The 136,107-nt window shown below is 35.5% G+C and overlaps 1 protein-coding gene across 1 annotated transcript; it reads left to right on the top strand.

Annotated features, from left to right (window-relative positions):
- Positions 1-30,736: 30,736 nt before the first annotated feature.
- Positions 30,737-108,939, top strand: VWDE (von Willebrand factor D and EGF domains). Its single transcript, XM_017867396.1, has 31 exons — positions 30,737-30,983; positions 41,323-41,507; positions 45,778-46,009; positions 57,828-57,893; positions 60,716-60,963; positions 61,821-61,910; positions 63,468-63,612; positions 66,152-66,369; positions 66,609-66,682; positions 68,122-68,392; positions 70,538-70,746; positions 70,891-71,855; positions 73,949-74,085; positions 79,877-80,032; positions 80,154-80,258; positions 81,744-81,858; positions 83,929-84,179; positions 85,120-85,339; positions 86,956-87,093; positions 89,709-89,849; positions 94,213-94,782; positions 95,692-95,787; positions 95,871-95,966; positions 96,980-97,075; positions 97,663-97,758; positions 99,410-99,505; positions 102,548-102,643; positions 102,737-102,832; positions 103,589-103,684; positions 106,281-106,384; positions 108,628-108,939. The coding sequence occupies exons 1-31, from the start codon at positions 30,917-30,919 to the stop codon at positions 108,640-108,642; spliced, it is 5,490 nt and encodes a 1,829-aa protein (XP_017722885.1). The 5' UTR covers positions 30,737-30,916; the 3' UTR covers positions 108,643-108,939.
- Positions 108,940-136,107: the final 27,168 nt, after the last annotated feature.

Below are 136,107 nucleotides of genomic sequence, written 5' to 3'. Positions count from 1 at the left end.
AAAAGCAGGGGTTGCAATTCTAGTCTCTGATAAAACAGACTTTAAACCAACAAAGATCAAAAGAGACAAAGCAGGCCATTACATAATGGTAAAGGGATCAATTCAACAAGAAGAGCTAACTATCCTAAATATGTATGCACCCAATACTGGAGCACTCAGATTCATAAAGCAAGTCCTTAGAGACCTACAAAGACACTTAGATTCCCACACAATAGTAATGGGAGACTTTAACACCCCACTGTCATTATTAGACAGATCAATGAGACAGAAGGTTAACGAGGATATCCAGGACTTGAACTCAGCTCTGCACCAAGCTGCCCCAAAAGACATCTACAGAACTCTCTACCCCAAATCAACAAAACGTACGTTCCTCTCAGCACCTCATTGCTCTTATTCTGAGATTGACCACATAATTGGAAGTAAAGTACTCCTCAGCAAATGTAAAAGAACAGAAATCACAACAAACTGTCTCTCAGACTACAGTGCAATCAAATTAGAACTCAGGATTAAAAAACTCCCTCAAAACTGCATAACTACATGGAAACTGAACAACCTGCTCCTAAATGACTACTGGGTGCATAATGAAATGAAGGCAGAAATAAAGATGTTCTTTGAAACCAATGAGAATAAAGATACAACATACCAGAATCTCTGGGACACTTTTACAACAGTGTGTAGAGGGAAATTTATAGCACTAAATGCCCACAAAAGAAAGCAGGAAAAAATCTAAAATCGACACCCTAACATCACAATTAAAAGAACCAGAAAAGCAAGAGCAAACAAATTCAAAAGCTAGCAGAAGGCAAGAAATAACTAAGATCAGAGCAGAACTGAAGGAGATAGAGACACAAAAAAACCTTCAAAAATTAATGAATCCAGGAGCTGGTTTTTTGAAAAGATTAACAAAATAGATAAACCACTAGCCAGACTAGTAAAGAAGCAGAAGACATAAGAATCAAGTAGACATAATAAAAAATGATAAAGGGGATATCACCACTGATCCCATAGAAGTACAAACTACCATCAGAGAATACTATAAACACCTCTACACAAATAAACTAGAAAATCTAGAAGAAATGGATCAATTCCTGGACACATACACCCTCCTAAGACTAAACCAGGAAGAAGTTGAATCTCTGAATAGACCAATAACAGGCTCTAAAATTGAGGCAATAATTAATAGCCTACCAACCAAAAAAAGTCCAAGACCAGATAGATTCACAGCTGAATTCTATCAGAGATACAAAGCGGAGCTGGTACCATTCCTTCTGAAACTATTCCAATCAATAGAAAAAGAGGGAATCCTCCCTAACTCATTTTATGAGGCCAGCATCATCCTGATACCAAGCCTGGCAGAGATACAACAACAAAAAAGAGAATTTTAGACCAATATCTCTGATGAACATCGATGCAAAAATCCTCAATAAAATACTGGCAAAGCGAATCCAGCAGCACATCAAAAAGTTTATCTATCATGATCAAGTCGGCTTCATCCCTGGGATGCAAGGCTGGTTCAACATATGCAAATCAGTAAACGTAATCCATCACACAAACAGAACCAATGACAAAAACCACATGATTATCTCAATAGATGCAGAAAAGGCCTTTGACAAAATTCAACAGCCCTTCATGCTAAAAACTCTCAATGAATTTGGTATTGATGGAACGTATCTCAAAATAATAAGAGCTATTTACGACAAACCCACAGCCAATATCATACTGAATGGGGCAAAAATTGCATGCATTCCCTTTGAAAACCAGCACAAGACAAGGATGCCCTCTCTCACCACTGCTATTCAACATAGTGTTTGAAGTTCTGGCCAGGGCAATCAGGCAGGAGAAAGACTTTCTTCACAGAATTGGAAAAAACTAAAGTTCATATGGAACCAAAAAGGAACCCACATTGCCAAGACAATCCTAAGCCAAAAGAACAAAGCTGGAGGCATCACACTACCTGACTTCAAACTATACTACCAGGTGGTTGGGCTTGGTGGCTCATGCCTGTAATCCCAGCACTTTGGGAGGCCGAGGCGGGCAGATCACAAGGTCAGGAGATTGAGACCATCCTGGCTAACATGGTGAAACTCCATCTCTACTAAAAATACAAAAAATTAGCTGGGCATGGTGGCAAGCGCCTGTGGTCCCAGCTACTCGGGAGGCTGAGGCAGGAGAATGGCGTCAACCTGGGAGGCGGAGCTTGCAGTGAGCCACGATCACACCACTGCACTCCAGCCTGGGTGACAGAGCAAGACTCCATCTCAAAAAACAAAAAACAAAAACCAAATAAAAAAACTATGCTACAAGGCTACAGTAACCAAAATAGCATGGTACTGGTACCAAAACAGATAAATAGACCAATGGAACAAAACAGAAGCCTCAGAAATAACACCACACATGTACAACCATCTGATCTTTGACAAACCTGACAAAAACAAGAAGTGGGGAAAGGATTCCCTGTTTAATAAATGGTACTGGGTAAACTGGCTAGCCATATGTAGAAAGCTGAAACTGGATTCCTTCCTAACACCTTATACAAAAATTAATTCAAGATAGATGAAAGACTTAAATGTTAGACCGAAACCCACAAAAACCCTAGAAGAAAACCTAGGCAATACTATTCAGGATATAGGCATGGGCAAGGACTTCATGACTAAAATACCAAAAGCAATGGTAACAAAAGCCAGAATAGGCACACAGGATCTAATTAAACCAAAGAGCTTCTGCACGGCAAAAGAAACTACCATCAGAGTGAACAGGTGACCTACAGAATGGGAGAAAATCTTTGCAATCTATCCATCTCACAAAGGGCTACTATCCAGAATCTACAAAGAACTCAAATTTACAAGAAACAAACGACTCCATTAAAAAGTGGGTAAACGATATGAACAGACACTTCTCAAAAGAAGACATTTATGCAGGCAACAGACATATGAAAAAATGCTCATCATCACTGGTCATCAGAGAAATGCAAATCAAAACCACAATGAGATACTATCTCACACCAATTAGAATGGCAATCATTAAAAAGTTAGGAAACAACAGATGCTGGTGAAGTTGTGGAAAAATAGGAACACTTTTACATTGTTGGTGGGAGTGTAAATTAGTTCAACCATTGTGGAAGACAGTGTGGTGATTCCTCAAGGATCTAGAACCAGAAATACCATTTGACTCAGCAATCCCATTACTGGGTGTGTACCCAAAGGATTATAAATCATGCTACTATAAAGACACATGCACACATATGTTTATTGCGGCACTATTCACAATAGCAAAGACTTGGAACCAACCCACGTGTCCATCAATGATAGACCAGATTAAGAAAATGTGGCACATATACACCATGGAATACTATGCAGATGCAGTCATAAAAAAGAATGAGTTCATGTCCTTTGCAGGGACGTGGATGAAGCTGGAAACCATCATGCTGAGCAAACTATCGCAAGGACAGAAGACCAAACACTGCATGTTCTCACTCATAGGTGGGAATTGAACAATGAGGACGCTTGGACACAGGGCGGGGAATATCACACACCAGGACCTGTTGGGGGCTGGGGGGCTGGGGAAGGTATAGCATTAGGAGAAATACCTAATGTAAATGACTAGTTGATGGGTGCAGCAATCCAACACAACATAGGTAACAAATCTGCATGTTGTGCACATGTACCCTAGAACTTAAATTATAATAAAACAATTGGAAAAATAATTTATAAAGAAAATGAGACTATTAATAAGGAGACCAAAATTTCTGAAGAAGGACCAAAGAGACATTCTGGGATTAAAATAAAATAACTGAAATAAAAAAGTTCACTACAGAGTTTGAATTACAGATGTCAGTAGGCAGAACAAATAATCAGTAGACTTGAAGATAGGCAAATTAAAATTATATAGCATTAGAAATAGATGTAAAATGAAGAAAAACTGTTGAGCCTAAGATACTTTTGGGATACCATTGAATGCACCAACATAAAAATGATGGGAGTATCAGAAAGAGAGGGGAGAGAAAGAGGCAAAAATAATATTTGAAAAAATATTGGCCAAACTTTCCAAATTTGATGACAGATACGAATCTATACATCCAAGAGGCTCAATCAACTCCAAGAAGGATGAACACAGAGATCTAAACTACAACATATTGTAATTAAATTGCCCAAAGACACAGGTAAACAATCTTGAAAGCAGCAAGACAGAAGCAATTCATCATGTACAAGGGATCCTCAATAAGGTTAATAGCGAATTTGTCAGCAGAAATTATGGAGGCCATAGACAGTAGCAAAGGAATACTTATTCAAAGTGCTGAAAGAAAAAAAAAAACCAATGATCCTACATCTGGCAAAATACCTTTCAAAAATGATTGAAAATTCAGTCATTGCCAAATAAACAAAAGTTGGAGTATGTCAGTAGTAGACTTACCCTATAAAAAACACTAAAGGGAGTCCTTTCAGTGGAAATGGAAGAATACCAGACAGTAAAAAAGCAAAACAAAGAAATAAAAAACACTAGTAAAGGTAACTATATAGATAAATACCAAAGATAATGTTTTGTAATTTTGGTTTGTAACTCCCTTCTTTTTGTACGTTTTAAAACGCCTAAAATAATAATTATACATTTGCAAATTGGTAGACAATCTATAAAAGTGTAATTGTAACAACTACACAAAAGAGGAGAAATGGACTGTATAGAGGCAGAATTTTGTGTACTATTGAAACTTAGTTGGTATTAATTAAGAATAGATTTTTATAAGTTTAGGAATTTAATTGTAATTTCCAGGGTAGTCACTAAGAACATAATTTCAAATATATAAAAAAATTAGCAAGAAAGTCACAACAGGATGCTAAAAAAAAAAAAAGCAGTTAAATACAACAAGTAGGTGGTAATGGGGGGAATTTAGCATATTAAATAAATGGAAAACAAATAGCAAAATATCATAATTAAGTTTCTCCTTATCAGTAATTACTTTAAATGTAAAAAGATTAAACTCTGTTATTAAAAGCAGAGATTGATGGAGTGAATTTTAAAATGGTAGTAATTTTATGCTATCTACACGTGACTCATTTTTACATTCAAAGAAACAAATAGGTTGAAAGTGAAAGTATGTTAAAAAGATGTTTCATGCAATTAGTAACCAAAAGAGATCTGGAGTGGGTATCCTATTATTACAGGAATACTAAGAAATTATTTTAGGCAGCTAGAAAGGGTAAAAAGAGTCCTCTGTAAGGTTTTTTCTTTTAATAAAAATATCAGTCCCCAAAACAATTCTTTTCTAACAGAAAGCAGCCTGGAAAAACAGGTAAATGCAAGTGGCTAAGAGCCAGGTCCATCCAATGTGGTGGTTCCGCTACTTTTTCTTTGTTGTCAAGGGTGCGGACATCATGGTGGCCAGCCAAGTAGAGGCCACGTGTATGGGCATCATGGCGACCAGCCAGGTAGCCACATTTACATATTAAAAGGTTAGAGTGGGAGGGCCAGTTTTTTTGCTGGCTATGTGAATGACACACCTGGTCAAATCAATCCCCTGGGCCCTATGCAAATCAGACACCACCTTCTCGAGCCTCCCAATAAAACCACCAGCTTTCTGCTGGCAGGCAGGGTTATTCCATTCAGAGCCCTCCTCCCTCTGTACAGGGGAGCTGTTCTCTTCTTTCTTACCTATTAAACTTTCTACTCCTTAATCCACTCCACGTGTGTTCATATTGCTAATTTTCTTGGTGTGAAACCAAGGACCCTGAGTGTTTCCCCAGACAATGGAGCCGTATCACTATCAGACAAAATGGTTATAAAACAAAAATATGTTACAAGCTACAAAGAAAGATATTATGTATTGATTAAAATGTCAACTCATCAAGAAGAAATTTGATATTGGAATGTGTTGAAATAGAGTGGTGGTGAGTCACTAAAGTTGGAGAATGAAAAGATGATGAATTCAGCAATATAAGAAATGTCATTCACAATCTATGTAAATAACTCAGAGATATTTCAGATTCCAGGATAGAAACCTATGGTCCAGATGCTGAAGTCCTCAACAAATGTTAAGTAGGCAGAAGGTCAGTAGTGAGAGGGGGTAAAAAGTGTGTTTAGATCTCATTATCATCAGAGTTGGGAATCAGGATATTTTAAAGGAAAAATGGAATGAGAGAGACATTGAAAATTCAAGAGAATGCTGACACTGTAACTTTTCAAACTTGGACTAATGAATGCTTTCCTTAGAACTGCAACACGGAGCGCTTTCCTCATAAGCAGTGTGGCCATACAGAGACAAGACAAGAAGGTAGAGTAAGGATTCAATGAAGAATTTGAGGGTAAATGACCTCTGTTATAATATGGGGTTACTGAGGACACAGAAAACATTGCTGAGGAAAAAAAAGGATTAATTATCAGAAGGACCAAAGAGACAAATGAAATAAGGTGGGGGCAACTGAAGGATTATTGGGTATGGCTAATATTTTGTTCTTGGGATTAGCTGGCTCCTTAACTTTGTCTTGGATATTGTCAGATGGTATTCAACTTTCATTCCCACTTCCTGTTATTCTCCTTTCTTGTACCACAGCAGCTGAAACAATAAAATGCTTTGCGTCTACTACCTGGTCTAGGTAGTATTCCAGGTGCAAACTGGATTCCTACCATTTGACTTACTCGTGTGGAATTTGAGAGGCACATGTGAAGCCACGTTCATCTTGTTGCTTCATTTATGTCTCCACACAGAAAAGACTACAGAAAAGTAGGTTTTCTGTAGCAGTGCTCCATTCCAGTGCCCCTTCTTCAGTCTCATGTATGTCTAGGGGCATTTTAGTAAGGGTGGTGGCCAGATTCTGTTCCATTTTCCATTCACCAATGTTGCAGCCACTGAGAACTGTGTGAGCCACATTCCTGACAAGGGCAGAGGTAGTAGCTCTCGTATCAGGTCAGATCTTTGTGCTCTGAAATGCCTGGGACCCAGACTACATTATGTTTCTTAGCCTTTGCAATAACTTCATGATCATCCAATCATTCTATTAAATCCCTTTCTACTTATAATATCACAGTGTTTGTTTCCTGCAAGAACTTTGACTAACACAGCTTTCTCACTATTTTTGAGTGACTCATACATTATCATCTCTGTCTCAGTTACAGTACTGAACAAATCATGGCCTGCATAAGTATTTAAATAAAATATAAAAAAATTTCAATTTATTGGAAATTTTAATGCAATTAAGAGGGGTAAAAATTTGTGTGTCCAATTTGGCACCTACTCTATTGCTTTTAGAGATTATCATTAGAAATAGGTCATACTGATTTATAAGAAATGATCACTGTTTGAAATTGAGGTTTAAAGAGAACTAGTAAAAAGATTTTTTTTTTCTGCTAGTACTGCCAGGAATCTTCTTGTTCATATCCTGTCTCTATATAGTGTGCTATACATTTGATTTTAAGAAATGAAACCTGAACATAATAATTTATATTCTTTTGAAACCTTTCTTCATTTAATTCAGATAATATCCTCTATCATCTACAAAATCTTTTTATTATAGTGTGTTAGTGACATATGCTTTTTCATGGCAGCCTGGAGTTGAAACTATTATTCAATAGAAACAATTTCTGGTTCTGAAAATATAATGAACAGGAAACTCAGTTCCCTAGTGCAAGACTAGGAATTTTCTTTGGTAGTCAAAAGAGAAGAAAGAGGTCTTTTCAAAGGCTTCATTTTATTTGAAGTCTATCATTAAAGCTGTTGTTCAACATGACAATTTACAAGAACCTGCATGTTTCCTCAACATGACAATTTTGTTTAGTTTCATTTTATAGTAAATTATGTTTGTCTCTTTGCTTATTTTGAGTTATAGTTTCTTCCTCATCCAGGTTGTGTCAGAATATTAAAGGTGAAACTGAGATACACAATGTTTCATGCTTACCTGGCAGAGAGGCACTCCTATATGATTTGATTTCACATGGAGAGCTACAATCTTGTCCTTGGACACTTCTACAGAAACTCATATTGTTATTTTTTCTTGATTGCAAGCTAAAAAATTTTAGAAACAGTTCTGATTTATGTAAAAAATTTTGGAGATATTTATTTTATAGACTTAGAAAGACAAAATACATATATGTGCATAGTCACACTTACCCATTGAAGCTAATTAGACCTGCATTTTTCTCCCTACCTCATATCAACATTTAATTCCAAACTAAAATTTAACAGTAGCTCTATTTATCAGGTGATTACCTTATGCCAGGAACTGGGCTAAATGCTTTTCCTTCACTATTCCATTTAATCCTTACCACTGCCCTATGAGGTTTGCATTCATTTCTCTTATGTTACAAGTGAGGAAGCTGAGACATAACAGGGTCCGGAGTTGACATTTCCAGATGAGGTCTGCCCAACGCAAAGTCAGCACCCATAATTGCTACATAATTAGCCCAGTTTTCTTCCAAAATCAAAGACAATGTGCTAGTGACAGTGCATTTCGACAGTGGGGTCAGAGATCAAATCGCAGCCTTACTCAAGAAATGACAATTTATTTGGAGACCATTATTTTAAGTGAAGTAACTCAGGAATGGAAAACCAAACATTGCATGTTCTCACTCATAAGTGGGAGCTAAGCCATGAGGATACAATGGTATAAGAATGATACAATGGATTTTTGGGGACTTGGGGGAAAGGGTGGGAGGGAATGAGAGAAAAAACACTACACATTGGTTACAGTGTACACTCCTCAGGTGATGGGTGCACCAACATCTCAGAAATCACCACTAGATAATTTATTCATGTAACCAAACACCATCTGTTACTCAAAAACCTATTGAAATAGAAAACAACAATAACAACAGCAGAAATAAATGACAATTTGTGTTCTTTCATCTCTTACCAATAACATGAGGACTTTGATCTTGAGCAGAGGTTGCTAATTGGCAGCTGCTCCCTAGAGTTGCTTCTTAGGTCTGAACATTTCTTTTTTCTTTGTTTTGAACTAATTCACAATTGGAGTTTTTCACAAATGTGAAACATTAAAATTCAAAAAGAAAAAATGTTTTGGCTTTTATAAAAAAAGATTATCTGGCAAAATAAACCCAAATTTTGTCAGTACAACAATCAGCAGGTGGTAGCAGCTGTTCCCTTTACATGGCCAATGCATTCTTCATGCCATAGTCCCCACCTCTCCCAGCTGCTTTGCACCAAACCATTGCCACACAATTGTCTCCCAACTTGCCTCTGAGGACATCTAAATATCCATCCTACCCTCCAGCCATTTTTCAAACTTGTTTCTGCAGAGCTGGCAACGCCTTTGATACATACACTTTTCTTTACGTAGATTATTCCTAATCTTAAAATTAATCTAGATGACTTTTCCAGCTCTAAAATAGGTAACTTGGATTCAGATACAGATTTTTTTCTATTTTTATTAGGCAGATTAGAAAACGCAATATTAGCTAGGTTTGAAATGAGTTTCAATTAAAAAAATATATTTGGAAATTAAGGAAGAAAATTTGCTATGGAAGGCAAGTAGATAACAATACATGTAATCTTTTAGGGATCCATGCAGGATCTGCAAACTATGGTCAAATTGACTGCTGTCTGTTTTTGAGAATAGTTTTGTTGTAACAGCCATACCCAGTCATTTATGTATTGGCTATGATTGTGTTTCTTGTACAATGACAGAGTAAAATAGTCCCAACAGAGACTACAGAGCTTACAATATTTACTATCTGGTCCTTTGGAGAAAAAGTTTGCCAAACATAGAGAAAAAGTTGGGCAATACTCATAGATCAATGGCTCTGGCTCTGTTGAGCACTAAGTGTTTAGACTTGCTAGGGCTAAATGACGACTAGCATGGTGATTATGACCATTTAGATCTCATATTCTAGTTGGTATATTTGCTCTGTCACAAACAACTGAACAGGATGTTTCAGTCACTGCGCTTGTAAATAATACAGAGACACACAGAAAGTATCTCTGTCAACCATTCAGTATTTGACAGGCATTATGCTAAATATTATACATAAATATATGTTGTATGTATTTATAATTGTATTTAATTTTTACACCACACCAATCATAGGTACCAGTATATTTTCATTTTTCAGATATTAATAACTTTCATATCATGTTTAATGTCACATTTACACCTGGGCATCAATGTAACAAGGTAGAGAGCATAAGGTGATGTATTGGCTAAATTATAAGAGGTGAGTAGGAGAAAACAGGAGAGACAGAAACAGAGACAGAGAGAGAAAAAAACAGAGAATGACAGCGAGAGTGAGAGAAGAAAGAGTGAGAGAATTTGTAAAGGCCATATGCCATCTCTAAGTTTCGTGAAAGTTTCTTATAATTTCATTTTCTTCAGGCTACAATGAAAATATATACTGAGTTAATGGGTTTTCATTGATAGGTACATGATAGACAATAACAAAAGCTTCAGCCATGTATTCTACAAGTTCCTCATACTGTACACGCTACAACTTCATGTGTATTGTTTGGTTTAATCCACAACATACATTTATTAGACAAATACTGTTATTAACTACTTTACACATAAATAAAGAAGTCAAATGTAAATCAAGTATCTTGTCTAGAGTTACCTGGGTGAAAAGTGACAGAGCCAGCTATCAAAACAAAACAATCTGATTTCAGGACTCATGACTGTAACCACTGCACTGAACTTCCTCACATTGTGTCCTGGGGTCAATGGGGTCCTGGAAGGTGACTTTTCATGTTGAGATTTCAAATCCTCCAAATGTGAGGACATATTGGGTTCAGAGAATCAGTATCTGTCTTAAAGCCTTTCATTGGGTAGAATTTTAATGCCAAATCCCTTCCTGTGCATCACGCAGGGTCAACAGATTCACAATATTAGATTCAAAATATTGTTACAGAGGTGAGTATTGCCATCAATTAGATAATCTTGAACACTTCTCTATTTTGGTATTAACTGGTTATGAGCCTTACTTTACTAATCAAGAAGTAAATTTTATGAGTTGTTAAATAACTTACCTAAAGTTATCTAGATTTTAAAGTACTAGATCCCAATCTTGAATTCAGGTTTGCCAGTCCAATAATTTTTTTTCATCTCATGAGAATTCACATATATGCATAAAATATTAGGAAATCCAGGAATTTAATTAAATATACTAAAGTCTTTGGTTTTCCATTTAGTGTTATAAGCAGTATGAGAAGTCTGAAAAGAGTTGCTAATAGGCAAGTCATTCATGTAGAAAAACAGAAATTTCAGCAATTTTGGCAAGATATTCAGGTGGAATATTTATGATAAGAGTTTTAGAATATTTCAGAGATTAACTTCAAAATACATCATTCAAATTTTACACAAACAGAAATCTTTAAGATATTTTACTTAACTTTATTTCATGTAATATCAAATGGAACCACAGAAGACCCCAGATAGCCAAAGCAATCCTGAACATAAAGAACAAAGTGGGAGACATCACACTATCTGACTTCAAAAGATACTACAAAGCTATAGTAACAAAAACAGTATGATACTGGCATTAAAACAGATACATAAACCAATGAAACAGAATGGAGAACCCAGAAAAAAATCCATACATTTACATTATATTCCACTCATTTTTGACAAAGGCACCAAGAGCATGCATTGGGGAGAGGATAATCTCTTCGATAAATGGTATTGGGAAAACTGAATAGCCATATGCAGAAGAATGAAACTAGACCCTTATCTCCTACCATATACAAAAATGAAATAAAAATGGATTAAATACTTAAATCTAAGACTTGAAACTATAAAACTACTAGCAGAAAACATTGATAAAATACTTAAGGACAATGCTCTGGGTAAATATTTTTTAAGTAAGACCTCAAAAGTCCAGGCAAGCTAAGGAAAGAGAAAAATAGAAGTAAGACCTCAAAAGCCCAGGCAAGCTAAGGAAAATAGAAAATAGAAAAAATGCTTGATTGCATCAAGCTAAAAATCTTCTGCATAGCAAAGGAAACAACAAAGTGAAGAAGAAACCTACAGAATGAGAGAAAATATTTGCAAACTATCCATCTGACAAAAGGTTAATAACCAGAAAATGTAAGGAACTCAACATCAAAAAAATGCCAAAGTCTGATTAAAAAATAGAAAAAAAACTCTGAGTAGACATTCTCAAGACATACAGATGGCCCACAGGAATATGAAAAAATGCTCAACAATGCTAATCATCAAAGAAATGTAAATTTAAAAAATTGAGATATCATCTCACCTCGGTAAGAACGGCTAATATCAAAGAGACAAAAAATAAGAAATACCGGCAAGAATGGAGATAAAAGGAGAACTCATATACTGTTGGTGGAAATGTAAATTAGTACAATCACTATGGGAAACAGGATACAAATTCCTCAGAAAGCTAAAAGCAGAACTTCCATATGATTCAGCAAGCCCACTACTGGATATACATGCCACAGAAAGGAAATTTACATATTGAAGAGATATTTTTACTCTCATGTTTATTGTAGCCAAAAATTCACAACAGCTAATATTTGGAATCGACCTAAATTACCCATCACTGGATGAATAAATAAAGAAAATGTGGTATATATACATGATGGAGTACTATTCAGCCAGAAAAAGAATAAAATCTTGTCAGTTGTAGCAACATGGATAGAACTGGAGGTCATTATGTCAAATGAAATAACGTAAAGACAACTATCGTATTTTCTCACTAATACCTGAGAGCTAAGAAAGTGGATCTCATGAAGATAGAGGATATTTTGGTGGTTACCGGAGGCTGAGAAAGGTTAGAGGAGGGGAGTGAATAAAGAGGGGTTGATTAATGGATACAAAAATGCAGGCAGACAGTGTAATCCCAGCTACTCAGGAGACTGAGACAGGATAATTGCTTGAACCTGGGAGGCAGAGGCTGCAGTGAGCTGAATTTGTGCCACTTCACTTCAACCTGGGTGACAGAGGGAGATTCTGTCTGGAAAAAACAAAACAAAACAAAACAAAACAAAACGAACCACGCAGGCAGAGAGAAGAGTGTATCTAGTGTTTGACAAATTAAATAGAGTGATTATAGTTAACAATAACCTACTCAAAATAGCTAGTAGAGAATAATACCAGTATATTCCCAGCAAAAAGACAGATATATATTTAAAGTAATGGATACCCTAATTACCCTGATTTATTATACATTACATGACATGTCAAAATATCATATGTACTCCAAATATATACATCTATTATGTATCAAACAATTAAAAAAAAAAGAAAACAAAAAACATCAAATGGAGTGCATTGATATTTTTGAGGTAATCAGTTTTTTAAAAAAATACTTAATATAGCCTAGGCGCAGTGGCTCACGCCTGTAATTCCAGCAGTTTGGGAGGCCGAGGGAGGCAGATCACGAGGTCAGGAGATCGAGACCATCCTGGCTAACGTGGTGAAACCCCGTCTCTACTAAAAATACAAAAAAATTAGCTGGGCGTGGTGGCGGGCGCCTGTAGTCCCAGCGACTTGGGAGGCTGAGGCAGGAGAATGGCATGAACCTGGGAGGCGGAGCTTGCAGTGAGTGGCGATATCATGCCACTGGACTCCAGCCTGGGTGACAGAAAGAGACTCCGTCTTAAAAAAAACAAAAAACACAAAAACTTAATATAACATTGTGGCTAACACAGTTTCAAAATTAAATCATGGGGGAAAAAACTACCTAATGTTTTAATAAAACCATTTCTGAAGAATTTTATTTTGGAAAAGAATACTTACAAGCTGAGAACAAATGTATGATATGCAAAAAATTTTTCTGTATTAAAACAAGTTTGTTTGCAGTACAGTATGGAAGTTTTCTGTTTTGTTTTGTTTTGTTTTTTTGAGATGGAGTCTTGCTCTGTCACCCAGGCTGGAGTGCAGTGGTGTGATCTGGGCTCACTGCAACCTCCATCACTCAGGTTCAAGTGATTCTCCTGCCTCAACCTCCCAAGTACCTGGAACTACAGGCATGTGCCATCATGCCTGGCTAATTTTTATACTTTTAGTAGAGACAGGGTTTCACCATGTTGGCCAGACTGGTCTCAAGCTGCTGACCTCAAGTGATCTGCCTGCCTAGGCCTCCCAAAGTGATGAGATAACAGGCATGAGCCACCACACCTGGCTGGAAGTTTCTTAAACAATCAAGCAAAGATTTTTCATATGACACCACCACTTCACTTCTAGAAATCTACCCAAAATAATAAACATATAGGTTCACACAAAGACTTACATTCATGCCAGCATTGTCTTAATTTAATTTAATATAACTTAATTTAGGAGAGCTAAGTAATTAAACATGAGGCCAAAGTACATAAGAAAGCAGCAGCCCTTTATTGCAAATATGCACACACTCTCGGGCGAGGTTCCCCGGTCCTCAGGTATGGGGCTAGGGAAGTCGCACCGGCGCTCTCCGGTGAGGTTCTTCGGTCCACAAATGCGGGGGGCCAAAGAAGTCATGCCGGCTCCTGCCAGCAGTGGATTTTTATGCATTGGTACTGGAAGGGGGAGGGCAGTGGGCTGGATAAGGGCGTGATAGGGGTGTCTCCATAGGCATGGCCGGGTAAGTTTCAGTTTCCTCAGATTGAGGTCATGCAGCACATGCTCAGTTGATCTGCATTTTCCCCTGCATGGGCTGCATTTTCCCACGCATGGGTGAGTTGGTGATGAAGAACCCGGAAGCAACAGGTACTGCTCCATCTTGTTCACCTTCCTCCATTTTGTCCCTTCTCCCTCACCCAAGCAGTCCAACCTCTTATTGATTATAAGAATTTGGAGTGCCATTGTCTGTCTGGCTGCTTCCTGCTGTTAAGGGGCGTAGTTAGGGTCTGAGGTTGGCAGTTGGGTGTAGGGATGCAGGAGCATTTGATTGAAGGTGACTTGGGTGATTTCTTGGACCCTGGCTCGGAGAAATTTTATTAGAATGGGAGCAAGACATAAGACAGAGGATTAGTATGGGAATTAGGAATGGAAGCATCTGCTGTACTACAGGCAGCAGCCATACTGGTGGTCTGGGGGTTAAGGGGGCATTAAATTGTTGAAGCTCCTTTTTGATTTTGTTTAATGTTTGGACGTTTGTGTCAACCAGGCCTGATTCGTTTATATAATAGCAACACTCTTCTCCTAGGAAGAGGCATGTTCTTCCTTTTTTGGCAGTAAGAAGATCTAATGCTCGCCTATTTTGTGCTGCTACCTGGGCCACTGAGGTAATCTGATGCTGTAAAGAGGCCAGGCTTTCAGCTGAAGCCTCTATGGCTACCTGGACCTGAGTGGAGAGAGCCCGTGTGGACTGAATTGAGTGGGCGAGTGCCCCTGTCCTAAGTCCTGAGGCTATTAGGGACGATGCTAGGGAAACCCCGATGACTAAGGGAAGAAAAACGGCCTACTTTTGGATTTTATTGCTGGGAGTGGTAAGCTGGGAAGCTAGTTCGGACAATTCCCCTTCGCTATATAGGGTTAAGCTAGGCACTAAAGACACCGGAACGCAAAGGGATTGGGTGATGGAGGTGGGGTTAAGAGTTTTAGATAAAGTTTGGTTACACCAGAAGTAGCTGCCAACGGGGGCCGTCTGGATTCCCTTGGGAGCTTGGGTGTGATTACACCATGAAGAGTTGGGAGTAGAGTAGCAAAAAGGAAGGGTTTGACTCTGTGGATTACGGTATAGTAGGACTTGAGGCAAGGATGTTGCTTGAGAGGAGCTGGTAGAGTCGGTGGTGATATTGAAAGCGGTTGGTAGCGGGACTGCCACTAAGGGAGCTTTTCTGAGTGCAGCGCAAAGGAAGCAGTGGGAGAGGTTCCTTACTCCAGCAGCCTGGGTTAAGTTAAGTCCCTGGCGAATAAGTGTTAGCCATGAGAATGGGTTCTCATTATTAGGGGGGCTTGGGGGGCTTAACAGCTTCTGTATTTTCTGTTCATGAAATTTTACAACTGAGGTTAAATTTTGTAGGGCCTGTACACCGTTAGGGAGTTGTACTTGCTGAACATATATTCTCTTTACCTGGATGGTTGCAGTGGGATATGAGGAAGAAGATGATGCATATAGTCCACCTTTTACTCCCTGGGCCTACCGAGGGTCCCAGGGATCATTAATAATAAGACCATATGTTCCTGGCGAAGGGCTTTGAAACATATTTTTATGTTGGGATTGTGCAGAGAAGTCATACAAAGGATGGATTTTGCAGTAATTGTATGGACACCCAAGGTTGGTTTCTTGCCGGTAGTTCTTACAATTATATTCTGTTTGGTCATAAGAAATATATGGCCGGGAGGCCTCCAGTGATGGAACTTAGGGAAAAGTTTAGGGAGAGGGCAGATTGACAGCCCTGGGGGGGACATTCTGCAGTGCCCTTCATGACTGAGTGTACCTGGTTGCCTGTAGACCAGGTTTCAGTTATAGAAAATTTAGATACAAAGTTAGGATCAGTAGGAGTAACTAGGGGGATTAGGGTGAACCATAATAATGGTGGCAAAAGTGTAGAGAGTAAGTTCAACATTGCTGAAATCACAAAGGGCACCCTGCCAAGCTAGGTCTTCTATGAGGGTAAAAAGTCAGGAGACCCACTAGTTGGGGGATGGGTCGGGGAGGAAGGTATCTATGGGGTTTGTGAGGGAAAAGTCTGTTAAGATGAAAAATAGTGAGGAAACAGGAAAATTTGAGGAGGATGTGGCTCATCTAGCTTGTTTCTATCTTGGTTATTTTTAGACGGGTGGGCAACAGTTGGGTGGACTGCCACTTAGCCTGAGGGGGCTAGGCTCTCTTCAACTGGGTAAAATGGACCCAGGAACTGTGACCTAAAAGCTTGGCTGCTGTAGAAGTGGTAAAAATTACTGTATATGGACTCTTCCACTTAGGAATAAAGCCCTTTGCATGTAGATCCTTGAGTAGAACCTGGTCACCTGGAGAAAGGGCCGAGGGGGTGTCTGGATTTCCTGATGTAGGTGGGGGAAGTGATCTTTCGGTGTGTTCTCTAAGTAATTGTCTTAAAAGAGAAAGGTATGGAAGGTAGGGTGCTAACAGCGTGGGGAGGGTAGGAAGTTCTCGTAATGCAAGAGGGCGCCCATAAACTAGTTCAAATGGGCTAAGGCCTGTAGGGCTTCTAGGTGTCGCCTATAGTCTGGTAAGGGCAAGGGAAAGTAGGGTAACCCACGATTGATGTGTCTCTATGGAGAGTTTGGTTAAGATATCTCGTCCTAAGAGGGAGGTGGGACATGAGGGCATGATGAGGAAAGAGTGGGCAAAACATGCATAGTCCAGGCAACAGTTTAACATTGAGTCTAGGCAACAGTGTAACATTGAGGTCATAGATGGCTTACTGTCTACTTCTACTACTGAAATAGTGGAGAGTTGGCTAGGTCCACTATAGGATGGCAAAACTGAGTAGGTAGCCTCTGTAATGAGGAGAAAAGAAATTGGCTTACCTGCTACCTGTAGCGTCACCCTGGGCTCAGCAAGGGTGACCGGGGTCTCCGAGTGTGGACACTGTCAGTCGTTGTCCAGGTGTAGGAGCTGGAAGGAGCCTTCCGACCCTCGAGGAGAGGCACCACATTGAGGCGCAATGCCTGCCCTGCTGGCGGGGCAATCAGACTTCCAGTGTCCTTCCTGTTGGCAAGTTGGGCACGGCGTGGTAGGCAGGCGAGGATTTGGACACTGTTTTGCCTAACGCCCGGTTGTGCCACACTTAAAGCATGGATGAGATGGAGTGGCCGGCTTGGCCTGGGGACACTGGTTTGCCTAGTGTCCTGGGTCTCCGCATTTATAGCAGGAGCTCTTAGGAGACTTGCCCTGTGTCTTCCCTGCTGGCAGAGTGGGCAACGCTGGTTGGAGGGCAGCCATTAAAGCTTGTGCGTGAAGCACAGCCCTTCTTTTCTCCTTGTCTAGCTCTGCGGCCTCAGCTGCTGCTTCTCTGGAGTTAAAAACTTTGAAGGCTAATTTTTACTAGGTCCTGTATGGGAGTCTGAGGCCCATCTTCAACCTTTTTTAGCTTTTTTTCGAATATCTGAGGCTGTCTGGGAAATAAAATAGGAGGCTAGGACAGCTGCCCCGGCTGGGGAAGTGGGGTCTAGCTGGGTAAATTGGGCCAGTGCCTCTGTAAGGCGATTTAGGAAGGAAGCCGGGTTCTTATCTGGGTGCTGGATAATTTCCCTTAATTTATCAAAATTTACCACTTTGTTAGAGGCTGCCTGCATACCAGCCAAGAGACACTGAATCATAATGTCCCTCCTATGGCAGCCAGGCTGCTGTGGTTGGTAGTCCCAATCTGGTTCTATGGACAGGACAGCCGTCTCTCCTAACGGGACGGTGGCATTGGTTAAATGCCATTGATCTGCATGTTGCCTGGCGGCTGCGAGAATGCACTCTCTTTCCTCTTGGTTAAGGGAGGAGGACAAAATGACCTGTAAGTCATGCCAGGTTGGATCATATGCCTGACAAAGGTACCTACATTTTTTGGAACGTTGCATGGGGTTGGCTGAGAAATCGCCAAGTCGTTGTTCAATTTTGGAGAGATCAGCCAAGGAAAAAGGGACATGGACTCTAATTAGCCCTTCGGCTCTGGCGACCTCTCGGAGGGGAGCCAGTAGATTGGTAGGGGAGGCAGGGTTAGGTTGGTTAGTGGAAGGCTGATTTGTAAGGTTTGGTATAGTAGTCTTTGAACGGGTATGGGCTGCAATGGGAGAGGTGAGAGGAGTGGATGCTGAGGGAGGAGTGTCGAGAGGGGCGGTGGGAAGTGCATAGGGAGGGGTAAAGGGAGTGGCTGAGGGAGGGGCGTCAGGACGGGTGGTGGGAGGTCCATGGGGGTGGGGTTGGAAGGTTGGGAGGGAGGTCTCCCGCCATCGTCCCCATCTGAAATGGAGGTGGAGTCCTCCTCAGTTGCTGAGGTGGGGGCTGAGGGCCGGGTTTTTGCTAACAAGACCTGGGCCATTGAACATTGGGCGCACAGGTCCGGGCAACAGCACAAGTCCTAAAAGGCTTGGACATAATTGATTTCTGACCACTTTCCTAGCCTTTGGCAGGAATTAGACAAATCAAGTAAAATATTATAGTCAAGGGTTCCTTCTGGTGGCCATTGAGACTGATTATCTAACTTGTATTGCGGCCATGCCACCTTGGAGAGGAAAATTAGTCGCTTTCGTTTAAGATCTTGTTCTAATTGTAAAGTTTTGAGATTGGCCAGAAGACACCCTAAAGGGGTCTCTCTTGGTATTTTGGATTGGGGATTTCCCATTGCCTTTCTCTCGTGGTAGGCGGAAACCGAACTCTATCTGGCTACAAAGCGTCCTTTGGAGCCACTAGAGACCGGATGGCTCCTGGAGCCGGAATGGAGATTACCTCCAGGCGGATGTCTCTGTCCTGGACGGGTCTCACGTGGACTGGAATGGAGTTCCTTTGGGCAGACGTCTCTACCTTTGGGAACTCTCCTGTGGGTCACCTGGTGACCAAAAAGCCTTGGGCCTGCGCAGGACTTCTGGCCAAGGAGTATGAGAGGGAGGCAAGAGGTACTCACCCCTAGGAGACTTGGAGGTGTGGAAAGCAATGTCTAGGTCCTGGTCCGTCCATGGCGTGGAAGGAGGCGGCTCCTTGGACCTTGGGGGGGCCCTAAGGAGGGGTCTCCTCCCGGGTTCGGCACCACCTGTCTTAATTTAATTTAATGTAACTTAATTTAGGAGAGCTAAGTAATTAAACATGAGGCCAAAGTACATAAGAAAGTGGCAGCCCTTTATTGCAAATATGCACACACTCTCGGGCGAGGTTTCCCGGTCCTCAGGTATGGGGCTAGGGAAGTCAAGCCGGCACTCTCGGGTGAGGTCCTTCGGTCCACGAATGCGGGGTCGGAAGAAAACACGCCAGCTCCTTCCGGCAGCGGACTTTTATGCATTGGTACTGGAAGGGGGAGGGCAGTGGGCTGGATAAGGGCGTGATAGGGGTGTCCCCATAGGCATGGCCGGGTAAGTTTCAGTTTCCTCAGATTGAGGTCATGCGGCGCATGCTCAGTTGATCTGCATTTTCCCCTGCACAGGCTGCATTTTCCCGTGCGCGGGTAAGTTGGTGATGAAGAACCTGGAAACAACAGGTACTGCTCCATCTTGTTCACCTTCCTCCATTTTTTCCGTTCTCCCTCACCCAAACAAGCATTATTCATAATGACCAAAAAGTAGAAAGAACCCAACATTTTCATTGACTAATGAATGAATAAACAAAATGTGATCTAACCATACAGCAAAATATTACTTACCAATAAAAAGGAATAAAGCACTAAGAAATCATAGACAAACTCAAAAAGTGAACGAAGTCAGACACAAAAGAACATGTATGATTCCATCTATAAGGAATGTCCAAAAAAAAAGGCCAATATATAGAGAAAGATTATTTGTTGCCTAGGATTGGAGGTTAGAATGGAGAGTAATTACAAGTTGGCATGAGGTTTATTTTTAGTGCTGAAAATGTTCCTTTTTTTTTTTTTTTCTTTTGAGACAGGCTCTTGCTTTGTTGCCTGGGCTTGAGTGCAGTGGCACAATTTGGGCTTGCTGTAACCTCAGCCTCCCAAGCAGCTGGGACTACAGACACATGGCACCATGCCCGCTAATTTTTGTATTTTTTGTAGAAGCAGAGTTTTGTCATGTTGCCCAGGCTGATCTCGAACTCTTGGGCTCAAGCGATATGCCCACCTCTGTCTCCCAAAGTGCTAGGATTACAGGCGTGAGCCACCAGGCCCAGCCAAAAATGTTCTAAAATTAAACTCTGGTCATGTGTGGTCAGCTCTGTAAGTATACTAAAATTCATTGAGTAATACACCAAAAACAGGTAAATTTTATTTTATGTAAACTACATCTCAACAGAACTTTTAAAAAATGAGATTGTATATTCTGAAATGTCTGGCTCATTTCAAACTGAATTAGGGTGGGTTTTTGGGTCAGCAGGACAAAATTAAATATGCTCATATTTATGAGATTGTTTTGGAACTATAACTATCCATTTCTAGTTGCAAACTATCCATTATATTACAAGTTATAATTATGAGATTCAAAATGCTTTGTGATTTAGAAAGTGATGATTACATAAATAATATAAACAAAACAGAAATGTCACATAGCTTTGCCACCTGCTGCAATGTTTTATTTAAGGCTTGTAGAAGAGTAAATAACATTCAAATAAAGCCATGACACTTACTAGCCAGAAACTTTGATTTCAAAGGCATTTTCTAATATATACTTCAGATGCAAACTGTGTTACTTTCTAGTATATATAGACATGGCTGTTGAAAGCGAAATATACATCTTTTCCATCAACATTCAAAGGAACTTTAGTATTCCAATCTCATTTTAAAATCACAATGTGGAAAATACTAAGTTGAAATAAGTTAATTTCTTTAAGATAGCCATTTAAAAATTGCTTTTATTAAATAAAATGTCAAAAACAAAACATCTGAAAAGTAATTTTTTAGTGTTCTGCAAAACATTTGGTATCATCGGGTTTATTTTTCCACATTCAAATACTCCAATTTTATAATAATAAGAGCCGATTGCAATAATATAGTACAATTCTCTTCTTTTGCTGATGTGAAAACAATGCATTAAAGATTTCTATTAATTTTTTTTCCTGATAAATAAAACTTACGTTTCTACTTTTTGGGCTAGCTAAATACTAGTACCTTAATGTGTTTGTGGTAGATAGCTGAGGTGTTGAAATCCCAGCTGTGGTAGACCAAATAACAACCTCCTAGCCCCCAATATGTCAAGGTGTAAATTCCAGGAGTTTGTGAATACATTATTTTACATGGTAAAGGAACTTTGCCGACGTGAGATGGGAAGATTATCCTGGGTTATCCAAATGAGCACAGTATAAACCCAAGTTTCCTTATAAGAGAGAGAAAGGAGGATCAGAATCCAAGAGTGATTTAAGGAATAAAACAGAGGCCAGGGAGGAGAGAAAACACTATGTAGCTGATTTTAAAGATGAAGAAAGGGGCTATGAACCAAGGAAAGCAGGAGGCCTCTAGAAGCTGGAAAAGACAAAGAAAGGAATTTGTTCCCTGGAAACTTCAGAAGAAATGCAGGCATGTTAACACCTTGATTTTAGCCCAGTGAAACTGACTTCAATCATTTATATTCAATATTGTATTGATAGCCAAAACAATTAAGAAAAAGAAATAAAATGCATCCAAATAAAAAAGGAAGAAGTAAAATTATCTGTTTGCAGATGACACATTTTATATAAAAAAACCCAAAGCCTCTACTAAACTGTTAGAACTAATAAATGAATTCCATAAAATTGCAAGATATAAAATTAACATACAAAAATCAGTTGTGTTTCTATTCATCAACAAAGTATGAAAAAAATTTAAAAATTCCATTTACAATAGCATCAAAAAATAAAATACTTAGAAATAAATTTAATCAAGGATGTGAAATATTTGTATGCTTAGAACTATAAAATATTGATGAAAGGAATTAAAGAAGACAGAAATAAATGTGAAGATATACCATGTTCATGAATTAGAAAAATTAATATTTAAAAAATATTCATAATACCCAAAGCAATCTACAGATTCAATGCAATCCCTATCAAAATTCCAATTGTATTTTTCACAGAAATAGAAAAAAAGCAATTCTAAAATTTATATGGAACCACAAAAAACTCCCAATAGCCAAAGGAATCTTGAGCAAGAAGAACAAAACTGGAAGCATCACACTGCTTACTTTCAAAATACATTATAAAGCTATAGTATTCAAAACAGTATGCTATTAGCATAGAAACAGACATATAGACCATTGGAACAGAATAGACCACCCAGAAATAAATCCATTTACAGTCACTTCATCTTTGACAAAGGTCTCAAGAATACACAATGGGAAGGTATAGTGCCTTAATAAATGATGTTGGGAAAACTGAATATCCACATGAAGAAGAATGAAATTGGACCCTTGTCTCACACTATACACAAAATCAACTCAAAATGAATTAAAGATTTAAGACCTTAAACTAATAGAAGAAAACATAGAGGAAAAGTTTCTTTCTTATTGTATATATTTAAGGTGTACAACACAATGTTTATATATGCATATACATAGTGAAATGGTTACTATAATTAAGCAATTTAACACATTCATCATCTCAGAAGGTTACTTTTTTTTGGGACAGAGTCTCACTCTGTCTCCCAGGCTGGAGTGCAGTGGTACAGTCTCTGCTTACTGCAACGTCTGCCTCCCAGGTTCAAGTGATTCTCCTGCCTCAGCCTCCCTAGTAGCTGGGATTACAGGTGCCTGCCACCATGTGCAGCTAATTTTTGTATTTTTAGTAAAGACGGGGTTTCACCATGTTAGCTAGGATGGTTTTGATCTCCTGACCTCATGATCCACCCACCTCAGCCTCCCAAAGTGCTGGGATTACAGACATGAGCCACCGTGCCCGGCCCAAGGTTAGCTTTTTATTTTTATTTTATTTTATTTTATTTTGGCAAGGGCACTTAAAATCTACTCTTTTAACAAAAATCCTGAAGCCATCAGTATTATTAACAACAGTATTAACAGTATAATACTATAATACTATAGTATTATAATGTGTTATAATACTATATACTATATACTATATAATACTATAGTGTTATAATACCATAACAACAGTATTATTAACAACAGTACTTATGTTGTACATTAGATCCATACACTTGTTCATCCTACATATCTGCAACTTTGTATTCTTTGATCTGCACATCTCCTTATGCTTCCCTCTCCTCTGCCTCTAATAACAACTGTTTTTATTCTCTATCTCTTTATTTTTTTAAGATATGACATATAAGTGAGAGCATGCAGTATTTTTCTTTTTGTGTCTGGCTTATTTCACTTGGTCTGAGCAACAATATTTTGCCTATGACTTCAAGAAGTAATTTGCTCATTTTGCAAAGGCATAAAAGCAAAACAGACAAATGAGATTTCATTGAACTAAAAAGCTTCTGTACAGCAAAGGAAACAATTGTCAAAGAATCAACCTAAAAAAAAGAGAAAATATTTTCAAGCACTCATCTGATAAGGGGTTAATATCTAAAATATATTAAACATAAGGAATTCAATAGCAATACAAGAAATAACCCAATTAAATAAATGGGCAAAGGATCTGGATAGACATTTCTCAAATGATGACATCCAAATGGCCAATATATATATGAAAAAATGCCCAACATCAGTAATCATGAGGGAAAGGCAAATCCAATTCACAATAAGATTTGCCCTCACATCAGTTAGAAAGACTGTCATCAAAAAGACAAAATATAAAACGTGTTGGCAAGAATGCCTCAGTCTCCCGAGTAGCTGGGACTACAGGCGCCCGCCACCTCGCCAGGCTAGTTTTTTGTATTTTTTAGTAGAGACGGGGTTTCACCGTGTTAGCCAGGATGGTCTCGATCTCCTGACCTCGTGATCCGCCCGTCTCGGCCTCCCAAAGTGCTGGGATTACAGGCTTGAGCCACCGCGCCCGGCCAGAAAGTAGATCTTAAGTGTTGCCATCCCACACAAAGGTTCACTATGTGAGGTAATGGATATGTTAATTAATTTGATTCTGTAGTCATTTCACAATGCACATGTTTATAGAAATGTCACGTTGTACAAATGAGGAGATATTAGTCAAACAAACTACATAAATATAAACAATTTTTATTCATCAATTACACCTCAATGCTGAGAAATAATAAAAGTAGGAAATAATAAAACAGAAAATAAATAACAAATAATCAATAAAATAAAGAAAGAAGAAACCCATTTCATACTTCTGACTTCCAGACATATAAGGTAATATGATAAAATAAACAAGTGAAAAATAGTGTTGTTCGAAGCTACAAAATTTGTGGTAATTAGTTAAAATGGCAATCAGAATCTAACAGTGTTTGAAGGACTGAGAACCACCATCTAAGATAGTAAATGTAGCCTGAATACTTATTTTTTCACCAAGTCAATTGGGGTGTTTCTGTTGAATTGATATTTAATTTAAAGTACAGTAAAATTAGAGTCAGAGTTTCATTTCTTCTTTTAATGTGGACGTTGTTAGAACTCTGTCCTTAAAAATACTAATCTTAGATTCGTTCATGTCAGGGATGCTGCAAGGTGAGTAAAAGAACCATGACCACTATCTGTATGGACCTTATATTCTAGTAAAAACAAAAACAACAACAACAACGACGACGACGAACAGATAATAAGCAAAGATACAGATTAAATATTTAGTTTAAGTTCTAAAATGGAAACAAATAGTGTAACACTAGAGAATGACCTGGGGTAAGAAGCCAATTTAAACAGGGTGTTTGGGAGGTGAAATTCAGCTGAGACCTGTAGGATAAACAATCAATCCTGCCAGGGGCAATGGTTGCCTTCTTTTAGGAACTTTTAGGAATGTTCACAAGGCTAGTGAGTTGAAGTATAGCACATGTGAGAGCTGAGGAGGGAGAGTGGGAGTGGGAGAAAAGCAATGCGTTTGAGTTTGAACAGGTAGGCAGGGGCTAGCTGTTGCACAGTCTTCTGGTATTTTTACCCATTATCTTTGGGAGCCCAGTGAAAGGTTTTAGGGCAGGGACATGGTGTGATTTACAGCTTGAAAGCTTATCCCGGTATTATATGGCAGAGATGTAGGTTGGATGGGGCCTGAGTGAAGTTCAGAGAAAAAATATGGTATTTTCTGCAGTAATCCACGTAAGTTATGGGGGAGGCTTGACCAGCAGAGTAGCAGAGAAGACACAGAGCAACAGGTGAGTGTGAGATTTCTTTGGACTCCTTATTCATGGATTGAATACAAAGGAGGAGTCATGAATGAGAGAGAAGGGAGGAGCCTCATGCCTTTTTCCTAGCTGGTGATGAGGGATACTCAATAGTGTCATTTTCCCAAACAGGGAAGACTAAAAGAGGAACCAAGTTTAAAGGGGCTTTCTAGGGACAACTAAATAAGTGATTTGCTTTAATTCCTTTCCTTTAAAATTACATTTTTTCCCCTAATTCTTGATCTGTATGAAGCAGATCATTTTCAGGTAAAACATTTTATAATGCAGATTTTAGGGCATCCGCTTTTCAACTATCAACTGTTTTTCTTTATTACTATGTTTAATGAAACAAAATTGGTTCTCTCTTCATTCCTATTCAGCTTTTTCTTATTCATTTTCAACTTTTAAAAAGAAGGAAATTTTAAATGCAGAGAAAGGAAAAGAAGCTATAAGAGAGGAAGTTCAGCCTATGAATGAGAATTAGAGATGGGGTGCATTTGGCAAATATTACTGGGCTTCAGTACCACTGAATCTTTGTCTTTTTTGTAGCTATTTTCAGTTACAATCTCTGTAACTGTCTACAATGAAATTATTAATCATTTATAGGTGGTCATGGCTACTTGGAAAGAAAAGCCAATGGTATTCCAGACTTTCTAGCACTGAATCATCTTCTTGTGAAATGTATTGAGCTTATCATAACAAAATCAGCTTAACTGCTGATTTTCTTTCATTCTGCAATGAACACACCATACTCTTCCCTGAAACTTTTTGATTGGATAGCTTCTATCATGGTCAAATGACGAGTCCATTTCCTCCTAAATAAACCACTGTAATGTCTCAATACAAATCTCAAGTGCATTTTTCTATTTCTTCTGGCAAATGCATAAGCACAACCAAATATTTAATAATTTATACAGTTTATATTTTCAAACAGTTTTAGACAGTATTTTTTGGTTGTAAACAACAACAGCGAAACAAATTCAAAGTAACTTAACCTTAACTTATAGGCAGTGTATTGGGGGTATTTCAGGGAACTCCAACACAGGAAACATAGGCAGTCCTCAAAAGATTCTGGAGCTGTTGAATGGAAAGTCATCAGGAATTAGCGTATCTTTCTTTCTGTCTCTCTGTCTGTCTCTGTCTCTGTCTCTTTGTGTGTGTGTGTGTGCACGCATATGGGTGCTTTTCTCTGTTTCTCTATTATTTTCACATGTTTCTCACCTCACCTTCATTTTGGTCATCCACTTTTATCTTTTTCCTCCCTCAGCTGATCAGTTTTCATTACTTGTCCACACTTACAGTCACGTACAGTTGAGTCCTCAACGTTGTCCACAGGTTATTGAAAACTGTGATGTAAAGTGAAACAACATACAATGAAACCAGTTTTACTACAGACGAATTGATATCAACATGAGTTAAATTACCATACCATATTTCTGGTTACAAAAACATCGCCAACTTCTAAAAAAAGACCAAAATACTTCTAATATTAAACGTTTAAATAAACTATACATATATTGAATCAAGATTAATGAAAACAAGATAATTATTTACCTCCTTACTCCAGTTCAGTGTCACAGGTGGCCATCCCAGCCGCTCAGGGCATGAGATGTAAATCAGCTTTCTACGGGAAGCCATCCCACTACAGGGCACACTCACACACCCAACCACAATCACTCAGACAGGGCCTATGTAGACACGACACGCCAATTCACCCAACACAGAGAGCATTGAGAAGTGGAGGCAAATGGGAGTACCCAGAAAAGACCCACACAGACATGGAAAGAACGTGCCAATTCCACCTCGACATTGGCCCCTGCTAGAAATCGATTTTTTCCATCAATGTTATAACAAAGTGACGTTAAACGTAATGACCAAGGAGCTGCTGTATGTTTTAGTCTCTGCTTCTGAGTGTACTTGTGTTCAGCTCAAACAAACCCCAAAGCAATCCTACCAATTTTACATTTCTGGAAACGGGCTCACTCATTTAGTAAAACATGGGATGAGGAATTCATATGTTACATAAATATGTATTTTCCAGGAAGTTTACTCCAAACTATGTAGACACTGTAATAGAGTAGTGCCGAGAAATGATGCACCTTTACATAATAAGATATGAAAAAGTATAATTATGTAGAATTTTACCCCTGTTCTAATAACAGTAAACTGTTACATTCAATCATAATAGCTACTCTGGACCAAACGCTATTCTGAGTGCTCTTTCTCCAGACCCTCTTCCACCCTAACACCCAGACAAAGGCATGCACACACACTTTTGATTCTTCAACTCTATGGGGTACTATTATTGTCATTTATATAGGACAGAAAAAATGAGGTTAAGAGGAGTTGAGTGTGCTGTTCAAGCCTACAATTCTGTTAAATAGGTAGCGGATCTAGAATTACAGCCCAGGTATTTTTAACTTAGGATTTGTGAACTTAATCACTGGGCTTTTCTGCCCCCTGAATTTGTTTTTTTTTTTTTTTTTTTTTTTCCATTGAAGCTCATCATTTTTTAAATTAATCTGACAAGAACTGAGTTATTTCCTTTTCCTAGAAAATTATCATTTGAAATTTTTCTCCTGTTAATCTTTTCTTTTAATTTAAGCTATATTGTACTTATTAGCACTTGGCTTCATTTCATCTTCCCTATGACATGCTTATTATTCTTCTCAGTGATATTTACTGCATTTTACAAGTGCTGTCACTCTCTATAATTGGGGTACCATGTATCCATTGTTTTAATTTTAAAAAATATAAAATATAAAAAAGAATCTTATACCAATTTTGATTAACTTCATGAGACATAGTTTAAAACATCATTTTATTACTTTTGTTTTCACACAGTTCTATAACAAAGTTTTGTTTTTTTGTTTTTTTTTTTGAGATGAAGTTTTGCTCTGTTGCCCAGGCTGGAGTGCAGAGGAGCTATCTTGGCTCACTGCAACCTCCGCCTCCTGGGCTCAAATGATTTTCCCGCCTCAGTCTCCCAAGTAGATGGGACTACAGGCAAATGCCACCATGCCTGTCTAATTTTTTATATTTTTAGTACAGATAGGGTTTCACCATGTTGGCCAGGCTGGTCTTGAACTCCTGACCTCACGTGATATACCCACCTCGGCCTCCCAAAGTGCTGGGATTACGGGCATGATATAACTAACATTTAATCAATACATTCCTGCAGATCCAGGCCAGGTTAGATACATTTTCCACTGAGACTTGAAAAAAAAAATTCTTAAGTTGCTTTTATTTTTTTCCATCTTACATGGAGGGAAGTTGTGTTTTGGTCCAAGTCTATTGTAAACTCATAAACTCATAAACAATCAAAAACTGAAGAAAAAAATAAGGAATACAATACCTAAAATTGTATTTTGATGGAAGTCAGATTAGTAATGTTGTCCTCCAAGAAAGTATAAAAGTTTACTACATTTATATAGATACTGCTAGAAAATAAATTCACAGAAGACCTGCTATAATTTGATTCTCATCAAATTACTTTGTTCCTGGTGATTTCACATATAGATTGAGAAAACTGACATTTAATTTCTTATCTCTGTTTTATTAGAGTTTTATAAGCAGAAACAAAAGACATACTGTACACTAACAAATCTCTGGGTTTGCATTGTGCCTACATTATATTGCCCTTCCATATTTAGGCCTTAAGATAAAAATCACCTGCCTACCCTCCACCAAAAGTAATATTTTATTTTAATCCAGAAAATTGGGCGCCCTTTCAGCATTTGAAAGAAGGCTATACACAAGTATTGTGTACCAAAAGAAATTATTTTCCAATATGGGTTAATATTTTACTTTGGAGATGATGTTTAAAATTTTAAATGTTAATTTACCTTTCAAATTAAAATAAAATTTATATATAATTAAAAAAAAAAACTTCTTTATGCATTCGGACACCTCCTGTTTCCACCACCATGCCTAAGCCAACCTTGAGCCTCCAAATTTGTGGATGGAAACTTGGTGCCCACTTGGACCCCCAAACTACCCTCTTCTGACCAGTGTCCCCTTTCCTCTCAGGTAAAGGCTCTGTGAGAACCAAGTGCAAGGTGATGAATGGGAGACTCAAGGAATGAGACAGTCAGGGAAAAACTAGGAGAGTGAGGTTTCATTTCCAGGCATAAAAAGATGTAGAATCTGTTGAAAAAAGGACCCTGTTCCTCTGCAGAGGCAACAATACTTCTGAAAAGCTTAGACCTGGCACGGTGGCTCACGCCTGTAATCCCAACATTTTGGGAGGCTGAGGGGGAGGATTGCTTGACGCCAGGAGTTCAAAGCTCCAGAGAGCTGTGATTGTGAGACTGCACTCCAGCCTGGGTGACAGAGTGAGACCCTGTCTCGAACAAAACAAAACAAAACAAAACGTAAAGACGAGGGTTGGGGGAAGACATTAGAGCTCTCTGATCTAATAACTCCCAGATCAACCTTGGGAGCCGTGTGGCCACGTGCTAAAGGGTCCTGGGTCATCACTGGACAACTGTAAGAGCTCTGGGAATCACCGGCAAATACGGATGACAAACCTCATGGTTTGGCTAGTGTCTAAACGCAGTCCTTTCTACTTCTGAAAAACTGTCACAGGGCAGAAGAAAGGGCATCTACTGTTGCAACGTTAGTGTCTACTCCCTCCTAGTGTCGTTCATCACTGAGATCTAAGGTGACAGGAGCATCTTCAGCGCCTTCGCCTTCCGGTGCAAACCAGCAACGCCAATTGCGCAGTTAGGAATCCGTCTGAAGATACAATCATGGGAAACTGCCTCTTTCAACGGAACCTTGTGGGGCTTCTTTTACGGGAGGTCCATCTGAGCAGTTTCTAGGATTACCAAGTTTTCATACAGCCTCTGTTAGAACAGCAAGACGCAGCACACCGAGAGCTACATCCCGGTAGTTTGACTCCTGGCTGTGCGACTGCACGATGACATCCAAGGCGACGGAGCCACTGCCAGGACTCGCTGGGCTATGGGGACAGGTTGGGCGTGGCTTTCAGGTCCGCCGGCCGCCAAAATGGGAAGGGAGGAGTCCTAGAGGGACTGCGCGAAGGCTCTACCAACGAAAGGACTGGCTGCGCCACAGAACCAGGACGCGGAGCTTCCCTGTTCCAAGCAGGAACAGACTGAGAAAATCCAAGAAAGGAAGACCGAGGGGCTGCGGTGGCCCCATCCTCCTGTCACTCGCGGCCCAGGCTCTGCGACGCCCTTCGCCCCACCCGCGGAAGCAGCGATGCCTGGCGGAGCCTGGGTGCTGGCGACCGCGCTGATGCTCCTGGCCCCGGGGGAAGGACGGCGAGGTAGGGCTCGCGGCGGTGGGCGCGCAGGGGCGCCGCCTGGGCGGTGGAAGGACTGGGCCAGACTTCTCCCCTGACATGGGGAGCGTCCCTGTGCGTTTTAAGGCCGCATGCGATGTTTGTTCCTCACCCGCCTCCCCTCTGTCCCTCCGCTGTCCTTGAAGTGGTCAATTTCTAGCCTATTACGCTTCAGTTTTCTTTTGCGCACATGCTGTTGTTGCCTCCTCTTACTCTACGACCCTCGGTTCTGTTTTTGGTTGTTTCCTGTTGATATTCTGCTCTTTGATTTTTAATTTACTGTGAGAAACTTTGGCCGGATCTGCCAGGTATCCTAGCCGCTAGTAGACCCGAATTCTCGAAACAGAGTTGAATTCCAAACTGCACGAATTCCACCTCTAACCCGACCCTCGGAAATAATTCATTGGTGAACATTTTATCCCTACAATAAATCACCAACTTAAGTTTGGCATATCCGTATTACACTGTATTATGGTTTTTGTGTATATATGTTAGAATCAGTTTTGCCACTGCAGAAGACATCTCTGTGGAGCGAATACTCCCCTCCTACTTCTTTAATCCATGATCAAGAACACTTAGTTTAAAATACAGTGAAGTTAAACTAAAACTTTCACTAGCCCTTCCTGCTTGTTTTTTGTGTTGGTACAGATAGGAATATTAACGAAGGGGGACTTGTTCTTATATTGCAAGTTTCCTTACGTTTTTCAGAAATAAGTCTGATATGTGTTCAGCTATCTGCAGTTTGAAAAAAAATTACCTACATTTGTAACAGTCAAGGGTATAGTTTTGTCTTATCATTTTTTAAGTCTTAACCCATTTTGCCGATGTAAGTTTGCTTTGGAAAAGGGTAATACAAACACTATCCCATGCAAAACTTAAAAATAAAATGCTAAAATCAAATGTATTATTTTCTGAATGATATTTTTTCTGGTCCTTCTTCAGTTTGCTTACAGATTTACTAAATCTTTATGAACAACTTTAAAAAATACTTGTAAAACCATACTTCTATTCATTACAGTTAGATAAATATTTCCAGGAAAAAAATGACCGATGTTTATAAAGGAAAATGATTTCATGTTTACTATACACCACATAACACCTTTCTGCCTCTGTATAATAGCTTTGTAATCTCTCTACTGAAGACAAATATTACCCATTACCAGGTTTTAAGTTCATAACATTGGTAACATTTATAAGTTCTTTATATTTAATAGAGTAAAACTAGAAGACGAGGTGAATGGAAAATACATTTATTGAGACTTCTTTTTTCAAATAGCTTTATTAAGATGTTCATATACCATACAAATCACTCACTTAAAGTGTGTGACTCTATGGTTTTTCATTTTCACAGATATGTGTATATTCAGAGTATATTTACAGGTATATGCAACCATGACCACAGTCAATTTTAGAACATTTTTATCAATTCAAGAAGAAATACTGTACCTTTGGTTATCATGCCCCATACCCTCTATCACCCTCCCTTCCTCCCCAGCTATAAGGAATTACTAATCTACTTTCTGTCTCATTGCATTTACCTATTCTGGATATTTTATACAAATTGAATCATATAATAGGTTGTCTTTTGTGACTTGCCTACTTCACCTAGCACAACGTTTTCAATGTTCATTCATCTTGTAGCATGTGCCAGTACTTCATTTCTTTTTAAGATAGAATATAGTTCCATTGTGTGGATATACTACATTTGGTATGTACATTCATTAGTTGATGAATTAGAAGATGAACATTTGGGTTGTTTCCACCTTTTGGCTATTATAAATAATGCTGCTATAAACACCGAGGTACAAGTTTTGTTTGGATATGTGTTTTCATTTCTCTGAGATATATGCCTAGGAGTGGAAATACCGGGTCATAGGGTAATTCTATGATTAACTACTTAAGGAACAGCCAGGATGTTTTCCAAAGTAGCTGTGCTGTTTTGTGTTTCTGCAACAGTGTATGAAGTTTCTAACTTCTTCATGTTTCCATCAATACTTTTTATTAACTGACATTTGGATTCTACCCATCCTCATGGTTGTAAAGTGGTATTTCATTGTAGCTTGATTGTCATTTTCCTAATGGCTAACGGTATCAAGCATTTTAATGTTCTTATTAGACATTTAGCTTATCCTCTTCAGAGAAATAATTACTTAGATCCTTTGCCATTTAAAAAAATGGGTAGTTGACCTTTTTCTTATTGAGTTGTGTAAGTTATTTGCATATTCCAGATATAATTCTCTTATTGGATATGTGATTTGCAATTATTTTCTCACATTCTATGGGTCCTGGAAATAATCTCCTGTGGATATTGAGGGAATACTATACTGTAGTTTTTTAAGTTGATTCCTTAGAGTTTTCTATATGGAGATAGTATTACTTATTCCTTTTCAATCTGGATATCTTCTATTTATTTATCTTGGCTAGCCCCTCTGGGTAGAATTAGCTATTCTAAAGTACAATGTGGAATTGATATGGTGAGAGTAGATATCCTTGTCTTGTTCCTGATTTTACAGGAAATCACCAAGTCTTTCTTTATCACATAAAACGTAAGTTGTGGGTGTTTTGTATATATCCTTTATCAAGTTGAGGAAACTTCCTTCTATTCCTAGTTTGTTGAGAGTTTTTATCGTGAAGAGGTGTTGAATTTTTTTAAAATGCTTTTTCTGTGTCTATTGAGATGAACATGTGGATTTTAACTTCTATGCTATCTATATGGTATATTATAGCAATTCAATTTTAGATATTAAACCAACCTTGTGTTCCTGGAATACATTTCACTTGGTTATAATTTTTATGCATGTATATTTTATGTTTCTGGATTCAGTTTGCTGAAGATTTTTTCATCCATATTCCAGAGATATGTTGGTTTGTAGTCATCTTTTCTTGTTATATATTTTTCTGGCTTTGGTGTCAGGGTAACCATAATAATGGGCTATGATACTGGGCTCATACAATGAGGTGGAAAGTGTTCCATCTTCTTCTATTTTTTTTGAAAGTGTTTCAGAGGAATCGGGGTAATTTTTCAAATGTTTGGTAGAATTTAGCATTATGCCATGTGAGCCAGGTCTTTTATTTGTGGATAGTTTTTTGACTGATTTGATCTTTTTACTTGTTATAAATCTATTTGGATTTTATTTTTCTTCTTGAGTTCTTTCTGTAGTTTGTGTCTTTTTAGGAATTTGCCAATCTCATCTAAGTTATCTAATTATTGGTGTATAACAGTCATAGTATCCCTTAATAAGGTTTGCAGTGGTGTCCCCTATTTCATTCCTGCTTATAGTAATTTGAATCTTTCTCTCTTTTTTTCTCAATAAATCTAGTTAGAGATCTGTCAGTTTTGTTGATTCTTTCAAAGAACCAGCTTTTGGTTTCACTGATTTTTCTCTATTGTTTTTCTATACTCAGTTTCATCAATTTTCCTTCCAGTCTTTAAAATTTCCTTCCTTCTTCTTCTTTTAGGTTTAGTATGCTCTTATTTTTCCAGTGTCTTAAGGTGCAAGGTTAACTTGTTATGTTCATATCTTTTTCTCCTATACTATAGGCGTATCCCTGTCTATACATGTCCTTCCACGCATTACTGTAGCAGCATTCCATACATTTTGGTATGTTGTATTTTCATTTTAACATTTCTCCAAGTATTTTTTAGTTTTCTTTTTCTTTTATTATTTAACTCAGTGATTATTTTGGTTGTTTAATTTCCACATATTTGTAAAGTTTTCTTAAATTTCATTGTTATTGAGTTCTAATTTCATTCCATTGTGATCAGAGAACATACTTTGTATGAATTTCATCTTTTTGAATTTTGTTTTAATTTTATGTTATTTTATTTTTAGAAGTAGGCTCTTACTATGTTGCCTAGGCTGGATTTGAACTCCTGGACTGAAGCAATTCTCCCACCTGAACCTCCCAAGTAGCTGGGTTTATAGGAACGTACCACCATGCCCAGCTTTCTGTTTAAATTTATCAAGGTTTGTTTTATGGTCTAGTAGATTGCCTATTTTGGTGAATATTCCATGTGTACTTGGGGAAAAATTATATTCTAATATTTTTAGGAATAGTGTTTATAGATGTCTGCTAGGTCAAGTTGGTTTATATTGTTGTTCTGATTTTATTTATTTATTATGCTGCCTGTTTTAAAATTGATATTGAAAGTGGGATATTAAAGACTCCAATTGTTATTGTTAAAATATGTATTTTTTCCCCTCAGTTTCTGCTGGATTTTGCTTCATATATTTCAGTGCTCTGTTATTAGGTTCAATTATGTTACAATTGCTTTATCTTCCTCATGGATTGACCCTTTTGTCATTATAAAGTGTCCCTCATCTCTGGTAAGACTTTTATGTTTTAAGTTCTTCTTTGTTTGATAGTAGTACAACCATACCACCTTTCTTTTGGTTGCTACTTGTAGGATATATTATTTTCTATCCTTTTACTTTCAATCTAATTGTATTCAGAAGAGGCCCTCACTTTGTCTTTTGATATGTAAAGAAGGCCAATGTAAAGTGATTTAGCAAACTAGCCACTCTCTATTTTCTCTTGCTTTTTAACCATCTGCATTGTTGAAGAACCTAAAATTCTATTTAAAAAAAAAATCTCAACTTTTATTTTAGATTCAAGGAATACATGTGCAGGTTTGTTACAAAGGTACATCGCACGATGCTCAGGTTTGAGGTACAAATGATATTGTCACCCAGATAGTGAGCATGGTACCCAATAGGTAGTTTTTCAATCCTTACCCTCTTCTTTCCTTCCCCCTTCAGTAGTCCCTGTCCCTAGTGTCTATTTTTCCCATCTTTATGTCTGTGGGTACCCAGTGTTCAGCTTGCCCTTATAAGTGAGAACATGCAGTATTTGGTTTTCTGTTTCTGCATTAGTTTGTTTAGGATAATGGCCTCTATTTGCATCCATGTTGCTGCCAAGGACATGATTTTAGTCTTTTTTATGGCTGCATGGTGTTGCATGTTGTATATGTATTACTGAAATACCAGGAGTTCAGAAAAAAGCCAATCATATCTTTTTCTCCTATACTATAGGCATAATCCTGCACAAAAAGCCAATCACTGAGAAAATGAGTATTGCTAGGGAAGAGGGCTTTAATAGGGTGCTCCAGCTGAGGAGATGGAAGATCAGTCTCAAATCTATCTCTCTGACTGATTAAAATTGGATTTATATAGCAGAGAAGAGCTATAGCTACATGTAAGAATACAGGAATTAGGGAGGAATAAGGGAGATGAGTTGGTCAACAGGAAGCTGATGGTCAGTTAAGCAATCATGATGGGTAGGGCTCTGGAATCTCATTTTCCAGATGTGGTAATCTGGTAAGTTTCAGTTGCTAGGCCTGATGGTTGGTTTCCTGAGAAAGGAACTCAGATAAGACAGTTGTAACTGTCTGAAGTTTTAAGACTGGGAGGGTCAATTTCTATGTTTATTCAAAAGAAACCATAAACATCAGTTCTGTGGGACTATTGGACCAGTTTCAGGTATACTACATTTTCTTTATCCAATTCACTGTTGATGGGCACCATGGCTGATTCCATGTCTTTCCTACTGTGAATGTGCTGGGATGAACATACCAGTACATGTGTCTTCTTTTTGGTAGAATAATTTATTTTCCGTGGGTGTATACCCATAATGGGATTGCTGGGTTGAATGATAGTTCTTTTTTCCATTCTTTGAGATTAGTTCTTTTTTCATTTCTTTGACGGCTTATCATAGTGACTGATTTGATTTACATTCCCACCAACAGTGTATAAATGTTCCCTTTCCCCACAGCCTCACTGACATCTGTTGTTTATTGACTTTTTAATAATAGTAATTCTGACTGATATAAGATAATATCTCATTGTGGTTTTGATTTGCGTTTCTTTGATGATTAGTGATATTGAGCATTTTTTCATATGTTTGTTGGCCATTTGTATGGCATCTTTGGAGAAGCATCTTTTCATGTCTTTTGCCCACTTTTCCATGGGGTTGTTTTTTGCTTGTTGAATTATTTAAAATCCTTATAGATTCTGGATATTAGACCTTTTTCAGATGCATAGTTTGTGAATATTTTTTCCCATTCTGTAGGTTGTCTGTTTACCCTATTGATAGTGGAGAAACTCTTTAATGAGGTCCAACTTGTTAATTTTAGGGTTTTTTTTTTGCAGTTGCTTTTGAGGACTTAGTCATAAGTTCTTTGCCAAGGCCCATGTGCAGAAAGGTATTTCCTAGGGTTTTTTCTAGGACTTTTTACAGTTTGAGGTCTTATATTTAAATCTTTAATCCATCTTAAGTTAATTTTTGCATATGGTGAAAAGTAGGGGTCCAGTTTCATTATTCTTCCTATGGCTAGCCAGTTATCCAAGGACCATTTATTGAATAGGGAGTCCTTTTTCCATTGCTTATTTTTGTTGACTTTGTCAAAGATCAGATGGCTGTAGGTGTGTGGCTTTATTTGTGGGTTCTCTATTCTGTTCCATTGGTCTGTGTGTCTGTTTTTGAATGACTGCTATGATGTTTGGTTACTGTAGCCTTATAATATTGTATGAAGTCGGGTAATGCAATGCCTCAGACTTTATTCTTTTTGCTGAAGATTGCTTTTGCTATTGGGACACTTTTTTTTTTGGCTCCATATGAATTTTAGAGTAGCTTTTTTCTAATTTTGTAAAAAACAACATTGGTAGTTTCATAGAAATAGTCTTGACTCTTTAGATTGTTTAGGGTAGTATGGCCATTTTTATGACATTGATTCTTTTTTTTTTTTGAGACGGAGTTTCACTCTTGTTGCCCAGGCTGGAGTGCAGTGGCGTGATCTTGGCTAACTGCAACCTCCACCTCCCGGATTCAAGTGATTCTCCTGCCTCAGCCTCCCGAGTAGCTGGAATTACAGGCATGCACCACTATGCCTGGCTAATTTTGTATTTTTGTATTTATATATACAGTGTATATATATATATATATATACACTATATATATATATACACTATATAGTTTGTGTGTATATATATACATACTATATATATATTTTTGTGTATATATATACACATACTATATATATACACAAAATATATAGGTATATATTTTTAGTAGAGATGGCTTTCTCCATGTTGGTCAGGCTGGTTTCCAATTCCTGGCCTCAGGTGATCCACCTGCCTTGGCCTCTTGACCTCCCAAAGTGCTGGAATTACAGATGTGAGCTACTGCATCCGGCAGACATTGGATTCTTCTAAACCATGGGAATGATTTTCCAACAAAATTCTATTTTGAATGTCAGAAACTAAATTATTTTTTATTTCTCATTATGTTTGGGCATCAAACGTGGCTTTTCCCTTTCTCAAATCTTTGAAGATGTTATAAGATTTTGAAGACTTGAAATTTTCAAAATACTTGAAATTCCTGTAGGAATTCCTGTAGGATAATATACAGAAGATTTTATAACTACAAATTCAGTTATTATGAAGTACCTGTCACCAAGGGTTATGCATGTTTATCTCTTAAAAATAAAATGATTTATTTGGCTTCTTAATATATTGTGTATCAACCAGTTCTGAATTTTGTAGAATTCTAGTCTTGGTCATTACATTAAACTGGAAAATAATCTAATACAGGTTACCTCGTATGTAGAAACAAAAAAAGGAAATTATTTGCATATGTTATCACTATGGCTCTATTATTTATAATTTGACACATTCTTCCAAAATACTTGAAATTCAAGTACTGTAAATTCTATTATATATTACCCAAATTTCTTAAATCATATCAGGAAGTAGTCAGGATGAATAGAAGTATAAATTTAATGTATATTTTATATCTACTTTTTTTTTTTAGGGGAAAAGTTATATTGTCAGTTTGCCAGAAAGCTCTGTATATCATGCCATGAACTTGACTGATGAATGAGATGGGCTTGTAGAGCTATTCTTTTAGTATTTGTTGAGCAGAGTCCTCAGATGCACAAATGAGAGCCCAAGCCATCAATATAATCCTCACTCAACTATGTCATGCAATCTAGAGCTAAGTTTGGAATCAAGCTTTGAAAATGTGGCTTGATTATTGCTAATAAGATTTCTAAACTTTCTATATAGTCCTTGAACAGTGTAAATAAGATAAGTAGATTTTTAGAAAAAAGTTATGAAATAATAGATATAAAATATATGAATTTAAAATTATCCTATAAGATAAATATTGAATAAAAGTAAATAAATAAAATTTTGAGTTAAATATTACACAATTCTCTAATGTTGTTGATGTCAAGCAGTGATTTCTTTTATACATCTTATATTTTCGGCTTTGTATTAGGAAACAAAGCAGCTAAACCAGAAGAAATGCAAGAACTACAAAGGTGCTGAGTAAGGAGGAATACTACACAAAATAAAGATGGAGTTATTGATTTTTTCCCGAGACAAAATTCTATTGTAGAAAAGAGATCAGAGAAAACATTTTAATAGTTTATGCACACCTTACTAGGAATCTCTTTCAAAATCTCTTTTTTAAAAGATTGTAACCTGGTGCAATGTCCTTGTTTTGAAGGGTATTAGAGATATTTCAAAATTAGATGAAATGATAGCACATTCCTTGATTTCTATCTATACATATTTTATAAAATACTTATTTCGTGTTGACATTGGAGCCTTCTGGGAAATTAACAACTATGGAGGATTTATAGACAAAAGAAAGAGGAGCCTTTTGTGTTGACTTCCAATATCTTGTACTAAAAAAAATTATGTAGAGAGATCATTTGGAAAATAATGTCTTTGTATAGTTTAATTGCCATAACTACAAACAAAATACAAAGCAGAAACATAATTCTAATTATAATGACTTATTTTTCATAGGCTACACTTGTGAGATCCGCTTGTAAATTAGTATCTCTGATTTTTTGTTCTCCTTATTAAAGTTGAGAAATTGATTTTGTTTTATAAACACTTCTGTAATTTAAAATTATATAGTAAGTATTTGATACTTTTTTTAGTTAGATAAGCTTTTTCCACAATGAGGTTTTTTTTTTTTTTTTTTTTTTTTTAAGAGGGAGTCTTGCTCTGTCACCCGGGCTGGAGTGCAGTGGCCGGATCTCAGCTCACTGCAAGCTCCGCCTCCCGGGTTCACGCCATTCTCCTGCCTCAGCCTCCCGAGTAGCTGGGACTACAGGCGCCCGCCACCTCGCCCGGCTAGTTTTTTGTATTTTAGTAGAGACGGGGTTTCACCGTGTTAGCCAGGATGGTCTTGATCTCCTGACCTCGTGATCCGCCCGTCTCGGCCTCCCAAAGTGCTGGGATTACAGGCTTGAGCCACCGCGCCCGGCCCAATGAGGTATTTTTAGTAATGACTGAATTGTTTCTTTCACCTTTCTAATTTCATAGATGCCATCTTTATTACAGGTTTTCCATCAATAAATATAATATATAATATTTGAAGATTTTCTATCAACTGTGCCAACAAGATACTCTAGTTTTCAAATACAGACAGTTCCTTGTGGTGCTTATTATTTCAGTAATTTGGGAACACAGGAGCCTCAAACAAGAGTTGCATTTTAGGATAACTGTTTCACTGCCTGCTCTTCTCTCCACTTTTAGTGCTGGAAAGTGGAGCTTTTTGTTTGGCCTCTGTGGATTTCATGGAATAAGTATATTCCAGGCCAAAGACTACTCAGATAAAAGGTTTCCTAAAAAAGACTAAAGAATTCTCCCTTTCGCCATGGGCTTTTCTTGTTTCCCCTTCAAACCTGCTCCCCTCCATCCCATTTGTTTTCTGTGCTTAGTAGGCAAAAGGTACTTCCAAAATTTTGGAAAACAACTTAAAAAATTTTTAATGTTTTTCTGCATTCAAGAATGCAGGAACCTTTAGTTTGAAAGCACTTTACACATATTGAGTTAGCATTAAAAGATTAGTTCAGTTTGTTGCATTCGAGCATTTGGCAGAAATAGAATTTTTGAGGCATGTGGCTACTTTGGGAGAAACTGGTTGTAGAGAAACAATAGTGATATTCAAATCCAGAGTACCAGGCTCAAGAGAAATCCTTGTAGGTCCTGTGACTTGACATCCTAACTCAAGAGCAAGCAACTCTATTGGTTGTTTGAATTAAATGAAAATGAAGGTTTTAAAGCTTGCATGTTTCAAAAGTACATTCTAAAGAGTTTTGTTGATTTGTTTATTGCATTTATGAAACATGCAAATTAGTTAAGTCACTTATGACTTACTAACAGACCCTGACATTTCAGAGGGTCTTTATGTGCAATAGTAAGTTAATTTGCTTTATTTTTTATTATGGGAATCAATTTTAATTGAGGACTGAACTACGTCAACAAACAAAATGCATTACATAAGAACACCTGTCTTTCCATACTAGCTCAGGAGTGCTCTCCTGGGGGACATCAGTTTCTTCAGAGTCCTTATAGAAGTGTCCATTTTGACTCGTGGCACCTCCAGCAGTCAGCTGTTCAAGACCTAATATGTGACCATTCCCTCTCCCCCGGATGGTATAGATTTCTCATCTTTGACAGACCTGCTGAGATGCCAACCAAATGTGTTGAGGTATGTCAACTCCCTAAGTACTACATATGATTTTCTACATATTACTACATATGATTTTCCTTATGTGTTTTTCATATGAGATTTGTATCTTCTTACAGCCAGCTTATTTCTCATGCTAAAAATATTGTTTCAATTTTATATAAGATTGAGTTAATCTGAAAGACTATTCCCACATTACCTAGTCTAATAATAATAGTAATAGTTAATGTTATGTTCCATGCAGTCCAGAAACACTTTTACCAACATTATCTTGTATGAGTATACAACTCTAGGATACAATATATCATCATTATTTCCATCAAACAGTGCAGAAAACATATATTCTTAGGCATAGTGCTCTTACAGTCACAGCTAGCAGGTCAAAAAGCTGAGTTTTGAATACAGGCAGTTGTTCTCTAGGGCTCAGGTGTATTACCTGCAAACAGTAAAATACTGTTTATCTAAAGTGCTTCAGTTTTGTCAGTTGTTGCCTCTCACTGCCTTTCTTAACTGATGGAGTAAAACTTACAGGCTCGGCACCTCCTATTCTAAGACTAAGAAGAACTCAGTGTGGCAGTGAAATCTCCAGGTATTTCCTGATCACAGTTGGAAGACAGTGTACCTGTAGCACATTCAATACTCTGGAGGCATATGGCCTTATCTCACTTAAGCTCCCTCCTCAAACCCAAAATTTGTACAGCCAACATACCCTTTTTTTCTTTATAGATGTGAACATGTAAGCGTATGTCTTTCAAACACATCAGGTTTAAATGGACAAAATTAAAAAGGTTTTATACATGAACTCACATCGGATGTGTTTTATTTGAAAACTTAACTTTTCATAAACTTTACTCTTTTTACAACATGATATGATTCTGATCATAGCATTGTCCTGTATAGCATTGCGTAGTATTGACTTGTCTAGCCCAGGTGACTTCTTTCATTCTTATTTCATTTGACAAATACATTTTCTTCCAAAATGCTTCAAAAAATAAGCAGAAGAATGAACATAAAGTGTGATTTCTTGGGTAATCCCTCAGCTAACTTGTATTACTTATCCAAGCCATTCTGAAATTCTATTGACAATTGTACTTATCGTTAGCATGATTTTCAAATGCAAGTTCCCCTAATTCATTTGTAGTCCCCATTCATCTGATGATACTGTCGTGAAATAGACATTATTTCTACTTATCATACTCTGACTAGTTATCCTTTCAGTTCAACTCTTATTATTGCGACCACATTTTTATCCACAGGATCTAAGGAATGAGACTAAGTCTAAATCTGTCAAAACACTAAGGCCATTAACTCAGCATCCAACTTATATGATCAAAGTGGAAGAAGGGTTTTAATCTGACATTTATTTTGCAACTTATAAATTCCCTGCACTTGTGGACATTATTGCATATGTAAACTCACTAGTTCTCTCAGTGATGCTTTGAGGTAGCTATTGTTACCTCATTATAAAGATGTGAACACAGACACTAAGCATGAGTCACATGACCAAAAGTCATGTACCTGATCTTCTCCCTTATCACAGTCTTTCTCAGCTGACTGGTTTCCCAAGTGAATTCTGCATAAATAGGTGTTCAGTTGTGATAGGTAGCTAATAAAGGCATGATATTATTGAAGACATATGTCTGTGTAATGCTTCCCAAATTACATAATTACATCATCACTCACAAATTTACCCTATATAATTATACACTTATTGGGTGTGATTTCATTCTTAAAGTTGACTTTCTTTTAACTTAGAGGTCATGCAGCTACTATTGGCCCCTGGAGGGAGATCGCATCACATAAGATTATGTCTTAGCAAAAGGCTTGTTTTCCTTATTGTTATTCACATTTTATAAATACTGCAGAAGCAGGAATCATTTTCCTTTTAAGCACTAATGTAAAAGATCTCTGGAAAGACATTGAAATTTTAACAATGTTTAATTTTAAAGTGTGGCATTGTGGCTAAGTCTCATTATCCCTTTTTTGTTTATTTGCTCATTAGTTGCTTTTGTGACACTTCATTTGTAAGGAACTAAAAAACAATTAGAATTTAAAAGTAAAGTTTGAGAAAATTGGAGGAACTTCACCACATTTAAAATATTTGTGTTTTCTCTTAAGGCTGATTTAGCTACAATTGTTTCTAGAACCTCACACAAATGTAAAAGTGAACCAGTTTCCCTGGCTGTTTTCCTGGAGATCAGTTAAACTGAGCAGGCTGTGCTCCACCAGGAAGTGCTCTCTATCCCCACCCTCTCATTCCCTTTTTGTGCTAAGACTTTAAAGCATTCAACCGGAAACTCAATGATTTTTTTTTTCTCTACAGGTTAATACATGTCGACTTACATAAATTACTATTTGTAATGTTTTAAATAATGAATGTGCATTACATAAAGCTTAGGAAATAAAGAACAGGAGTGGAACAACATTTCTTCATAATCTATCCACACAGTCATAACTACCGTTATTAACATTTTGCTATTGTTTTATCTTATTTATATTGTTTTGTAATGTTCATGTTATATGTTCAATTGAAAAACATGCTATTCTTCTTCAGTTACAGTTATAGCATGATCATTTTCCTGTTATTATAAATTAATTTTTATAATTTTTGAAAATAATATTATGTCATACATGTATCATATTTATTTAAACCATCACCATATGTGTGGACGTTCAGGATTTTGCTATAATAAGTAATTCTGCAATTAGCAAATGTACATGTAATTATTTTAATTTTAGTGTCTTTAGTAAGATTGATTTTTACAAGTTAAATTAGTAATGGTTAAAGTGTTTTGAGGCTTTTGATACATATAATTGTTCACTTAAAACATAGTGATAATTTTAGTTCCAATAACAGTACATAAAATACCTTTTGCAATACTGAATATTCTCATGTATGTATTAGGCATTTGTGTTTCTTTTGTGAATTACCTATTTGTACATTTTGTCCATTTGTAGTCTTAGAGTTTTAAATGGATAATATTACAATGTTAAAATAAAATAGCAAATATAGTATGATTATAAATAAACATAACAAAATATGGTACTACTTACACATAATTTTATTATTTAACTTTAATCTTATATTTTAAAATTATAATTCATTCATATATATCAATATTTCCTTTATGTTTTTCCTTTGCTTTTAAGCATAGAAATAATAATAAGAATTATAACCTGGCTAACGATTTTTGAGCCATTGCTATGTAGAAGTTGTATTATATACATTACTTTATCCATACCTCACTATGATACTTTGAGGTGGGTACTACTTCCACCTAATATAAAAGAGAAGGATGTTGAGTGCCTTGTCCAAGATCATGCATTTAGTAAGGGTCCTGGTTCTTCCTGAGTCATACATAGTTTCTTCTTATTTTTCCTGGGTTATTTTGCTATTTAATTCTATTTTCATCTGAAAATGATTTTGATGACTTCATGTGAGGTTGAAACGTTATTATTTATTTATTTATTTATTTATTTATTTATTTTTGAGATGGAGTCTCACTCTGTCACCCAGGCTGGAGTGCAGTGCTGCGATCTTGGCTCACTGTAGACTCCATCTCCCTGGTTTAAGCAATTCCCCTGCCTCAGCCTCCCGAGTAGCTGGGGTTACAGGTGCACTTCACCACACCGGGCTAATTTTTTTGTATTTTGGGTAGAGATGGGGTTTCACCATGTTAGCCAGGATGGTCACGATCTCCTGACCTCAGGCAGTCTGCCGACCTGGACCTCCCAAAGTGCTGGGATTACAGGTGTGAGCCACTGCTCCCTGCCAAACTTTGTTATTTTTAAATTACTAAACAATTTTCCATCACCAGATTTTGAGTAATACCTTCCTTCTCGCTGATTTTATTGCCTCCTGAACTATGCATTCACTTCTTGGACATACTATTTCAAGCAATTTTGCAAGAACTTTCCAAGATCAGTTTATCTTTGTGTTATGTGTTAAGATAACTTTAGATTGACTTGTCTTATTTTAGAATTTATCAGCTATTTTAGTAAGGTATCTGAGATTTAATTTCCCTTGTTTACAATACAAATGTAATGCATGGAATAAATTTATTAATATTTACAATGAATTTGTGAATGAGTATATTAACTATGAGATTTCTACCCTTAAATTTAGTATTCCTTAAAACTACTTTTTATTGTATAGAACAAGTGCAAGTTACAATTTTTTTAATGATTAATAATATTTTAAGGGTTGTTTAGAAGAAAATGCAAAGTTGATATATCTACAATGGATGAAAATAAATTGAATTTTCAACTTTTGTTTTCTGTGCTGCAAAAGATGAACCACTGTGGAACTCAGGCCCCCATCTGGCTGTCTCTGAGAGATTCAGAAACACTGCCATCTCCTGGGGAGATCAAGCAATTGACAGCTTGTGCAACATGGCAGTTTTTGTTTAGCACTACAAAAGACTGCTGTCTCTTTCAAATCCCAGTGTCTGTAAGAAACTGTGGGAACTTTTTTGTATACTTACTACAGCCAACTCAGGGATGTATGGGCTATTGTGCGGAAGGTAAGAAAACATCAGTAATTCACATGACTGTTACTCATGGAACCCTGCCATTTGTACCATTCTCTGGATAGGTTGCACGGAGTCAGTGCAAATCTCAGTAAGACTTGTTCTACCATTATTGTTAGATTGAAGCTAAATTTCTGTTTACGTTGGTCAGATTTCTTTAGGATTCTTTGCCAAGATTGCAAAGTACCCCCAAACATTTGATGTGAAAGCATCAAAGCAGACATCTCACATTTTTTCCCTGGACATAATGATCGAGTGTGTTAAAAATTCTTTGGTTTCTGCAAGTCCATTCCTCTTTTAATTAAAGGATGAAGAAGGGTGAGTAAAAGTTATCATAAAAATATACATTTTATATTATTTCATCTTTCATTCACCAATATTTATTGAATGTTTATCCTGTGCCAGAAATTATTTAAGGCCTCAAGAGTTACAGTGATGAGCAAGATAAATGAGATCTCTGCCTTTATGAAACTTGCATTCTAGCGGAATGCTTCAGATAATATCTAAAAAGAAACAGAATATTATTTAAAGATTAAAGTAAATATCCCTAAGTCCTTACTATATAAATATATGAGTAGATAATTAAATAGAAGCAAGGAAACAAAGCTTCTTTAAATAATTACAAATATTTGTTGCTACTACTTCACCTAAAAGATTTTGAATAACTTCCCTCATATTCATTGTTGGCTGCATTTGAGTTGTTTCCAAATAATTGGGTATGACAAGGAAAAAAAAAATCTACCAGTTTTACAGTGGAGAAACCTGGCAGACATTACATTAATTAAGTGATTGCAGTTAATTTTACTAGTGATAACACATGTTGACGTCACATGTCTCCTGATAACATGTAATAATAAGAGCACTTCTGTTTTGTAGTACTATTCCCCCAAAAGCATAATCCTAGTCGAATCATGAAAAAGTTTATATAAACCCAAATTAAATAACACACTAAAAAAATACCTGAATAGTACTCTTCAAAAACGTCAAAATTATGAAGAACCAGGAAAGAATAGAAAACAGTCACAGATTAGAAAATGATGAATAACTCAATGGGATATCCTGATTGGGAAAACTGAAAAATTCAGATTAGTAAAATCTGACTACAGTTTTCAGTTTATTTGAGAGTGCAGTCCTAAGGTAAACTTCCTAGTTTTGACAAATATATCATGGCTTTGTAATATGTTAACATTTGTGGAAGATGGATAAGTGCAAATTCTGTATTATTTTTGCAATCTTTATGTGAATCTAAAATCATTCTAAACTAAGAGGCTAATATTTGAGAAATTAATATACCACAAATTAAAGAAAATTGGTCAATACAATAGGAATGAACTGGCACAAGGATGCTGTCTTACAAAGGGTACCTGAGGAGTTCTCTTTGAATAAGTGACAAATTTGAGTTGAGCACTGAATGTGGAGAATGAGGCAGTCATGAAAATATGCGGGGAAAAAGAGCTCCAGCAGAAGAATAGAAAATGCAGATGTCCTTAAATACATATGAAGAAGGCAGTTCAAGGAGCTGAAGGAGAAACAATGTGGTGGGAACAGAGAGAATGAATAAATCTTGGGGGATGAGGTTAGAGAAGTAAGAAAAGGTCAGCATCTGTAGGGTCTGAAGTTCCTGGTAAGAACTTAGCTTCAGTCTTTAAAAATCCTATAAGATTTTTAAAGAGATGAATAATATGATCTAAGGAGTGTATTTGAAAGGTCATTATCCCTGCAGCAAGACTCCAGAAGCCTGTTGCATTCATTCAATAGAGAGATGGTAGTGGCTTAAAGGAGGGAGGAGTGGAAATGACTCGGACTAGTGGCAAAGAAGAGGATATTAAGCTAAGATGTCTTTGGAAACAGAGCTCATGCAATGGATATGAGAAAGGTGGAAAGAGAGAAATCAAGGACAATATCTATGGTTTTTGCTTGAGCAACTAAAGAGGGAGAGACTAGGGTACAAACACATCAGGTTGGGAAGAGAGAGAAATCAAGAATTCTGTTTTGGGCTGTTATCTAAGAAGGGACATGACACAGATATACACTACATCTCAGACTCATAAGCCTGACACTAGTGGTGTTGACTAAGGATGTTGTGACATGAGAGTCCTGGCTGAGAGCTCCCATAACACACCATTCTAGAGCTCACCATAGATAGTTGGACCTAATAAATTTTTTTCTTTTTCTCTGTGCTCCACTATGACTATGAACTCTTTGAAAACAAAGTGCCCTTTACATCAGGGTCTCATGACCTAGTGTCCTGAACAAAACAGGGATTCAACAAATACATATTCACTAGTAATGTTTAATGGAACTAGTGGCCCAATTCCTAAGATACAAAAAGCTCTAAACAGAAAGAAACTACAGAGTGGCGATTTTTACTTAGACTGTTTAGACAATGGTGAAGCTGATAAATGAGGGATTTATTCTATAGATAGGTGAGTGCGTTCATGTATAACCAGTTATAGGAGTAAAACGAACCCCAATTTAGTTACCTAGGTTCAGCCATATATACAGCACTGAAAGTTCTGGGAGACACTCTTGTAGACAGTGTTATCAAAGCAGACGAACACTTGATTCAGCAACAGTGAACATTTTACTACTGAGGTTGTTAGACTCCCCAAGCTAGCCAACCCCAAATAACACAATTATAGCATAACAAGTAAAATCACTTAGTTGGTTATTATAGTAGTTTAAAGGAAACATAGTTTTAGGTTTAAATAACTCAATATATTTATAAATGTGTGTGTGTATATATACACATATATATACATAAATATTTATATAAACACATATATATACATATATATAAAATGTCCAATCTCAAAAATTATTTTGCTCATCATAGTTTTGGAATTGAAACCAGTATTATTAGAAAATTGATTTCTTTAAGTTTCTGGCATTCTTATTCTCAGAAATCTGTCCCTTAATGTCAGCAAAAATAATAATACAATAAGTTTTCTCCTATGGTTATTTCTTTGAGTTGAAAATATTAAAATAAAAAATTTAATATTTTGATGAGTTTGTAATGCAGTCTTTTTTCTTAAAAACAATGACACACACTCCAATTTCACATTCTGTTTTTAACTAATGTTTTATTTCCAAATGACCTCTAAAGTTGATGTAAATATATCGTTATTGGCCATAATCTCTAAGCAAATAATGCATTATTGTCTACTTTACATGATAATAGAAACTAAGAAAGATAATGTTCTCAACATATAATTTTATTTCACTGTTCTGAAATACATACTACATTTATGGAAAATTGAATTGTTTAGATTTACTTTATCATTAATTGCAAGGCAGTAGTTCTATCTTTAAAAAAGAAATAAGGCAAAATTATTGTTTATTATTATAATAAGATCGAAATAATAAACTTATAAAATGTATTAATTCAAATAGGTGTTTTTTGGCAGTATTCCACAAGTATAATAATAACACACTAATTATTTCACACATATATACTGCTGGAGTCATGCTTATTTTCTATCCAACACAGCATCTCCTTAGTATAGAGGGGTGACCAAAACAAATGTGGTCCCTGCCCTCCTGGCACAGAGTATTCATGCAATTATAAATTGCAACTGATGAATGAAAAGATTAAAAATTGCTGTAGAAGAGAATACTGAAGGTGAGAGAGGATAAAATATATAATGAAGCGTCGACCAGCAAAACGTCTAACAAAAGGGCACTGATGCTGAGAGCTGGAGGTTAAACTGTCCTTGGTCAGACAGAAAGCAAGGGGAAGAACAGCTCAAACAGCAGCTGCAGCAAGCGACAGGCCCTGAGGCAATAAGAGTATGTTGTACTCAGAAGAGTGAAAGCTGGACAGAAATATTAGATCTCAATGAGTGAGGGAGAACATAACAAGACGGGCGTTTGAAAGGGCAGCAAGGCCTGATCATTTAGGGAGCTCTGCATTTTGTTCTGTGTGATTGAGAAGCCTATGGAGAATTATCCTGAGGGAGTGAGCTGGTAAACCTTCACATTCCGTACACAGCTGCTGTCCAGCTAAAACTGGCAGTCTGTTTACTAAGAAAGGGCAGCGTCTGCTCAGTTTAGCACAGCTAGTTCCATTCATTAGGAAGGACAAAATCCAGAGAGATGCATCAATCAATCTCATTGGGTGGCCAAGACAAGAGTTTTTGAAAAACCTTAAGAATTTTTTTTGGCACTCTTGTCATAAAAAATATTTAATGTATATAAATCTTCCTATAGTATTACCAAATATTTGTGGAAAATTCTGTGTTTCATGGAAAAACCATTGATTTATCTATATTAGTTTAAGAAACATTGACAACTATTAAAAAAGAAAACAAAACTTTCACACCAAGCAATACCATAAAATACAAATAATCACTTCATCAGAAATATTTTTTACACTGAATTTAATAACGTAATATTAAAAATTTGTATTTTATGATATCCCTTCCAAATTTAAAACATTTTCTGTTTTGTTAACGTCACTACCATCCACTCAATTTCCTAACCCAGAACACTCAGAACACTCAAAAGTACCTTATAATCTCCACATTCAAGTCCTCTAAGTATTTAGGGAGAAGGAATTCTGGGAGACAAATGTTATTTTTTACTCTTAATGTCTGTTAACCAGACATATGCATGAATTATTCTTCCTGATTTGCTGATAGAAGCTTGCCTTGGAATATCATTTAGAACTTAAATTAGACTGCATAGATAGCAAACAAAAATGACAGTCGCTTAATCTACTTAAGAGTTTCTTTTTCTTGCTGAACAAATATCTGGAGCAGGTGTTCTCTGCTGATGGTGATTTGGGCACTTTACAATGTCAGGCTGAGGTCTCTGAAAAGTCACTAATCTTTTCCTTCATGGTGACAGAATGAAACTCCAGTTTTAGCTTCTTTATCTGCATTTAGACAGGATAAAAGAGAAAGTTCAAAAGGTGAAAGAAAGCTTCTGCTAACTGAAATTTACTCCCCTCTAAGGAGCTTATTTGGAAAAAGCCTTCTTATCATAACTACTTTAGAAGAATTCCCAGGATCATCTCTATCTTCGAAGGCAGTCTATTAAACGTCATTTTTTTACTTGGACATATTGCTCTCTACGACCAATAGCCCCTATCTAGCTAGGAGTCAATATATTTAATTTTAAAATCAGCAAAACAGCAAATAGTAGAGAGTAAAATTTCACTTTAATATCATAGTCTCATGAAGACGTTTGGATCCTCACAGAATTCATATGTATGTGTATACACACAATATATCTATCCCTACAGCCTTCTAGAGGTCAAATAAGAAAAAATATTAATTACAGTTAATTGTAATCAAAGCCATTCTAAAAAGGTTATATATTTGAAATATTATTTATTTAGAAGACTCTATGAAAATATACATCTTTGTTATATTTTTTGTATTTCCACTTAGCAAGGTAGTTAGGTCCTTATACTACATGTGAAGTGGCATCATATCAATTAAAGTTAGCCTATGTAGACTATGAGAAGTTAAAGATGTTTACAATATCCCCTAAAGCTTCCACTAAAATAAAACAAAACATTATAACTAATTAGCCAACAAGGAGTATAAAATGGAATCATAAAATATATTCCATATTTTCAATGGAGATAAAATAAAAGTGGAACAAAGCACTAATAGAATAAATAGAACACGGATAGCAGCATGGTGGATTTAAACCTCACAATGTTGTTAAATAATTGTGGATATTGTAAGGTTTAAGTCCACCATGTTGCTATATATATTTATATATGATTTATATATATATTAGGTTGGTACAAAAGTAATATATATAAATATATATAGTATATATGATATAAACACCCCAACTGAAAAGCAGAAATTGCCAAATTGGGCAAAAAAGCAAGACCCAACTATAGGCTGCCTAGAAAACTCATTTAAAAAGTAAGGAAAATGAGTTCAAAAGTATAAGGATAGAAGAAGATATACGTAGGTAACATTAATCACAAGAAATGTAGAGTGGGTATATTAATATTAAGCATAGTAGACTCAAAAGCAAAACATATTCCTAGGAAAAACAAGGGTCATTTCCTAATAATAAAATGTTCAGTTCAGTAAAAGAATATGACAGTTCCAAATGATGAAACACCTAATAACAAATTCAAAATACATAAACAAAACTGAGAGACCTGCAAGGAGAAATAGACAAATTTACGACTGTTACTGGAGATCAACACGTCATCTGTCAATAATTGATCAAGCATGTAGACACTAAAACAGCAAAAATGGAGGAGACTATAATACTCTTTCAACCAGTTTGATGTAAATGACATGCAGAAAAGACTTCACAAAATAGCAGCATAGATGTTCAAGTACATAGGAAAATATTACCATGTAAAACCATATTTTGGGCCCTAAATTAAGAAAATTAGAATATCACAAAAAATCGAAGTTCATTAAAATTAAAACCCACTAAGTGTCTATATTGAACAACAAGAAAAGTCACAAATTGAAGACCCTAGTTCGTACATTAACTGATTAGAAAAAGAAGCACAAATGAGACTCAGAGTAAGCAGATGAAAGGAAACAGAGTAAAAATAAATGCAATAGAATATACAAAAACAACAGAGAAAATTCAGTAGAATAAAAAACTGGTTATTTCAGAGATTCAATAAAATGAATAATTCTCTAGCCAGTCCGATCAGTAAAAAAGAAAAAAAAAAGACAGACATTACCAATATCAGGAATAAGAGCAGTGATACAACCACAGATTCTGTATGTAATAAAAAATAGTTATTATAAACAACTCTATGCCAATACAGTTGAAAACCGATGACATAGACAAATTTCTTAAAATATACAGACTACACATATTCGTATAACAAAACTTGCACTTATAACTTCTAATTATATAAAAATAAAATAAAATACACAGTCAACCAATGTTCACTCAAAAGTAAACAGATAACTTCAGTGGCCCTATATCTATTAAAGGAATTATATTTCTAGTTGAAAATCTATCTCACAATGAAAACTGCATGCCCAGATGGCTTCAGTTGGGAATTTTTCCAAACATTTAATGTAGAAATAATACCAATTTTACACAAACTCTTTTCTAAACTTCTGTCGGGCCGGCATTACTCTTAACACTATAACTAGACATAGACATTAAAAGAAAACTATATAACAATATCCCTCATGAATAATAAATGCAGATGACATGATCACCTATTTTACAAACCTAATGGAATCTATAAAATAGCTACTGGAGCTATTAAGTGGGCTTAGCAATGTTGAATGAGAAAAAGATCAACGTTTAAAAATCATTTGTATTTTTTCATACTAGCAATTAACAATCAGAAATTTTATCTAAAAATACCAATTATAGCACCAAAAATATAAGACACTCAGTAATAAGTATGGCAAAGGATGTGTAAGACCTTTACAGTGAAAACTACAAAACTTTGTTAAGAAAAATTATATAAACCTGAGAAAATGGACAGATAAACCTTGTTCGTGGTCAAAAGACATGATATTAAGATATCACTTCTCCTCCAATTGACTATGGTTCCAAAATTGTCCTAAAGAATATCACAACAAGCTTTCATGTAGAAATTTACAAACTCATTCTAAAATTCATATAGAAATACGAAGAACCTATAATACCTAAAACTATTTTGATAAAGAAAACAGTTAGAGATTTATATTATCTGACTTCAAACTTACCCTAAAGTTACAATAATGTAGATAATGTGGTAATTGCATGAAGATAGATAAATAAGTCAATGGAAAAGAATAGAGAGCCCAGGAAAACACCGACACACACAGTAAACTGATCTTAAACACAAGAATAGATCCAATTTTATAGAAAAAAGAGTTGTGTTTTTAGTAAATTGAATATTCATATGCAAAAATAACTTTGATTCATATCATCAAAATACAGTAAAAGAAAACCGACCTCACAATCATCAAAGACTCAAATCTCAATTACAAAAGCTAAAAATACAAAGCTTGAGAGAATACTTTCACTTTCAGGTGAAAATATTTGTGATCTTAGATTAGACAAATATTTTAAAAATATAATACTAAAATTGTGATCCATTAGAAAATATAAATTGGACTCGATCAAAATTGTAAATTTCTACTCTTCTGCTCATTGAAAGACACTGAAGGAAAATGAAGAGAGAAGCCATAGCTTGGGAAAAAATATTTGCAATTCATATATCTGATGAAGAATTGGATCCAAAATATATGAGTAACTCTCAAAACCCAATAATAAGAAAACAATTTTGTAATAAGATTTGAGCAGACACTTCTCCAAAGAAGACATAATAATGGAAAATGGGCACATAAAAATATGCTTAACATCATTGGTCATTAGTTAAATGGATTTATATCCACAATGAGATACCATTATATTACATATACAATTTAAAAAGATTGACCATACTACAGATGGCAAGGCCACGGAGCAACCAGAATTGCTGTATTCTGCTACTGGGAGTGTAAAATGGTACATTCAAACATTAGGAAATAATTTGGCAGTTTCTTAAAGAGTAAACATATACTTCCATATGACACAGCCATTCCATTCTTATATATTTGCCAAGAGTAATGAATGCAAATGTTTTTAAATAGTTTTCTATATGAAAGTTCAAAGCAGCTATATTCAAAATAGCAAAAAAATCTGGAAAAAACCCACAAATATCCATCAACGGGTTAATAGATAATCAAATTATGATAAGCCTGTACAATGAAATACTACTTTTTCAATAAAAGGGAAAGAACTATATTTGTAGGATGGCTTCACTGTAAGAAAAAAAGAAGAAACTATTGAACAGTCAAAAACATAGATGAATCTCAAACATATATGAGGAATGCAATTTTCTAGACATAAAGTCCATAGTGTACAATTGTATTTATATAAAGTTCCAGAAAATATAATCTAAACTGTATAATAGAGCAGATAAGTTGCTGTCTATGAATGTGGAGGAGTGGCAGGCAGAAGGATTACAAAAGGACAGAGAAACTTTTGGAGGTGATGGAAATACTGTGTTATCTTGATTATTGTTAGATTTTAGTGGGTATATTCATATGTCAAAACGTCATTAATTACACTTTAAATACATTCAATCAATTATACCTCAATAACGCTATTAAAAAAGAGAGAAGGAAAGTCCCAAAGTTAAGCAAGCCACGTAGCTATCATGTCAGAGTAGAGCAAGAGCAAAGACCCCTAGGAAAGAGTTTTTCTAGCATATTGGAAGGATGTAGATGAGACCATTGTGTCAGAATAGGATGCATGCAATAAATATCCCTATTCTATGGACAAAAAGAATTGCTCAGAGAAAACAGGCACTTGTCCAACATCACAGGTAGTGACTAGTAAAGCTAGGTTGATCTCAGGACGCTTGCATGCTCAACGAGGATATTTTACAACCTGTTATTAATGTCTCATCATTGCAGTTTTCTGCTCCGTCCTCTTCTCCATATCTGATACTTGTTTCTCCCTCTGCTTGGACCTCTTACAAATCTTTACTGCTTCATGATGCAGGTCAGGCATCTCTTTTCTTTACAATGTTCGTTGTGCTAACCCAAGTTAGTTGTGCAGCCCAACAGTGTTCCACTACTGTGCATAGGGTATCAAATGTTGCACATTTTACATGCTTTGAAACTAGATTTCCACTTGTTTGCTTCCTTTCTTGACAACTATTACTTTATTATAGTTTAATTATTGGCATATGGTTGAATCAGGAAGAAACAGAAGGTTTTAAGCAGAATGGTTTATTTTCTTCCTTGCTAATGTTTCTAGAGATTCTCAATTGTCTAATCCTAATACTAAATATTTCAGCCAGGGTGCTGGCTGTATTCTATGAAAGCAATCTGGGAAAAGCAAATAGAAGAAAGAAGAAAAGAAAACCCCCCAAACACAGATGGGGCACAGTTCTTGGGAGTCCTTGGGCAAGAAAATAGTGTATTTTGGCCCCATGTTTCATAGGAATACTGCATTCTTTTATATATACATGTACATGTCTAGTAGTCAAGGTTATTTCAAATCTGTTTGGCTTGCACATAACAAAAAACAACTGAAAATAATGTAAAAGATAATCACATCTAAGGGTTTTAGGATATGTCATTGGATCTGAAGAAGAGTTACGTAGGAAAGTCTCAGAAAGTGTGAGAAATAGATCAGCTTCCAGATATTAGCAACAGTAGTAGTCTAGACATTCATATAGAGCTCCATCATTAACTTGACTCTGCTTCCAGCTCCTTGTCTTTTAGTTTAAATACTAAATTCTTTCAAGAAGCAATCTGATGAACCTACCTTTGTTTAGATAGTTGCTCTTGTATCAATTAACTGTATTCAGTACATTGGGTTGTAAGTATTACCACCTCTGTCCTTGGCTCATTGGTGGTGTAATCCTGTAAATGAGTATAGGGGAATCAATTACCAAGGAACTGGCATAAAACCAACTGTTGTATACGTTTCTGGAGATTGTAGTGTGTTTCACTATTATTTTAGATTTCACATATACCCTATAAATCCCCCACATGCATAGTTCTCCATCCCCATTGTCGACGTCCCCCACCAGAGTGCTACATTTGTTATAATTGATGACCTACATTGACATACATTATCACCTAGTCCATAGTTTACATTAAGGTTCACTCTTGGTGTTGTAAATTCTACAGGTTTGGGCTGGGTGCAGTGGCTCACACCTGTAATCCCAGCACTTTGGGAGGTCGAGGCGGGTGGATCATGAGGTCAGGAGAGTGAGACTATCCTAGCTAACAAGGTGAAACCTCGTCTCTACTAAAAATACAAAAAAAAAAATTAGCCGGGTGTGGTGGTGGGCGCCTGTAGTCCCAGCTACTCGGGAGGCTGAGGCAGGAGAATGGCGTGAACCCGGGAGGCAGAGCTTGCAGTGAGCTGAGATGGCGCCACTGCACTCCAGCCTGGGTGATAGAGCGAGACTCCATCTCAAAAACAAAAAACAAACAAACAAACAAAAATTCTATGGGTTTGGACAAATTTCTCACAACATGTATCCACTATTATAGTGACATACAGACTAGTTTCACTACTCTAAAAATTCCCTATGCTCTGCCTGTTCATCCCTCCCTCTGCTCAACCCCAGACAACCACGTCTCTTTTTACTGTCTCCATAGTGTGGTCTTTTCCTGGATTTCAAATAGTTGGAATCACTTAGTAGGTAGCCTTTTCAGATTGGCTTCTTTCACTTAATATTCATTTAAGTTTCCTACATGTCTTTTTGTGGCTTGATAGCTCAATTCTTTGTAAGGCTGACTAATAGTCCATGCTGTCTATATGTACAACAGCATATCCATCTACCTACTGAAGAACATCATGGTTGCTTCCAAGTTTGGGCAATTATGAATAAAGTTGCTATAAACTTCCATATGCAGGTTTTTGTATAGAAATAAGTTTTCAGCTCCTTTGGGTAAACATAGAGGAGCATGATTTCTGTGTCGTATGCTAAAAATATGTTTAGTTTTGTAAGAAACCACTAAACTGTTCTCCAAAATAGCTGTACCATTTTGCATTCTCACCAGCACATGCTGCTCCACATCTTCGCCAGCATTTGATATGGTCAGTGTTTCATTGTTTAAAAATGCAGGTTCATACTTAGAAAATAAGATATTAAAGCTTTGATTGTTTTGAAATATGATTCCTTATCTTTCATTTGATCTCACCCTTAAAAGGAAAACATATGTTATGAAATAAGAGAAGAATTAAGAAAATCTTAGTCTGTATTAAAACACCCTCCAATAAATTGTCATCTTGGATATATGTAGATTTATATATTCATGCCCAGCTGAATAATTATACAAACCTTAACCTTTGGCAGCTATTTCTGATGCACAATTACACCCATGTGGCTCTGATGAAACTGAAATAGGAGGTGATTGTATTCGTAAGTATCATATTTTGCTTTTAATAATGTTTTAGAAACTAGACTATTTCAACATATAATTATATTCTGCAGCTTTGGATGTTGAATTATACTGATATTTGACATAACCAAAGTCTGGTAGCTATCAAAAATAAAAATAACTTTATTGTGCCTTTAAGAAATAGTCCTCGAGTTGGCAGAGGTACCGAGAGTTAGGCAAATGTGTGTGTATTAGTAGAATCTTTCATAAGAAAATTTGGCAGTTCATACCAACATTCTTAAAACTCCCTATGTGTTTGTACCTAATAATTCTACTTTCAAAAATATGTCTTAGAGAACTATTTAGGGAAGTGTGCGAGCACAATATTTGTAACAGAATTTGTCTAATAATGTTTTTAAAAACCTGCAAACATCCAGTAACTGCTGATTGGCTGATTGATTCAATATTTCTGATGCATAAACACTGACAAAATATTTTGCAAACATCATTAAAATATAGAAGTACATTATACAACAGCACCCTTTTTTTTTTTAAGGGAACGATTGTATTTGTGTCAAATCTTGAAAGATAAACATCAATGATGTTAATAGTGATCAAAATTTTCTCTTCCTTTCAATGTATATCTTTTATTTTCTACTTTTAAATGTTTTAAAGGTTTTCAGGTATTAAGAAATCCTCTTACTATAATATGCCTTAAGATAAATTAAGTAGATTATCTAAGTGATAAAATGTATGTCATCTACCTACATTATGGGCAGAAATTGAAATTATTTATTGAAATATTAACCTTTTATGGGATTATTAGCCTTATCATATTTTCTGTTAGCCAAATATGATACCTGAAATTCATGAGAGACTGCTGATATATAATTAATTTAATTAACAGAGGTGTTTTATATGGTGGAACAAGCCATAAATACATAAAATAAATCAGGATAGATCATATGATGTTCAAATATCAGGCCTAGAAATTATTATACTTGGTATTTTAAAAAGAGTTTTATAATAATCCTCAAAATTTATCACTCTGAATTGATTTTTTATGCTCTATTTCACACCCTATTCCAAATGGTTTTTCTAGCCCCTTTTTTCTGTATATTTTGACAACCTATTATTGTATGTGAAGGTCAGTTTAATTAAGCCCTGTGATTTGAGTTCATAAAGTAATAAAACAATATTCATAATAGCAGCATTAAATATAAAATGTAATTATTTGACTACTCTGCATAATAGATGTAAATTCTCTTTACAATATATATGTATTATAGCAAAATCACATTTTTCTCTTGAATAAATAATAAATTTCACCTACTTATTATGCTCTTTAGAACATTTATGCAATTAATTAAAAAAACTCTGCTATATAAATTGTACACAGTTTGAGGAAGTAATACTAAATAAAAGTATTGAGTGGAAAGTCAATATATGATATATGTCAATATATGTCAATATATGATAAAGTCAATATATGATAAAATGGAAAATGTATTAATATATTTAATACATACTAATATTAGAATTGACAAAGGAATACTAATTTTTATTTTCTAAGCAGAAATAATTTATCTGTTGTTTCTAAACCTTTTTCTTTAAATATAACAAATTTTCTTTGATCTATACTGTTGAAAGCAATGATCAATCTGCCCAGATAGTTCTCTATTTAAAGTGTTGATTCAAACATTTTAATTGTCATAAATTATTTTTTTCAGTCATTTGTCTTCTCTTATTCTTAATAATCATTTCCATAGATAGCTTTTCCCTGTTTTAAAATAAATGTCCTTTTCCTACTATATTTAAGGATAACTTTTTACTCAGCTTTATGATATTTAAAGATCAAATATATATTCAAAAGTAATTTGTTATTTCCTTCAAGTTTGAATATACTGCTTTGGTCTAATGTTTAAAATGTTTAGTAAAATATTCATTTACTAGATAAATTTGAAAATAATTCGTCATTGGGACTATAACAAAATAACACTGTAAAATATCTAAAAGTACATTTTCTCCACAGAAAAGATTTTAAGGTCTTTCCAGAATTTTCCAAAATCTACATGGCAAGGCTGAAAGATTGTTTTGTGATTGTCCTAAAATTAGCATATTTATAAAATAGAAAAATTATACATTTTAGAACATTTTAAAATCTTCTTTTACAAATTTACCACTCAGATATTTTCTCCTTTCTAAAACAGAGCAAAACTAAACTAAAAACGTATCCAGAAAACTTTCAGATCTGCAGATTTGATTTTGCAAATGCCCAGAGTTCAAAACTATATAAAATCTTTCTGTGAGTTCCTAGAGGAAACTTCAAATTTCTTTAACCTCAGAAAAATGAAAGCATTAAGATATTTCACTGAGATAGTATAATCACCTCTGCAATGAACAACTCTTTCAGCCCAGAGTAATGATGAGTTGAGTTATAAGAGAAAACTATAAGAGTAAAAGAGAAAGTCATTTTATTTTACATTCTTGTGACTATTTCTCATTATAACAAGGAATTATAATGTACTGAACCTTAATTTTGTTTGTTCCATCTGTTAGAAAAGATAATTGCTTCAAATCACACAAATTTCTTTTCAAGAGCTAGACTTTTCAAAGGCAGGTATTCAACCTGCATTAATATAAGCTTGAGCTCCTAAGTTGCTTGGCTATCAATATTTGTGTGATTATGGGTCAGAATATGAATGTGTATTACTTTGTGGATTGTTAGAAATAATCATTTTTCTAAATTTAGTTTGCTTTTTCTTAAGATAAATCCCAGAGTTACAGTCTTTGAGTGCTTTTTCCATAAGCCAGTCTCCATTGTCTAAGATTCCCAGTTACAAGTTACGCATTTTCTCTCCAGGTCAGCTGACTGTCTCATTGCCACCTCCACCTGCAGGAAGGCCAGAGGTTCTGGTGGAGTTGATTGAGTCCAGGCTTTTCTGTAGGTGTTCTTTTGATGTTCCCCCTACAAACAACTCAGTGGGATTTCGCATAGCTTGGTCTAGGATTTCTTCTCAAGAAGTCAAAGAGGAGCTGAAACAAGAGACCACAGTTCAGGCACGCTCTCTTTTAGAACTTGATGGCATAAATCTCAGACTTGGAGACAGGGTATGTTAAAAAACAGTTGGATTTTATTTTCATGAATATACTGATTTTCAAACACAATTTTTAAACATCATATCTTAAAAGTAGATTTTATCCCCAGAGTATAAAGCACTAACTTTTTTTTTGTTTTTTTCCTTGCAATTCTGCTAATTCTAGTGTCAACTGGATGAATCAGTGATCTTAGTGACTATATATGAATATATCATTTTAGTAATTTGCTGATTATTATTGATTAATCCTTATACATATATGTCTCTCTCAGGTTTTAAAATTATATACATTTATTCTAGAAAAAATGTTTTAATTTTTTAAATGATGATATCACTTTTTAAGTACTTTTCTTTTTTTTTGAGACAGAGTCTTGCTCTGTCACCAGACTGGAGTGCAGTGGCGTGATCTCGATTCACTGCAACCTCTGCCTCCCGGGTTTAAGCCTCAGCCTCCCGAGTAGCTGGGACTACAGGCGTGTGCCACAATGCCTGGCTAATTTTTGTATTTTTAGTAGAAACGAGGTTTCATTATGTTGGTCAGATGGTCTTGATCTCTTGACCTCGCGATCTGCATGCCTCGGTCTCCCAAAGTGCTGGGATTACAGGCATGAGCCACTGCGCCCGCCCTTAAGTACTTTTTAAAACATCCTAAATAAAAGCCTACTATACTTTTGTTGAGGTTTGAATAAGTAATATTTTGTAATGATGAGATTTTTCTCAAACATCAAGTAAGCTTTTAAATTATTTAATTCTTTTATTATCTCTATATACTATCTATGAAGAATTAAAATTAGGATTTAAAAAATGATAATTTACACGTTTTCTCCAAAATTGAATTGCTAAGTGATTATTTCTTAATTATATCCCTAGATATTCTGTAGCGCTTCTGTCTTTTTCTTGGAGAATCCGCATGTACAAAGTATAGCCATAGAAAGCCAAGAATTTTTTGCAGGCATTAAGGTACGTATCAGTGGGGATGCATCAGAAAGATTATTCCTCTGGAACTCTGTTTCCCAAACTGTAATCTGTCCATGCTGGTTTCTGTACCTCATCACAGACTGAATCAGAATGTTGAGACCCATGAGTCCCTGTATTTGAAGAAAAGCCCCAATAATTCTAATGCACAACAAAGTTTGAGGGGTCCTGTTAACTAAAGTTGAGATGTACTTTCAATTTTTAAAGAAATATCTCAAATTAGAGTAAAGCAAAAGGTCTAGTCTTCTAATTCATTCCATCACGTAACTAAAGTTAGCCTAGTGATATTTAGTTATCATGCATTTTGAAAGACAGATCCCAGGCCAAGTAGCAGAGTCTCTGACTGGAGTAGAATTGACCCAGAGCTATGAGTTTTATGGACTGCAAAGATTGAGCTAACTAAACAGAGAAGGAGATTTGGTTGCTGCTGGTAGCACCAGACCCAAGAACTGAAGAGCTATTCTAACAGATGAGCAGAGGTGACAGGGAATTAATAAGCAGTGGAAGATGTGTGGGCAATATCAAAAGGCAGGCAAGCACTGTGAACCTGGAAGGTCTCACACACAGGACTCCAGTTTGACCTAGATTCATTTCTAGTTCAACGACAAGATGAGATGAATGATAAGATTGTGACAATAGGACTCAGGACAAGAATAAACCCTGTTTATGAATAAAGTCCATGTACACACAGTAGGAACCAGGAAAAGAAGTGAGAAGAGTGGACCACATTGTCAGAATTGCATAACTACAGTGTGAGGGGAAACAGAGGTCAAGCCTTGGGAATACAGGAACATTTTAGTTTACATTGGTTAGCATTCAGCACAGTGTCAGGGGTCAAAGGTCAGCACCCCCACCCTTGTACCGTTTCTGATTAGGCTAACAGGGAGAATATTCAGTACTAAGAAACATCTGTTTTGAGAGCTAGCAAAGACTCCAGACTGCACGAAAATATTCCTGCCTCAAAAAAGGATTGGCCTGTGAATGAGAATAGGGCCAATCCTGGATTGCAGCAGTTCTCAGGAAGTCCAACTCTGGAAATCAGATGCTGAGAAATAGGCTAAGTGTTGAGATATTTCTAGTGACAACAATAATTTGATTTATGTATTAAAAGTACTTAAGTTTCTAATTGAGATAGTGAGTATTAATCCTTAAGGAAAAACGGAGTCTTCTGTTGGTGTGTCAGTAAACATTAGCAATAAAATGGAAGAAAACAGAAATATTTCTTTCCTCTTCACTTTCCAGTGCTCACCACAGAACCAGAATCATTGAAACAGGCTTGGATATGATTTGCCAAATGTGTTGGGGAACCAAAGTGAGTCAAACTCAGAGTAGTGCAGCAGCTCCATGTACTCCTGTGTGTGCTGCTTGTATTTTCGTAGGTTTGATTTTAATGGTCTTGCTTAGTTAAAATATTCTAGGGCTTAAGTTATTACCAGCTCATTTAGCAAAATATGTGCTGTTGAGAAAAATGCCCTTTCAAAATTGTGCCTTAGAAATAAATTATATTTTAACATAATTTTTCTACATATTTTCTCATACCAGCTACAGCCTGAATTGAGCACTATATCAGAGGATGGGAAAGAATACTACCTGAAGATAGAAAGCACAATTCCTATTATTTGTTCTGAATTTAGTGAGCTTGATCAAGAATGCAAAATCTCATTAAAATTGCAAACTATTGATCAAGGTAATATACTAACTTTATTTAATCTTATTATTAGATTGCAAACAATAATGCTTTTTTTCCTGTAGGAAAAGTCACTGGAGTGTACCCATATAATAAATCATGTTGCATGTTGACCTCAAATTTTAGCCCAATCATATTACTAATACTGGGCCAAATTGATGATTGCCAAAGCAATTTGCATTTCTTCTTCTTGGCTGAAAGCATACATTTAAAAAAAAAAGAAAAAGAATCGCTAATAATCTCCTCTTCATTATCATCTTTCTCCTCTCGCTCCTCTGTTTTTCTCCTATTTTTTTCTCAGTCTCCTGTTTATTCTTCTCTTTGCTTAGTTTACAGAAATGGAGGGAAAACTGCTCTTTAAGATTTTTCAAATAATCCCCAATGAGGGACATTTGATAAGTTATGTTAAAAGTTCAAGCTTATGAAATATAGATCTCATAATGCATCCTTCAAGCTTCTTTCCCTAATGTACATTTATGTTTGGGATCTCGTGTCTTAAAATTCTTGTATTTCAATTACTAATTACATGGATGTTGTGATACATGGCCACGTATGTGTCGATGGGTAGAGTGAGGAAATCCTCCCACATAACAAGATAGAATATGCGAGGACAAACCATGCATAGCCGTGATTGGCTTGATTATGTTCTTTTTTCCACTGAGCCTCTGATGTAGAGATCAAAGCAAGTTGCAGATACATAAATTAAAATGTAACCTTTAAGAGACATTACGATTTCATCAGCATACCACATACATTTTCACCATAGAACATACATTGTCTTTAGTAAATATACCAAACACAAGGTATCTATAGACCTTCATGTCTATATTATAAATAATTAAATCAGAGAAACAAGAGGATTAAAAAATGCCAGGAGAGAGAGAGAGAATCATTTGGAATGATGCACTCAAGAAAAGAGATGGCTAAAGAGATAGAGGAATTAAGAGCGGTCATCTTAGGATTGTTGGCAGTAAACAGGCTCAGATAATACCCACTGACTCACTCAGGTTTCAGAAGCACCACGAGCAACACTATATTTTTAATTACAGCCCAGACATATTAAATTATACCCTCTCTCTTGGACTATTTGACACAATTCTACTTCAAGTTAGCTCTGAAAAGCGTATTATGCAAATATTACTACAGTTTATGGAGAGAACAGAAAGAGGATGATGTTAATTGATGTTTTCCAAAATCATGTCAGTCAAAGATTTCCTTCAGTTACAGGTATACTTTAAAATATATTTTCATGCTTTCAATTCTTTCAACAAGGCATGCATTGCTAAAATAATATAATAATAGCCTAAATATATTTCTACATTTTAGAAGTTTGCGTGCATGTTCTTTTCTCTGAGAATTAAAATGGCTTTTGTTTTCTGGAGAAAAAATTCTGGATTTCATTCTGGATACTCCTCATTTTGACCTCTTTAAGTACAGTAGCATTAAATCTTTACTTTCACAGGGAACCAGTTGGTGTCTGAGTGTATTTCTAAACAGACTATGCTGCTATTCACAGGCTTAAAGAGAACAACCCCTCATGTATTGACTTGGGGAATTGATGTTATGGGCTATATCTAAGCTAGAAATATTCTGTATTCACCTTAGAGAGTTGGTTAAGAGTTTGAATGTTTCTGTTATTTTTTATGTGCATGGGGAAAGTATATATTTCTAAAAAATAGTTCAGTGTGCTTATATCTGATTAACATAATTTCATACCTTAAAAGTCTGTATGGAAGAAAAGAAGATAGAACATTTTTTAACAACTTTTTTCTTTTTTGATTCTTAGGAGGACTTTGGAATCATTAATTGGATATGATAGTATAATTCCTCTATGGCCAATTTTGGAGGCAAATCTGTTCTTTTTGTTTAGTTACACAAATTCCTGCAGTTCTTTTCTCTTTTTTTTTTGCTACAATTTCCTTTCCAAATTATCTTTTATTCTTTATTATCGAAGTGAGGGAGCATCTCAAGCTTGCGAATATATTGGGACATTTGGGAGGTGAAAGAAGACAGCTTGTTATCATTACGAGCTCATCTTCATTTGTTTTGATTTTTCTATTTTTTGAGATGATAAGCCCTTTATCAACAATTAAAAGCCATTGCTACTATTCAACAATGGATGGAACATGAACACATATGCTAAGAAATATTGCAGAAGTATCTGGGCCCAAGGTGCAAATCTTAGACAGAAAAAATCATATTAGTATATATAATATTGTAATATATGTAATATGTAGAAGAATAAATGTTATTTATTCTTTTTGAATTTCCTTCAGTTGCATACAGGTTTATAACCTAATTGAAAATCGTAATATGTATTTATGTGTACATATGTATACATTATAGTTGATTAATTCTTTGTAAAAATCAGGTAGGTTCAATAGCTTTGGCTTAATTTAGACAAAATTTGGAATATGCTTTAAGAAAGAGAAAATAATTTGAGAATAATCTTTCAATTCAATGTTTCATGTTAATTTATTACATGCTTTGGTTAGTATATTCTCTTGGAAATTTTTAAACCTATTTTTTCATTATATAGGTAGAGAGCACCTAGGCTTAAATTTGGCACTGTCCTCCTGTCATGTGGACCTTCACCAGACATCTTCCTGTGCTAATGGAACCTGTAGCCACACTTTTGTGTACTACACTGCTGTCACAGATTTTTCTCGAGATGGAGATAGAGTTACAAACATTGTAGTGCAACCAATAGTTAATGAGGATTTCCTGTGGAACAACTACATTCCAGACAGCATCCAGGTTTACAAATTACAAAACTATTATTGCAATTGAAACTTTAAGAAGAAATGTGCATTTTATCATTATGTCTTATAAACTTTTTATGTAAAACATTTTTTGGTAAATTAGTTTTAAATGATTCAATTTTAATAATTTTGATAAAACAATACTTAAAATGTGTTGAGATTGCTAAGCAATTTTTTATGTATCATTAAATATAATTAATGATAATATTTACCAAAAATATCTTTGCTTTTAAGATCAAAGTAAAGGATGTCCCAACTGCTTACTGCTATTCATTTACTGACCCACATATAATTACATTTGATGGCAGGTAATTTCCTGAAAGTTTCTTCTTTTAGTAGTTTTGTTTGCTTTGATTTTGTTGTTTTATTTTAAACAGCATATTGTTTTATAATTTTTTGGTTCTAGTCATGGAAATTAGACAGAAAGGCATTACTGACTTGTTTCAAGATACTAGTTTATGTAGATTTTTTTGCCTTAAAATCTAATTCTTAGTAAAAGACATCCATTACTTGCAAGGCTGAACTTGTAAAAGTAAATATTATTACAAATGCAGAGAATCTTTTTTGCTAGACGCTTTTTAAATTTTTAATAATGATTAAATTATTTGCTCTAAAGATGTTCAGAACATTTCCATATGATATTAAAACAATGTTTTCTAAGTTTAGGCAAAATGATTAAACATATTAAAATTGTTTTTAAAACTAATTACTCCTAAGCCTTGACAAGAATATTCAGGAAAAAAACTATTATAAATATTATAGATACCTGGATATTTGCCTCTGGAATTTAAAGTAAAATGGGCAAAAGACCAAAAAGTAATCTAAACTATTTTGTTATTAATATCTGCATAGAAAGATTTAAACTCAGTTATATTCTTCTGGGAGATTCATGATTCTGAGATGTCTGTAAGGAAAATGATAAGAATGTCTTAGTGTTGCATCAATATTTTTTTCATGATGCAAGATGGCTTGTGGTTTGTCTAAAAAAGTGTAATATGATCATTGTCAGTAAAATTATTCAATATGTAGAAACTATTCTATAAAAAAATTGTTCTCCAATGGTGTCAACAGGTGTTAAGAACCTGAAGGAACTGATCTCACAGGCAAGAATCCTTTATGGCTATAAGTAAAGGCTTAGACATTTTAGTGGAAAAACCTCAAGAAAGCGTAGTAGTGATGAATTTATTCTGACAATTCAACAAGATTAATTATGCACCAAGTAGGTGAAAAGCCAAGTTCTAAGGACTGGGATTATTGAACAAAACGAACATTCTCTATCCTCATGGAGCTGGCCTTTGCAAAGGTGAAGAGAGATAGAAACACATTTAATAAGTAAAATACAAAGTGTGTCTGAGGAAGATACTTGCTATGAAGAAAACGAAATTGGGTGGAAAGGGAAGGCTGAAAAGAGGGGTTGCAATTTATATTACAATAGAGTGGTTATGAAAAGCCATTTGGTGAGGGTGACATTTAACAAGTATTCAAAGATAAGGGAGATAGCCACATGGGTACACATATGGCGAGAAGACCATTGAGCCAGCCTGCCCTGCTCAAGGAGAGCAGCTTGACTGGAGTGGTGAAAGGGAAGAAAGGAGTAGTGGGAGAGATTGAGGCATTTATAGCTACTTTGTTTCCTTCAGTGCACACAACAAAATGCTCATGATACCTAAAGCTATTGCAAATCAGTAACATACTACTGTGATATTTTACACGATTTTTTAACGCAATTGCCTTTTGTTAATGATAGGGTATATGATAATTTCAAGACTGGAACATTTGTGCTTTATAAGAGTATGTCACGTGATTTTGAAGTCCATGTACGTCAGTGGGACTGCGGAAGTCTTCATTATCCAGTGTCATGTAATTGTGGGTTTGTTGCCCACGAAGGAGGTGATATAGTCACTTTTGATATGTGCAGTGGTCAGCTACGTGAATCACAACCATATTTATTTGTAAAAAGTCAAGATGTAACCAGGAATATCAAGATAAGTGAATCTTACTTAGGAAGAAAAGTCACAGTATGTATGATTCTTTAACATTAAAAGTATTTTTCCTTTCTCTCCTTTCAGATAAACATCTCTATTAAGTTAGGAGCTATCATTTCTCAACATTAGTTTGTTTAACAAAATAGCATTTATATTAACCATCATCTTAGAGGGAATACTTTGTTTTTTCACTTACCACACACAAATAGACACAACATAGTTAAAACCATGTAAAATTTAAACTGCCATATTTAAGATTTTAGTATGACAACTTGGTGGATTATTCAATAAAATTATTTTTGACAATGTGTAATAAGTAGTATATTAGACAGAGATGACAGACATAATTAAGAATGAATATTTAGGAATAATTAACCAGTTTTTGAAATGAATATTGTGTGGTACTACCTAAGGAATGGGCTGGTAGATAAGTGTAATAGAATATGAAGTCAGGAAACAAACCTAAGCTTATATATTCACTAATATTTTTAATTCTTTTTCCTTTACTCCTGGCAAGCTAATATTTTTTTAAAGATTATACTTCATATCTGTGAGTAAACTATTTGTATTTTCAGGTCATAGCCACCTTCCACTCATCTTTCAAACAAGTAATTCCAAGTCAGTAAAATTTAAATTTAAATAAAGTATTAAAAATTTAAGTTTATGTTTGTATAATATTTACTGAAGTGAAAAATCATTTTTGAAAATACATTATGTATTTGAATTCCACCACTGAAAACCAAAATGCAATTCAAAAATTGGGAAAATATTTGCTACATATAAAACATAGGTCAGATAGAAAAAACTCATGCATCACTAATGTATAATCAGCATTCCGATTAAAATGAGCAAATATAAAAAACCTTTCCACAAAAGAAATAAAACTGATATGTTCAAAAGTACAAAAACCAATAAAAATACAAAAAATTTAACCTTATTAGTAGTCAAATAGATGAATAAATAAATAAAGATTGAACATCTCTCATACAATATCAGGAAGAGTAGAGATAGTACATTTAGTAACAGTCTTTCCAGGGAACATATATATCATATATAACCTGCACCTATGTGTGCTATTCTGCCAAGGAATTTTACCCTGGAAATTTATTGTAAAAAAATAGTTAAGGATGTGCATACCCCCAGTGATGTTTATTGTATCTTTCCTTATAAGAGGAAAAAGTTATGGTTAAGTAGTGATCAATAAACAGGTTTAACTAAAACTCTAAATATAGTGATGTCATATAGTAGAACACTTTGTGGTCATGAAAATGATGGAGTAGGTGAGTGGGTTTATTGACAGGCAAAGATATGCCCAAAATATAAAAGAGGCTTTTGAAGAATTTGCACCAAAATCTTAATATTAGCTACCTTAAGTTGGTTTGGAATGTAAAATTTGTGTTTTTTAAATAATTTAATGTAACTAGCACAGACCATTTTGTAAAAGAGAAAAAAGAGCTATTTTAAATTTTAAGAAAATTAAAAGGGGAAAACAACCAGAAGAGCACACACAGTGGTGTATCTTCAGTGATTTTAGAAGAGATAGCTTCTCCACGTATACAGTACATCAAAGTGGCCGGTCTGGAAGAGGTGATACTCCTGTGATGGGAGAGGTGGTTCACAGTTAGATTTCACAGGCTACTAGGGTCATTCAGCAAACTCTCCTTGCTCAGATTGCCAACTCCTCAAACTACCTTCTAGTTATAATTTAGCTTCTGATTCTGTTTGTCTACTGGCAGCTAGAGAATGCTAATTAGCTGTAGGAACATGTACTCCTCTAAAATTATAGTCATCTGTGTAAATTAATTACTTGTCAATCTAATTCTGTATTAAATAATTATCAGAAACATTACTTGGTAAACATCTTCCTCAATATTTGTAATGTATTAATTGTATAAATTATCTCATTTTAGTTTAAATTATTTAAAGAAAGAAGTTGCAAGCAATATATTTCAATAAAAGATCAGTATGGTCCTCAAATTTCAGGTCAGCAATATGCAAAACCCCTATTTTGACTTAGAATGTTAAGAGGAAAGTTGTAGTCAAGAAAATCAGTATTTTATTCTCTTTTATATTGAGGGAATAACTATTTCTTACTTTTAAATCATAGATTTTTCTTAATCCAGATTGAATATTGCTTCAACATCTTTTATTTCTGTATTGTTTATTTCTGTTTTTGAGATCTGGTTTGCTTCTGGGGCTTTCATCCGTGCTGATGTTGGTGAATGGGGCATGAGTCTAACGATCAGAGCCCCTGGTGTAGATTACAGAAACACTCTAGGACTTTGTGGAACCTTTGATGAAAATCCAGAGAATGATTTCCATGACAAAAATGGGATCCAAATTGATCAAAATTTTAACAATTATGTTGCTTTTATTAATGAATGGAGGTAAGACACTGTTTTGCCACTTGCGATTGTATTAATATTAGACTTAAAACGAGTGGTGGCTCAACACTCTGCTTTTTTGCAACACATATTAGGAAAAAATGTCTATGTAGAAATTACTATTCTTTCCTATTTTACATCTGGAAGGATTTTACCAGGAAAAAGCATGTTTGACACACTGCCAATTTCTTTGACGTCACCTGGAAAGCCATCCTATTGTAGCTGTTCAGTGGACACTGTAGCGTATCCGTCTTCCAATGATCTGGGCAGTGTTTCTCAATCAGAAATTGTCTCGGATTGCAAAGATCTCAGTCATGTCAGCTTACCTTCTTTGATACCAGAACTAGATGTCACTTCTGAATATATTAATTCAGACACTCTTGTCAGAGAGATAAACAAGCATACATCTCAAGAAGAATATAATCTAAATTTCTTTCCACAAGACAACAACCACATAAACCTGACTAAACTAGACTTAAATGTACAAAAACATCCTGGAAATGAGAAAGAAGATGCACTAAAATATTTGGACACTAAGAAACATGCACAAGGCCAGGAAAGCCCCAGCCAAGAAATGAGGTACAATCGACAAAACAGACGGAAACGGCAAAACTTTTATGAGTTCCTTCCTTTGTTTGCTTTCCCGAGTCTCAGCCAAACGGATCTGGAGGAACTTACTTATTTTTTCCCAGAGGACCATGCTGAGGATGTACAGCAAGAGTTTGTCCCCTCTTGGCCCACACCCTCTGGCCTCACTGAGTACAGCACTTTGACCCTCTGTCAGCAGACTCTAGCCAACTCCAGCATAGGAAGGCTCTGTCTTGCTTTTCTTGGCAAGAGAATAGACAGTGTTATAGATATGTGTGTGAAGGATGTTCTGTTAAAAGATGATCTTAGCTGGGCAGAAGCAGGTGTGGCCCTTTTAGAAAATGAATGTGAAAAGAGGATTGTGGAGGAGGGGAAATATAACACAGAAGAGTATGGAACATCAGTTGAAGACATTCTCTTAGTATTAAAATGTCCCAATTTATGCAGCGGCAATGGGCAGTGTATGGAATGGGGGTGTGCATGTTCCCCAAGCTTTACTTCCTATGATTGCAGTGATTCCTATGGTAAGTAAATACTCTCAAAGTTTGATACTGCATATGGTATTTCATTATAAAAAATGTATTTGATCTTTATTTCACCCTCAGTATTCTAACAGTGTTTATTCAGATTTTATAGAGAAAACCTCCAAATCATAATAATTAATACATTACTAATTTTCCAACAGCATCTCATCTTATTTGGAGTAAAAGCCAAAGTAACTTATAACAGCCTAGAAGGCACAGTGTGATCTGTCATTCAGTGTCTCTCTAAACTCATTCCCTACTACTGTCACCCTGTCGTTCCACTCCAGCCCCTTTGGTCTCTAAGCTGTCCCTTGAAAATGCCAAGTTCATTTAACTTCAGGGCCTTTACACACAACTGGGCCCTCTACCTTATAGAGAATCATTATTTTCCCAGAACTCAAATTTAGTATTTTTAAAGCACTGTGTTTATATTGTTTTTCTAATTATACTAATTTACTTAAAACTATTTTCTCTAACGCATCTATCTATACAGTAGAAACTATTTTGTCTTAATATTTTAGACAAAGAAACTGTAAAAAGTTTTGTTTCCTTTAATAAGTAAACCAGTAACTCCTGATTTCCCTCCCCTTATTACCATCTTGCTCTTTTCCACCTACAGCCTTTTCCTTCTTAGTAAATGCAAACTTCATTCCTATTTGCTCACATTAAAAACTTGCACCATTTTTGCCTGTCCTTTTCCTTCATGCCTCAAGTTTAATTCATTAGCAGCAAATCCAGCTCCAGCTTCAAAGCATTTCATTTCTTTCCCTGCTACAACCATAGTCCAAGCCACCATTATTTCCCCCTCGGATTATCATGGATTCTCCCAAAACTAATTTTCTGTACAGTAGCAACTAAAGTGACCCCACTGAAATGTGAGTGAGATCATGTTGCTCCTGTGTTTATATAGCCCGAATGGCTCTCCATCTCCTTCAGAGTAAAGTCCACAATCCCTCCCATGGTGTAGAAGACCCTAGGTAGTCTGAGGTTCCTCTCTCACTGAATTCATCTAGCATTCCTCCCCTAGCTCACTGTTCTTCAGCCACACGGGCAGCTTTGCTGCTCCTCAAAGGAGCCAGGCCTGCTCCCACCTCAGGATCTTTGCACTCACTGCTCCCTCTCACCGGAGGATTCTCCCACCACAGATCTTTATGATTTACGTTCTCTACTTCTCTGTTCAAATGTCTTATTATCAAAAAATCCTCTGTAGTCATTCAAAACAAACTTGTTTTTCTTACATAATTCTATGGTCTTAATCTCCTTTAATATAGTTAATATAATTATTTTTCTATCTTCCTGAAAACAATTATGTAATATAATTTATGTTTATCTTTTTATTAGTTTTTTTTTTATCCTCCCATCTCCATCTAGAATGTAAATTGCATGAAGGCAGAAACTTTTGTTTTGTTCATTACTACATCCCCAGTACCTAGAATAATAACAGATAAATAAAAATTACTAAACATTTGTTGAATTTGTGAAAGTATGGACTGAAGTAACCCAGGATTTAAAAAAAAATTTCATCAAGATTTTTAGGGTTCTGAATACACATGATTTTCTACCTACCGCTAGTAGAGTTGTATTCACTTAGGTTTTCCCAGTACATAGGCAAAGGGTTTAATAACTTTTACGCACTGCATTTATCCATTTTGACAACCAGATGTTACTGATACAGATGACATTTTGAAATTTTAATACATTGCATTACTAACTACTGTATTTTATTATGGAAGTATTTTTTTCTATAACCCAGCTATGTGACACAAGCCAAAATGGCAAAACCAAAATGTACTTTATTATAGTGGTAATTTCTTAATATTTGTCCTTAATTGATATAAAATAATATTAAACATTAGTGAAACGTGTGTTTTTAGGACTGGTAGTGTCTGTAATATTATTATTGGTTTAATGGTAGATACCTCTTCTAATACCAGATTACTCAACATTTAATGGCTTAATTAGTGTTGTAAGTAGCATTTTAGGTATACTTTAAAATATTATTTTCCATATGCTTTTAATTTGGGGCTTGGAAATAGTTTTTTTTTTCTGAAATTAAAGAAATTATGTAGTATTTGTTATATTTTTTTCCAAAGACAAAGCTCCTGAAATTACAGAGCTTGGGAATGCTGGATTCTGTGATGTTCAAAAGTCTGATTGTATGATGGTGAGAGTTTTTGGCAAAGGCTTCAAAGAATTACCTTCAATTAAATGTGAAGTTACTAAGCTACAGGTATGTTAATTATAGAGTTGAGAAACAATAGAGTGTATGAGATACTCAGATTAATATTATCTTGGATTAATTTGGTCTATCAATTAGCAGCATAAATCCAAACGATGTTACATCTAGAGAGCTTAACAGGAAAATGATTAAGTTACATAATGTTGACGCTTCTTTGTTAACTTTATTAAAATATCTTATAAACTTTTTATTGAAGTATAAGCTCACTATTTTCACTTATATTAAAAAGCTAAAAGAATATCAAGCTTGATTTATGTAAGCCTCTGTATTTCTTGACATGTAAAAACATAAAGAAGAGACATTGGTTTTAGCCAAGACATCTTGCATAAACTGGATATGAACATTTCCCTTTTACAAACCAAAAAATGAGGACTAATAGCATTTATTCTTTATATTTTCCTTACTATGGATTTTAGACAGAAAATGCCCACCTCTAAAAAATTAGTATTTATCTTTCTGAAGGCCACAGAAACAGACATGATCAGTATGAACATTAGTATATCATATTATACCTTATTTTCGATGATTATTTAAATGATCTTCTTTGTTCAAATGGAAATTTTATTTTAACGATAATTCTATGAATTTCAAAAGTATATGTGGATAAGCTGAAAACTTAAGACAGCAAAACACATTATAACATTCTTCTTACTTTTTCTCTAAATTGATGAAGCCAAATGTGACTCTGAGATTGAGAATTTACAGAAGGTAATAGGTTTGTATGTGTCTTTATCAAGTAATTAAACACAAGTATGCTAACTTCAGGATTTTATGGGTAGAGCCTTTCTAAATAAGCCATGAAATATTTTAATCCCAATGAAGCAATAAGACAAAATAGAAAGGTACATGTCAGTAATTTTAATATCACTTAAGTGACTAGACATTATATTAGTCTTGGCAAAATAAATCATATGACATCACATGAAGATTAAGTGATTTGCCAGGAAAAAAATTTGTAGATTTATATTCTGTTGGAAAGCACATTTCATACTTACCTTCAGATGCATTGTTTGTTGTGATTTACTCTCATACTACCTCCCACTTCCTCCAAACTTCTGATAATACAGAGTAAAATCTGGAATTCTCTAACACACTATACAGAACTGTATTAGTCCATTTTCACAGTGCTATAAAGATACTACCTGAGACTGGGTAATTTATAAAGAAAACAGGTTTAATTGGCTCACAGTTCCACACGGCTGGAAAGACCCCAGGAAACAAAATCATGGCAGAAGGCAGAGGCAGGCACCTTCTTCACAAGGCGGCAGGTGAGAGGGAGTTAAGAGGGAAGCTGCCACTTTTAAACCATCAAGATCTCATGAGAATTTCCTTACTCTCACGAGAGCAGCATGGGAGAAACTGCCCTCATGATCCAGTCAACTCCCACTGTGTCTCTCCCTCGATCCTTGGGGATTACAATTCGAGATGAAATTTGGATGGAGACGCAGAGCCAAACCGAATCAAGAACTACGGAAAGAAAGATGTTCACTTGCCCAAACTAAAGTTAGAATGCATGTCTGCCTATTTTACGTTATGCTGAAGTTAAGTCTGTCTCTCCTAGCCCCAGTCTTGCCCAGTGCTGGGTTTTAAAGGCTTTTCTAACCTTTCATTCACACCTCCAGTCAAGCCTGTTTAATGTGCCACTATTTTAGGATCCCCAACCCTACCAACATGGGCCCTGCTCAAAACCTTGCATTCACTTTGTATGGAAGGTGCTTGCGCTGCCACTAAGCTAATATCTTCTCCCAGCTCCCCTGTTACATGTTCAGTCAACATGAATCGATTCCTGCTCACTTTTTTAGTTCAAATTTCAGTTCCCTTCGAAGATTGGGTTCCTCTTGAAAATCTAGCATTTTGGAAATCAGATCATGCAAAATCTTTAATGACTTCCCATTTTATGAAGTAATTTTTAAAAACTTTTATTTTGGAATAACTTAAGACTCACAGAAAATTGTAAAATAATGCAGTTTCCAATAATTCTTCACCCAGTTTCTCCTAAAGTTAATATCTTATATATAAACCATATCCATAAAACAATTGTTCAAACCAGAAAGTTCACCTCGACACAATACTATTAATGAATTTACAGACCTTGTTCAGTTCTACCAGTTGTCCCACTAATAATGGTCCTTTTTCTGATTCAGGATCCAGTCTAAGATTTTGTATTGCTTTTTGTCATGTTTCTTCAGTCTCTTTCACATTGTGACAGTGCTCCATCTTTCTTTATCTTTTGCACACTTGGTTCTTTTGAATATTGTGACTGTGCTCCATCTTTCTTCATCTTTTGCACACTTGGTTCTTTCGAAGAGCACTGGCCATTTATTTTGTGGAATGTTCCTTTTTTATGGTTAGACTGAAGTCATGCCATGTTGTACAATTCTTAGTGCATCCTTTCATGATGTGATATATCTAATCATGGGCAATGTAAATTTTGATCACTTACTTAAGGGGTTTTTTGCCACGTGTCTTGACTGTAAGCTTCCTGTTTTTCCCATTGTAACTAATAAACGTGTTGTGGGGAGGAACTTTTAGATTATGGAAATATAGGATAGCTCCTCAAATGTTCTTTTCTCCTAATTTTAGCATCTAACTGTAATTTTTGCTTGTAGCAATTATTACTGTGGTATTTACCACTGGTGATTTTCTATTTCCATCATTTCTTCTACACATATTATTTGGAATTCTACTGAAAAGAAGAGCTGTTCCTTGTTTCCAATTTATTTATTCATTTATTTACTCATGCCAGTATAGACTAATGGAAACTTATTTCATGAATTATAACTCAATGCTATCATTCTTTATTTGACTGTTTAAATTATTGCAGCTTTGACCATTGGGAGCTATTACAGATTGATTCTCATGTCCTTTAACTTGCTCCCATAATTTTTTGAACAATTTATCACGTTCTGGCATCATATGATTTTCCAGACTCATATTTTTCCTATCCCAACTCTAGAATCAACCATTTCTCTAAAGACTGTAGTTCCATTTATCAAAAAGGGTCATTTAAAATCCAAGACTTGGGTGCAAGGTGTGCTTCTTGTTACAGGGTAGTTATTGCTTCTTGGCCCTTTTAAAGGGTACAGTTAGAAAATTTATGTATGGACACTTATACACACACATAACTACCTATCTGTCTGTTTATCTATTTGTCTATCATCTCTATGAGTTGATACTGATACTCCTAATTTCAATGCAGTGCCAAAAGGTTCATTCTAGCCTTCTCCTTTCTTTATTTGTAACTCTTTTCTTTACGAGTGAAAACTGGCTCTCATCATCCACAATATATTTACCCGGTTTCTCAATCTAAGTGTATATGTAAGTCATTTTCAGAAATGCTAACCCTTTCCTCCATGAAAAACAAATTCATGAAACAAGGTCACAATATAAAGGCAAATACTAGTTTCCAAAGTGAGTTAGATTAACTATTTTCCACTCTGTTTAGAGTGGTTATCTGTTTTATTTATAATACAGTTGGGTTTTAAAAATATTTGTCTTCCATTTTGAGTTTCTTCCACACTCTGGTTGATTTTAGTTATTTAATTATTTGGAGGGAATATGAAATATTATCATAGTTCCAAGAGTCGAAGCTATACAAAGGCATACACATAGAATTGTTACTTTCTTGTCATCCCTGCCACCTGCTTTCCATCACTCCTTCTTTTCATTAAAGTATGTTTCTACTGTCATTATTTTCTGGTTAATCCTTACTATATTTCTTTGGTACAAAAAATGGATAGATAACTCTTTTTTATATACAAAGTGTAACATGTTTTACATGCTTTTTTCTACTTTTGTATTAGTAGTTTTAGGCAACTAGAGATTCAACCACTTAAGCATTTCTTTTACTTCCTCTCCTAAAGCAGTCAAGACTCTACAAAATACTATTTTAAAGTTGCTAATTTATAGGATTAAATGCAAGATGTTATCCAAGAAATGGATGGCACATTATGATTTAGCTCTTGTGTCGACATTTGTAGGCTTGAACTTCTTGTTTATGCTACTCTGTACATCCCTGTCTTTTTCATATACTATTCTCTCCATTCATGTGAATTGCACTCTCTCCACCTCTGCTCCCAGTGTCCAAATAGCAGTCTCCTTTTTTATTTTCAGGAAGAGAAGTATTTGCTTTTTTGAAGCCTTCTTTGACTGTGCTAGTTAGTTAGACTTAATAACTCCATTTGTATTATGTCCTATTTGAGTCTTTTTTAATGCAATCATAAAATTTTATGTTGTCTGTCATTTTCTTTGTGATCTTTTTGCACTGAGATATTTTCAGCACATGATATATACTCACAAAATGTTGATGAATGAAAAGGAAATAGAACACTGTATATTCCTCATTTTGGTTAGGCCCCTCAAAACAGAAAGTTGGAAATAATCTCTATATTGCCAGCCATTGGCTGCAGTCTTCTTTCCACACAAGAAACCAAGACCCTACATTCACCTAAGTGTAGATAATCATGACTACTCTGAGAAATCATTGCCATTCTTTCTCTACAAGAGGGAAACCACTGATAGATCTGCTAGGCTAGACTCTGCACACTCCCTTAAATATGAAGATTTGCAACTCACTCTTTCAATCATCAAATCTTCAAAAGTGTAATTTCTATTAGCGGCAGATTAGAGTGACCATGTTTTCCTTTCCTTTTCCTGCTGACCCACAATATTGAAGCATCAGCATGCTCTATGACAAATTCTGAGTGGTTGAAAACATTTTACAATAATAAATTTCAAAGAAAAATCTAAATCTAAATTTTGACAGCAAAATACAGCTTTTGGTTTCCTACGCAGTTACCAGTACCTGGAACATTATTCTGGCTTCTCCTCTTTTGGCACCAACACATTTTCAATACTGAAAAATAATACTAAAAGTGTAGCTTAAGCATGATATTTCACTGAGTTATTAAGTAGGGTGAACTAGAGTTTATTTAGTTTCACATTACTAATAAACTAATGAGCAAAAATATTTATTATGAGGATGGTATATTTCTTAGCGAATCAAGAACAAGAAAGTAGCTGAATTCTCAAGAAAAATCTTGAACACCATGAAGACTCAGTATATGTGCATTTGTGTGTGTGTGTGTGTGTCTCAATTCAGCTTTTGTTTGTGGGCTTCATTTTCCCATTTCACTATATACTGGCTTTCTCTCCATAGTGAAAAAATGGCCACCAACCACTCCATAGTTTTGTGTCCTGCAACTCAAGCCATCAGAGGCCAACTGACATGACATCGCCATTGGCACAAAGTTAAAATATCATGAGTAGTTGAAATATTGGCCTAGCTTAGGTCCGCCCCTGCACCAGTCAGGCATAGTCAGGGAGATTGGTCATATAGGAATATGAGAGACCCTGGGAGCTGTGTAGGGGGCAGAAAGGACAGTTTCAAGTAGATGAGGTGGTGGAAGCTTTTGCAGGAGAAATGAAGGAATTTCTGGGCAGAAAATCAATCCACTGTGTATCATCTATGTATCAAGTGTTTCCTCTTGCTACAAAAGTCATCACATAGTGATCCATTGTAGATGACCAATATTGGTAACTTCTTTGATTTGAACTGCCAAGAAATGCGTGATTCATTGGGAGCAATTTGCATCATATTATCATATATATGTTTTCCATTATTCTGAATAAAACTCACTCCCAATATGACTTTAGTTTCTCTGTTATATATTACATTATACTAGGCATGTATCTTAAATTTATGTTTTGATTATATGTAATTTACTAATAAAATATTTCCATAATTTAACAGAAGTTAATTGCTTTCTCACTATGTCCTCAGTATAATAGCAGTGAATGGATGCCTGGAGAACCCATCCATACACAGACTGTTTTCCAAAATAGCAGAGCTGTTGATTGTCAGCTGCCCACTGATGTTCAGCAGTTTGATACCATGGATCTGGTGGGTGGGAAACCAACTGGGAAGTGGCAGTTGAAGGTAAAAAATAAAAAAGACATCTTCATATTTATAAACAAAGTAAATACTTATATATAACATTTCATAATGAATTTAGAACATTTAGAACAAATCATCTCATTATGGAACTATTATGTTACAGGTATCTAATGATGGTTATAAATTCAGTAATCCCAAAATAATGGTCATATATGATGGTGCTTGTCAAATTTGTGGTCTCTATAAAAATGACTCATGTACTATAAAGGTATGTATTTTTTTCATTTATTTTCACATTTACATCATAGGTATTTTCTTTTCCTATGCTCTTGTCACATTAATTGTAGTTTTTTCACTTTCATACCAGAAAAACTAATAGAGAAAAGCCTTCCTCAAGTTTATATAAGGGTAACTGAAATTGTTACTCTGCCTGCTAGGAAGAGGTTCCTACCTTTAATATTTTGAAATGTCAGATTACTTCTAAAAAATTGTAAGAGGAAGTCCAGACTAAATTATTTACTACTTCACTCGTACCTACATTGTTTTTTCAGTAGTAGTAATGACTTTCCAATAAGAGATCTCATGTTGTTACCTAGTCTTCTTTGCATCAAATGATGTACATTTGGTTAAAATTTGTAAAATGTATAAAATTGATATTTTTATGGGGAGTATTTCCTGGCAACTAAGTTTATTGGAGCATGTAAATACCTGCCACTTGATGGATTACAGAACAGCAGCGCAGCCTGAGCTGAGTTGCAATCGCAACTTCTTTTCGAGCTATATCCAGCCTACCGTATTTATCAGAAGGGCTGTCTCACATGTGAACTGCTGACTCAACAGACTCCATGGGTAAAATATCTCTTGACTCTTCAAAACTGAGGTGCATCCAAATAATATTTATGTACATGAAAATTTTAAAGTATTATTTTTTCTAAGTTTAAAATGTATTTTCTTGAGATTAGTCATCAGACCAAATCTCTGGTTTTGAGAAATTGTTTGATTTTTATTTTTTCCCAAATATTTCATTTCCATATATCCATAAGTACTTTGAAAATATTATTATTCAAGATTGTTTTCTCCTCCTGGAGCTATTTTGCTCTAACTTTTGTGCAATTTTCCAAGTGATATTAAAGGAGATTTTGTAAAATGAGCTAAGTTTATATCTCCTGAATAAAATTTAGTCTTCTCCCCAAGAATACTTGCTACATTTAATGCTCTTTCTGTGCTTATCAGCATCTCTTTCACATGTTTGGTGTAATGATATCCATTATCAAGTGTGGATAATTATGCCAAGGATCCGGTCTAGTTGACTGTGTTCACAGACCTCAGTGGGCTGCTAGGGAAATGGAAGATAACTATAATCTAATGTGATTTTATAAACTGTGGAGAAAAAAAAAGAAGTTACTTTTATTTCTTTATGAATAAAATACTCCCAGAATGAGTTCAGCGGTGAAAATACCAAAAGAGAGATTTTCTCCCATGTTATTTATAAATTATAAGCTATAACTTTGTAAAGGTAAAAGTTATATATACTTTCATTACCTCCAAATTGATCAGTTTTATAGACATTTACATATTCAGGTAATTTGTTTTCTTATATTCACTTATGCTTACAGAGTATCAACATAGATGTATGTGCTTTCTTTGGAATCATCAGTACATGTACAGCCATCCTTCCTTGAACAGTTTTTTCTATATGCTAACTATAGGTGTACTTTTATTGATGTTTTCTTTTTTAAAAATTTTCCATTAGGAAAATGTTTGCATTATTGATGGACTCTGCTATGTTGAAGGAGACAAAAATCCAACCAGCCCGTGTTTGATTTGTAGACCCCAAATTTCAAGATTTACTTGGTCATTTTTAGAAAGTAAGTTATTCTTTATTAATCCAAATATTTCCTATACGAGACATTTTAAAAGTGGTTTTCAGTCAGAAGTTACATAAATGTGTTTAAAATGAATGACCTCTGTGTTTAATTTAGCATCTCTCCTAACTGCAAAATTTACTTTGAGGATATAGAATAGATTTTAATATTTGATTAGGAAAGCATATGTGATTTATTAATGGAAGAAATGGGAATTATTAACTCAGTTACACACAATTTCCTATGCTTAGCTTTACCTCTGTTCAGTTTTGTGATGTTATTAACCATTTAAGCTCAAAGGCCATGGATTCAGCGCCTGTTAAACAAGGTATCTGGAGTCAGTAATCTATGAAGTGCCTTCCAGCACTACTGTTGTGTGATGTGATGAGTATAATATTGGGTACAGATAATTTTGAGATACTTTGTTTCAAATAATACCCCAAACTGTAGTCACGTACCATATAACTTCCTCACTTTCATAAACAGAGTTATGTTGGTTCCATATAGGTGTCCAAGTTCTCTTTCCTCATGGGGAGATCAGACATTATTAGAGACAATAGGACACAATTATTTCCTGGCCCCATGTAATTTTATTTAAGGGAGTCATACAACTTTATATTTATACTATGCTTTGTAATATCATTATAATTGTATGCACATATTCATTACTGTGTTTCATTACATTTACTAGATGATTCACTGTTTAGGTTTAAGACTCATGGAACACTGTGGAAAGACAATGGAAATTTGAGGAAAAATATAGTACAAGAGATGAAAAATACAATACAACTTCTGAACTGGTGTCTCTGTTTTTTCAATGGCTATTGTTTGACTGATAGATTCATTATAGTCTCATAGTGTTCAAAGTCATAAAGGGCCATGAAAATATCATGTCTTTTAAATCTCTCATACTGAGGATGAGGAAATTAAAATCAATAAATTAGGCTGCTTGTGTAAGGATATGCAGGGACAGAACAGGAGCCAGAGCTACAATCTCGAGGCATTAGTGCTTTGTGGATGCAAGCAGAGTGTTTGTGAACAATAGAATGTAATGGGGCTATTTGTTCCAACTGTTAAGCCAGTAGGCTGAAAAGGTAGACATTTTTTAATATAACACAATATAAAAAGAGGTTTTCAGTTGTTTCATGAGTGTAAAGGGAATTCTGCCTGTTCTCTAAAATAGCCACTTTTTTTTTTTAAAGACAGAATCTCATTCTGTCTCCCAGGCTGGAGCACAGTGGCAAAATCTCAGGTCACTGCAACCTCCACATCCCAGGTTCGAGCAATTATTCTGCCTCAGTCTCTGGAGTGGCTGGGATTACAGGTACCCACCACCATGCCTACTAATTTTTATTTCTAGTAGAGGTAGGATTTCACCATGTTGGTCAGGCTGGTCTGGAACTCCTGATTTCAGGTGATCCACCTGCCTTGGCCTCCCAAAGTGCTGGGATTACAGGTGTGAGCCACCATGCCCATCCTGAAATAGCTTCTTTTTTAGTGTGTGCACTCAGCCACTGGAAGAATATCTGAGTAGCAGAAGATGAGTATGACTAATGGCTTCCACGTGTTATAGCTGGGGAGGCAAGTACAGCAAGAAACATTCAGAGGAGCCAAAGAAACGGAGCAGTCATGGGCAGTGAGGGAGAAATAGAGAAAGGGAGTAGAGGGAGAAAGTGAGGCTGAAAGAAACAGAGTGCAAAGGATCCGCAGTCAGAGAGAGAGAGAGAGAGAGAGTAGTGAGGCAGTCAACACCAAGAAGTAAGTTGAGACAGAAGAGGTGCAACATCCAGTGTGGACAGTGCATGTGTATTTATATATTCTGTGCTATATCCAAAGTGCTTTCATACTTTCATAATAATGCCTGAGGTCTTGCACCTGTCAATTACTTTCAGATGTCTAAGAATGGAATTGAACTTACTCAGAATGTTAAAAAAAAAAAAAAATGAAAACAGCTAATAGACCTTTTAGCAGAGTTCAGTCTGTATCAAAATGCATATCTCTGTGGGAGCTCTCAGAAGTACACTTCATTTCTTTTTCTCACGGGTATAAAGTTAAGTGTTTTCTCTATTACAGACAATCAGCCCCCGGTGATTCAAGTATTGCAAGACAAATTACAGACATTTTATGGTGAAAACTTTGAGTATCAGTTCGTGGCCTTTGATCCGGAAGGTTCTGACATCCACTTTACGTTGGACTCTGGTCCTGAAGGAGCAAGTGTTTCCTCTGCAGGGCTTTTTATGTGGAAAACAGAGTTACTAACTCCGCAACAATTTACTCTACGCCTTAAGGATGACTGCGATGCTGAAACTAGAGTCACGATTGAGGTAATCTTTATAATTACGTAAGTGTCACTGGATTCTTTTGCAATTTTAACAACTTTATTTGAATTTAAAATACAAGCCATATTCCTAGTTGTAAAGAGCAACAGAGTTATTAAACATTGTATGGAAAATTAAACTGCCAAAACTTTTTATTATTGTTTGTAAGAATTTAAAACCTTAGAGAGAGTCTCAAGCCCAGAAGCACAGATATAAATTAATAATTTCTTTACTGTTTTACTTTGCACTTCCCTGTAACACGGATAAACTCCTTCAGCTCCACCTTCATGAAAGATGTGTGATTAATCTAAGATTGATAATTATACCCTCTTCCATCAAGTGAAAGGGCCTGAGATGTTGAATTAGAAATCAAGATTATAAATATGACTTGAGATAACTAATTGGCAACTATAATTCCTTTCTTTATTGACTTTTCTTTTCATTATGTCAGTCATGAGCACTTAATACTTCCAAACCCTTTATGTGTCCATTGTTCTTTTGAAACTTGGAACACACTTTTGCACTGAAGTAATATTGTGAAGAGCAGCTGTGTTCTATGCCATATTAACCCAGTAATTCAGGAGATCATTTGCTCTCTAGGTTTGTGAATAACCCAGGTGATTAACTGCTGTCCACTTTAGTGATTTTTTTTACGTTGTTCTACTTGCGTGACAGAAATTGATCATCTTGTAACTTTTTTTTTAAGACAAGTTATCCTTAGTATTTTATTGTGGTTTTGCACCTGGGAGTGGGCGTAATTGCCTTATTAAACTATTTTTAATACAATTTTATATTACATTTGTGTCTATGTGTGTATATATATCAAATATAAGTGATTTGGTCATACTTGTACATAAACACACATGCCTGTCATGATTTCCGGGGCATAAACTGAAGATAATTTTATTGAAAAATAAGACATTTCCTTTTTTATTTTCTTTTTCAGGTGACTGTGAAGTCTTGTGATTGCCTGAATGGTGGATCATGTGTGTCTGATAGGAACTTTCCTCCAGGGAGTGGAGTGTACCTGTGTGTCTGCTTGCCTGGCTTCCATGGTAGCCTTTGCGAAGTCAACACTAGTGGGTGCCAATCCAACCCTTGTGGTCTTGGCAGCTGTATTAGTGGTTTTCACAATTATTCCTGTGATTGTCCACCTGAGCTCAAAGGTAAGATTTTGCTCCTCATAACAAATTAGAAAGAAAAGCTCATTGAAACACACATCTACAGGTTACTCAAGCAAATGTGTGGTCCTAAAGATTTTAGTACACATCTTTACAATTTTAATAAAAGTTATTACAAATATAATTACTATCCATATCCCTTGTTCTTGTAAATTGTAAATTCCATACACTATTATAATTTTGCTCATTTTTATAACTGTTATAGCAATGTAGGAACCTGTTCTGCAGGTTTCTAAACATTCCTACCTATATTTGGTAGGGAGAAGTGTATTAAAATGTATTACTATTAAGATATAATATGGAAAAATAAAGGAGTTATGCCAGAGAAAATACAAAAGTTATCACTTAGGAGAGATTTTACCGATAATTCATTGACTTAGAAATATCATGGTAAAAGTTGAAATCAATGAAATGTTAGCATATTTACTAACTCATTAATTGTCCTAAAATGTGTGATTACAGAAATATATGACTGCCAACCTTTAATTTTCCATGGATTCTTAAAAACTCATATGAATACTTTCTTTACATTCAATAGATGTAAATATTAAGTAAGTAAATATATAGTTAATGAGCTGATATTTTTCTTGAAGACACCTATTTTAACAATACAGTAGAACTGAGCAGAAGATTTATGTGTCTTCTAATTTTCTTCAGCACCTTTTTTTTTTTTTTTTTTGAGATGGAGTCTCGCTCTGTCGCCCAGGCTGGAGTGCAGTGGCATGGTCTCAACTCACTGCAAGCTCTGCCTCCCGGGTTCACGCCATTCTCCTGCCTCAGCCTCCCGAATACCTGGGACTACAGGCACCTGCCACCATGCCTGGCTAATTTTTTGTATTTTTAGTAGAGATGGGCTTTCACCATGTAGGCCAGGATGGTCTCGATCTCCTGACCTCGTGATCTGCTCATCTCAGCGTCCCAAAGTTCTGGGATTACAGGTGTGAGCTGCCACGCCCCACCTCTTCAGCATTTTAAAACAAAAATTTTATCATTTGGAACTATGAATGTAGATCTCTTTTCTACTCCACTGTAGACTATATTTGAAAGAATTCAAATGTTGATTGCCTCATAAATTTTAGTATAATAAGGGCTACCATCCATATATGACTGAATTTATTCATTCAGATGAGTTGTTAAGCATTTCAGAGTACCACATCAACTCAAAAACTTTTACTAAGGACACACTGACTTTCCTAACATAAACAATTTTTGTAACTAAACAATTTGTCCTTAAAGCTAACCAACCATCCTAAATAACTTTTAAAATTACTGACTTTTAAACAAAGTTCAAATTATTGTTGTAATATGAAACTTTTGCCTCAAATATTAATGGAAATCTTAACTCATCTTATTTACAAAAAAAAAAAAATCGTATGTACTTGAAAGGTCTAGTTTAATATTAAATTGAATATAATTAGTGACTTTATATTTGATTATACAGTAAGTTTTAAAAATAGCATACTTCTCTCCTCATAATGCATAGCAGCTCTTTTGGGGTTAGAAGGACAGACATGAAAAGTAGAAGTTATATAATTAGCCAATTGGACATACAATGTTTTTCAAATTAAATAATTTGAGCTCTTGACCTATATTTTGTACAGGCAAAAACTGCCAGGAAGATGTTGATGAGTGTGACTCCAAGCCTTGCTTTGAGGGAGTAGAATGCCTGAATACCTTTGGTTCCTATCATTGTGGTTCATGTCCAAAAGGATTTTATGGGAATGGAAAAATATGCCATGGTAAAAGTTCCTATTTTCTGCTATAAGATTTCTTTTTTTGCTGCATTTATTTTTTAATAGCATAGTTTCTGTTTTTGACTCATGTATTTATTCAGTGTAAATGTATTAAGTGTCATGCATTGAACTAGATACAAAAGTTGCAAAAATATGTAAGACATGGCCTCTGATTTAATAAGTAAAGTGTAACAGCAGGGAATATGACTAGTAATTACACAGTACAATAAAGTGTTCTGTGTCTTTTGATAGAAATCACAAAAGGGCTAGTAGGAATATTACAAAGGGAATCTTATCTACCTGGAGAAATAGTGAAAACTTTTAAAAAAGGAAGTGACTAGACTATACTAGACACATGAGAACTGAATCTGATAGATCGAGAGAGAGAAAGGCATTCCAGCCAAAAGCAACAGCAGGAGCAAAGGGACAGAAGCAGGTAACATCACAGCACTCTTTGGGCAACCATTGTGAACAGTTCAGTGTGCCTGGAATATAGGAAGAAAGGGGGGCTGCTACAAGAGTTAGAGCTAGAGAGGTAAGCAGTAGCAAGACCACATAAAAACCATGGGGACTCCCTTAAAATTTTGAAGTAGGAGAGAAACACGATACAGTTTACCATGTGAGATAGTTTAAGAAGTAGTGTGTAGGATGGACCACTTGTGGGTAAGGAACTGTGCAAATCTGAAGGTGGGAAGAAGAGTTAAGAAAATATTTCAAATATATAGGAAAAAGATGAAGATATACTAACCTAAGATGAGGTAATGATGAAAGGGATACTAAAGAAGCAAGTTGATTGTACTTGGTCAGTGACGGATTAGTATGATGAGAGAAAGAGATTCATTAAGTTTTAAGTGTTTGATTTTAGTGAATGGGTGTGTACAATTTGCATTTGCATTGCTATGGATGAAACTGCGTCCCCCCAAAATTTATGTGTTGAAGCCCTAACTCCCAGTGTGGCTATATTTGGAGAAAGGAAGTAATTAAGGTTAAATGTGGTTATAAGGGTGGAGCCCTGATCCTATAGAATTAGTATCCTTATATGAAGAGACACCAGAGAGCTTGTGATATATGGACAGATCCAGAAAGCAGCCATCTTCAAGCCAGGAAGAGAGCCTTCACCAAAAACTCAACCAGCCAGTCTGATCACTTTGATCTTGGATCATTGAACCTCCAGAATGGCAAGATAATTTCTGTTGTTTAAGCCTCCCAGTCTGTGGTATTTTGTTATGGCAGCTCAATCTGACTAAGACACGCAAGCAATGTATTGGAAGAACAAGTTGTTTTGGAGGGGAATTATAATGAATTCAGTTTGGATGCACAGAAACTAGGGTTACTATGGAATATCCATGTGAGCTCAGAAAAGAAGATTAAGTTGAAAATATGATTCTTAGAATCATCAGCTATGTCATAGAATTGTTCAGGGAAAACCCTTAGATTTAGAGGAAAGTGGACAAAAAAAAAAATTGGTGGACATCAACATTTTAAAAGATTAAAAGAGAAAAAACTAAGTTACAGAAGACAGTGTTGAAGATCCATACCTTGGGTTTAATTAAGTGAATGGGACGCTCTTTGATGACATTGTGTACTAAGGAAGTAGCAGCATCTTGTGCTTCAAATTGGTCTGAGCCTGCCTAGCCCCACAGATATGAACAACACAGTATAGGATGGTAAGGGGAATTCTCTACTTCTGCTTCTCACATTTACTCCTGAATATCCCATCCCTAATATTCACACCTTCCACTCTAATAAGTGATCTAGCAGTATTCTTTCCCAGACAAGCCCATTTCTTCAATAAAAACTTCATTCAATGGCATTTAAGAGAAAAACAAGTTGAACCAAATCCCCTTACACATGAGTGACTAAATATGTTTCTTAACATTGTCAGTGTCATTTGTATATTGTAGGAAGGGGCTTATTAATACAAAGGGATTTTTGGTTGTTGGTTGTGTTTTCTTAGTTTTATAATAGGCACCAGAGTCAATGAATATCAACATGAATATAGCACAGTTATTCTTGAGGTTATTGCTAACTAGTGGGGCACATAAGAATCAGTAGTGTGAAGGGCAAAGTTCTGTGGGAGAACCCAAATGGGCAAAATTGATTGACTGGGTGAATGCAACTGAAGGAAAGTACATTAGCTTGGGCTGCCATAACAGACTTGGGGGCTTAAACAACAGAAATTTATTTTCTCACATTTCTGAATGTTGAAAGTTCAAGATTAAGGTGCGAGTAGGGTTGATTTGTGGTGAGATATCTCTGGTTTGCAGACTGGCTACGTTCTTACCAGGTCTTTCCTGCATGTGTGGTATCTCTTCCTCTTTTTGTAAGGACACCAGGATTAGGGTGCCACTCTTACGATCTCATTTAATCTTTTACCCCCTTAAAGACCCTGTCTCCAAACACGTTCACATTTAGGAGTAGGGATTTAACATATGAATTTTGGGGGGACACAATTCAGTCCATACCAGAAAAGTGGGCAGAAGAGATGACATTTAAGCTAGTTATTTAATCTAATTTGCAGAGTTCCATCCAAGTGGCATTAGTATTGTATGTTCTTATTTGTGGTGCTTTGGTTGTATAATAGTTTAAGTCTCATCTGTTTTTCTTGTTCTCATTTACAGTTGAAACACAGTTTTTAAATAAATTTACTACACACGCTGTGGTTCTCACAAGATCTGATAAAAGTATAAATAAGGAAGAGGATGATAAAGATGCTCAAGGGAGGAAGAGGCATGTTAAGCCAACAAACAGAAATGCCCTTAGTAAGTAATGATCATAGTTAAAATCTAATGACAAGTAATTCCTCTTGTTTGTTTTCTAGAAGATCAACATATTTATTCCTCAGGTATTTTTATTTTTAGAAAGATCACTTAAGGTTATATAATGCGGTTTAAAATTTATTCTTTCTCTTGCTAATCTATTCAATCATCTGGGTTATATTTTAGAAAAAAATGCATTTATGTCCTCTAATGGACAAAGCATCATTTAAAGTGATTTCGGAGAAGCTAATAGTTGGAAGTGACTATTTCAAACTTATATTTTATAAATCCCTAGAAATTGGTCATCCAGTATCTGCTAAAACCCTAAAAGTGATTAAGAAGTTCACTATTTCACAAGGCCTTACTTGTGTCATAGTGCTTTCTTAATAGCCCTCATTTGGTTCAATCATTCTGTGATTGTCTTCATAAAGTTCTTGTATATTTCACATTGACTTTCTTTACACCTTAGCATTCTGTATTATCAAATGTTATTGTGAATGGACTATCTCTCAAGATATTTTTGATTCCTGGAACCTAGGAAATGTGTCTTGATTTTCATATTATTCCTGTGTTGTCACGTTACTGAATACTCTGATGTACACTGTGGTTTATAGTGGATTATCTTTCTTGATTTTATTGACAGACAATAATTGTTTTTTGCAAATAGGGAGTTTTGTCTGCTATTCTTATTTACTTTCTAGTCTCAATAGTGAGATTTAATTTATACTTATAATGTGCCAGCACTAGGCAGACATTTTTTGTATCTTACCTCATTAAATCCTCGTAATAGCTATTTACAGTAACTGTTATTACTTCTGTTTTACAGATGATTAAACAGAAACATAGAAGGGTTAAGTAATGTGTTCAGATTATAGAGTTTTAAACTACAGAAGAGAATTGAGCCTGAGCAATCTAACTGAAGAGACCAGGGTCTCAAACTTACACTCTCCTTGCAGTGTAGTGCACCTCTAGTACAAAGCCTGTAGGGAAGGGAGGGCTTTGTTAATGGTATGGGAATTCTTCTCTTGTTTCACTATTGAGTATGATATCACTGTAGTTTCTGCTAGATACCCTTTGTCCAGTTAATGAATTTTCCTTTTATTAGTTGCTTTTCCAGAATTCCTAGTTTTAAATCAGGAGTGGGTTTTAAATATTATCAAATGCTTTTTCAGCATCATTTATTACTTGCTATAATTGCAGTTAACAAAGTTTCCTTAGACTAATTTTCTCACAATATTTAAAACCAATAATTAATACGTATTACATTTCAACATCATTATGTATTTTCCATATTGTCTTTATGCAATTATATCATATAATTATGTTAATAGATACAAGTGTAATCCTGATATATTTTCCCATAAATGTACTGCTACTTTGATTTGCTAATATTTCATTTAAATTTTTTATATAATGTCACAAATATATTGACTATATGATTATGCCACTTTAATAAAGTGTTTATAAAACTTTTCATCTCTTTTTGTGCATTGCAGCAGTTTTGAAAACACTGTTTCCTTAGTTATTTGGTAAAATTTTTTCATTAGATTATCTGTCTTAGCATCATTTTGGGTAGTAAATTTAGATTGTTTTTCTATTTCCATCAGTGTTTGTACCTCCTCTTTAGTCAATTTAATCACTTATATTTTGCCAGAAAATCATTTGTCACATTTAGATTTCAAATTCTTGTATACAATTACATGTAGTATTCTTGTATAATTAAAATTGTCTTCTTATATGTAGCTTTTTCACTTTCCTCATCTCCAAAGTTGTTTAGTTATATTTTTCCACTGTTACGGTTTTGATTTTCCTAGACAGAAGTTGCCAAACGTTATCTATTTAATTGGGATTAATTTTTTCAAATAATCATTTAGATTTGTCTTTCTGCTGATTGCTATCCTTTTACTCTCCTTTTTTATTGATTTGTAGGGTTACTTCATATATCCTGGCCACCTCATATATTCAGATCCCATACATAATCTGTACTTGAAATTATTGTGTTTATCTCTGTGGTTTGCCTTTATCTGTGTTCTGTTTTCATGAAAGCATTAAATTTTATGTAATCAAGTAAATATATTTTAAATATTTTATTTATAGCTTTTAAATAGATACAAGTCTAATTCTGATATATTTTCCATAAATGTACTGCTACTTTTGATTTGCTGGTATTTCATTTAAATTTTTTATATAATGTCACAAATATATTAAGGATCTCTCAAAGTTTAAGTTATAAATATGAACTCTTAAATTATCTTTTAGAGCATTTATTATTNTCCTGGCCACCTCATATATTCAGATCCCATACATAATCTGTACTTGAAATTATTGTGTTTATCTCTGTGGTTTGCCTTTATCTGTGTTCTGTTTTTCATGAAAGCATTAAATTTTATGTAATCAAGTAAATATATTTTTAAATATTTTATTTATAGCTTTTTAAATAGATACAAGTCTAATTCTGATATATTTTTCCATAAATGTACTGCTACTTTTGATTTGCTGGTATTTCATTTAAATTTTTTATATAATGTCACAAATATATTAAGGATCTCTCAAAGTTTAAGTTATAAATATGAACTCTTAAATTATCTTTTAGAGCATTTATTATTTTATATTTTACATTTAGTTTTTAATTCATTTGAAATTTGTTACTTTATGATATGAAGTAGAGGTCCAATACTTTTTTTTCTTCCAGGCGAATAACAATTATGTAGTACCATTTATAAAATAAGCCACATTGAATTTAAATATCATATTTTTATTTAAAGTCCCTTATATGTTGAGATGTATTTCTGAGTTTTCTATAGTTATTTTCTAATAGTCTTTTTCTATGACAATAATACATTGTTTTGATTAGTGTGGCTTTATACTATGTTTTAATATCTGTAAGGCCAATATCTTCTTATGATTCTGTATTCTGTAATTTTTTTTTCTCTCTCTGATATGTACCTTCATAAGAACATCAAATCATTACATTTCAAAAGAAAAAGTGTGCTTTACTAACAGGCATTTGCTAACATATGCTCTTTTCTTACTTTCTTCAATGATAATTTTCGCAATCTGGAGTTTCAATTCTTCTCTGCTTCTTTGTCCAATTCTCACAATAAACAGACAATAAAAGCTCACCTAAGGAGAAGGTTTACATGAAGCAATTTGGTTCTAGAAGGAGTCCCTTCTGTGTACAGAGGCTGAGGGAAGGGGACACTGACTTGGCCCAGTCATTTAAAGCAGGTCTTCTGGGGAGTGCTAGTCCAGGACCTTTTCTGTATTTTTTTTTTTTTTTTTGACACTTAATTGTGCTTACCTTGTTGCCCTTATTTATTTTGGGGCTATATTTGGTGCACTCCTGTTTCTATTAGTCTGAACCTACATACTTTTATGTTTCAGGAAGTCCTCACATTTTCAAAATCTTTCATTGCACTTGTTGCCAACTATGTTAAGGATTATTTTGTTGTTTTGGTTCATTTTCTTCTATCTTTTCTGATTTTGATTTGATTTGGCTTGGCTTTCTCTGTTTTTATATTTTAACACTTTTGAGAATTGCTTTGCGTGAAAACAGTGCAAAATCAAACCCTAAATTTGCAGTAGAAAGTTTAACTAGAAAACATATCTAATCACTGCTTAAAATGTGTCCTTACTCTAAAACTCATTAGATTTTCCATCCCAAATAAGTAAAATGCGTTATAAGGAAATGAAGTATTTTAGCAGGGAGAAATAAACAATGACACCGCCCCCCCCCCCAAAAAAAAAGGACCTGTAAAATGTTTTAATTTCTAGTTGAGCAATCGAGAAAATGGGGGCATAAAATCTCATTTTATCACATTGGGAACATTATTAGAACCGTGGTTCTTTGCCTCTCATATATAATAGCATTTATATAAATTTCCATTTTTTACTTATACATTTAGCTCCTGTCTTATTTACAGGCAAAATTACTTACTATTCTGTGTTTCTGTAGGTTTCATTTTATTTTTGTCACTCCTGTAGTAGTTCTCAATGATTGTTTCGTAGTGAATTCTAAATTGCTCAGGGATAGGGGCTGTACTTTCTTTTATTTTGAGGCTCATGTGTATGAGGTGATCAAACAGGTGTTTGTTAGCCATTTCAAAATCTTAATAAAATAAATTATCGTACTTTGACTTTTATACTATTTAACATGCTGGGTTATTTTGTGTACCCCAAAAGATTATAAGCTCCTTGAAGGCAGAAACAGTGTCATGATTTCTTATTAGTACACAGCTCCTACTACAGTGTTCAACAGTGTAGATACTAAATGAATGAATGAATTAATTAATGTAAAATATTTCATGTAGCAAAGACTATTTATAAATGCTATTGACTCACAGTTTTTAATTTTTTGGTTGTGTAGGTATAAATTTTCAGCCACCATCAACAGAATATTCACTAATTGGTACAAGATTTACTCCCACTCCCGCTACTATCAAGAAGTTGTTGAGCACGACTAACAACATCTCCCGCTCATCACTAAAATTAATTACAGCCCAAATGGATAATTCAGTAAAGGCCATTTCCCATCAGATATCAGATTTTGAGCATGTGGATCGTAGTCTTAGTACAAATCTCAGTCTGGGTGAGTTGGAAGTTTCTATGAGGAAAAGCAGCTTTTTAAGCATGAACCCAAACAGCACCCATGGCAAAGTGAAGGACGATATCCAGAACAACATCCAAACAGAGATGGGAGGGTATAACTCTCAAATTAGCAGGTCTTCCCAAGATTACACACAGTATGAAGATGAGTTTTTGTCATCTATTACAAAAGCAATCACTATTTTGCCAGAAAAGTTTGGATCAACCAAAATATCACCTTGTGCTGACTCGCCTTGTTTTCTTGGTGTTTCCTGTGTGCCAAGCTCAGATGGTCTCTTCAAATGTGGACGCTGCCCCTTTGGGTATTATGGAGACGGTGTCAATTGCAGAGGTAGTATGAAACTCTTCAGAAGATGCAAAGAAAAGTATCTAATTCAAGTTTAAGTTATTACAAAGATATGCTTTTCTATTTACTAATTTCTATTTATTCCGCTTTGTTCATTTGTTTCCATTTATTTTATTTATTAATCATTTATACTGTATTCTTACCACATTTTGAAAGAACAAAGCTGGGTTTTCTGAGTTATTTATTAAAATCATGTTAATATTATAGAGTATTACAACTATATAATATATATTACAAATATATTGGAGTACTTCCTGTGTTCCAGGGTCTGTGGAAACATTTTGTATCAACTGTGTCATGTAATCCACATGAACCCACATATTGGGTATTATTTTTCCCATTACACAGATGAGGAAACAGAGCTTTGGAGTGCCCACTGAATTTCCCAGCATTAACCAGCTAAACAGATAAAAGATGTCAATATAGATCTGATTAACACTGTGGTCTGTGTTCTTTTCAGCTCACAGTGGGCATTTAGCACTTCAAATTCTAATTCTGGTATATTTGCTTATTTGCATGAACTAGTTTTCTCTGTAATCTTTCCAGCTCTTTTGAGATTACAGCAAGTCATATATCACTTTAATTTTAAAGGCATTGTTTCTATCTTCTCACAATTATTAACATTGCTTTCTCTGATGAAAATCAACTTTTTGGGTTTGACAACATAAAAGCTGTCGTGTGTTATTGTTTTTCTTTGTGTTTTGGCTTGTTTGAGACTAAACTTAAGCAAGAGAGTTATTGTGTTCTTGTGTTCTTGTGTTCTCAGTATTATCTAGAGGGACTATTAGTTAACTATTCAAATTTCAGAGACTTTTGCTTCTATTATAACTAAGTCTGTGGCAACATGTATGTCCTGTTTTAGTAATCAACCTTTTCTGCTTTGATTTTTTTTAGCCATTTGTAGATATCCATGTGGAAAAAGTAGGGAGTGTGTTGCCCCAAACATCTGCAAATGTAAACCTGGTTACATTGGTTCTAACTGCCAAACTGGTAGGTAACATCATTCATTAGTTTGCATGATAAATTTTATTTGGTAATTGATATGTCTAAAACCTGGGCTTTATTTTATACAGCTCTTTGTGACCCTGATTGCAAAAATCATGGAAAATGTATTAAGCCTAACATTTGTCAGTGTCTTCCAGGACATGGTGGAGCAACCTGTGATGAAGGTGATAATTCAAATTAAAAATCAAATATAAGCCTAAAATATAGCATAATTTTCTTTAAAAATCATTTTACAAGACAATTCAGTTTTACTGTGTATATACTAAAATATTCTTATCAAAGCTGGTATAGGACTCTACATTTTAAAATATTTATTAAACATAATTTATTCAAAGATTCTAAAGAATTAAATTTCTTAAATCAGAGATTGAAGGAGCAATAGCTTATTTGTGATTGGTAAAATTATCCTCTGAAACGATTTGAGGTTTAGTTATAAGGTACTATATATCTACAAATATTTTAGCTTCAAGCAAAAGACAGCTGTGGAGTGACCTACCAAATATGGTTCAAAGAAAGTGTTAAATGCCAAACAACTAGAAAATGTAAAGTAGTAAGAAGAAATCTAAAATGTGAATTTTTAAAAATGCATCTATAGTCATATAATTGCATTGCTTTGGTTTAAATCTTAAGTGGAAAATGTATGAAATAGCATTCCTAAAGTGGATGATACTTTAAAGAAATAAGTTGTTTATTTTAAAATAATATGTGAAAAAATAGTTTGGTAGATGGTGCATATAATTATGAAGAAGCTGAGAGCCATGTTAAATGTTTTTATGGCAAGGCAAGCTACAAATTAACAAATTAAAGTAAATTTAGGGTGAAATAACAGAAACAGTCAATATAAATAGCATACGAAAATAACTATAGAACTATAGGAAAGCTCTATTTGTAAGGCAGGAATACGTAAGTTCTCTCACTTTTCAGAAGAAGGCTAAGGTCCTGTATTTCCTTCCAGTTAACACAAATTTTTATTAATCAAAGCATGCTGCTGATTTGTAAGTGTTTCCAGTATGAATTAATATGGCCAGTCCCACAGAACTAAATTTTGTAGTAAAAGAGGACTTAATGTATTATAAATTGCTCTTACAGCAAGATTTTATTGTGACAGTGCTTTATAAATATAAACTGACTTTTTAAAAATTAAGAACTGACTTAATAACATAATCCATTTCTGCAGAACATTGTAACCCACCTTGTCAACATGGTGGCACATGCTTGGCTGGGAATCTCTGCACTTGTCCTTATGGTTTTGTAGGACCAAGGTGTGAAACAAGTAAGCAAAACTCTCCTGCTGTCTGATATAATGAAACTGCTTCTTTGAATAGTTGGTGGCCTTAATGCTACATGAAATGAACCCAAATTCTAAGTAAAGAACACACATTGATGATTGATGACAACAGATACCATCCTGCATAGCACTGGGATCAACCACAGTGGCCATTACTAAGATAAATAAGTTTGTTTTGGGAAGTAACGTCACTCTGATGCTCTTCATGACCTTTCTTTGAGAAAACAGGAACTCAAATTTGTTAAATTGCATGTAAATTTCTTTTTAAATTTATGTCTATGATTGCTTTCATCAATAACTAATACTTTTCCCAAATAGCCAAGTCTTGTTTACCACTTGGCTCAATGGTTTTCTATTTTTTCCATCTCTATTAACCAAAAATGAAATAAAATAAAATAACTGAATGTGAGAATCAGAAAGCATTTTAAACCCAAATATAAATTATATTTTATCTTTCTCTGTGATCTTATTAATTAGCAGATGTGATTGGCAGTTAAGAGCTAGCTAGATAAAAACCAACAATATGACTACTCCAAGCCTAATCTTTCTTTTCTTTTATTCTGTGATCTCAGTGGTTTGTAACAGGCACTGTGAAAATGGAGGCCAGTGTCTTACACCAGATATTTGCCAGTGCAAACCTGGCTGGTATGGACCCACCTGTAGTACAGGTAAAATGGGAAATATTTTCAATGAACATGTCAATTAAAAGTTAAAATATGCCAGTGTCCTGAAGACGTGCACCTAAGAAACGTAAAACTGACCTGACAAGACAAGAATGAAGTTGCTATTTCAGACAGATTTTTAAAACTCTTTCATCTTCATTCCCTTTGTTTTTGTGTTGAACCATGTGGTGTCTCACAGCTTTACTGTTATCTTATCCAACCAATACTCTTTTTGCTTTTGTATTTCCCTCATTCACCTACCTTGTGGTGAAGAGAAACATGTTGAACCATCTAGATCTCTTTTAAGTTTTTCATCACAATACAAACATCCTATTTCATTAAATATCTAAGCAATTCTGAATTAAGTGCATACCTTTCATGTTATTCTATTTATGTATCACAGTATCAGACTTGTTTTTTTTTTTTTTTTTTTTTTTTTTTTTTTTTTTTTTTTTTTTTTTTTTTTGAGACAGAGTCTTGCTCTGTCACCCAGGCTGGAGTGCAGTGGTGTGATCTTGGCTCACTGTAACCTCTGCCTCCCAGGTTCAAGCGATTCTCCTGCCTCAATCTCCCGAGTAGCTGGTATTACAGGAGTGTGCCACCATGCCTAGCTAATTTTCGTAATTTTAGTAGAGATGGGGTTTCACCATGTTGGTCAGGCTGGTCTCGAACTCCTGACTTTGTGATCCGCCCACCTCAGCCTCCCAAAGTACTGGGATTATAGGCGTGAGCCACTGTGCCCAGCCTAAGCTTGTTTCTTTGGCAGCAATGTTTGCAATTACCTATGTTTGATCTAATTCATTATAATCTAATGACTTTTTCTCAATGAAAGTGTAATTCAATGTTTATAGCTGGGCAATTATCTGTGAAGCATGATGCAAATGGAAACAAGCATCCATTCGATTTTTGCCCTGATATCAAGTCACATACTGTTAGTGACAGAGACGTGGGATACAATTATGAAAAAAACTATGATACAAGTTGAGTTATGATAAGTAATGTTATTGAAACACAGTTCCTTAGAAGCAGAGAAAGAAGAAATTAATTTTGGCAAGTGGAGTGAGGAAGAAAATAGTATTTATAGTAGATGCTGGTGAATGGGTAGGATCTAGTGTGAAAAATAAAATTGGGGATGTCTTTCAAAGCAAAACAAAGAATGTTTTTGCGTGTGCTAGGACTTGAGTGCCGTGTCCCCATTTTAATTGGGAAGGCGATAAAGAGGTGTGCATGGCTACATGTATTTGAGCAGATTACAAACCATTACAAACTGTTAACACTGTTGAATTGTCCTCTCTTAACTTACAATCATTTCTTCTAGCTTACTGATGGCATTCTGAATTCTAATCATAGCCTCTACATTCTTGATAGAGCAGGAGCACTGTCATCTTGGACAAACACCGACACTTTAAATTCCAGCTCCCTTTCGAGCTTTTCTAAGCTTAGTGTTATTTGTAAACTTAATGAACATACTTTCAAAGCGATTATCCAGTAATTTCATTCCTCTTATGTTTGGCAAAGTCTAATTAATTATACATTATGGGTTTTACTTGCAGTAAAAATAAAATATTTCATTATGCACCATTTTGTACTTCTGTGCAGCTTTCATTTTATAAATAATAAAACTTTTATGGTCTCTTTTCCTCTTGCTGTTTATTAGCTTTGTGTGACCCTGTTTGCCTCAATGGTGGTTCGTGTAATAAGCCAAACACTTGCCTCTGTCCAAATGGATTCTTCGGTGAACAGTGTCAGAATGGTAATTAATCTTTCTTTGTATGTAAAAAGGGCAAATGGAAAGTTAGACATCAACAGAGCTCTGAGTAAACATGAGACAAGTTTCAAAGGGAAAGATGCAATTTTCCCCCAGATTTCTTGTAATGTTTCAAGTATGCCCACCAAATTACTAGCTTACAAAAATATATCAAAGTTATTATGTAAAATGGTTATATTTACTCAATATATTGAAGCTCATACCTTGGCACCTCTCTGTGCAGTTTTGTAGGACCAAGGTGTGAAACAAATAAGCAAACTTCTCTTGTAGTCTATTATAATGAAATTGTGTCATTTCTGTGACACAGCAAAAATGTTTGATTTATGGTCAATCTACTGTCCACTATTATCCCATAATCTCTTTTCACCTTAGTTTCATTAAACATTTATGAAGAATCACCTGTGCACAGCACTATGCAAGAAGATACAGAGACATAAAAATGCATTGTTTTTCTCTTTCACGACTTATTATTTTAACACTTTCCCTCATATAGATAATGTTACAGGTTATTTTCAGAATAATGGGGATGTTTTTAGGGTATGAATTAATGTCAACCAATAATATGTAACATATATTTTCTGCATCTTCATATTTTTGCGTTTATAAAAAATGTAGAGTAGATTTTTACTATAGAACATGTCAGAGTATTTCCATAATGTAATTCCTAAAATTCAGATTTTCCTTGACACAATGCACTTTGATTTGCAATTCTATTTATTTTATTTTGGATGTTGGCTAGGATTCTTAGGATGGAAATAAAGCAGAAAAGAAGCCATCACGCTAACACAGGATATACGGGCGTAGCAAATGAGTTCCTGTAATTCATATTCCTTTGAAGAAGCAGTTGGAGAAACAGAAAGAAGTGAAGATTAAGTTAAGGGAAATCTTGAAAACTAGAAGACTATGGCTAAATCCATGCTAAAGAGTTATATATGTAGTTTTGAATGGAGAATGTAAGGAAAGAAATGAAAAAGTTACATCTTTCATGCTACTTGAAGTAGATGTAAGCTATAGTAAGAAAAGTTGTCTAAAATGTATATGCCAGTTGTATAAGTGGATAAAAGAAGAAATCTCTCAATTATTAAACTGAATTAAAAATTATCTGTTGAACATATTCCATGATATAAGGGCCAGAAAACAGATTATCATTGTGGGAAGAGAGTAGGTTTTACAATTAGCTTGCCTCCACAACTTTCTTGCTGGTATGGAAATTTACTTAAAGGCTCCATGCCTCAGACTTCCTGGCTTTCAAGTATGATCTAGACAGTTGCTATGACATGTGATTCTTATTAGATCTCATCTTCTTGTGAGCCTAAATGGTGGGAAGGGAAGATGGCACACACATTGAAAGTGATTGAATAAAATTAGGTGGAATATAAAGTCATATAAAAAACATATACTGTGTGCACTGTAGAATTTTTAAAAAGGAAGATAAAAAATGAGCTAGAAACATCACAAAACAGTTAAACTACTAAACTAGTAAGCAAGGCTTAGGATGTATGGCCGGAGAGATGTTTAAATACACCTTCCAATTTGCTTCACCTCTTGGATTTCACATGGCGAGTGAATCCAATTACTTAGCCCACTTTAGGGTTTGGTGACAGAATGAGGCCTATAGATCTCATAAATATATGTGGAGGGTGGATTTTCTCATAAACCTCCTTTTCCTAATGTGGGATTATGGGTAGACATGGCCAAGCTTAAATTGTATGCCCTTTGTATATATTATTTTAATTATATATGCTTTTTTGCATAAATAATGTATTTCTACACTCAAGTTTTTGTGGATAATTACTTATAGCAAGATTACCCATCATAAACAATTTGTGGAGCTTTTTTAACTTTTAAATTCCTAACCACAGGCATTTCCTATGGAGTTTTCATAGTAGAAAGAATATACGTTTTCTAATAAATAATAATCTTAAATTGTGTGAAGGATAGGGTGCGGAAAATGTAAGAACATTTCTCCACCAATAAAAAGTATCAATAAAATGTCAGAGAAATAACAGTAGACTCAAACATGAGCCAAAAAAAAGTTCAACCTAAAATACTGGAAACTGTTTGCTAAAAACTTGCATTTATATTGTTACTATGAAGTTCTATATTATTTCCATTCAAAAATCTATTTGAAAACAGTAGAATTTTTCTTACAGTTTTTGAAAATAAAGAAAGCAACTATTAATTCAAACTGGGAGTCAGTCCACACTAGTCTTATTAATACCAGTTAATATGAAATTTATTTTTAAAATACAAACTAACATTTATTTACTTATTATTTAGGAAGAAATTAAATTTTAAATTTTCTAGACAGGTTTTCCTGTGTATTACTTAAAAGAAATGCCTGCCTTTAATTTTCATACCTGGAAGAAACATGAAGTAATCATAACCCTCTCATAAAATTAATACATATTAACCTCTGCATTTCATAAAACAGAATTGAACACATAGGAGCTACCAGTAAGATATATTCAAAATTATCTAACAAATATTCTGAATAAAGCCAAGGATTTATTGTTAAAAAGACTTTTACCAAGCATTCACAGGAATAAGTCACATATAAAGCTCTGCCTTCATAATCTCAGTAAATACTCAAAAGTTAGTTTAAAAGTGCTTTCTCAGTGTGTGGAAAAGTGTTGAGATTTGTCTATTTTCCACAAGAACAGGCACATTCTTATTTTGAGCTAAGTTTTGACTTATTTTCTGGGTTTTGTCCAGATCATTCCATGCTTTACTTTGTTGTATAGTGAAACATAAGTTAAAGTTTATAATGTATTCATTGTTATATGAAAGACTCAATTTGTTATGAGCACTTATATATATTTCAAACTGTGCTAACCCAATAGCAGCTTATAGATATAAGCATTGCATTTCATGATTTAGAAAGGACAGGTTTAATGAGTGATCTTTTATTTTAATAGCACATTTCTCTGCCTTATGGCCACATTGATGAAAAGCACATGATGCAATGTATCATATGTAATAATGGAATATGTAATATTCACAGATTGCTGCCATGTGTTCTTTTAGCTTTCTGTCACCCTCCCTGTAAGAATGGTGGCCACTGCATGAGAAATAATGTGTGCATCTGTCGTAAAGGATACACTGGTAGGAGATGCCAAAAAAGTAAGACATCATTAAATATATTTGTCAACTACAGGTAAAGCAAAGACAAAACTATTGAATTTAAGGGCTGATTTTTCATGCTTTTACCTTAAGGCATCTGTGATCCTATGTGCATGAATGGAGGAAAATGTGTGGGACCGAACACTTGCTCTTGTCCTTCTGGTTGGAGTGGGAAACGATGCAACACACGTAAGAGGAATACTCTTAAAACGTTGAAACTTTCGTCCTTCGTGGGAATGTAAAATAGAATTTAAAACAAAGAGCATTTTTTTTCACTTTTGCTTGCTTGGTCTTTTAAAATTTTGCATATTTATTCCTGCTTTAGGAGATACCTTTTGAAACAGAAAGAGTTTTTACTCTTCTGAACTCATTCTTTCAGGTTAGCGGAAGAGGATATATTGTATTTTTCAGTTTTTCTACTGCACTTGCCAAGGTAAATAACAAGTCCTTAAGTCCTGAAGTCGGGGTCAGGGAAAGGTTTTAAAAAATTACTGACTTCTTGGCCCCACCTCAAACCATCCAGTTCTGAATTTTCCAAGAGGAGGTAACAGTGCCATTCAGACTGGTTAGCTCCTGAGGGTGGCTGTCTTTATTCAAATGTTTCATTTTTTTCCTTTGTATAAATTATTTTAAATTAGCCACTACTAGAGTGTTTCGATCAAAGTGAAAAAATGAGAAGCAACATAGATGTCCAGCAATTGGAGAAAAGTTAAATCACGACACATTGAAACAGTGGAACATTTTGCAATTGTTAAGGTCACATTTTCCAAGAATATGTAGTGACATTCAAAAGTGTTCTTGATAAAATATTAGGGAAAAAAATTCTTTAATCACTTACTTGTAACTGTTTCTTTTTTTTTTTCCTCTAATGAAAAGTTTCGTGGGTTATGGATAGGATTTGACTAGTAATTTAAAATTTTAACTTGTTTATATTTCGATTGGCAGCTATCTGCTTGCAGAAATGTAAAAACGGTGGTGAATGCATTGCTCCCAGCATATGCCATTGTCCTTCCTCCTGGGAAGGAGTGCAGTGTCAAATACGTAAGCCCACAGGATGTTTTTCCTACTGTATGTTCTGGATTGGAATCTGTTATAATAATTAAAGTATAGCCATAGGACAAATCCGTAGGGGGAAAAAAACTCCAACATGCTGATCCTTTTTAAAAAATGATTTTAGAAATAAAACAAAAACTTACTAAATTTTATATCCATTTAAAAGAAAAAAGTGTAGTATGACATATTAATAGTTTGTGTGGCAGAGATAATTTCAAATTGTGGTCTGTGCGTTACCAATAGTTTCCCCAGGTGGGTCAAAGAAGGCGTTGATATATAGAAGTTTAAATATTATTTCATATTATAAGATAAATACATATTTATCATAGATACCTTAGAAAATATGGAAATGTATTAAAAATTAATCACTCTAGGCCAGGCGCGGTGGCTCATACCTGTAATCCCAACATTTTGGGAGGCCGAGGCAGGCAGATCACGAGGTCAGGAGATTGAGACCATCCTGGCTAACACGGCGAAACCCCATCTCTACTAAAAATACAAAAAATTAGCCAGGCAAAAATTAGCCAGGCATGGTGGCGGGCGCCTGTAGTCCCAGCTACTCGGGAGGCTGAGGCAGGAGAATGGCGTGAACCCAGGAGGCGGAGCTGGCAGTGAGCTGAGATTGTGCCACTGCACTCCAGCCTGGGCAACAGAGCGAGACTCTGTCTCAAAAATAAATAAATTAATAAATAATAATTTTTTAAAAATCACTCTAAATTTCACCATCCAGAATTACTTTCGGTTTCTTTTTTAGAGTTTTAGCATATTTCCATCCAATATTAGTCATGAATTTCTACCTAGATGAAATCTTAAGACATAGAGGAAGATCAAATTTTATGCAATTTTGAAAGTTTTTGTGGAAACTTGCAATAACATGTTAAAATATTACCAATTATTAACTTAATGGGAAAAACTTGAAATTCCCCAAAATATTTCCAAATGGTTAATAATTATATAATTAAAAAATTGATGGCCACGTGTATTGTAAACTGAAATTACACAGTTTTATTATGATATGCCTTTTTCCTAGAAATAACGTACCCTCCATTTCAGTGTCTTATGAACCACACCCTTGTTTCCATGCACCAGAAATTTTGCATGTAATTTTTGTGACTCTTAGACCCTATTTTATTAGTAATTGCTATTGTAATTTATACATTTCTTATCCTAGAAAAATAGCTCAAAGTACTATTAAGTGCTGGTATTTACAAAAGAAATGTATGCTCAAATATTGATAATTCCAATTGGAATTTAGATGTGATAAAATGCTAGAAAAAAAGAGTTAGCAACCCTGACTTGGGCTGCTTGTTCTGGAGTCAGCTCTATATGGACCATAAGAGAGAAGGATGAGAAGATGTTAAAAGCACATTAATGAGGAAATACGCTTCAGTGGTTGCAGATTGAGATTGTCTGAGCACAGCCTGAAGCTGTGCACTCTGTTTCTGCATCCTGCAGCATTTTTATGTGAATTTAAAAGTCATCCTACTTCAAATTCTTTATTTCAAACTATTGAGAAACTGTCTTAATATATTGATATTTCTTAAACAAAATATGTTAGTACCATCTGTTGGAAAATTGTTGTAATAAAAATTCAAATCTATGATATCTATCATGTGAATGCTGTTTTCTTAGCTGTGGAGCCCTCATGGATTATACAACCTGCCCAATTGTATACAGCAGTCCTGATGAAAAGATACCCTGTCAATGTTGCATTTATCTTAAAGGACATATTATTCTTGAATGTGTAAGCTTCAAGTATGTGATATTGAAGCAGTATTTCTCCTGTAAAAATAACTATTATTTACAATTTTATGGTATGCTCGTTTTCACTCAATATTACTTGAAAGAATTTATGTCGTTTAAAAACAAAATTTGAAGCAATATATTAAGTTCCATAATTTAAATACTAGAAAAATTCCTTTTACCTCCCCCCTTATGTTTAACATTTTAGTTATTTACAAGTTATTATTAAGTATTATAAGTATTTTCTTTCTACCGGTAGATGATAACTAGATTGAGATATTGAGATAATTGAGATAGATGTAGGTATTTTCATTTGCCTTGGGAAAGACTTCAAGGAAGAAATGTATGATATAGACAGTATGAGTATCTTTCAGAAATTTTCAGACGAGTTATTTCACATTAAACTTCCAATGATAGTATAAAAATTGTCAAATTTTCCATACACTACCCGGTACTGGATTGTCTCTTTTAAATTTTTGCTTAATGTTAAAAAACAAATTATAGATGCTATCTTCTGTTAATGACTTGAGCTCCTCTAGAAAAAAAAAAGATATATTTCAAATATTTTAAAATGTAGTCAATGAAATTTTTGTTTCTTTTAATAATATCTTTATAGAATTCCAAAAGTGTTGTTTGAGTTTTGGGTGCTTTGTTTTTGATGTGTACGTGTGCTCTGAAAGATGGGAGTGCATAGAACAGATCCATTCATTGATGGTTCATTAATAGATTCTTATGATTGCATTAGTGTCCAATCACCATATAGCCTCAGACCACTAGGATAGAATATGTCACAAACATTTCATGTTAAAAGATGATCATTCTAAAAATTTGTGTATTGCAGCAATTTGCAATCCAAAATGTCTTTATGGGGGCAGATGCATATTTCCCAATGTGTGTTCCTGCCGCACTGAATACTCGGGAGTCACATGTGAGAAGAAAATACAGGTATTTCAAAGTTTAAAGAAAAAATAAATTTTAGACATTGACATTTGCATATCTCTTCTACTTAGAAATTGCTACTAATCAATGTTTTATTTTCTCTTATTTTCAAAATAAAAAATAAAAGCATTTATTTGCCTCTAAAATTAAAATTATATCATTTTGTGTTATGGTAGAGTTATTATATAAAACTTTGATGTGTTTTTAAGGAATTTCAATGTATAGATACAACTGTCCAATGTAATGCAGTATTTCATGACACTGTAGTTGAGACAGCAAATATTCCACAAAATAGATTCAAGACACTTATTTGTAGAGCCATTGCTATAAAACATATATTTAAAAAGTTTCTGCGATCCTATTTCTTCACAGAGGATTAAACTGCATTTTGTTTGGCCTCTAATCTTAGATTTCCAAATATCAACAGCCGAAATATTATTTCAGTCCTAATTCCTATACACACAAGGGTAGCTCTAATAATCTCTCTCCCTCTCATACAAACACACAGACACACAAATGCAGCAAATCTCTCAAAAATGTCTTAAAGTTAATCTGTAGGAGTTGTAATTCAAAAAGTCATTATATGCTATTTAGTACTTCAAAATGCCCCAGGGTCATGAATATAAAAGTATGCTGGAGTACTACAATTTGACAACTGATTAGAAATTTTCTTCTTGAAGCTTGATATGGATCAATCTGGCTTGGAGACAATATGGATATATGTATAGTTTTCTCCGAGCACTGGTGTCATCCTGTAGGATTGGCTCCCATTATGAAAATAACCAGCTCATAACAGGGCTATGGTCTGAAAACTGGAAAGCAAAAGTTATTGAGTACTTATTTGATTAAATATTGTTTGAGAAAAATAAAAATAAAAGCCTCAGCTTCCTTGGTTTTGAAGGCAGCCTAAATATATATTATTTGATTTGATCTGATGTGAGATTTTTATGGCACAGAAAACCCTAGGACCTCTAAAGCTTTTTAACTCCACTTTGACAGTACTAAACTAGTGGCTGCTCTATATTCTATTTTATGTATGTATTTGCCATCTGAATCCTTCCTTATATGATCAATAGCGAATCATCTTTATCCCCATTAATGTTGCTTCTGAGAATACATTTGAAATCACACTAAGGGGGAAAAATGCCAGAAGGCCATGGGGAAGGAAAAGGGGAGAAAAGGCTAAGCATGAGCAGGTTTCTACTGTAACCTGCTCTCCCAAGCTTCTAACTTCAATCTCATTCTGGCTTTATTCTGTTGATCACTGGTGTCATTCTTTTTTTTCACTTGCTCTCGATATTTCTTTGGCTCCCACACATAGGTTAAAACATAAATTTCTCTTTAGTGGGGAAAAAAGCAACCACCATCCACGGGTATCCACAGAACCTCCAACTCCATCCTTTGCTCCCGTCTTCCCTACCTTCCCCAAAGGAGGGTTCCGGCTGGCTAACTACCTCCTGGCTCTTCCTCAGGCAACCTGAGATAGTGGATAAAAAAAAAGAAATGGAGCTTACTGATAGGATTGCTAGAATTTCAATGAAAAAGAATTACTGGCTAGAGACAAGAAACACAGAGAAAGGGAAAATAAGCAAAGGAAGAAAAAGGTGCTAAAGAGGGTGGGTTGATAAAAGGCTTTGGGAAGCATCATAACCTCCTGCTTGTGGCTCAGTGCACTCACTCTGACCCTACCACTTAATTTGCTCTGTGATTTCAGTCAAGTTTAATCCCCTGAGTCTCAGTTTTCTCATCTGCAGTATGGCATTAATAGTAGCACCTAATAATAGGCTTATTGTAAGGATTAAATATGTTAATATATGTGAAATACTTAGAATGGCACCTGGGACATAACAAGCACTATGTAAGAGTTTGTAACTAATTACATCGAATAGAGGAATAGAAAGAAGTGGAGAAGGAAAAGGATGGGCAATGCATTATGAGTATCAGTGGTTTTTTCCCGAGGAATATTAAAACATTAATTTGTTTTATTGGGCATGGATGTTTCTAAAGTGTAACATTTTGCCAAGGTGGAGTCACCTAGTATGCAAGCTCCATTTGATTATGACTGCTTGGACCTTAAATATAATCTTGATTAGATTTAAATTTTATGAAAACAGTATTGAGCCTAGTGGCAAACAGAACCAAAAGAGCTTTATGTATCATGTCAGAGGGAAGGAGGCAACAAATAATGAGTATGGGTTAAATGATTTTATACTATTCATTGAAACACAATTTCCTTCTTCCTACTACAGATAAGACACCATTGAGTAGCATCAAGTATATGAATTACAAGCCTGTATCTTAAGAATGGAAATGTTTTGTTCAGAAAAAGTTGGAGATAACTTGAAGTTTATTTGAACATCATTCAAAAAATATCTTAAAGACTGAAGAAACTAATAAAATACATAATGATCTTAGTTGTAATCATTAGAGAAAAGGAAAGAAGAAATCCAGGTAATCTAAATTTGATGTTGAGATGGGATAGGATATTTACATATTGAGATGATGTATCTGATATTCCATCCATTCACAATATTTAATAAACTGAGTATTTTCTCAGCCCTAACTGTGACTATGTCTGCATCATTAGTAGTCAGTCAACCTAATGGAAACCACTTGATATCATCCTGATAGACGATATTTAATTCAGAACAAGGGGCTCACAGGACTATTTGAAGGATGGGGAATGAGGGTTGGGAGCTAGAGATTAGGAAAGCCACCGCTGATCAGAGTGGGTAATAATGAAGACGTTAGCCCAAAGCTCCAAGCAGGTTCTTTTCAGAGACTTTCCTGGAGCTGCTACAATACTTGAGAATCTTTAAAAACTACCACCAACTGTCTTAGGCAAAGTGGATTATTCTCAAATTTTTGCTAGAAAGCCACTGTGAATTTCATCTTTCCAAGCATCAAGCTGCAAACACCTCTGAAAAGACTAACAACTTCCTCTTCATTTCCATCTTCCTACTCTCCAGCAAATTTTTCTCATTGGCAAACTCTGACCCAGAACCACACGGATAAATGGATTCTGAAAAATGTAATTCCCAGCCTTACAAAAAAGTGGCAGTGTTGTCCTGGGCCCAAAAGTGAGAAAACAAGACACCAGACATGCTAAAAGGTGTCTTGCATCTGATTGCTCTTTCATCTTTCAATTTTTTTCTGTAGCATGATCCATTTTGGTATATGAATCGAGAGAGATGATCACAAAACCAAATCCTTCTACAGATATCACAAGAAAAGTGTATGTGGATGCTTAATCAAAGCAAAGTTAAATTACAATACATGAATAGTTGGGGAAGTGGGTAACAACAACAGGGAATACACATATAATTAAAGGATTTGCCTCAGAGATGCAAATAATTGCAAGTTACCTGGGGTTATAAAGTTTCCTTTTTCCTGCTATCTCATATTTTACCTCAAACATTCATTTGACTTTCAGAAAACATGTTATTTTAATTTGAACATGACCATCTTAAATCATATACATTTACAAAGGCTCATTTTTCTTTTCTTTTAAGTAGAAAGTTTGAGCATTCCTAAGCCATATCTAACCTGTAAGATAAAGTAAGACATGATCAGAATAAAAGTACTGCTACATTTGCTAAGGACCCTTTAAGTATTAACATCCAATGTCAGAATTAAAGAGTTTTAATTTATCATTTTGTATTTACTAAAAGGCAGTTTTAATAGATTGCTTAGGGGACCATAATATAAACCAAAAATAAAATTCAAAGCCTCCCAACCAGTGGAAAGAACTCTTCTCAAGTAATGGAATTCCAAAGTAAACCTGAAACATTGGTTCAGGACGTCATGGGAATGGATGGTCAGACGTGCCTCATTATACCCTCATCCCTTTGGAATTCAGGCACAACCCGCCAGCGTTAACATCAAAACAGAGACCTTAAAAGTCACAAAGCAGACTTTTTGTAGCAATAAGATACCAACATGACAGATAACAGGCCCTGAAATAAAGTATTTTACCCTAAAATGTATTTTTTGACATATTTTGAAATGTCCCTGAAAAGCTATCTCTTTTGGGGAAAATCTACATTCTATAGAGAATCCCACCCCTTTCTGAGTTTTTTTCTTGATCCAGAAGAGAATAAACTAAGAGTTTGACACCTTTTTAAGCCTGATAACAACCATTTGCAATCTCATCTCTCTGAAGCCTCCTACCTGGAAGCCTCATCTGCATAATAAGAACCCCTTGGTCTCCACAACCCCTTATTTTAACCCAGACACCCCCTTCTGTTGATTCTGGATCTTTAGATAAACTCTTTCAACCAATTGTCAATCAGAAAATTCTTGAATCCACCTATTATGTGTCCCTAAAATATATAAAACCCAGCTGTAGCCTGACCTCCTTGGGCACATGTTCTCAGCATCTCCTGGGGCCATGTCACAGGCCATGATGACTCATATTTTGCTCTGAATAAATGTCTTCAAATATTTTACACAGTTTGATTCTTTTCATCAACAATAACATACTTCACTATGTTTTATATTACCAGAAATTCAGAAATACAAATGCAAAATAAATGTTAACACTTAGTGTTAATTCTTCAGCTTTTGTGAAAATAAGAGTATGGTACTAATATTCTTCAGCTTTTGTGAAAATAGGAGTATTGTAGATAAAAGTGAATGCTTTTAAATTTAGTAATTGGAATTAAAATACTATGAAAATAGATACATTTTTATATCAATTTGACAACTTTGCTCAGGATATAATTGTATGAGTAGAAAACAAATTCAGTTTCTTCCTAGTGTACTCTCACAACACAACAATCAACACAGAAGGCTTCTGTGACCGCTGGTCAGCAAGAAGTTTGTGGGGGAGTTCTCCCCAATAATTAACCAATTCTGCAGCAGACACCAGCTGGATGTCCTCTTAATTCAATGCAATTCTGACGCTATCTACCTGTAGTAGCATCAGATGCCACAGGTTGAGGGCTCCGTCCCCAATTCCTCAGACTTCCTACCTTCAGATGCCAGTCACATGCCCGAGGTTGTTTTACCTGTGCTTCTGACTGCCAGTTATAGAGTTCCCACAATCTCCTCCTCTCAGGTTTGATTAGTTTGCTAGAATGGCTCACAGAACACAGTGAAACACATTTACTGCTTTATTATAAAGGATGTTACAAAGAACACAGGTGAAGAGATGTGTTGGGCAAAGCATGTAGGAAGGGGTGCAGAGCTTCCACGCCCTCTCTGGGCTCCTCCAGGAACCTCTGTGTATTCAGCTATCTGAAAGCTCATCTGAACTTTGTCCTTGGACTTTTGTGGTGACTTCATTACATAGGCATGAGTGATTGAACCATTGTCCATTGGTGATTGACTTAACCTTCAGCCTCTCTCCCCTCCGTGGAGGGCTGGGCTGAAATGCCTAAAGGTGTCTTGGTCTTTCCTATGACCAGCCTCATATGACCTGGCTATCCAGGAGTCCCCAGCTATCAGTCAACTCATTAGCATACAAAAAGATACTTACCACTTTGGAGATTATAAGGATTTTAGGAGCTATATATCAGGAATGGGATGAAGATCAAACATATATTTCACAATGTCACAACCACATAGCAATTTTATCAATAGTCTTATTAAATTGATTTTCAAGGTAAACTTTTTATGGTTTAAAAGTTATAATTGCTTAAAGACTTATTCTGAGATACCTAAACTAATGTAGTCATGCACCACATAATGAACGACGTTTCAGCTAATCACAGAATGTATATGTGATGGTGGTCCCCTGAGACTGTATTACCATATTTTTCTGTACCTTTTCTATGTTTAGATCTACAAATACTTACCATTGCGCTATAATTACCTACAGTATTCAAATACAATAACATGTTGTAAAGATTTGTAGCCTAGGAGCAGTAGGCTATCCCATAGAGCGTGTGTGTAGTAGGCTAAACCACCTAAGTTTGTGTAAGTACATTCTACCGTGTTAGTATAAAGACAGAATTACCTAATCATGCATTTCTCAGAACATATACCCTTCATTAAGTGACGCGTGAATGTACATTACATTTTTCATAAACATTGTTTAGATCTATATCAAGAATCTCAATAAAATTAAAATATTAATCAATACACCATCCATTTATAATAGATTTAATGGACCTGCTTATGTTAATAATGAGGAAATGCTGTGGTTTACAAATTTTATGTAAAATCATCCTTATGAAAGCTAATGACTCATGGAAATGAAAGTAATGTTTAGAATATAATGCGAGTTTAGAAAAGCAAGAAATTTGATAAATTTATGGCAAGAGGTTTAATTTTTGGCTTATATCTTGATATTTTGCATCAATTAATTTCAACGTATTTTATTCACAGTTTATTTGGAAAATACTTTGAAAATAGTGAGTGTTTAAAATTAAGCAAAAGTAATTGAAAATACGTAACTTCCAATATTTATCTTATAATTTTATTTATTTATTAGGAGTAGGCCTTGCTATGTTGCCCGGGCTAGAGTGTAGTGTTTATTCATGCTGAACTTTTTTTTTTTTTTTTTTGGGTAAATAGTAGAACATTTTTTCCCCAAATTTTTTGGGAGGCTTGGATGGTTTTTTCCTAGGATCAGGGTGCCCAGCATGCGTCAGGGTTTGGGTAGGGCTCCTCTTTCTTTTTTTTTTTTTTTTTTTTTTTTTTAATTTTTTATTTTATTTATTTTTTTTTACCTATACTTTAATTCTTAGAAACATGCTGCATAACGTTTGCAGGGTTGTTTAACATATGATAACCTTATGCCATGTTGGGTGTTGCTGCCACCCATTTCAACTCGTCAAGCACCCATCATTCATCTTTATTATCATTTGTAACTCCCCCAAATGGCCAAATCCCTCCCTTCCTCCCCCATCCCTCCCCATTTTGATAGGCCCCAGTTGCGTGATGTTTTCCCTTCCGGAGGTCCAAGTGATTTTCTCATTATTCAGTTTCCCACCTATTTGAGTGGAAGAACAATTGCGGTGTTTGCGCTTTTCTGGTTTCTTTGTGAATAGTAATTGCTAAGAAATTGATGGTTTTCCAAAGCTGCATCCATGTCCCTAACAAAAGGACGACAAAAAACTCATCCTTTTTTTTATGGTGCATAGTATTTCCCATCGGTGTATATTGCTTTTTTTTTTTTTTGCCAGTTTCTTAATCAGGTCTGTTCACAGGGGGGACATTTGGGTTGATTCCAAGTCTTAGCTATTGCTGAAAATAGTTGCCCGCAAATAACCTTACGTGTTCCATTGTGCTTGTAGTAAGAATATTTATAATTCTTTGGGTATATACCAGTAGTGGAGGCTGGGTCATATGGTAATCTAGTTCTAGATTCCTTGAGGAATTGCCCATTACTGTTTTCCATAATGGTTAGAACTAGTTTACAATCCCACCAAAAACAGTGTAAAAAGTGTTTTCCTATTTCCTCCACATCTTCTCCAAACACCTGTTGGTTTCCTGACTTCTTAATGTTTTGCATTTCTAACTGGGTGTGAGATGGTTTCTCATTGTGGTTTTGATTTGCCTTTCCTTTCTTGAGATGGCAGTTTGATTGATGAGGCATTTTTATGTGTCTTTGGCTTGTATTGAATTCTTCTTTTGAGAAATGTCCTGCTTCATACCTTTCCCAATTTTGATGGGTTGTTGTTTTTTCCGTATATTTGGTTTGAGTTCTTTGTTAGATTTGGATATTAGCCCGTTTGTCGCATGGTTAGGTTGCAAATTTTTCTCCCATTCTGCTGCGGTTTGCCTCTTCACTCTGATTGCGTAGTTTTTCTTTTTTGGCTGTGAAGCTTCTTTTTTGTTAGTCCTTTTGTTCCAATTTTTGGCTTTTTGTTTGCCATGTTTTGGTGTTTTTAGTGAAGTCCTTGCCATGCCTATGTCCTGAATGGTTATAACCTGATTTTCTTCTGGGTTTTTAATTGGTATTTACGGTCTAAATTTTAAGTCTCTAATTCCTCTTGATTATCTTCGTATAAGGGGTAAGGAAAAAGGATCAGTTTCCAGCTTTCTTACTTATGGGCTAGCCAAATTTTTTTCCAGCACTCATTTATTTAAATAGGCGACTCCTTCCCCATTTCTTGTTCTTCTCCTCGGTTTGTCAAAGATCAGAATGGCTGTAGAATGTTGCGCGTATTATTTCTGTAGGAACTTCTGTTTTTCTGTTCCAATTTGGTCATATATCTCTGTTTTTAGGTTACCTAAGTACCATGCTGTTTTGGTTTACTGTAAGCCTTGTAGTATAGGTTTGAGTCAGGTAGCGTGACGCCCTCCGCTTTGTCCCTTTTGAACTTAGGAAGTGTCTTGGCAATGCGCGGGCTTTTTTGGGTTCTTTTTCCATTTATGAACTTTTAAACGTTTTTTCCAATTCTGTGGAGGCAACTCATTTGGTAGCTTGATGGGGATGGCATTGAAATTCTATAAAATTTAAACCTTGGGCAGTATGCCTTTCCACGATATTGATTCTTTCCATATCCATGGCATGCGTCATGTTCTTCCTTTGGTTTGTGTTTTCCTCTTTTGATTGTCCACTAGCAGTGGTTTGGTAGTTCTCCCTTGAAGAGCGTCCTTTTACATCTTGTAAAAGCTGGATTTTCCTACGGTATTTGTTTCTTTTGAAAAAAGGGCAATTGTTGAATGGAAGTTTCATTCCTGATTTGGGCTTCTCTGCCTTTCTGTTTTGCTGGTGTATAAGAATGCTTTGTGATTTTTTGCACAATTAATTTGTATTCCTGAGGGACTTGCCCTGAAGTTGCTTATCAGGCTTAAGAAGTTTTGGGGCTGGATTGTGATGGCGGTTTTCTTAAATATTAACCATTCATGTTCATCTCCAAACAGGGACAAATGTGAACTTCTTCCTTTTCTTAACTTGGATACCCTTGATTTCTTTTTCTTGCTGGGTTTGCCCTAGCCAGAAATCTTCAAAAACAACTATGTTGAAACTAGGGGAGTGCGGTGTGGAGAGGGGCTCCTGTCTTGTGCCCGTTTTCAAAGGGAATTTTTCCAGTTTTTTGGCCCATTTTCAGGTCTGATTATTTAGCTGTCTTTGGGTTGTCCATAAATAGCTTCTTATTATTTATTGAGGTACTGTTCCAAATTCAAATTAACCGAATTATTTGAAGCGTTTTTTAGCCATGCAAGGGTGTTGAATTTTGTTTCAAAAGCCTTTTTTTTCTTGCCATCTTTTGAGGACAATCCATGTGGTTTTGTCTTTGCGTTCTGTTTACATTGCTGGATTTACGTTTTATATATTTGCGAATGTTGAAAACAGCTTGTCCCGGGATTTGAAGCCCACTTGCAATCAGATGGTGGGGGGCATAAAGCTTTTTGATGTTGCTGCTGGAATCCGGTTTTGCTCAGTATTTTATTGGATTTTTTGCATTTTTTTCAAGTTCATCCAGGATATTGCCGTATTTAAAAATTTCTTTCTTTTTTTTGTTGGTCGTCTCTGCCAGGCTTTGGTATTCAGGATGGGAATTGTTGCTCATAAAATGAGTTTAGGTGAGGATTTCCCTCTTTTTCTATTTTTGATTTGGAATTGTTTCAGAAAGATGGCTTACCAGGGGTCTTCCTTGTATCTCTGGTAGAATTGCTTTGTGCTCCATTTCTGGTCCTGCGACTTTTTTTTGGTGGGGTAGGGCCTATTAATGTTTGCCTCAATTTCGAGCCTTTGCTATTCGTCTATATTCAGGGATTTCAAACTCTTCCCTGGTTCTAGGCCCTTGGCGAAAGGTGTAGTGTCCATGGAAATTATCCATTTTCTTCTTAGATTTTTCTTCGTTGATTTGCGTGAGGCGTTTATTAGTATTTTCTGTGGCATGGTGTTGTATTTTCTTGTGGGGGTAGGGTGTATCCCTTTATCATTTTTTTATTGCAATCTATTTTGATTCCTCTTCTTTTCTTCTTTATAGCCCTTGCTAGCGGTTCTGTCATTTTGGTTGTCTTATTCAAAAAAACCAAACTCCCTGGATTCAATTGATTTTTTTGGAGGTTTTTTGCTGGCTTCTTACTTCTCCTTCAGTTGCGCTTCTGAAATTTTCTTAAGTTTATTTTCTTGCCCTTCTTGCAGGCTTTGAATTGATGCTCTTTGCCTGTCTAGTTCTTTAATTGTTGATGTTTAGAGTGTTTTCATTTTAGAAATTTTCCTGCTTTCTTCTTTGTGGGGCATTTTAGTGCTATAAAATTTCCCTCTACCCAACACTGCTTTTAAATTTGTTGTCGGAGAATTTGCTGCGGTATGTTGGTATCTTTTTTCTCATTGGTTTCAAAGAAACATTCTTTATTTTCCGCCCTTTCATTTCGTTATGTACCCAGTAGTTCATTTCAGGAAGCAGGTTTGTTCAGTTTTCCAATGCTGTTGAGGTTTTTGATTGAGTTTTCTTAGTCCCTGAAGTTTCTAGTTTGGATTTGCCACTGTGGGGTTCTCTGAGAGACAGGTTTGTTAATAATTTCTGTTTTCTTTTACATTGCACTTGCAGCGAGTGCCTTTACTTCAATTATGTGGTTCAAATTTTGGAATATGCGATTGGCTGCTGAGAAGAATGATTATTCTGTTGATTTGGGTGGAGAGTTTATAGATGTCTATTAGCGTTTATCCGCTTAGGTTGCATAAGATGAGTTTCAATTCTGAGATATTCCCTTGTTAACTTTCTGTTTTCTGTTGTTGTTCTAATGTGACAGTGGGAGTGGTTGAAAGTCTTTCCCTTTATTATTGTTATGGGGGTCTAAGTCTCTTTCTAAGTCCTTCTAAGGAACTTGGCTTTTGAATCCTTGGGTGCTTTCCTGTAATTGCGGTGCATTATATATTTAGTAGCGAGAGTTGTTTTTTTCCGCTGAAATTGGATCCTTTAACCTTTAATGTAATGGCCTTCTTTTGGTTCTCTTTTTGATTCTTTGACGCGTTTAAAAAAAGTCTGTTTTATTTCAGGGACAAGGCATTGCACCCTTGCCTTTTTTTTCTTGTTTCTCCATTTGCTTAGCGTAGTCTTCCTCCATCCCTTTATTTTGAGCCCTCATGTATGGTCTCTGCATTTGAGATGGGTTCCTAATACGCCGGACTGAATTGAGGCTTGACTCTTTTACCGTTTTTGCAGTCTGTGTCTTTTAATGGAGCTTTAGTCCATTTAACATTTTAAGGGTTAATATTGTTTGTTGTGGAAACTTGATCCTGCCATATGATATTAAAAGTGGCTTATTTTGCCTCGGCTTAGTGATTGCAGGTTTCTTTTTCCTAGCCTCGATGGTCTTTAATTTTGGGCCATGTTTTGCAATGGCTGGTACGGTTGCTTCTTTTCCATTGTTTTAAGGGGCTTCTCAGGGGTTCTCTTTGAAGGCCGGGGCCTGGTGGTGACAAATCCTAAAAGATTTTGCTTATCCTTGTAAAAGGATTTTTAATTTCTGTTCAAACTTATTGAAACTTAGTTTGGCTCGATATGAATTCTTTGGTTTAAAAATTCTTTTATTCTTTAAGAACGTTGAAATATTGCCCCCACTCTTCTTCTGCGCTTGTAGAGTTTCCTGCCGCAGAGAAATCTGCTGGTTAGGTTGATGGGCTTTCCCTTTGTGGGTTAACCCGACCTTTCTTCTCTGGCTGCCCCCTTAGATTTTTTTCCTTATTTCAAACTTTTGGTGAAATCTTTGGCCCATTATGTTCTTGGATTTGCTCTTTCTGGGGAGCTTCTTTTGTGGCGTTCTCTGTAATTTCCTGATTTTTGAATGTTGGCCTGCCCTACTAGGGTGGGGAACGTTTTCTTTTTCCTGATGATTATCCTGAAGAGTGTTTTTCCACAACTTGCGATTCCATTTTCCCCTCACTTCAGGCACCCAATTTCAAAGAGCTAAGAATTTGGTCTTTTACGTCAAATTCCCCATACTTTCTTTGGGGCTCTTGGCCTCACTTTCTTTTTTTCTTTTCTTTTGGTTTTCTTTCTCGTTTATTTCATTCATTTGATTCTTCAATCGCTTTTGATACTCTTTCTTCCTAAGGTTTGATCGAGCGGTTAACTGAAAGCTTGTGCATTTGTTCACGTAATTTCTGTGTTTCTTGCGTTTTCATCTCTGTCAATTTCGTTTATGGATCTCTCTGCATTTAATTTTAGTCTAGCTTGTTCAATTCTTCCACTTCTTTTTTCAAGAGATTTAGTTTTCTTTGCGCGGGCTACATCATTCCTCCTTTTAGCTCTGAGGAAGTTTTGATGGACTGAAAAGGCCTTTTCCTCCTTCTCGTTCAAGTCATTTTCTTGCCAGCTTTTTTTGAATCAAGATTTGCTCGGCGATGGGGCTGCACTCTTTGCAGGGGGAGATTGCGCTCTTTATTTTTTGAATTTTCCGCCTTTTCTGCCCTGCTCTTCCCCTCTTTTCGGGTTTTATTATCGTCTCTTGGTCTTTTTGATTGGGTGGTGACGTACTGATTGGGTTTTTGGTTAAGGGTGTTCCTTCCTGGTTTTGATAGTTTTCCTTCTGACCAGTCAGGAAGGACTGTCTGCTTTCTCTGTTGGAGATTGCTTTGAGGTTCACTCCAGGACCCTGTTTGCCTGGCCGGTTATCAACGCAGCGAGGTTGCCGAAAGATAGAAATTGCTGAAAACAGCGAGTGTACCTGTCTTTGATTTCTTCCTTTGAAGTTTTTCCTCTTCAAGGGGTGTTGAATCCACCCTGTGAGGGTGTGGGCGTGTTTCCAGACTGCCCCCTAAGTGAGGGGAATTTTTCTCCAGCTAGGCTTACTCAGGCGGTCAGCGGGGGACACACGCTGAGCAGGCCAGTTCTGGCATCCGTTCTCAGATCTTCAAAAAAAACCTCCCGTTGGGGAGATTCCACGGCTTCTCCCCAAAAGCTGTCAGACCAGGAGTCGTTGCGTCTGCCCACCGGCTCCCGCTGCTTCCCCTGTTTGGTCTTCAGCTGGTGCGGCTGTCCCAGAAGGGTGGGAGGAACTTCAAGGAGGACGCCAGGGCCCTTCTTGAGTGCTGTGAAGCTTCAAACCCAGTTTCGGCTTCCCAGGTGGCTTTGTTTTCCCTAACTTAAGGGCCTCAGCCCGAATGCGGGGCGGGGGCCCCCTCCCCCAGGCCTCGGGCTGCTGCCTTTGCGGATTTAGATCGCGGGGGCGGACTGCTGTGTAGGCAGTGGAGGGGAGGCTTCGTGGGCGCTTGGGGGAACCCTTTTCCCCGGGCCCAGGTTTGGGATTATTCTCCTGGGGTGTGGCCTGTTGGCTTTTTACAGGGCCCACGGTATTTTTGGGGGTGGGGGGAGGTTACCCGGTTTTCCAGGTTGTTGTGTGTCTCCAGTTCCCCTGGGGCTAGGGGGAAACGGGATTTCCCCCTTCCCCTTGCGCTTCCAGGCGTGAGGCGATTGCCTTCGCCCCTGGCTTTCAGCTTCTCGCTTGGTTTCAGGGGGCTGGGCAGAGGCTGGGACCCCAGCACCGATTTGTCGGGGGCCACTTTTCCCTTAGTGAGATGGGGACCCCCCCAGTACCCTTCAGTTGAAAAAATGGGCAGGAAATTCACCGGGTCTTCTGGTGGTCGCTCCGTGCTGGATGTTTGAGAGGACTGGGAGTTGGAGACTGGAGCTGTTCCTATTCGGCCATCTTGCTCCGCCGCCTGAATTCTTATAAAGAATTCAGACTATAGACTTTGCTTAGTTAATATGTTTGACTGTTTTGTGCTTTTTCTTGATAACATTGAAATGAAATACATGATAAAATTTAAAATTTCAGGTTAAAACTATTTGGGGATATTTGGAACTCGTAATGACAACATAGATATATTGTATATATTTTTTCAATTTTATAAAAAATCCATCACAATTATGTAATTTTTGATGGACTTACATGCTGGGGTTTAAACCAAGCATATTTATATTCATCAAATTAATATAGTATTTTGCCTTTATACCACTTAATAATTTGTTTATGACTTATAATATGCATACCAGTTACTTCTAAAATGAGCTGCAGTGGTCTAAATATTAAACAACATGTTAAATAGGGGGAGAAATACAATACAGAAAACCTGAAAGAAGATATACTGTACTGCATATCTAAAATGTTATTAACTATAAATAAGAAGTAAATAATAAACAATATTATAAGATTCTGTTTTTTTAAAAAGAGGAGAATGGCTATTTGTTCACAGAAAGCAAAGTAGGGAGTCTAAGTGGAGCTTGTTAATCGATGTTTATATATTGGATATTGGGTAGCACTGCCGCTGATGCTTCCTCAATCACCGTTTGCAAAAGATACTGAAAATATCAACTCAATTCTTGTTTGTAGAAAAAAAAGTCTGGCAAAATTCCTAAAGATTCCATAAGTCAGGTGGTTGCAGTTTTCTGTACCTGTAATCTCAACTACTTGGGAGGCTGAGGCAAGAGGATCACTTGAGTCTGTGAATACTGTGAATCGCTACTGCATTCTAGCCTGGGCAACGTGGACCCCATCTCTTAAAAAAATTGCTTAAGTCTTAATACATTTTTCTTCTCTGATGAAGTAGATATTTGTAAACAGCAGTAAAGCAAGTGTGCTAAAATCACTAATATTTAATGTTGAATAAGAGGACTTATTCCCAGGTGACTTATATTTTTCACCTAACTCAGCCCTTAATTTCAGAAAACAGGCTGCACAAACTGACCTGTTGACAATTCTTGTCAAGTTTATTTCCTCCAGTTTTCAATTTGCCTCACAAGGACCTTATCACGTAACACTTAAACCTTTGATGATGTTGAAAACTATGGGCAGCATCCTTGACACTCTGTTTCCTTTAAACGGTCATTCTTGTGATGGCCAGGACAAGTTTGCAGCAGACAGATATGTTGGATTGCTACCTATCCCTGGCAATGAAGAGTAGGAAACTACCCTCAGTTTTCCTAATTTTCTATCTTTTTCCTAACAGCCCCACTTTAATGGAAACTGCCTTCCCTTTTCCAGGTGGGAGCCATCGAGTTAAGGTTTTTTTTTCTTTGATTCAACTCAATAAACATGGTAGTTTATTAAAAAGATACAGCATTCAAGACAAGAAGTGAGGCTGGGTTTCATGGGAGCCAGGAAGCAATCAAAAGACTCATTCTTTTCTCTTCTGGAGCTGCATGGATTGTCTCTTGTTGGCTTCCCTGTAAATCTTTAATTCTCTTTGCCCATTGCTGTTCTTTATTGATTTTCCTCAGGATTCAATGTGGCCACCAGATCAATGTGATGATCTTTCTGTTCCAATTACTGCCACCTATTGACTAGAAAATATGTCATTTAGTTCAAAAGTCTTGAATGAGAAAAATCTCAGAGAAATTGGTAGCACTGGATGGGCGTGAACCAGTGACCATCCCTAGGTAATCAGCCCAGATCAGGGCCAGCAGAGTCATGGAAGATGGAATTGGTTGTTTGCTAAGTTGTGGGGAAGTTCATTGTATTAGTTCATTTTCACCCAGCTGATAAAGACACACCTGTGACTGGGCAATTTACAAAAGAAAGAGGTTTAATGGACTCAGTTCCACGTGGCTGAGTAGATCTCACAATCATGACAGAAGGTGTCTCACATGGTGGGAGACAAGAGCATGAGAGCCAAGTGAAAGGGGTTTCCCCTTATAAAACCACCAGCTCTCTTGAGATTTATTCACTACCACGAGAACAGTATGGGGAAACAGTCCCCATGATTCAGTTATCTCCCACTGGGTCCCTCCCACAACACAAAGGAATTATGGGAGCTACAATTCAAGATGAGATTTGGGTGGTGACACAGCCAAACCATATCATTCATGTTCTGAATTGGGCAGGCAGCAGTTATAAATTCAGAAAGTTCTCAGAGCTTGGTTGTCAAAGATTTTCAATTTTTGCTTTATTTTATTTATCGAAGGCAGGTAAACTAAAATTACTGTGGACAAATATTTCTGTCAAAAGACTGCTAGGTATGATAACCTCTTCACTCAGCATCCACTTTATTTTCTTAATTATTCAATAGCACACCATAAAAATCAGAAATGCTTTCCTGAGTGGAAGTAGACCAATTATGTGATTATCAATTAAATAAATTAAGTGGGGATAATTAGAAGAAAGAAAACCAAAATGTATTGAGCACGATGCTAGGGATTTTAATTAATATTAATCTTTCAGACACTCAAGTTTTTGAGAGAAAAGATTTCTCTCTATTTTACAAATGACAACACCAAAGCCTAGAGAACTCCAATTGTTTCTTAAATACCCTGCTGCTTACACTTTGCCGTGATTGTATTTGAATGCATATCTGACACCAAGTCCTATTAACTACATAATATCATCTATTTTTAGGAAAAGCCAAGAATGTTTAATGACTCAAGATCACTTGATAATTTATTAAAGATATTTCCACACTTCAATTCACATTATGGATTGATAAATATATGACTGTTAAAATGAGGTATTTATTAATTTATTGGACAAAAATATTTTGAAAAAAATACACTTCAAGAAGAATTTGTGAATTACCAGTTCGTTTTGTTCTAGCTGTGGATATACATTTGTCTGTGGAGAGGTGTCTGCTAAGAGCACCATGTAGAAACAGAACTGGAGGTGGAAGAGCAGCAGGACACATTGCTCTGAGGCTTCAGAGTCAGGTGCACCTGGACTTTAATTAAATCCCAAATCTTGGCTCTACCTCACCACAGTTGTGGACTTGCACAGAGAACTTTACCACCTTCTATACATGAATTCCCGCATTTGTAAAATAGGGATAAAAATATTTATGTCATAAGAATACTGTGTAATTTTAAATTTAAAATGAGATTATTATTGATATGCTGTGGCTCTGTGTGTGTCCCTACCCAAATCTCATCTCAAATTATAATCCCCATGTGTCGAGGGAGGGACTTGGTAGGAGGTGCTTGGATCATGAAGGTGGTTTCCCCCATGATGTTCTCGTGATAGTGAGTGAGTTCTCACGAGATCTAATGGTTTAAAAGTGTGGTACTTCCCCCCACCCCACCCTCTCCTGCTGCCTTGTGAAGAACGTGCTTGCTTTTCCTCCGCCTTTCATCATGATTGTAAGTTTCCTGAGGCCTCCCAGCCATATGGAACTGTGAGTCAATTAAACCTCTTTTCTTTATAAATTAGCATCTCAGGTAGTTCTTTAGAGTGGTGTGAAAATGGACTAATACAATTGTAAATAATTTTTCACAATGGTTGTTATCTAAATCCCTAAACCATGTGTTTTATTATTTTTTGTTGTTGCTAAAAATGAATCAGTCATACCAGCTGAAGAAATGACAGGAAGACTCCTCTGTTTGGATTTTAGAGTTTTCCAATGATTACTATATATTGGTAATTTTGTTCACTGATTAACTTTAAAAAGCACTAATTAAACAAGATGTGAGATTAAAAACAAAATAAAATATGCAAACATAAACTTTAAATCAACTCTGGCATATACGTAGTAAGAACCAGACTAAGAAGGCTAAAGACAGCTGGCATATAATGACTAAAATTGAGAGTTGAATGTGTACCAACCTGTGTTCTAAGTAGTTTATCAGGGTTAAGTTGATTACCCTCCATATTCACCTGTGTAGTTCTTTAGACTCTAGCAATCAGCCTCCAAAAAAACCCCTTTTGACCTTAGTGGGCCCTAGGCACTCTTGTCTTCACAGATCCCTCTTTCCATTTAAAATATCAAAAGTATATTTTATAACTGGGCTGATTTAAAGATGAATATGTTAATATCATATATTAAAATAGTTTATTTGACCTAAAAGTTTTTTAATACTGATTTTAAAAGACAGGAAACATTTTTGTGGGTCTCTAAAAATACCGTGGGCCATAGCTGATGTACCTCCCTCACTGACCAAAATGGGGCTCTTCCTGGCAAGAGTATTGTAGTCTTAAGCGTACCAGTTCAGAGACTACAGTACTTTATCAATGGCCACCGCAGATGCTTTGAGAGAATAAAAGAAAGGGAGGACAAAGCAGTTAGCATTCCAATTTGTTTTTTTATTGTAAGGACAGACTTACACACCATTGTTGAAAGAATTTTAACCTGTTTTAAACTTCCGTAAAATTGTTTCTACTGCCAGGTGAAATTAGCTTATTTTGCCTGCAGATGGTGCTACATCCTCAGTTCCTAGGTAACTCATTTTGATAAGAGAACGTATTAAATATTTAAGGCAAACGTGACATTTTTCAAAAAATTCTTCATAATTAACATGACATCAGTTTTTCCTATGAGCCTAGAGCCTTAGTTATACCTGATAATCTCCAATAATTATAGCCACTTGTCTGAGAGCAGTTAAAAATTCTCATTGTGCTTGTAAAAGATACTACTTTCCTTCGAAGATTCGGTGACTTTCTGAATTCGTCTGAGATTAAAATTTTTCTGAGTAGTATTAGGTTGGGCAGAAAACATTTTTTACTTCCTGTATACACTGAACATGGAAAAGTCAAACTGTGAAGATAGCTAGCACTTTCAAATATTTTAAGATTATACCTTTTCCACTGTTGCTGAGAAATAATAAGTCAATATGTAGCACACCCTGACAGAAAATAAAGTCTTTTTAAGGAATAATGTTTTCTTAAATATGCTTCTTCTTGACACCATAATTTTGTCTGAAGTAAGTGGGTTTCTCTCAACTATATATCTGTACATGACTATATCTAGTCTTTGATTTGAGGCACTATGAGCTTGAGAACAATAATAAAACTTAACCGACATACACATTATAGTGAGAATTATCCAAATTTATTTTCTAATTCCATAGATAGATGATATATAGGTGATGATAGATTAGATATACAGGTGATGATAGATCAGACAAAGGTATAGATGCAATGTATATAAAGTAGATTCTATTATCAAACTTTATTCTTCCTCACCAACGAATTGGTTATAATCCTTGTTAACATGGTCAAGTGATATTGTTAGGGTTTAGTTTGGTTTCTTCTAAGATCTCAAGATAATCATCTGTACTTTCTTTACTGTTTTGTTTTAATGCTACCCGAGCTAAGAGGTTCCTTTCTTAGTTGAGGACTCCGATTACTAAATGAAGGGAAATTGTTAGGGCTTGCTTATTTCATGGCCTACAGTTGTATCTTTAGGCACCAAGACCTGTCAATTATTTTTTGTGGACAACTTTGATGCTTCCTCCTATGTTAATGGAGATGGTGACTGCGTGATACTTCATGCCCCTAATCTGTCTGCCTATTACATCAGCATTCTCTGATGATGCATTCTCATTGCTGGCTAATATTTTCTGAGGACTGTAGGAGGGTGAGGATATAATTTTTCAACCCTCTTCTTGTGAAAATAGTCAATTATTTCTTGGGTTTTGACCTGAGATCTATCTCCCCATATCAAGGAGTCAAGCCATTTCCAGTTTAATGCCATAAAATACTCCGGCTGCAGCATTACAGATGGAATAAATTAAACATTACAGACAAATATATTTTGACCACTCATTTCTAATAGTGGCCTACACAGAAGACTTGAAGGAGACCGGCTGGTTCAATCCAAGAAAATATCACAAGTCAACAATAGAGTTTGGTGTAACATGTGGGTACTTTCACAGAGAAACTTACATAAATTACAGGCAAATATTTTGAAAAATATACTTTTGTTTTATTTTTATTTCCATAAAAAAATAACTAGAGGAAATGGAATTTTGTATTACCAGAACAAAACCTAATTTGCCCACTTTGAGGGTCGTCACTGGGCTGTCTGCCTTGCTCTGTGTGTAGAGCAAGGGTGGCATTTTTCTAGATTCAAGAGGGGCAATGGACTAGAGAGGACAGAAGGTAGTTTCCAGTTAATGATCAAGTCCTGATGCATAATATGCTCAAAAAAAGCTTCCAATCTTAGATTTGCACTAGAAAGGGAGAGGGTGCCAAGGAATTTGTTTTTTTCTTCTCAGATGAGAGAACAGAGATCTCAGAGTAATGCCTGTCAGCACTGCTTAGGTGACTTATCTTCCAACCACTGTCAGACAATTAAGAGGAAATTTATATATCTCATTGTTTTGAGCACTATTATTGTCTTCCAAGTGGGTAACCAAATGGAAATGCCAAAATTCCACCAAAATGCCAAAATTCATTTCTAACCTTTGTGGGCAAGCAGATTACAGGCTCTGCCAGTACCTATTAGTAAGCAGCAGTAAGACAACTTGCTGGAAAAAGAATGTTAGATTTCCCCACCATCAGGGAATACTAAAATGATGAGCATGGTTGAAAAATAAATGAGTAACCAGTTTTAGCTTCTAATAGAACTCATACTGAAAATACACATGTAAGATTTTAACTAATTAGGCCTCAAGCTCTTTTTAAAAGCCACATTGCAATTAATTAAAATGACTGCTACTCATTTTTTAAAAAAACAAGGTACATTTTTTATTATACCAAACTGTCACAGAAAGTAGACATGCTTAAACTCCCATATTACAGTTTTTGTGCTGAAATAGATAAACTACACGATCAACTTTCTTTTTTCTCAAATTTATTTTTTCATAAAAGTATACGTATTTGCCGTGTACAACACGATTTGTAGTATACATACATTGTGAAATGGTTAAATCTAGCTGGTGAATGCATTAGTTCATATAGTTGTATTTATGGTGAGAACACATAACATCCACCTTCTTAGTGTTTTTCTTATTTTTAAGCTGCTTATTTGAGCTGAAGTTGTCCTGAATACTTCAGCTAATATTTAACAATAATTTAATTATTTACTTAATTAGATTAACAAATGCAAATTAAAATCAAGATGTGTAACCTTTCATTGAGGACCAAACTTAGAGTTATTTCCCCTTTAAGAGCAGTGCTATAAAAGGAGACCAATCAGTGGAAATTTAGAAATAGCCATTTAAGAGAGACAATGCTTAATTAGAGCAAAATTGTATCACCAAAAGCATTTATTGTAGCATGGTTTTAATACTAAAATGTAAAATTAATAAATAAAATTATAGAATGTGATAAATTATAACAATTATAAAATAATTAAATATTAAGTGACTATTAATAGGAAAATAGTTACATCATTATATTTCAAGTCATGAGATTTCTATATAGCCAATAAAGCAATCATTAATGTAGAGTTACATTGTATGAAAATGACTTTGTTAGAGGAAAAGATTCGAGAAATATTTCAGACAATAAATATAGTATACTCTAATTTAAAAATGCATATGTTTGCATATGATGGGGCTCAGAAAAGAGTATCTTAAAATGAAGACCTCCACAGCAGCCTCAGAGCAGTTTTTTCCTGACCTTTTCCTGTTCCCCTGTCTCTCACTCCTGTTCTCCCTGGAGGATAGCCATAAAAACTAGAAACCCTCTTCCCCAAGGCAGGTCACAGAAACCAGAGCCCCCTTTCTCCAAAGCCAGTCATAAAACCTCATAATATTACTCTAATTTTCCCTGGCCTTTCTGTGTAAAAACTGGCCATAAAGAAATGATCTGACACACCTTGTTTGACTGTAGATCATGAGACCCCCATTCTAGAGAGGACTCTTCCTCACATGAAGGAAGGAATGCATGCTCAGAAGAATCTGGACAGCCAGTTTCCCCACTTAGCCCGTTATCATTACATCTTGCCCTTTTTGTCCAATCATGTTTCTACATGACTATCCATAATGTAAAAATAAACATGGACAATTTCTTCTGTATCCTTGAGTCTTCTGAAAGCTCCCATGTATACATGTTAAATAAATTTGTATGCCTTTTCTTCTATAAATCTCTCTTTTCTGAGCTGATTTTTCAGAGAATCTTCCAAGAGCCTTTGGCCCCTACACATATATGTAAATACACGTAAGTTTTAATATTATAGAAAATGTCTAAAAGACTGATACCAAACACTTAAGATTGGTTACCTCAGGGGAGTAGGATTGGGAGGTAAGGGGTGATTGAAGTAGATTTTATATATTACCTTATATGTATTTGTACTGCTTAAAATTTTTAGTTATCTTAAATGAGTTTCATAATGTATCTTTTGCAGAATCTTCAATTAGCCTTAAACAATGCAGCTTTTTGGAAATACCCATTTAGAGACATTAAGAATAATATGAGTTGAAAATTAAAGAATCATTGCATTCTTTTTCTTAATTCAAAAGGGGCAATACAATTAATTTAAAAAGTTAATGTTATTTATATAAAATTTTAGTTGTGGTATTTGTAGTTATGACATTTCATTATTGCAGATGTATTAAAGTTGGAAATTATGTATTTAAATTAAGGGAAATGGTCTACAGTCCCACCAGTGTTATTGTAAGTTTAAAATTAATTACAAAGAATTTTTGCATCAGGCCAAACTGGACAGGTAATCAGTCATAAGCTAATGTTATTAGCTGGATTCATGTTATCAAACTGTATTTCTGATAACACCAGACAAAGGGGTGGTGGGAGAGAGACATGCTACATATCAAAATTATAAAACCGAGTTCTTTTGTTTGCATTAGTTTAAATATTTACAGGTCACATTTATGGCAGAGAGTTTAGAATTGAATAATTTAAGCAAAATCTCACATTTGCCTAAATTTGTGGAAGCAAATATACCATAAAATAATGTTTCCTACTTAGAAGTTTGTAGAGTGCCTTTTATGTAAAAATTCTGAAACTTTTAAAGGACTGAGTTTGAGAGTTCAAATTGAATTAATGAACATTTTATTTTAAAGATAGAATTAAAATGCACTGTTCAGTTCATATAGATAATTTGAGGTGCACAGGGAGTGATGCAACTTTCCCAACAACTCAAATCAGATGAAATGCAATGGTTAATTTTCAGTAAAAGCTGGAATTATCGAGAGGTCAGTCTCATATAGGTAGAGGTTTGTTTTATTTTAGAAGATGATGACTACCTTTTTTTTTTTCTGAAAAAAGTGACATTTTATATATACAAAAGAAAAGAGTACTACATCTGTAAACTGATAAAGCATAACAAAATGGACACCCACAATTCAATCATCCAATTTGGAAATATGCCAAAATCAATACAACTGTACTGATGACTTCTTCTATTATAATCCTGCTGTATTTTGTGTTAATCACCTGTGCTAGGCAACCTCTAAGATGGTCCTAAATGACCCCTCCTTTCCAGTATTGACACCCTTATGTAATCTCTTTCCCTACAGAGTGAACTAGACTTATTAGAAGTGACTCACTTCTAACAAATACAATGAAAAAAAAGTAGTGAATGCCACTGCTGATATTAGGTTATAAAATAACTATAGCTTTCATCTCTCTCTTTCTTCCCCTCTCTCTCCTTCTCACTTTCACTCCTTTTCTCTTGCTTGCTCGAAGGAAAACCAGTTGCCATGATATGAGTTTGAAGTTGTCCTATAAAAGGCCCACAAGGCAAGGGACTGAGGGAGCCCTCTAGCCAACAGACAGGAGAAATGAGGCCCTCAATCAAAACAGCTCTGAGAGAATAACACTGGGCCAAGAACCACATGAGTAACTTTGCAGTGGATCATACCCAGGGCTTGTCTTAGATAAGACCACAGCCAACACCCTCACTGCAACCTCATGAGAGATCTTGAGCCAGAGGTACTCAGTTAAACCAACCCTGAATTCCTGACCCAGAGGAATTGTGAGATAATAAATGTGTGTTGTTCTAAGCTACTACATTCTGCAGTAATTTGTTCATCAGCAGTACATAGCCAATACATTATCCTTGCCTTTTATAAAGTTTTGTTAAAGGATGCACAATGTATTAATTTCTGTTATATTAGAACTTTAAATTGTCACTCAATTCTTTCATTTTATTTTAATTTTATGGGTACATAGTAGATGTATATATTTATGGGGTACACGAGAGACTTTTATACAGTCATGTAATGTGTAATAATCACATCAGCGTAAATGGGATATCCATCACTTCAAGTTTGTGTCCTTTCGTTGTGTTATAAACAATCCAATTATATTATTTTAGTTATTTTTAAGTGCATGATAAATTGTTGACTGTACTCTGTTGTACTATCAAATACTAGATCTTATTCATGCTGTCTAACTATATTTTTGTACTCATAACCATCCCTGCCTACCCGCCTCCCCCATTACCTTCCCCAGTTTCTGGTAACCATCATTCTACTCTCTGTCTCCGTAAGTTTAATTGTTTTGAATTTTAGGTCCCACAAATAAGTGAGAACATGCAAAGTTTATCTTTCTGTGCCTGGCTTATTTCACTTGACATAATGACCTCCAGTTCCATCCACGCTGTTGCAAATGATGGGATCTCATTCGTTAAGACTGAACAGTACTCCATTGTGTACGTGTGCCACATTTTCTTCATTCATTCATTTGTTAATGGAGACTTAGGTTGCTTCTTCATCTTGGCTCTTATGAATAGTGTTGCAATAATAAACATAGGAGTGGTTATTCTGCTTAAACTGTTCTCCATAGTGGTTCTATTAATTTACATTCCTACCAACAGTATACAAAGGTTCCTTTTTCTCCACCTTGTCATCTTTATTCATTGTCGACTGTCTTTTGGATAAAAGCCATTTTAACTAGGGTGAGATGATATCTCATTGTAGTTTTGATTTGCATTTCTCTGATGCTCGATGATGCTGATCACATTTTCATACACCTGTTTGCCAATAACTTTGGCTATTCTGGGTCTATTGTGGTCCCGTATACATTTTAGGATTATTTTTTCTATGTTTTAAGAATGCATTGGTATTTTGATGGGGATTGCATTGAATCTATAAATTGTTTGTGGTAGTATAGACATTTTAACAGTATTGATTCTTCTAATCCATGGAATATCTTTCCCCTTTTTTGGTGTTCTCTTTGTTTTTGTTCATCAGTGTTTTATAGTTTTCAATATAGAAAGCTTTCACTTTTTTGGTTAAGTTTATTTCTAGGTATTTTATTTATAGCATTGTAAATATAGCTATCTTAATTTCTGCTTCAGATTGTTCACTGTTGGCATATAGAAGTACTACTGATTTTATGTTAATTTTGTATCCTGCAACATTACTGAATTTGTTTAACAGTTCTAATAGTATTTTTTTAATGGAGTCTTTAGGGTTTTTTTTTTAAATATAAGATCATATCTGCAAAAAAAGATAATTTGACTTCTTTCTAATTTGCATGCTCTTTCTTTCTCTTGTCGGAATCCTCTAGTTAGGACTTCTTTAATTCTTTATCTTGCAAATTTTTTGCTTGCCTAAGCTTTTATTAATTTAAAATGTATTGAAACATGTCTTTATTATTTTATATTTGTCTACTTTGCCCTGTAGTTTTATCAAATTTTTCTTTTTATGCTTGAGGCCATTAAATTGGGTGCATACAAGTTTATAGTATGCTAACTAAGCCTCTTAGACAGCATTGCATAGTGGTTAAGTTCAAGGACCCTAGAGTCAGATTGCTTTCTGGATTGAATCCAGTCTTCTCTCCTTGTTAACTGTGTGACTGAGCAAATTGCTTAAGCTTCCTTCATCCGTTGCCTTGCTTGAAAAGATAGAAAGGTAAATAGAAACAATACCTACCTAATAAAACTGAAATGAGAATGAAATAAGTTAATACTTACAAGCCTGCTTGTATGCCTACAACAATGGTTGGCATGCATTTAACATTATATAAGCTGTTTCTAAACAAAAGCTCTTTATTCTTAATAATACTTTTGCTTAAAGTTTATTTTGATTGATATTGCTATAGCTATCCTGTTTTTTAAATAAAATATTTTCTAGTTAATCTTTTCTACTATACTTGCAAACTATCTTAGGTTTTATGTGTACCACTTAAATTCAATTTCAACCTGAAATTCCTTTGTAAATACTAGGCTGGAAAAATATAATACCTATCCTCACCAATCATAAAAGTCACAGCCAATATTCCTATAACAAAAGACAGGTTAATGAGAGAAAATCATAATAACTTTATTTAATCACAAGAGGCTTCAGAAATGAAGACCCAAAGACCCAAGGAAACTATCTCTTTTACACTTAGGTTCCATGAAAATGAACAGCCATGTAGAAATGTAACTGGGTAAGTGTTTCACCTAATATAAAAGGATATAATCTAATGGTAACTGAAGGGGGAATCTCACAAGTCCTATCTGTTCTGATTCTTAAGCTCTCTGTGTAGCATTTCTTCTAAGTATTGTACGGTACTCCTCTGAAATGAGAATCAAGGGAGAAATGAGAAGTGTGAGTGACCCTTCTGGGTTTTATGGTTTGTGTGTGGGGAGAAGAGTTCTAGTTTCTATGACTAAGAAAAGGAACTCTGGTTTCTATGAATTGCTTAGGTGAATGAAGATGGGCTGGAGACAGGAAAGTGGGAGAAGGTCAGAGAGACCTTCCTTCCGAGGTCCTTCCAAAGCCTTTCTGTTTAGTGTGCTTAGCACACCAACACACCTTACTTTGGGTTATTGTGTTCTGAGCATTCTATATTTCAACTGAAAATAATTAAATTATTGTGGTTAAAAATACGTTTTGACTTATTTGCAACATTTTGTTTTGTGTTGCTTTTCTTTTGATATTTCTTTCTCATTTCTTTATTTTGGATTGATAGAGATGTTACATTTGTTTGATTCTTGGTTCATCTTTTTTCTTTAACTGACTTTTGTTATTACCCTTGAAATTCTCATAACTAAGAAACTAAATTAAATTACTGCTATCTTCATTTCAAAAATATGACTCACCAGTTTAACTCAACCCTCTTCTAAGTTGCATGCTATTGTTGTAAAGTAATTTATACCCTAAATTAGAAATTATTGCTATTACTTTATACAGACAATATTTGCTTAAATTTAGTTAAGTGTTGTCCAATTTTCTCACCATTCTTTCCTGACCCTTGACTTTTTGGAATTGCTTATCTTCTTCCTTAAGTATACACATTTTTTTTTTTTTTTTTTTTTTTTCAATTATACTTTAAGTTCTAGGGTACATGTGCACAACGTGCAGGTTTGTTACATATGTATACTTGTACCATGTTGGTGTGCTGCACGCATCAACTCGTCAGCACCCATCAACTCGTCATTTACATCAGGTATAACTCCCAATGCAATCCCTCCCCTCTACCCCCTCCCCATAATAGGCCCTGGTGTGTGATGTTCCCCTGCCCGAGTCCAACTGATTTCATTGTTCATTTCCCACCTATGAGTGAGAACATGCAGTCTTTGGTTTTCTGTTCTTGTGATAGTTTGCTGAGAAAGATGATTTCCAGCTGCATCCATGTCCCTACAAAGGACACAAACTCCTTTTTTATGGCTGCATAGTATTCCATGGTGTATATGTGCCACATTTTCTTAATCCAGTCTGTCACTGATGGACATTTGGGTTGATTCCAAGTCTTTGCTATTGTGAATAGTGCCACAATAAACATACGTGTGCATGTGTCTTTATAGCAGCATGATTTATAATCCTTTGGGTATATACCCAGTAATGGGATGGCTGGGTCATATGGTACATCTAGTTCTAGATCCTTGAGGAATTGCCATACTGTTTTCCATAATGGTTGAACTAGTTTACAATCCCACCAACAGTGTAAAAGTGTTCCTATTTCTCCACATCCTCTCCAACACCTGTTGTTTCCTGACTTTTTAATGATTGCCATTCTAACTGGTGTGAGATGGTATCTCATTGTGGTTTTGATTTGCATTTCTCTGATGGCGAGTGATGATGAGCATTTTTTCATGTGTCTGTTGGCTGTATGAATGTCTTCTTTTGAGAAATGTCTGTTCATATCCTTTGCCCACTTTTTGATGGGGTTGTTTGTTTTTTTCTTGTATATTTGTTTGAGTTCTTTGTAGATTCTGGATATTAGCCCTTTGTCAGATGAGTAGATTGCAAAAATTTTCTCCCATTCTGTAGGTTGCCTGTTCACTCTGATGGTAGTTTCTTTTGCTGTGCAGAAGCTCTTTAGTTTAATTAGATCCCATTTGTCAATTTTGGCTTTTGCTGCCGTTGCTTTTGGTGTTTTAGACATGAAGTCCTTGCCCATGCCTATGTCCTGAATGGTACTACCTAGATTTTCTTCTAGGGTTTTTATGGTATTAGGTCTAACATTTAAGTCTCTAATCCATCTTGAATTAATCTTCGTATAAGGAGTAAGGAAAGGATCCAGTTTCAGCTTTCTACTTATGGCTAGCCAATTTTCCCAGCACCATTTATTAAATAGGGAATCCTTTCCCCATTTCTTGTTTCTCTCAGGTTTGTCAAAGATCAGATGGCTGTAGATGTGTGGTATTATTTCTGAGGACTCTGTTCTGTTCCATTGGTCTATATCTCTGTTTTGGTACCAGTACCATGCTGTTTTGGTTACTGTAGCCTTGTAGTATAGTTTGAAGTCAGGTAGCGTGACGCCTCCAGCTTTGTCCTTTTGACTTAGGATTGTCTTGGCAATGCGGGCTCTTTTTTGGTTCCATATGAACTTTAAAGCAGTTTTTTCCAATTCTGTGAAGAAACTCATTGGTAGCTTGATGGGGATGGCATTGAATCTATAAATAACCTTGGGCAGTATGGCCATTTTCACGATATTGATTCTTCCTATCCATGAGCATGGTATGTTCTTCCATTTGTTTGTGTCCTCTTTGATTTCACTGAGCAGTGGTTTGTAGTTCTCCTTGAAGAGGTCCTTTACATCCCTTGTAAGTTGGATTCCTAGGTATTTTATTCTCTTTGAAGCAATTGTGAATGGAAGTTCATTCCTGATTTGGCTCTCTGCTTGTCTGTTACTGGTGTATAAGAATGCTTGTGATTTTTGCACATTAATTTTGTATCCTGAGACTTTGCTGAAGTTGCTTATCAGCTTAAGGAGATTTTGGGCTGAGACGATGGGGTTTTCTAAATATACAATCATGTCATCTGCAAACAGGGACAATTTGACTTCTTCTTTTCCTAACTGGATACCCTTGATTTCTTTCTCTTGCCTGATTGCCCTAGCCAGAACTTCCAACACTATGTTGAATAGGAGTGGTGAGAGAGGGCATCCCTGTCTTGTGCCAGTTTTCAAAGGGAATTTTTCCAGTTTTTGCCCATTCAGTATGATATTAGCTGTGGGTTTGTCATAAATAGCTCTTATTATTTTGAGGTACGTTCCATCAATACCGAATTTATTGAGCGTTTTTAGCATGAAGGGCTGTTGAATTTTGTCAAAAGCCTTTTCTGCATCTATTGAGATAATCATGTGGTTCTTGTCTTTGGTTCTGTTTATATGCTGGATTACGTTTATTGATTTGCGAATGTTGAACCAGCCTTGCATCCCAGGGATGAAGCCCACTTGATCATGGTGGATAAGCTTTTTGATGTGCTGCTGAATCCGGTTTGCCAGTATTTTATTGAGGATTTTTGCATCGATGTTCATCAGGGATATTGGTCTAAAATTCTCTTTTTTTGTTGTGTCTCTGCCAGGCTTTGGTATCAGGATGATGTTGGCCTCATAAAATGAGTTAGGGAGGAATTCCCTCTTTTTCTATTGATTGGAATAGAAATTCAGAAGGAATGGTACCAGCTCCTCCTTGTACCTCTGGTAGAATTCAGCTGTGAATCCATCTGGTCCTGGACTTTCTTTGGTTGGTAGGCTATTAATTATTGCCTCAATTTCAGAGCCTGCTATTGATCTATTCAGGGATTCAGCTTCTTCCTGGTTTAGTCTTGGGAGAGTATAAATATCCAGGAAATTATCCATTTCTTCTAGATTTTCTAGTTTATTTGTGTAGAGGTGTTTACAGTATTCTGTGATGGTAGTTTGTATTTCTGTGGGGTCAGTGGTGATATCCCCTTTATCATTTTTTATTGCGTCTATTTGATTCTTCTCTCTTTTCTTCTTTATTAGTCTTGCTAGAGGTCTATCAATTTTGTTGATCTTTTCAAAAAACCAAC

This window comes from Rhinopithecus bieti, unplaced genomic scaffold (genome assembly GCF_001698545.2).
Source record: "Rhinopithecus bieti isolate Rb0 unplaced genomic scaffold, ASM169854v2 scaffold_3832, whole genome shotgun sequence".
Classification (NCBI taxonomy): domain Eukaryota; kingdom Metazoa; phylum Chordata; class Mammalia; order Primates; family Cercopithecidae; genus Rhinopithecus; species Rhinopithecus bieti.
This window is presented reverse-complemented; position numbering and strand designations above follow the sequence as displayed.

Excerpts from the sequence above, each read along its gene's own strand:
- VWDE (XM_017867396.1), top strand. The coding sequence starts at position 30,917 with ATGCCTGGCGGAGCCTGGGTGCTGGCGACCGCGCTGATGCTCCTGGCC. Across the intron at positions 46,010-57,827 it reads TATGGGCTATTGTGCGGAAG|CTATTTCTGATGCACAATTA; the intron begins GTAAGAAAACAT and ends AACCTTTGGCAG. Across the intron at positions 60,964-61,820 it reads ATCTCAGACTTGGAGACAGG|ATATTCTGTAGCGCTTCTGT; the intron begins GTATGTTAAAAA and ends TTATATCCCTAG.